Source organism: Heterocephalus glaber, unplaced genomic scaffold (genome assembly GCF_053883595.1).
Source record: "Heterocephalus glaber isolate CG9 unplaced genomic scaffold, H.glaber_assembly_v1.0 deba00001472, whole genome shotgun sequence".
Lineage (NCBI taxonomy): Eukaryota > Metazoa > Chordata > Mammalia > Rodentia > Bathyergidae > Heterocephalus > Heterocephalus glaber.
The window spans coordinates 14,904,461-15,048,639 of NW_028258315.1; the positions used below are offsets into that span (position 1 = coordinate 14,904,461).

Genomic DNA, 144,179 nt, shown 5'->3' on the forward strand with positions numbered 1-144,179 from the left:
CTTTCAGGTGGAGACATTTGGTTGTGTTTTGCTTCTTTCCAGCGACTCATAAGAGCAAAAGGAAGGACTTTTGGAGTTTTTTCATTTGTTTTTTGTACTGAGGGCTGAACCCAGGCTCTGGACCTTCTATTTTAAATTTTTGAGACAGTGTCTTGCTAAATTATCCAGACTGATCTTGAATTTGCAATCCTCCTGCCTTAGCCTTCCAAGGATCTGGGATTACAGGTGTGAATCATCTCACCTGGCTTGGAGCTTTGTACTAGATGATAGTGTACTCTGCTGCCAGGTGTTTAATTCTATATAACAGACCCACCATGATATGATTAGAAGGACTGGGCAGTTAGAATGACTTGAAGATGGAACTGGAGCATTGGCAGGTGGGAAGTTTCCCAGTAGTAGAAACTAGAAGTATTCGAATAGAACCAAGGGGAAAATTTGGAGACTGTTACTGAGCAAATTTGCACTAGATGACCTTAAAGGCCTCTTCTAACTCAGAATACAAGTTAATCTTCTTGCACAGGGCAATCAGAACAAAGCCCTGTTTATTAGACATGTGGCATTTTAAATTCTACCCATTACCCCCACTGGCAATTTTGTCCTAAGTTAGTATCCTGTCCCATTAACTTAGGTTATAACACCAATTAGGCACCTGGCATATGGGTATTTATGAGTTTTGACAATAGGGGCCAAGAAGTCACAAGGCCAAAAACATTTTATTAGCTTGTCTTCTTCCCTACAACAGATTCCTCTATCCACAGAGATAAAGATGAAATAAGAAATGTGGTTGGTATCCTTTATGTATGTGTATATTTCTTAAGATAACAAGTACCTTTAACAGATCTTAATGGCCAGATAACAATTCACTTGAGCTCTTTTTTTCTATAGGCTTTATTTGGCATCTTGTTCTGATTCCAGGCTTCTCTGGATGACCTTGTGATTTGATTGCCTGATCAGGGAACATTATTCATTAAAAATAAATGTACAAAGAGCTTTGGAGATTGAAGTTTCATGTTTTATTTGCTGAAAAGAAAGAGGTCATGTCAGCTAATCAACTTCAACATAACATGGATGCAATCCCAAGCCTCTGAATGCAGGATATAAAGAAGAGATTACAAAACTAACTTGTTAGCAAGGCCTGAGGGAGTTTTCTTGGACATTTTAGGTAAAGTTGGGTTCTACCAAATGCAGTGTGACCATCCCAGGGGGCCCACTTGCTTCTCAGCCCCTTTAGGATGAGTCCTATAGGATACCTGGCTTTAGAATATTTTACTCTAGGAGCCAAGAGAAAGCCATTTGCTTTTATGTAAGCTTTCTGTTTGCTCAGCAAAAATGGGAAATGACTCTAGGGCATAGTATAACTTCCCACTGCCCCCATTAGCATATTTTCTCCTAAAAAATGGAATTAAGTATGGGAGGGAAAGCATGAGCTTTTCAACCAAAAACAAAAGAGAAGCTGGACCTCAGACTAGCTCTATTACTAGTTGTGTGATATTGACAAAGAATTTTACAGATTTGGAGTTGTTTCATTTTTACAACTGAAAGAAAAACTAGATCTCATAGGGCTGTTGTGAGAATTAAGTGAAATCGACTATGTTTAGAATCTGTTTTGGTCCAGAAGTATTTAAAGCACCTGATAGGAACCAGGCATAGTGGCACATGGCTGGAATCCCAGCTCTCAAGAGGAGGCTGGGGCAGGAGGATCACCAGAAGTTGAAGGCCAGCCTGGGATGCATCGCAAGTTCAAGGCCAGCCTGGACTACACAGTAAGACTCTGTCTCAAAAAAGAAGCTGATAGGGCCAGGGATTTAGTTCAGTGGTTCCAGCGCCTGCCTCGCAAGCGCAAGGTCCTGAGTTCAATCCCTGGTACCAAAAAAAAAAAAAAAAGAAGAAGAAGCTGATAAACAAGGTCCAGAAGACACGCACACATATCTTTATCTAGACACATGTGTTCCTTGCACATGACATGCACACAGAACATATGAATGTAGCGTAAGTTTCAAATTCACATAGAAGATGAAAAGAAAACAAAGATAGGAACATCCAGTGAAGTAAAAAATAAAAATATGAGTGGGATACAAATTCAATTGTGATCGTTACAAGCAGATAGCAAAAATTAAAAAAGGAAAAGACAAAGAAAATCTAGTCTATAGAACATTTTACATTCCTCAAAATATAAAAGAAGCTAGTTGTTCAAGAGAACTACCAAATGTCATTGTTTTTAAAGACCAGGCAGGAAATTCTTCCTTGTTAAGAAGATAGTGTGTGAGCTATCGGGAAGTCTTTGACAATGACCTTAAAAATAAATATACAAAGAGTTTTGGACATTAATAATAATAATAATGAACTCCATAGGACTGCTTATTATTTTGATTTTTATATTTTAGGACATTATGCAAAAGTAAAATGCAACCAAAACAATAAAAAATGAAACTATATAACTGTTCAACCACACTTAAATGCATTTCAAGGTGCTGATGCTCCCTTCTGCCCGTCTAGTCAAGGACTCAGACTGTACCTGCTTCAAGCAACCCTGCGTACTAGACAGGAGAAGGTCGCCAATGAGCCCATCAACCACTAAGTACAGTAGAACTGTGCATGGCAACTCCTCTGGTGCCTCTAATACTCACCAGAAATCTAACTTAGGCCCATGTTTGTGGAATTGTCATGATTATGAAGCAACTTGATGGAGTTAGTCCTGAAAAAATGAATTCATAAACATTCAAAGGGTTATTCCTCTTAGGAAGAGCTGCATTTTAATAAGCAACTCTTGAAAATCCCAAACCATGCAAGGCCCAAAGGGATGAACTTTAATGGGAATGCTTTGCTTACAGTGCAAGCAGGAGGTATATTTGTCAGCATTTTGTCATCTACACAAGTGGCTTTCAATACTGCTATCTATAAAACTATATCTCTAGTGTGAGATGGAAAGTCAAAATCTAATACACTTGTTCTTTTTAATTTTCAAGTTTTGAGAAAATCTATCCATTTTACAAGGCAGACACTTTCATGGACTATTTGTCTCCCAAGACAACTGTTGCAAACAGAATGTTGTTACTGAAGTATCCTTAATGATTCCAGGGTGGTTTTGTCCAGACCAGATCTCACTCTGTTCCCAATAGCAACGTATCTATCATTCACAAGACCTGACGGGAACAAGCTATTTTCAAATTGATTTTCCTTTCTGTGAAAAGCTCTTACCATTCATTTTACTAAAAAGTTTCTTCTAATTAAAGCTCATTATTTAAAAATACAGCTTCAATCTTTATGCCATTGGGTACGAAAATGTTCTGAAAATCAAATTGCTTTCAACGTTACAAAAGAAAAGAATTCTTCCAACTGAGTGTTGCTTTGGTGAAAGATTGCCACCTGCAAAGCTGATCAATACCTTCTGTGTTTCAATCCATGAATGTATAATAGTCAGCAGTAGAGGCTGTAGAACTAGTTTTATGGAAGGGACACAATTAACAAGATGATAGAGTTACCTCTTCTCTTGAGCCTCCATACTCACAGATGAAGGAGGAGACAGTAGCTCACCTGCCACATTCAAACTACTTCTTATTGAAAGAAAACATCAATCGCTTAGTTACTTCAGACTGGAAGAACCTATGTGTTCAATGAGAGATCATAAATATTAAAAATGGCCAAAACCATACCAAAAGCCAGCTTTTTATATCCTTAAGTAAAGAAGAGTTTTTTAGGGGCTGAAATATTGTCTTGGTTAGGAAGAGATGCAGGGCTGGGAATGTAGCTCAATGATAGACCACTTGCCTAGCATGTGTTAGATCCTTGATTCAATTTCCAGAACCACAAAATAAGATAAAATAAAATAAATGTGCTATTTTTAGCCAATACTCTTGTCCATTAACCTGGAAAAATCATTAGTCACAGAGTGTGGATGGACATTGCTGAGTGAGAGTTTGCAAAACTATTAAGTAGAATATTCATTGATTGGCCACCCACTTTCTGACTACTTTCCTGAAGACATGGTGACTACATAACCAGAAAGAAAGAGCAAGGCTTCAGGTGGGGATCAAATTAATGGCCCTTTGGGAGGCTGATGAATGTTCAAGATACTCCAGAATGGGAAGAGGGTGTATCAACTGTGGTCCAGTCAGGAGAAGGAATGTACACAGCAATTTAAACAGGGAGAGTTTAATATGAAAAATTACTGAGTTATCATAGGATACTACAAAGACGTAAAGAAAACCCTAAGGGATATGATAGGTCTAAGGGTAATTATCCAAGGAAGGATAAAACTGGGGGTTCCCTACCCCAAGTCCTGCATTCAGAACTGGTTGGAGACAAAGTGGCTGCAGCCCACAGTAGCAGAGGATTTCCCTGGGTTTCCAGTTCTGGCTCCATTAGAGGTGCTGGGCAGGAGCCTGTGGGATGCAGGTGAGTGAAGGGGTGAGCAGATGCACAGAGGAAGTCGGGGCTCCAGGGTGGGCACAGGGCCTGGATCACTTGGTGTCCACACTGGGAGGTCATAGAAGGTGATCACCCTGCCCAGGTGGGAATGCAGAGTTACTGCAGATGTGCAGCTGGGGCAGAACATCACCAGGTATTCCTGCACACCTGTCCCATGGAGAGAACATGTGGTAGGAACAAGAAAAGTAAAAGGCAGCAACCAACACCAGGAAGAGAAGCTTCCTGCCGCCTGCAGCGCCTCTTGCAGGGGTCTCTGTTGACAAAGCTAATATCACAGTCACTGTGAAGAAGCAGTGCCTCTGGGGTCCAGCCCATTGAGGCACAGCAGGTACTGAAGGGTAACTTTAAATCTGAAAAGCAAAGCACTGATAACTGGTTCATTTATGGGGATACAGAGCATCTTCTAAAAGCAGCGAGAAGTAGGTAGGGGGAGGGCCTGGCAACCCTATCCACTTTGTGTATAAAATCGGAGTGGTCTTTATGCTGAAACACAAATGCTGAGGTTTGTAGAGCTCCGGTTTTGATGGATGGTGGGACAGACAGTAATGATTCTTTGCTTGGGCAAAATTGTACAGCCAATCTACACAACTGTGCTCACTGCAAAACAATCAGTTTTGTTCTTCAGAGCATAAATGTGGAGGATTTGTCATGTATTTTGTCAATGCCAAAAAAATCAATCAAGTCAGTCAAGTCAGGTTGGTTTCTAGGGGTCAAGGAGAAGGGAGAATGGGTTGATATTGTTTTCAGATAGCTGATGGAGAATCGATCAGATAGCTAACCTTTGGCAGCAGTTACAAAGGCCCTTGCACTTTAGGAAGGTTGTAAAGGAAGAGGGGCCAGTGAAACAGCTCTGATAATTGGTGCTGAAAATGTCTGAGAATAAGCAACAGTATCTAATAAGGGCTCCTCCCTGTCTTCCTATTACCATGGAAACATGAGACCGCTCCACACACAGCCTGTTTTATAGCCTTCCTTTGACATTTGCGTTGGCCACGTTTATCTGGATGGCAATGTAATAAAAGGGGGAGTGGACAGGGAAGGGGCCTCAGACCTGGGTCCTCACGGTCCCTAGGACTTTCTGGTCTCCTCACACATGTGTATGGAGTCCCTGTCTCTGGAGGCTGTCTGCTGTCCAGGTGCACTTAGAACTGCAAGTTCCTGTGCCATCAAGCTGTGTTCTAAATTTGGAATGCATTTTAAAATTAAAATAAATAGATAAAAGCCACCTTTGGGGTTAATAACAAGAAGAGCATGTGAGAAATTACAGTTGCTTAGGCAGCTGGGTGGTTGCCTGGGTTGTGAGCAGAAAAGCAGCCATCTTTCACTGAGCATGATAGGCCACAATTAATTTGTCAGAAAATGGCATGTCTCATGAGTGTGGATCTTTTCAATCTTATAGACAGTATAATTCATACCAAAAAATGTTAAAATGTGATAGATCTTGTGATGGTTTCTATCTAGATGTCCCCCTAAAGCCTCATGGAACCATGGTGGTACCTTTGGAAGGTGACTGGCTTATGGGGGTTTGTAGCTGATTTGCTGTTAGGAGGTGGGGCCTGGTTTGAAGAAATGGGTCACTGTAGGTGTGACCCACAAGAGTTTTTTTGTTGTTTACTTTTTGTCTTTGTTGAGACAGGATCTCACCATGGTAGCCCAGGCTGGCCTTGAACTTGTAGTCATCCTCCTGACTCTGACTCTTGAGTGCTGGGATTACAGGTATGAGCCATCATACCCAGCGACCTGAAAGGTTATATCTCTCTTCCTGGCTCCTCCTTGACTCTCTGCTTTCCCCAAGCCATAACAGGACACGATAGCTTTTCCTTGGCTGTATTCCTCTACCCATGCTGTTCTGCCTTGGAGTCAGCCGGCCATGGACTGTAAACCTGAGCCAAAATAAACCTTTTCTCCTTTAAACTGTAGGTGTCAAGTATTGTGTCTCAGTAGTGAGAAAGGTGACTGAGACAGGTCCCAATAAAAATAACGACTTAGGTTAGGTCTATAAGCTGGGTGGCTGCCTTGGTTGAGAGCAGGAAAACAGCCAAAGACATCTTTCATCGAGCATGATAGGATACAATTAATTTGTCAGAAAATGGCACGTCTCATGAGTGTGGATCTTTTCAATTCTGTAGCTAGAGTTGTGGTAATTATTTGTTTAATATAATCAACTTAGATAAATCACTTCAATCGCTCAAGTTGCATGCATTATATATGCACACATATACATACATGCATACAAATAAACACACATATGTACATAATTTGCACATATAAATCTATAATATATATTTCACAGAGGCAAGACTACTCAAGTAATTTCTTTTTTTATTTTTTTGCTTTCTTTATTGGTACATTTTAGGTATACAATACATTTACATTTATCACTGGGTGCTTGTACCTGTACGTGATGTATCTTGGTTCTTGCTTTTTCCCAATTACCTGTGCGCCCTTCACCCCCTCCACCCTTCCCTATTTATACGGAGTTTGTTTCCATTTTTTTCTTTTCTTTTAATTTCTCCTTTCCCTTCTTTCCTTTCCCCTTCACCTCCCACTTCCCCTACCCCTTTGGACCTTTTCTTCCTATTTCAAATTATCAGTTATTCATTTTAAACATTTTAATCCTTATTTACACTTTCAGTTCCTCACACTAGAGATACTATTTGGTATTTACACATGTGTGTTCTATTTATTTCACTTAAGAGTATGGTTTCAATATGCATCCATTTAGCTATAAATGTCTCTAGTTTCTTCTTCTTTATGGCTGAGTAGTACTCCATTTTATAAAAAAAAACCCCACATCTTCTTTATCCAGTTTCCAATTGATGGGCACTTGGGCTGTTTCCAAGCTTTCACTATTACACGTTGTGCTGCTATAAACATGGGTGCACATATATCACTGTGGTATAATTCTTTTAATTCTTTGAGGAAGATCCCCAGCAGGGGAATAGCTGGGTCAAATGGGACCTCTAGCCCTAGTTCTTTGAGGTATCTCCATACTGATTTCCACAGTGGTTGCACCAGTCTGCACTCCCACCATCCCATCAATGGAGAAGGGTTCCTTTCTCCCCACAGCCCCACCAGCATTTGTTATTGGTTGATTTCTTGATAGCAGCCATTCTTTCTGGGGTGAGGTGGAATCTCAGTGTTGTTTTCATCTGCATCTCTCAAATGACCAGTGATGTTGAACATTTTTTCATATATTTATTTGCTGCTTTTACTTCTTTGTCTGAGAAATGTCTGTTCATTTCAGATGCCCATTTTGAATTGGGTCTTTGAATTTGGGTGGTCTGATTTTTTTTTCAATTCTTTATATATTCTAGATAGTAGTCCTTTGTCTGAGGTACAGCTGCTAAAATTTTTTTCCCACATTGTAGGTTGCCTCTTAGCTCTGTTGGTGTTTTCTCTTGCAGTGCAGAAGCTTTTTAATAAGATGAGATCCCAATTGTTGATTCTTTGTGCTAGTTCCCATTGCTACTGAAGTTTTGTTCATAAAGTCTTTTTCTGTGCCAATGTCTTCAAGAGTTCTACCTAACTTATCTTCCAGCAAGTTTAGTGTTTCTGTCTTAATATTTAGATCTTTAATCCACTTTGATCTTAATTTAGTGCATGGTGATAGGTATGGGTCTAGTTTTAATCTTTGGCAGGTTGAAATCCAGTTTTTCCACCACCATTTATTAAATAGGCTATCTTTCCTCCAATGAGGGTGGTTGGCTCCTTTGTCAAAGATGAAGTGGCTGAGTATGTCTGAAGTTGTTTCTGCATCTTCTAATCTATTCCACTGATCCTTGGGTCTGTTTCTTTGCCAGTACCATGCTGTTTTTATCACAGTAGCTTTGTAGTATAGTTTCAAGTTGGGGATTGTGATACTCCCAGTCATGTCTCTGTTGCCTAGAATTGCTTTTGCTATTCTAGGTCTCCTCTGGTTCCAAATGAATTTTTGGATTGTTTTCTCTAGTTCTGTGAAGTATATTGTTGGAATTTCAATCAGCATTGCATTAAATCTATATAGTTGTTTTGGAAGTATGGACATTTTCACTATGTTGATTCTTCCTACTCAGGAATAAGGGATGTCTTTCCATTTTCCTATATCCTCCTCAATCTCCTTTTTCAGAGTGCTGTAGTTTTCAGTGTAGAGGTCTTTTGCTTCCTTTGTTAGACTGGTTCCTAGATATTTCATTTTTTTGGATGCTATTGTAAAAGGAATTGTTTCTCAAATTTCTCTCTCAGTGAGTCTGCTATTTGTGTATAAGAAGGTTATTGTTTTTTGAGTGTTGATCTTATATCCAGCTACTCTACTGAATCTGTCAATTAAGTCTAGAAGTCTTTTGGCTGAGCTTTTTGGGTAAAAGTATCATATCGTCAGCAAATAATGACAGTTTAACTTCTTCCTTTCCTATCTTTATTCCTTTTATTTCTTTCTCTTTTATAATTGCTGTGGTTAATGTTTCCAGACTTATATTGAACAGGAATGGTGAGAGTGAGCATCCTTGTCTTGTTCCTGATTTTAGCATGAAAGTGTTCAGTTTTTGACCATTTAGTATGATGGTGGCTGTTTGTTTTTCATAGCCTTAATCAGGTTGAGATAAAGACCTTCTATTCCAGTTTTCTGTAGGGTTTTTATGTTGAATGGGTATTGGATTATGTCAATTGCCTTTTCTGCATCTATTGAGATGATCATATGGTTTTGTCCTTGACTCTGTTAATATAGTGTATTACATTTATTGATTTATGTATGTTGAACCATCCTTGCACACCTGGGATAAATCCAGTTTGGTCAGAGTGTATGATCTTCTTCCTCAAGTAATTTCTGACTCATTATGTAGCTTAACAATGCAAAATAATATGGTCTGAATGCATAAAAATGTTACTAAAATTTAGTTTTAGCAGAGGTTATCTTGTACAAGGAATGTGAAGAATTTAAAAAGCCATTCATTATTACATTATTCATAGTTGCCAGCAGGATGAAGAAAGTCATAGTGTGTGCATGTGTGCATGTGTGTAGGCATGTGCACATGTGCATGGTAACATTTTACCAAATGACTTTTACAGTCATATTTTGTCAAAAAACAGAGGGACTCTATTGATAGTCAGATGTAGTCTGAACATAGGCTTCTTCATCAGTGATTTACATTTAGAAGATAGTTATGTTTGGAAACCTTTTGGATTATATCCAGTTCTGTGGGATCTCTTAGACTCACTCATCAGGAATCATGAATGAATAAGATTAATTTCATAAAAGGCCCAAGTACAGGTGTTCCTCAGTTTTTGTATGTCTTGATAAGTTGAAAATACCATAAACTGAGAATGTATTTAATATGTCCAACAGAACATCCTAGCAAGGCAACACAGCACACTGTAGAGTGTCAGTTGTCTCCCCTGGTAAACCCGGAGCTGCCTGGAGTTGTGGTCACTGCTTTGCCCAGCAGAAGAGAGAGGCTTGGATCACTGATACATACCCTAGAACAAGATCCAAATCAAAAATTTGAAGGGCAGTTTCTACTGAATTCTTATTGCTTTCACACCACCTTCTTGTAAAGCTGAAAAACTGTTAAGTCAACCATCCTAAGTCGAGAACTGTCTTTACTTTTCCCCAGGGACAAGAGGCTCACCCTTGGGTGAGCTGCGCTATTGGTGTGCTGAGCTGGGCTATTGGTGTGCTGAGCTGTGCTTTTGGTGTGCTGAGCACACGGGCTGGCTGTGCAGATCCAGCTGGGAAAGTCAGGAAAAGGAGAGAGAGAGAGCCAGAGGTGCAAGTTGGAACAAGCAGAGCTCAATATACTATACCACTTTTGTGCCTCGCCATAACCCTTTGAGGAAGTGAAAAGCAGGAATTGTAGTATCCATTTCATGGATAAAGAAAAGCTTAGAAAAGCCAGAAGATTTATAGCCTAAGATCACAATGCTACCTTGTAACAAAGCTGGGCTTGGAAACCAAGTCCTCTAACTACAAATGGCTCATTCTTTCCACTTCAGTGCACTAACTCATATCTGCCAAGTTCCCTCCCTCCCAAATTTTAACCTTTTAAAATAAAAATCTGTGGCATAAAAGTATGAGAATGAATAGTGTACTTCATTTTATTAGAGTAAAAGACTTACTTCTTTGGTTGCTAAATAATAGTCATTGTCTCTAGACATTTTTAATAAAAAGTATGTAATAAAAATGCAGAAAATTCCTTATAAATCAAAGTTAAATGAAATAGATCAAACAACAACAAAGAAAGCATTTTATCAGGCCTCATGGCTAAATAACATTTGGTAATGTTTCTAATAAAGTGCTAAGTAAATAAAAGATATTTTTTACTTGCTCCAGTAAATCAGGACACAATGTTAAAATTTAACCAAAATTGTTCCTGGAAAATAAAGTTTCTGTGTCCCCTACATGAATGCATTTTGTCTGGGCTCTTGTGGAGAGAGAATGGAAATATAGGAAAGCATTCCTTATAAAGAAACAAGAGCTATTGACTGTTGTGGTAGTAAAGAGCATGCTAGGTGTATGTGGACAATTGTGGCTTGGATTGTAATTGGGGATGCTTCACTACTTTATTAGGTAGTGATTTTTTTAGAGACCTGGATAAATGTGATTTGGTATCTACCATCACAATGGTGAGCAAAAAGCACAAAGCTATGGTCTTATTAATACCACCAACTACCACCTATACAGAGCAAAGCACATTTACATAAAGGCTTCCAATAGGCCAGGCTGTGCCAGTCACTTCACAGGGGAACCCACTGCTGACACCAAACCAGCCTTGCAAAGGAGCTGGTACTGTTTCCCCATTCTAGAGGAGGCGGCTGTCGTTTAAAACTGGTTTATGATTTTTTTTCAAGCAACTGGTCCCTGATTTTACTTTTGTAATTGTCTCAGTTTTTATTACATATAAGCTTAACAATGAGTCTCTGGGGATGTGTCAAAAGATTTGTTTTCTACTTTATTTTTAAAATTAATTTTATTGGTACACTTTAGGTATACAATATAATGACATTCAGCATTGGAAATTTGCACCTTTACATAATGCATCTTGTCTTATTTTTTCCCCCTTTGCCTGCCCTCCCTTCCACCCCTTCATCTTTCCCTATTTACAAAGACTTTGTTTCCATTTTTCCATTTTGTCATATTAATTCCATTCCCTTCTTTCCTTTCCCCTACCCCTTCTACTTCCCCTTCCCCTTTGCCCCTTTTCTTCCTATTTCACATTATCTATTATACCTTTTAGTCCTTATTTACACTTTCAGTTTCTCACACTAGAGAAACAATTCGGTATTTACACATGTGTGTTCTATTTATTTCACTTAAGGGTATGGCTTCAATATGCATCCATTTAGCTATAAATGACTCTAGTTTCTCATTCTTTATGGCTGAGTAGTACTCCACCTTATAAAAAAACCCACTTTTTTAATCCACTCTCCAGTTGATGGGAAATTGGGCTGCTTCCAAGTTTTAGCTCTTACAAATTGTGCTGCTATGAACATGGGTACACATATATCACTGTGGTATGATTCTTTTAATTCTGTGGGGACAATACCCAGCAGGGGAGTAGCTGGGTCAAATGGGACTTCCAGTCCTAGTTCTTTGAGGTATCTCCATACTGATTTCCACAGTGGTTGCATCAGTCTACACTCCCACCAGCAGTGGAGTAGTGTTCCTCTTTCCCTACAGCCCCACCAACATTTGTTATGGGTTGATTTCATGATAGCAGCAATTCTTTCTGGGATGAGGTGGAATCTCAGCATTGTTTTCATTTGCACCTCTCCAATGACAAGTGATATTGAACATTTTTTCATATGCTTATTTGCTATTTCTACTTCTTTGAGAGATGTCTGTTCATTTCAGATGCCCGCTTTTGGACTGGGTCTTTAATTTGGGAGGTCTGATTTTTTTAAGCTCTTTATAGATTCGAGATAGTAAACTTTTTTCTGAGGAAAAGCAGATGAAAATTTTTTGCAACATTGTGGGTTGTCTCTTCACACTGTTGGTGGTTTCTCTTGCTGTGCAGAAGCTTTTTAATAAGAAGAGATCCCACATGTTGATTGCTTGTGCTAATTCATGGGCAACTGAGGTTTTGTTCATAAAATCTTTTCCTACACCAATGTCTTCAAGAATTCTATCTAACCTCTGTTACAGCATTTCTGTTTTAATATTTAGATCTTTAATCCATTTTGATTTTAGTTTAGTGCATGGCAAGAGATATAGGTCTAGTTTTAATCTTTGGCAAGTTGAAACTCAATTTTTCCAGCACCATTTATTAAAGAGGCTATCTTTCCTCTAGTGAGGGTGTTTGGCTCTTTTGTCGAAGATGAGGTAGCTGAGTGTGTCTGGTGTTGTTTCTGCATCTTCTAATCTGTTCCACTGTTCCTCAGGTCTGTTTCTTTGCTAGTACCATGCTGTTTTTATCACAGTATCTTTGTAGTATAGTTTCAAGTTAAGGGTTGTGACACCCCCTGCCATGTCTCTGTTGCCTAGAATTGCTTTTGCTATTCTAGGTCTCTTCTGGTTCCAGATGAATTTTTGGATTGTTTTCTCAAGGTCCATGAAGTATGCTGCTGGGATTTCAATTGGGATTGCATTGAATCTATATAGCAGTTTTGGAAGTATGGCCATTTTCACTAAGTTGATTCTTCCTACCCAGGAGCAAGGGACATCTTTCCATTTTCTGATATCACCTTCAATCTCTCTTTTCTGAGTGCTATAGTTTTCATAGAAGAGGTATTTGATTTCTTTTGTTAGGTTGGTTCCTAGGTGTTTCAATTTTTTGGATGCTATTGTGAAAGGAATTGTTTGCCCTATTTCTCTCTCAGTGAGTCTGTTGTTTGTGTAGAAGAAAGCCACTGATTCTTGTGCATTGACCTTGTATCCAGCTACTTGACTGAATTTTGGTATTATGTCTAGAAGACTTTTGGTGGAGTTCTTGGGGTCTTCTACATACAGTATCATGTCATCTGCAAATAATGACAGTTTGATTTCTTCATTTCCTATCTTTATTCCTTTTATTTCTTTCTCTTGTCTAATTGCTGTGGCTAAAGTTTCCAAGACTATATTGAATAGGAGTGGTGATAGTGGACATCCTTGTCTTATTCCTGATTTTAGTGTGAAGGATTTCAGTTTTTGACCATTTAATATGATATTGGCTGTTGGTTTTTCATAGATGGCTTTTATCAGATAGAGGTAAGGACCATCTATTCCAATTTTTTGTAGGGTTTTTATCATAAATGTGTGTTGGATTTTGTCGAATGCTTTTTCTGCATCTATTGAGATGATCATATGCTTTTTGTCCTTGGCTCTATTGACATAGTGTATTACATTGATTTATTCACATATTTTGAACCATTCCTGTGTCCCTGGGAAGAATCTCACTTGGTCAGGGTGTGTGATCTTCTTAGTGATCTTCTGCATTCTATTTGCCAATATCTTATTCAGGATTTTTCCATCTATGTTAGTGAGATGCCCTATAGTTCTCTTTTTTGGTTGGGTATTTCTCTGCTTTGGGGATCAAGTTGATGTTTGCTTCCAGGAATGAATTCAGGAATATTGCTTCCCTTTCAATTTCATTGAAGAATTTAACAGTAATGGCAGTAGTTCCTCTCTAAATGTTTTATAGAATTCAGCAGTGAAGCCATCAGGACTGGGCTTTTCTTAGTTGCTAAGTTTTTAATAATGTTTTCAATTTCCTTGATTGATATTGGGTTGTTTAGAATTTTTAGGTCTTCTTCATTCAACTTTGGTAATTCATACATATCTAGGAATCTGTCCATTTCTTCTGTATTTTCCATCTTATTGGCATATAGGTTCTCGAAGTAGGTATTGATGATCCTCTAGATTTCTGCTGGGTCTGTTGTAAGTTCATTCTTTTCATTCCTAATTGCATGGATTTGGGTCTTTTCTTTCCTTTTTCTGATAAGGTTGGTTAAGGGTTTGTCAATTTTGTTTATTCTTTCAAAGAACCAACTCTTGGCTTCATTGATTTTTTGAATCATTCTCTTTGTCTCCATTGCATTGATTTCTGCTCTGATCTTTATAATTACCTCCCTTGTATGCACTTTGGTTTTGTCCTGCTCTTCTTTTTCTAGAAGCTTGAGGTTTAGCATCAGGTTTTTTTTGATTGGGCTCGCTTTGTTTTCCTAATGTGAGTATTCACTATTATGAATTTCCCTCATAAGACTGCTTTCATTGTGTCCCATAGATTCTGATATGTTGTATTGTCATTGTCATTTAATTGAATTAATGGTCTGATTTCTTCTTTAATTTCCTCTGTGACCTATTGGTTATTCAGAAGTGTGTTGTTCAATTTCCATGTGTTTATGAAATTCTTGGGAATTTTTTGCTATTGATCTCCAATTTCATTGCACTATGGTCTGATAATATACAGGGGATAACTTCAATTCCTTTGCACTTATTTAAACATGTTCTATGAGCGAGTATGTGGTCTATTTTAGAGAACGACCCTTGTGCAGCTGAAAAGAATGTGTATTTTGATTTTGTAGGGTGGGAGACTGTAAACATCTGTTAAGTTCATTTGTTCAAGAGTTTGATTGAGTTCTAGTATTTTGTTGCTTATTTTTCGTCTAGTTCATCTATTTGTGACAGTGGGGTATTGAGGTCCCTCCCTACAATTGTATTAGTGCTTATTTGATTTTTCATGTTCATTAGTATTTGTTTTATATAGTTGGGCACACTAGTGTTTGGTGCATATATATTTATGATTGTCATCTCTTCCTCTTGGATTGTTCCCTTTACAAGAATGTAGTGTCCTTCTTTGTGTCTCTCAATCAGTGTTGGTTTGAAATCCACTTGATCTGCAAAGAAGATAGCTACTCCTGCTTTTTTTTGGTTTCTGTCACATGGAATATTGTTTTCCACCCTTTAACTTTCAATCTATGAATTTCTTTTTGAATTAAGTGTGTTTCTTGTATGCACCATAGTATTGGATCTTGCTTCTTGACCTATTCTGACAGTCTATTTCTTTTGATTGGTGAATTGAGACCATTAACTTTGATGGTTATAACTGATACATATTGACTTGTCATTGCCATGACTTTTTCTTTTTGTTGGGTTCTCCCTCTTTACATTTAATTTCTTGTCATGCCCAGTGGATTCATTCTCCTGTGCTTCCTGGGGTTGTGATCCTCATTGTCTTTTCCCAGGATATTGTCTAAAAGTTTTTGGAGTGCTGGTTTGGTATACATGAATTTCCTAAGATGCTCTTTGTTATGAAAGTATCTTATTTCTCCATCAATTTTGAAAGATAGTTTTGCAGGAAACATCAATCTGGATTGGAGACTGTTTTCCTTTAGGGCTTGAAATGCATCACTCCAAGATCTTCTTGCCTTGATGGTTTGTGTTGAGAAGTCTGCTGTGATTCTGATGGGCTTTCCTTTGTATGTGATTTGTTTCTTTTCTCTGACTGCTTGGAGAAGTTTGTTCTTCTGTTGTGTTTCTGGAATCTTAACAATTATATGCCTATGTGTAGATTTTTTTTGATCAAGGCTATTTGGAGTCCTACATGCCTCACTTATCTGTATGTCAAGCTCTTTTCCCCTGCTTGGGAAGTTTTCTGCCATTATTTCTGTGAACAGTTTTTTTATGTCATCTGCACTCTCTCCTGTTTCTTCATTGACTCTGATCAGTCTTATGTTATTCTTCTTTGGATCGTCTAGCAGTTGCTGGATTGATTTCTTGTGATCCCTTACTATTTTAAAGAGATTTTTTTTCCTGGTCACTAATTGCAATCTCATCTTTTTATCTGAAATTCTGTCCTCACATTGGCTCATCCTGCTGTGTAAACTTTCAATGGAGTTTTTCATGTCCTGGAAATCTATTTGCATCTGTTTCATGGATTCCATTTGTTTTCTATGTTGGGATTCCATCATGTTCCTCAGCTCTTCTATTTTTTTTAATCTGTGTGCTCTCTAGATTTATTAATCATGTCTTGCACTATGGGCACAATCTCTGCTGTTATTTGTGAAACTATTTCTGATTTCTTTTTTTCCAGATCCTCTTTTGTTGCCATTTCAGGGAGTCCAGGTGGTTGAGTATGAGATTGTTCCATGTCGTTTCCCTTTGGGGTTGCTTTAGGTGATTTGGAAGTCTGGTTTTGAGATTTGTTTATGTGTCTTCTCATTTCAACAGGTGGTGGGGGTGCGGGGAGTGTGCTGATGCTGCCCACGTAGCTCACCTGCTCTGTGCTGGTGGCAGCTCTGCTCCTCAGTGCTGGTGGCAGTGGTACAGCAGCCTGGAAGGGTCCTCCTTGGCGCTGGGAGTGGCTCTGCTCCTTGGTGCTGGGGGCAATGGTATACTAGCCTGGAAGGCTCTTCCTCAGCAATGGGCCCAAAGGTACAGCAGCCTGTTTTCTACTTTAAAAGCTAATTTTGAAATACTAGCTAAAGTTATATATATATATATATATATTTTTTTTTTTTTTTTGTCCAGGAGTAGAAGAGTAAGTATTGAACTACAGGAAAGTCATGAATTCTTCTCTAGAAGTCACTTTTTAAAGGCAAAATTTGAAGAGAAGGTAGAAATATTCATGGACTGGATCACCAGCTCTTTCATGCCCTTTGTAGATCTGTTGTTCTATGATTCTATAATATTATATTCAGGATTAAAATTGTGAGACGCTGCTTCTGTTTTAGTAAGGTGACTTCAAGCTTTTTTCTTGATGACTTCACATAGGATATGTTTGTGAGAACTGAGTCTATTTGTGAGGAGAGGTTGCCAATGGGGATGTGGACATAGAGTCTCTGATGAGAGTAAGCAGGAATCCAAGGACAGTCACAGGCAGGTAGGGACATGAGCTCCTAGAAGCCACTGAGCTGCTCCAGAGACCAGGTCAGATGAGTCAGCAGGTTGAAGATGGCAAATGGGAGGTGAAGCCAAGAAATTCTTCGAAGCAAAAAAAAAGGAGGGAATAAGTCATTTTCAGATTTCATGTAGTTTACTTGAGGATCATACACAGTCTTTAAAGTGAGCTTTATATTACAATCACTCCCAGCTATCATGAAATTCTCTTGCTTTGTATTTTTTGGCATCCTCACAGTTCTCCGGAAATAGTACAGTAGCACCTCCTTAGCAATGAATGGTAGGTAGTTCCAAGACACTTAGTGGGTGCCTGACACCTCAGACAGTACTGAAGGCTGTATATAATATGGTGAGTCCTTAAATTAAAAAATATATTACAGTAAAAGACACATTGCCATTAAACACTCCCCCTCACTTTGAACACATTTCTTCCATTGTTCTTGACACTTTCTGAAGCAGTTTATGGTTTACATTTATGGCAATTTCTGTCAAATAAAAACAATATGGTGTGTCCTCATCTACCTTATTCACTGGATCTGGCACCACGCAACTTCTGGTTCTTCCTCAAAGTCCAAATGGTCATGAAAGGTAAACATTTTCAATTGATTCAAGACAAGGAAGCAGCCATGAGAGCACAACTAGGGACACTCACAAAAGAGGACTTCCAGAACTGCTTCTGAAAGTGGTAAAAACAAGATATGTGTGTGTGTTTGAAGTGAGTGGGAGTATTTTGAGGGGAATTAATGGCAATGTATCTTTCACTGTTAGAAAATTAAAAATGTTTTTAACATTCACCATAGTTTTAATCATGCCTGCTATTTTTTTTCTATATGCCCTGCAGCATTGCAACATAGCACCAGAGTCCATCTGTCCTTCCATGTTTGTACATTGGTTCCTCTGTTGCATTACTGTTCTTGCACTTGGAGACCATTATGAAGTAAAATAAAGCTTGCTTAAACACAAACCCTGTAATATAAGAACAGCTGATGGTGTACCTCATGGATACAACAGGCAAAGGAATGATGTCCTGGTTGAGTGGGAGCAGAACAGCACAAGATTTCATCGCACCACTAAGATCAGCATACAGTTTAAAACATAGGAATTGTTTATTTCTGGAATTTTCCATTTAATATTTTCAGATGACAGTTGATTGCAGATACCTGAAACCATAGAAAGTAAAAACCAGAAATGAGGGGAAACTTCTGTAGTCTATCATTTTTTATAAAAATGTTGAAGTGATTTGAACTTATTTTGACATAGCTTCTGAGAGCTTCAATATACCTTCATAGATATCTGAGATACTTTATAGAGGACTCTTAAAGCAATAGTTTTTGATCAGTGTTTTGCTGTTGGTAGCTGTTAGCCATGTTTCACAGAGTATCAATGTTGGAAACAGTTTCACTGCTCTGAACGATTAAACACAGTGTCCGCTCTTACCAGCTCCAACCCCTTCTGTGGCTCCCGTGGGCATCTCTTGGGACCCTTAGAACCAAATGGAGAATAGTTTGAAAACTATTTCCTTGAAGAAAGAAAATCTACACATTCATAGCCTCTAAATATATAATCGAACAATTCTTTTATTTCATCCTTAGAAGTTATAGAAAATTGTCTCACGTTTCATATGCCCAAAGGTAGAATATATGTGTAATTATGGGTGAATGGTCTTTACATAAATTTTAAATTATTAAAGCAGTTAATGATTAATGACTAGATTAAGGAAGATGCACAGTCTATTCTGGAGTCCCAAGGCCATTGTTCTCTCCTGAAATAGTAGATCAAAGGGACATTCACAGAGCATTTGTTTGAGGACAGAGCACAGTTAAAAGGGAGGTTTTCCAGCCCCAATAATTTTATTTTAAATTCAGGTATATGACGTATATAAATCCATTTAAAATTTTTGAAAGAAGGAATCTGAAAATATTTACCCTTAATACCAGGACAAAAGATTTTAGAAATGGTTATCTTTGAACTTTTACATATTAGTCACCTTTAGAGCTGAATTTTCCTGGACATAATCAATAACTTTTACATAATCTATATGTGTATACAGAGGATGTGCCACTGTGTGACATTAGTTTAGTAGCCAATGCACTTTTTAAAAAATCGAAATGTTCCAAAGTTTCTATGTATCTTTTCAAAAGATTTTTTCCATAAACACAAATGTTTCCATTCTTCCTTGTATCACAGTCAAATTTTAGGTGTTTAGGGAAACTTCATTATTTAATTTGAAAATGGTTGGTTTACTTTGGAATTTGCACTCCTTAATATCTTGCCATCCCAGCCACACCAACACGATTGGCAACATTTTCAAACCCATTGATATGGCTACACCAGATGTTATTTTTCTTATTTTGAATTTCTGCTTTCTTGTATCAACACAACAATATGGTTTTATGTGTTGTTGATGCCAGTCAATGATCTTGTCACTTATTATTATTATATCAAAGCAACATTAGAAAATCTCTATATCATCACCATGATTACAAAAAACTTTTTAAAAATTATACTCAGAAATATTGGCCAGAGATTGGTTTGCTCTCTGAATGACTTATATACTCTCGAAGATTCAGCTTCTTCCCAGCTATAAAATGGAGGTCAAATAATATCTACCTTCTGTAGTTACTATGAGAATTTAATGAAATAAGGTTTGTAAAAATGCCATAAAATCAAAGTACTATAAAAATGAATGGTGGAAATATAAAACCAGAAGCACAGCAGATAAGCTAGATTACAGCCATACAAAAAGCCCCTTGAACTCTTGAACTTGTGCTATCAGTCACTTTTGTGGCTCAGGTTTAGAGAACCCCAACAAAAACATGAGTATGCTGTGCCTCTGTATTTGGAATGCAGCTCTTATGTGTTCTGCACGCTCAGATGAGCAGTTTGGGGAAGCCCTGCAAACACTAAAAACTAAAATGCCTTCTAGACAAAGCATCTAAAGTTTTACTAGCTTTGTGTAATAACTGTGTTTGGTTTTGACACAAAGAGAACTAGCATGATCCAATTTCTTTTAACTCTCCCCAAGGAAAGCAGTAAGTTATCTCATGAGATTTTTAGAAGATATCTGTTGGTCTGTTGCTTTCTCTCCTTTTTTCTTTTCCTGGTCTGGTAAAAACAATATCTTAGTCCATGAAAGAAAACTCTACTATTGATTTACTGCCAAGAATTCTAGCTTTTAATGATTAAGGTGTTTTCAAGTAAAATATTCTGGGCCTTTCATAGAAGGGTACAAAATGGCATGAAGTAAAAATAGAATGATCCCAATATAATATTATAGATGAATTGAATTTCAAGGTTTTAAAAATCCTTTAAAATTATTTAGAATGACCAGGATGGTTGTCATGTAAAGTGAGCATGGCAATGTTCAAAAGAAATAAGTGACTAGGTTGTCCAGTTGCCCTCTCCCTGCTGTTGTCAACTCTGAGCCCATATCCCTTTCAAGAGAGCTTCCCCTTGCTCTCTCTACCCAAGCAAACCCTACTCATACTTTATAGCCCAATTCCAATTACACGTGCTAGGACCACCTGCACCCAGTGTGACCTGCTCCTTAGTATGCAAATCATAATTTCTATTACCCAGGTGACTAAATCACAGGCTACCTTTAATTGTTATTTTCCAGGTGCATATGGCTCACATGTTCAATTATATCACAAGCTTCTTGGGGGTTAGAATTAAAATATATTCTCCAAAGTTCCATATATGTAGAATGTGTACAGTGAATAGCTTTTAAATTAAAATGGACTGAGTTGAGAGAATTTCAAAGATGGTTGGTAATATTTTCCCAGCAGCTAAACATAAGTTCCAATAAAAATTATGCCATTTGAGGTAGCAGAACATGACTTTAGACCACAGGTCCCCCAAGGAGGATGGAAATTGCTGTGGAGGAACAGAAGGTCAGAGAAGCAGTCAGTTGATTCTCTTTGGTTTTTTTAAAAAAATTGAGAAACCAGCCTGTTTAGTTCACATGTGGAACTATGGTTCTAACTTTCATGTACAGTATTGCATTCCATCTTGAATTTGGGAAATAAATTGGTGTTAGAAACCTCTAAGGCAAACTTTTTAAAAATTACTTCCACTTGGTTTATAAAGTAAGAAAAATTAGGGGGATACACATCAAGACTGAATTAGTTTGCTATGGAAAATTTTCTTAAAGTATTGTTTTTAATTTGGGAGCATTGAAAGAGCTTCTAAATACTCATGGGATTTGTGGAAGACTTTTTGTTGGGGAAGACAGTTCTGTCATGAAGGGGTTTAATCAGCAGACCTCCATCTAAGCCACCTCTGGCTTTAGCCTGTATGAAGCTAGGATTACTCACTCTTCTTGTTATTTGCCAATCCCTTTCTTTTTCTGCTGTGTTTCCTAAGGATGTTCCATTCTCATTTTAATCCAGTTTACTTGAATATTAGGGTCACTATGACAACTTATTCAGTTCTCCAGTTTGGGAGCACCCATCGATTTTTAAAATGTGTATCTTCTGTGCATATTTTGCAAGTTTGTTGTTTAGGCCATTTTTCTCTTTTATCAGATATTACTCCAGAATCTGGGAGTGGGAAAGGGTTGATTTTATAGCCAGTCCTATCTAATCAAGTATCCCTCTGGGTGTGAGGGACCCTGTGAGCCTTGAAATATAAAGAGAACTATAGTCACAATATCTAAAATTATAAATGCCCCTAAATCCAGAAAAGTTTCTAATAAACACTGTCTTGTAGAATGAGAGTTTTGGAAGGGACTGAAGTTCTTCAATAATTATACTTTTGTTGAACATTATTTTCTTCCTAACTCATTCTGATTTTAATGCTTGATAGTCCTTGAAATTAGAAAGGTATGTGAGACTTAAATTCTTGTTGCAGTCCATGCCTGATCTCCCTTGGTTTATCCCAAATGGAGCCTGGGCTATCAATCATCCATTCATTACATACAACCCATTTGCAGGGAGCTCTAGGGTTTTAAAAATTCTGGCGTGAGTCATTTTGTTTGACCTCCTCTCTGGATGACTTTTCTCTCCTATCTCCCATCCTGCACTATTCTGTCTGTTCTGGCTCCTTTTGTTCCCTGAACACTCATGCCCTCTCTTTCTTCCCTCAGTGCTTTTTTCAGGCTGAATCCCCATCTGGCACATCCTCATTTGTCTCTCCATAAGGATGTAAACTTCAGGAGCTATGGGCAAGGATTCTCTTCTGCTCACAGCTGTACCATTAAGTGAGACCCAGCTGTGTCACTCACAGTGTATGTCTAGCAATTAAATTAAATTTGAGAAATATTCAAATCTACTGAAACATCGCAGAAAGAGTACAGCATCATTCATTCGACACAATTGAATGAGAATCTACAAATCCAATACAGTTGCCCTTCAATATCTGCAAGGAATTGGTTCCAGCACTGCCACTGATATCAAAATCTGCACATGAACAATCTCCTTACTGTGTTGGTCAGCTTTCCATCACTGAGACAAAATACCTGAGAATAACAAATTAGAGGAGGAAAGGTTATTTTGGCTCACCATTCCAGAAGTTTTAGTCCATGGTCTGCTGGCTCCATCGCTTTGAGGCAGAAATATCATAGTGGAAGGATGTGGTAGAGGAAAGTTGGTCACAGGAAGGGGAGAGAGGAGAGAGTAATGGAGAGAGAGAGAGAGAGAGAGAGAGAGAGAGAGAGAGAGAGAGAGAGAGAGAGAGAGAGAGAGAGAGAACCGGGGACAAGATATAGCCCCAGGGTCATACACCCATGACCCGTTCCCTTCAACTAGGCCCCACCTCCTAAGCCTTCACCACCTTCCAATAACATCAAATTATAAACCATCACTGGATTAACCCACTGATGATGTTAGAGCTCTCAGGATCCAACCACCTTCCGAAATCCCCACTTCTAATATTATTGTTTTGGAGACCAAGTCTCCAACACCTGAGCCTTTTGGGGCATTGTAGATCCTAACTATAACACTTATATAAAATGGTATAGCATTTGCCTTTGACCTATGAACATTCTCTTGTATACTTTAAATCATCTCTAGATTACTTATAATACAAAACACAGTGTAAATGTAGTGGGAACAGTTTAGAGGATAATAACAAGAAAAAAACAAAGCAATCTGTGGATGTTCCATATAGACGCAATTTTTCTCCCAAACATTTTTAATCCTTGGTTGGTTGAATCTATGAATGTGGAACCCATAGATACAGAAGACCAACTGTATTGTGTTCCTATGTTTATGCTTACGAGAATATTTAGTTGTTTCCTCTTCTACATTCCAGGTTGCTTTTAGGTAAAGAATAATCTTCCTGTAATTGTCAATTAATGAAAATACTGTATCTCAAGACATGCTCGGCCACCTTGTCTTTGACAAAGGATCCAAACACCTCCACTGGAAGAAAGATCGCCTCTTTAATAAATGGTTCTGGAAAAACTGGCTTTCCACATGCCAAAGATTGAAACTGGATCCATATCTTTCACCAGGCACTAACCTAAAATCAAAAGGGATCAAAGCTCTAAATATTAAAATGGAAACACTAAATCTGCTAGAAGAAAGAATAGGTAGAACACTTGAGGACATAGGAGTAGGCAGACTGTATGAACAAAACCCAAGGCCCACGGGAAATACTACAAAGAACCAACAACTGGGATCACATCTTATTAAAAAACTTTTGCACAGCAAGAGAAACCACTTACAGAGGGAAGAGACAACCCACAGTGTGGGAAAGATTTTTATCAGCTATTCATCAAAGGACTATTATCTAGAATATATAAAGAACTCAAAAACATCAGGCCTCCCAAATTTAAAGATTCAATCCAAAATTGGACATCTGAAATGAATAGACATTTCTCAGATGAAGAAGTAAAAACAGCAAATAAATATATGAAAAAATGTTCAACATCACTGGTTGTTCGCGAAATGCAAATTAAAACCACTCTGAGATTCCATCTCACTCCAGAAAGAATAGCTATTGTCAAGAAATCGACCAATAACAAATGCTGGTGGGGCTGTGGGGAAAAAAAGAACCCTTCTGCACTGTTGGTGGGAGTGTAGACTGGTGGAACCACTGTGGAAATCAGTGTGCATATTTCTCAAAACTACAGGTTCCATTTGACCTTGCTATTCCTCTTCTTGGTATCTTCCTGAAAGAATTAGAAGGATTATACCATAGCAATATATGCACACCCATGTTTATAGTGGCACAGTTTGTAATAGCTAAATCTTGGAAACAGCCTAAATGCCTATCAACCAATGAATGGGTAAAGAAGATGTGATTTTTTTTATACAATGGAGTACTACTCTGCCATAAAGAAGGGTGAGCTTTAGACATTTATAGCTAAATGGATGGACCTTGAGACCATACTCTTAAGTGAAATAAAACAAACACACATGTTTAAATACCACATTGTTTCTTTGGTGTGAATAAAGACTAAAATGTATAATAGATATTGGGAAATGGGAAGAAAATGTTCAAATTAGAAGGGGAACAAGGGCAGAGGGAGGGAGAAAGGAAGGAAGGGACAAGAAAAAAAGTGAAAATAGAAGGAAAAAATTGAAACAAAATTTGTGCGCATAGGGATGGGAGGGAGGTTGAGGGGGGAGGGGAAAAAGAGGCGGGATGTATCATGTACAGGTGCAAATTCCCTATGATGACTGTTATCATTATGTGTGCCTAAAATGTACCAATAAATGTTTTGCTATGAAAAAGAAAATATTGTATCTTAATACACACAAAGTTAATATCCTATAATTCCAGACACAGGACACAATAAGATAACAGATACCACTTACTGAGAATTTAACAGACTTAACGAATACTCACACAGTATATACGGGTTCCAGGGATTAGTTTGGGTTTTTTTGTTTTTTGGTACCAGGGATCAAACTCAGGTCCTTGAGCTTGCGCAGCAGGCAGCAAACCACTGGGCTAAATCCCCGGCCCAACCAGGGATTATTTTAAGGGCTGTATAAACCTTAATTCATTCATTGTCTTTACCGTCCCATGTATTAAGTATAATCCTCATTCCTATTCTGTAAGTATGGATACTGAGTGAGGAAGAGAGAGATCAAGTAAGTTCCCCAAAGTCACACAGTGAGCACAGCCAGGATTCAGACTTAGAGTCTGGCTCTAGAGCCTGGGCTTTGTCACTATGTCACAGTGCTTGCTCTCTTTGCCTCTCAACTTCAGGTCTTGCATTCCTGATCTCTGCTTTTCACTGATAGGGATGCCTTTGCATTTCTTCTGTAAGCAGACACTGGTGTTAAGAGTCCAAAACTTGGCTGTTTCTTTTCTCAGGCTTCATTGAGTGTTCTCCAGGCTTTCTTTATTCTATTCCTTTCTGTTACTTATAAACACACCCATCTCCCCTACTGCACCAGAAGCAACTTTGAGGACAGCAAAATAATTGACTCATTTCTCCTCCCTCCACATTCCACAATCTAGTACAGTGCTCTGAACACAGTATTTGCTAAATATTGCAAAGCGTTTGTTAGATAAACAAGTGTGCTTAGAGAACTGTTCCTGCTATTTTCTTTGAAACCCAAACTGCTCATAAGAGTCAAAGACTCTAAGGCTTACATGTCACTTCTGAGATGGACTGTAGGAAAAATAAATGGACAGCCCACTCCAGCAGTGGGAACATGAGCCCCAGTAAGTACCCAGAGTCCTCTTGAACCCAGAGACCAAGCAATCTTTAACATATGAGGCCATTGTTTAGTGATACAGGAGCCAGTGGATGAAAAAAAGGTTGCACTTTTGGGAGAAAGATGAGCCATAATTTTTAAAGATAGCTTCATTTATGGTGGTTTTAATAATCGGAGACAAGATTTTATCACTTTGTATGCACTTCTTATCTGAGAATGGCTGGTAGGTTAAAGATGGCCACGCATTCAAGACTATCTCTCTATTGAGAAGTCTAATCTCTCTCCTCTTATATCTGGGTTGGACTTATTGACTTGCTTGACCAACAGAATGCAGTACAAGGCATGTACATGACTTCCACACCTAACCCATGGCTCCCAGCTTAAGCTCTGGGTGCACCCATCTTGGAACCCAGCTGCTGAGAGGAAGCTTAGGAAGTCTGTGGTGATCCCAGCCTAGGGAGGAATCAGGGCCACTGTCTGAAGGCCACTGCTGAGCTCACAGCCCAGAGCTAGCACCAACCTATCACCATGGGGTAAATTGCGTTGGGTGGATCCCCCAGCCCAAGTCAGGTCATCCTCACTGATGCACATAGAGCAGAGATGGGTCATTCCACAAAGGCCTCCCCCAATTCCTGACTCAAAGAGGTGAGCAAAATGAAGTTATTTTATGCCATAAGCTTAAAACAGAGCAGTAGACAGCAAAGCAATATGAAAAGCAGCACAGTGAGGAAGAGCTACAAACACAACTCACCAGCAAGCTCTTCATTGTATGTGTATTTTTTCTTAAACACTGCCACATATTTGAGAATTACATATTTGACCTGCCCTCTCCACTTGAGTCATGTGTTTTGGAAAAAAAATATTCACTTCGTAGGTCAAAACTAAGTCAAAAGAAAATAAAAACTCCAAAAGCTAAGTACCCTGTGGTCTTGTTATTCTAGGCTCAAATTGGAAGGGAATTCAAATGTGAGAGTCTGCTCTTAAAAAATTCAGCATCTTACCCCACAGTTGATTTAAACCCAGATTGACTGATTGATTGATTGATTGATTTTTGGTACCAGAACGAACTCAGGTCCTTGCGCTTGTGCAGCAGGCGGCGAAACCACTGAGCTAAATCCCCGGCCCATAACCCAGATTTATGATATTAAGAAATCTAGGCCTGTAACTAAATCAAATCATTCCTAGGTCACTTATTTCAGAGAAATGTTATGTAGCTGGCATAGGACCACCCTGATGGTAAACTGGGAAAAATAAGAATGTCTTCCCATCTCTAACCTGCAAAGCCTACTGTTCTGAGTTGATTCATTTGTCTTTATAAAGTCCTTTTTAAAAAGGAAAACATACCAATAGAGTTAATAGCAGTCACAATGAACACAGCTCTCAGTCCTTTACAAATGAGCTTGAAATAGCAGTGTTCAGATTCACCGTGATGGGTAGGGGAAGTGGGATGACTCTTTCTGGGCTGCTGGTAGACAGCAAGAGGATGTGGCATCTGGGAGACAGAGGAGGAAAAAGTTTAGAGGTGGAGAGGTGTGCAAAAAGCAATGTGGGATGCATCTGAGAGCTTCTTCTTTACTGGCTTCCTTGAGGCTGAGCAAGCCACTGGGATTTATGAGAACCTTTGATAAATAAGAGCTTAGAAAGGGCTTAAGAAGACAGCCAGGAGTGCTTTGTTGGTCCCTCCTCTGTAGGGTCTCATCCTCCGCCTCATCCCAATTTCCCCTCCTTCCTGTCACCTTCAACTGGGAGGGTTCCTCTGGTGCATTTGGAAATTGGATTTACTTGAGTAACTGCTCCTCTTGGCCAAACCATCTTCCTACCTATGATGTTCTCCTGTGACCTCAAAGGTTCCTGGCCTTATACCTTGTAAGCTCATTATCAGGCCATTCCCAGAATAGTCAGAAACCTTAAACGAGATAAACAGATGTTCTCCTCAGGGCCTGCAGAACACAGATTAAGAAGAGTTCATCACAGACAAGTCCTTTGAGGACGCAAAAGGAAAAGTACCTAGTTACTGTTACATGTTAGTTCCAGTGAAAGAAACAGTTATATGGTTCAAATACTTTCCTCCTGGATTGTTTCACTTTTCCTCTTGGTTAATTAGTCACAGGACAAAGAGTTTTCTGAAGAAAAAGGGACATTTCCCTTCTGCCACACCCCACCTCACGTATTGCATGGGGGTCTTTCTACAAACTAAGTACAGTTATTTGGTGTCCAAATCTCTTTGAAGGAAGGGAGATAGGAGACCCGGAGAATGAAGCTGTGTTTTTTTTGGTACCGGGGATCGAACTCGGGTCCTTGTGCTTGTGCAGCAGGCGGTGGAACGACTGAGCTAAATCCCCAGCCCGAAGCTGTGTTTTTACCACTGTCCACTTCTTTTCATTTTTGTCCAACCCTATCTCCTATGGCAGAGACTGTGACACCTGAGTTTTCTTTTTTGGGGCTCAGACTGGACCATACTTGCTGTCCTGTGGTACCAGTGTGAAGGCATGGAACTGGTTCCCGCAAGTGTGATCACTCCAACTGAGCAAAGATATGCCACTTGCCGGCCTGTGTGTGTCTTTTACACTTGCTCTATCTTTCCTTACACATCTCATGAATGGAGACAACTCTGACACAACTTCATGGGGCCTAGGGCGCTGAGGGACTGACTGCGTGGATCAGAGCTCTCCATCAGCCACATTAGAATATGGTTTACTGAGGAATTTTGTGGTGTTGTCTTATGTTGTTGTTTTAGCAATTAACCCTACCTCAACTAATAATTGCCAATCCTTTTCTCTTTTGCAAATGCTTCCTTGATCTTCTGTCACTAAACTTATTTATTAAAGCTTCAACTAACTAACTCACCAGCAATTATTTAGTAATGACTCTATCAGGTTGTTAGTTCCTCAATAGCAGGGCACACATACTGTTCAGTGGTGCATTGGTGTTAGTCACCTTTGTGTGACAAAGTGAAATGCCTGAGGCAGCTAGCTTATAGAGAGAAAAAGCTTACTTAACTCACTGTTTTGGAGAACTAAAGTCCAAGATTGGCCACTGGTGATGGCATGGATGACAGCACATCAAGGCAAGAGTGCATGTAGGAGCAGTCACGTTTCAAACAGGAGCAGAGAGAGACAGAGGATGGGTGGGTCCAGGCTTTCTTCTTCTATAATAGTCCTCTGGAGAGAACTCCAAGAAGTTGCACCAGAACTTCCAAGGGATCATATAGGAACTACTTCCTGTCTCCAGTGACCTAAGGAGCTTCTCCTAGACCCAGCCTCCACAGAGGTTCCACCACCTCCCAAGAGTACCACCCCATGAACCAAGCTTTCAATCACAATGGACCCCTGGGGACATGAACTATATTCAAACCATAGTGGCATCTTTATATCAATGAATACAAAGTGCTAGGAATAAGTATGTTATGAAGGTAGGCCCTTCTTAAGAACTTGAGGTTCTTACCATAACACCGGGGAGACAAGATGTGTACATATGTCAGGTAGTGTTCAGAAAGGACCAATGGTGTGCTCAGGAAATAATTTAGCAGTAGGTCAGAGGAGGGGGCTGATATACAACTTAGTGGGATTAATGAAGTTTTCATATCAGGGAGGGCTTGAAAGGTAGACAGTATTCTTAGAGGTAGAGAGGGTAAGAGAAATAACAGAAAAGACAAAGAGAAGATGTGCCTAGACGTGTATAGCAACATAAAAACCAAGTAAGCATAAGAACAACTAAAACCTAGGTTTGTATCATTTTTTCAAAAGTGAGGCCCTTGACCAGTTGACCAATCAGCAAGATTATGGTTCACTTTAGCTCTTGGTATTTCACATTTTTGTGTAAATTTGTGAAACAGTTTTCCTGATTTATCTCTAAATAAAATAAAATATAAAATATACAAATAAGCGCTTCTTATTGATAGTACTCTCTATACACTACAGGACATAGTCTTTCCAATATAACAGGGAAGTTTTATCTTTCTCTTCTATTCTGCTCCTGTATTAGCTACTTAAACATGTTGTCCCATTAAAGATAATTTTCCTCCATAATTTCTTCTCATTGATTATCATCTAGTTTTTAATAACCCTTTGTGTTTATAGATACATACATCTCAAAAGGTTTTCATTCATCTCTCATCATAGATATGGAGACTGAGAATATCTATAAGAACAGAGTTCACGTGTAAAAGATTCTGGCTGTCTACAAACAAGAGAGGGCTGTTGGCTTATTAGGCAGGATGGGACTGGTGGTTCAGTTATACTTTTCCAATGCAGAATTCATCAGGCACAACAGCAAAGCCAGACCGAGTTGGCCATCATCCAGGAAGGCAGACAGACAAGGAGAGAGCTAGAAAGAGGGGCAAGCATCAGAAAGGAGTGGATAGAAAATCGTTCTGGGAGTTCTAATATGGACTTAGGAGGAATCATCTTTGAGAGGCCTTTTTCTTTTCTCTTTTCTTTTCTCTTTCTTTCTCTTTTTCTTTTTTCTCCCTCTTTTTAAACTGGGAATTGAACCCAGGGCCTTCACATCGAGCTACATCCCCAGTCCTTCAAAAAAAAAATTTTTTTTTAAATCTTGACATAGAGTCTAGCTAAGTTGCTAAATTTCCCAGGCTGGATTCAAACCTGCTTCAGCCTCCAGAGTGCTGGGATTACAGGTGTGCACTGCCTGTAATGTTTATTTACAGCAAGATTTATCCTTTTCCATTCTCAGCTTCCATGTTCCCACCATTTATCCCATTCCAACTCACTGAAGGGTTCTGGGTTTTGTTATGGGATCTATATTTGATACAGTGACATTTGAGGAGGGAGGGAAGGACAGAGAGGGAGGGAGAGGGAGAGAAGGAGAACGGGAAAGAGAAAGAATATTTATACGTAAACCACAGTTCTTTTATGTTTTCTATTTTCTCCCACATACTTAAAAGCTCAATACATTTGGATTCAAGATACACTAAATCCTCACCTCTTCTGTCTCTGAACACTTGTGGTTCCTAGTATTGACCTGGCCCTCAGCAATCTGCTTTACACAGTTTATTTTCCTAGAAAGGTTTTTCTCTTCTTTGCGGCTTTCACATAGCCCTAGTTTGTGAATGTCCATGATGCAGCATAATTGCTATTTCTCTTCCCTACTGACTCTGAGCCTCCTTGACTAGAGAGTCTTTTTACCTTTTCACCTCCATCTTTCTGGCAAACGAAATTACATAGTGTGATCAAAAATACAGTGAACATTGAAAAACAATTTTTAAAAGTTTATTACAGTAAGATACATTGCCATGAATCCCCCTCAAAGTCCTCCCTCTCACTTTGAACACGCTTATCCTATCATCCTTGCCACTTTCTGAAGCAGCCCTGGAAGTCCTCTTTGGTGAGTGTCTTTAACTTGCACTGTCAGGGCTACTTCAGTGTTCCAAATTGATTTTAAAAAGCATCTCTCATGGTCATTTTAACTTTGAGAAAGAGCCAAAAGTCACATGGTTCTAGAAACAATGAAAAAGTGGATGAGGGAGGACATGTGGTAATGTTTTCATGAGGCTACCTTCCCATTAGAAGGCACTCAGCAACAGCATTCACCATATTTTTTATCACATCTTATAAAACCATGAAAGAGGACTTCCAGAACTGCTTCAGAAAGTGCAAGAATGGTAGAATAGGTATGCACAAAACAAGGGGAGTATTTTGAGGGGGATTCATGGCAATGTATTTTTTACTGTAATACATTTTTTTAAAAAGTTTAAACATTAATGGTATATTTTGATCATAGCTAGTACGTCTGGTACTTGGTAAATCTTCAACAAAAGTTTGCTGCTTGGATGGATGGAGAAGGACAAGTGGATAAATAAAGTGCAGATGCCTTGCAAGGAGGGTCTGGCTTGTGTTTCCCGTGTCCCTGATTCCTAGCATTGTTGTCTGAACAGAGTTTAAACTCACTGGATGCTCTTTCAGTACGGTCATTGCTGGAATCTGTACTTCGAGGAATAGTTATGTGTTCTTTGTTTCTTTGCTTTGTTTCGATGGTGGTGTTGGGATGGAACCCAGGGCCTTGTGTGTACTAGGCAAGTACTCTACCACTGAACTACACCCTCGACCCTTTATTTCTTTATTACTTGTATCCAACCTACTCCCAAAAAGGTTTTAAAGAAAATGAACCATGATTCTTTTTTACTCAGATCTTACAGAGAGCAGGTGACTCTTCCATGCTCTGAGAAGGAGGCTGGTTTTGCTTCCACCTTTACTCATGTGCCTGTTGGCAGTGGAAACCTGTATGATTTAGCCCAAGTTTAGTCCTCAACGGGAATAGACAAGCCATCTGTAGGGGCAGGGACACATGGTTAAATGATGGTTTATGACATCCTTTCGCAAGTACCTATTTAGCTAGACTCTCAATAAAAAAAAACCAATGTGCCTTTGAACTCATCGGTTTTTGGCCCATTTATGGCAGCATTTTGAATTTCCTTTAAAACCTCACTTGTCCCTTGAAAGCAGTCTACGCTTATAAGTGAGTCACCCAGGAAACATCTGTAAGTCAGGAATCACTTGAATTTTGTGAATGATAAGATGAGGACTTCCCATGCCCTAGGTTGGATTGATTCTACCTTAAACCAATATGGAAGTTTTGACTTAAGTCACCAGTGCTCTGACTGACAAGCTCAAAACTTCTTCTTTTTGGGCCAGGGATGTAGCTTGCAGGCACAGGGTCCTGAGCTTGATCCCTGGTGCCAGGAAAAACAAAAAAACAAAACAAAAAAACCCTTCCTCTTTCTGCACCAAAGAAAATGTTCTTCTCAATTTTGCCCTTCCTCCATCTTCATCTTTCTCCTCACTTCAACAAAATCATCTTTTTGCCAATTAACTACTGTGAAAACCTCATTAGAGCAGCTATGTTTTACTTTAAATATCACCTACCCAGGGCATCCTGCTGTGAGCAACCAGATGTGCTTTTCCTGGCCGATTGCCATCGTTCCTCTCAGGATGTTTTCACCTCTGTGAGTTTATCACATCCAGAGGAGCACTTTCCAGAGAATTCTTAATGACAGGAAAAAAATGTCTTGCTTTGTGCTTTAAATTATCTGTCCTACATGCTGGAGCCCTGTTTTCACAATAGTCTGAAGGCAGATGACTGGACTCTGAGGTGTTTTGTTCTCTATAAAGTAATGCTTTCATTTTCCATCTTAATGGGATGATTCCAGGCAACTCTGAGCACTACTGTAAAGCTGACCTAAGTTCAATTTGACAACCTTCCCATTCCCTCTTCTGGTCTTGGGCCATTGGACCACCTCACCTACCCAGTGTTTTCCCAACATCCTCTTGTTACAGGTTGAATTGTGTCTTGCAAAAAGATATTGTGGCGTTCTAACCTTCTACCTCAGAAGGTGACTGTATTTGGATATAGGGTCCCCAGGTTATCAAGTCACTATGAGATCATATGAGTGGGCCCTAATGCAATATGGCTGGTGTCCTTACAAGATGACAAGATGCACAGATGCTCTACACAGAGGGAAGAACATGTGAAAATGCAGGGGAGAACACAAGGAAGATGGTCACATGATGGAAGTCATGTGTTCACAGCTGAGGAACACAAAGACTGATGCCAACACCAGCAGCTGGAAAGGCAAGAAAGGATTCTCCATGGACCTATGGCCAACATCTTGATTTGGGACTTCAGCCTGCAGAACTGTAAGAGGATAAATGTAGTGGTTAAGCTTACTTGTGTCTACTTGATTGGCTTGGAAGCCATCTAGGGAATTGGTGGAACAGACTCGTGGATGTGTCAGAGTGGGTCATGGATTCATGACCTTGGGTACTACATATGGTCTCTGGCCCTTTTTTTCTGGGCTGTTTCCCGGGTCTGTTTCCCAGCTGCCATGAGCTAAGTAGCTTTGCTCTGCCACACCCTTCTACCATATTTCTGCCTTGGAGTCAATGAACCATAAACTGAAACCCCCGAAACCCTGAGCTAAATTAAACCTCGTTTACTTTAAGATGTGGGTGTTGTGTATTATGTCTCAGCAATAGGAAGCTAACTACAGTGGACCCCCAAAATTCATAGGCGTTATGTCCCTACAGCACCTGCGAATTGTGAGAAACCACAAATTTCAGATATGGTCAGAAAAATGCCTATAAATACCTATTTTTATAGTTTAAACCCTAAATATGCTATGTCTCCCACAGTTATGTAATTTAATTTAATAAAATAATGTATTAATAAAGCCTTAGGAGGTGCAGGGTATTTTGGCGGCATATTAGGGATCTTAAGGATTTAAGAACAAAACCAAGAACAGTCAAGATAACTACATATGGTACAGCAATCTGTTATGATGCAGGAATGCTGGTGCATCTGCTGGAGTTGAGTTACAGGGCAGCAATCAATCAGCAGCAAGGAAAACTGAATAACGTTCTTGGATTGGCTACTTACAAACCTCCCACCAAAAAAACAATTGCAGAGGATATTTTTGGTTTCTGGTAAATTCTGGGGGTTTCCAAGAACAATTATTAGTTAGGTTTTAAGGAAAAATCTGCCTGTGACTGAGGCTACCAACTCTGAACTGTGACTTTGTGGAAGTATACTATAATACAAAAATTTGATACCAGAGAAGTAGAGTCAAATTTTGGATAAAGTTGGGACCAAAGGATGTGTGGTCACTGAAGAGATTATTGCTTTGTACAGGGACAGGAAGAAAGATGCATTGACAATATCTCAGAAATCAGCAAGATCCAACCCATGCAAAAGTATAAACCTTTCAGAAAAGAGCCCCTGGGGCTCTGCTAGAGAAGGGCCTCTTAAGGGATTGATTCCTCAAGATTCATTTCATTAGAATAAGTCACCTAGGTACTCATAGTCTTGCCTACTGCTCCTCCAGACAGCAGACTTTGGCATTGTCCACAGATGATGGTTTTACTGCCATGCAGAAGCAAGAATTATAGGACTAGGGAGGCTTCCACCTAGATTTCAAAGGAAGGCCTGAGAAGCCAGGCAAGGAACCCCTGAAAGGTTCTGTGGAGACCCCAGGAAGTTGGAGATGCCAGGAATGTGGTATGTCTGCCAAGGAAAGCTTCAGGTCATGAATAAAGGTAGCCTAAGAGACAGGCTCTGTGGGCTGCAACAAGCATAACCATAGGGGTAGGCGGGCCATGCAAGCCCTCTAGAACTCATATCTGATCACTACATGAGCTGGATGCCAGACATGGAGCTACAGGATTTAATATTTGCCCTGCTGGTTTTCAGTCTTGCTTTGGTCCTACTCTTTTTTATTCCTCTATTCCTCCTTTTGGGAATGGAAATGTTTTCCCTGTACTATTATCGTACCTTGGGATTAAGTAACTTGTTTTTATTTTTACAGAAGTTCTTAGCTAAGAGTTTGCCTTGAGTCTCAGAAGAGGCTGACTTTTGAAAAATGCTGGAACTGTTGAATTTGGGGAGGGAATTACTACATTTCTGATTGTGCACAAGATCATTCTATCATGTTAGGTGGAATTATTAACTTATTATTATATTTACTTTAAGATTAAGTATGGTTCAAGGAAATGTGTTTGGGTGACATGGAGTGGAATGTGGTGGTTAAACTTAATTGTGCCAATTTAAATGGCTTGGGAGCTGCCTAGGGGATTAATAAAGCACACTTCTGGGTGTGCATGGGGTGCGTCATGGAGGCCTGACCTCGGGCATTGTATATATTCCACAGCCTCTTTCTCTGATGCTAGTCTCCTGCTCTGCTTCTCAGCCAGTATGACCTAAGCAACTTTGTTCTGCCATACCTTTCCACCATATTTCTGCTTTGGAGCCAGCTGACCTTGGACTGAATCACCTGAAAACATAAGCCAAATTAAACCTCTCTTACTTTAAGTTGTGGGCATTTTATTGTGTCCTGGCAATGGGGAAACTGACTAATATAATAAATTTCTATTGTTTTAAGCGAGTTAGTTTTTTGTTCTACTTTCTTGCCTTCTTTAGGAATCGTCAAATGATAGTGAAGTTCCTCCCAGAGAACAAAGCCCTATGTAATAAAGAGTAAATTGTGGCCTGGCAGATGCACGGCCCATGATAACACTTATGAGAGATTCTTAGGAAGAATAGCTTACATTGATGCTTCTCAAACTGAAGTTTGAGGTTTCTCCAAGAATTTTTGTCTTATGTTTTCATTATCAAGACCATCCTAAAAGTGTATTGATTAATTTTCCAGTTATAAAATCAAAATTTCTATTTTGTCATGGCTATTACAATTAAATGCAATTTTTTTTTTCTTGGTACTGGGGATCAAACTCAGGACCTTGTGAGGCAGGCAGCAGAACCACTGAGCTAAATCCCCGGCCCCTAAATGTAATTTGTATAGAAGACAATATGTTTTAACTCGATTTTGCAAGATCTCTCCCTTTATAAAAACCCTCATTGTAAATGACAGGAGTAATTAGAGAGGAACCTGGGCTAAGATGCCTTGTGGTTGGATCCTCTTTGATCCTGCTCACCTATTCTGATGTTGAGCTGGATCTCATGTGATGCTCAGCCAGATTTGCCTCTCATCATTAGCTATTGCATTCCATGTGCATATTCTTGAGGTTTTTGGAGCATATTAAAGAGTTTGCTTGCCTGTCTGTCTGCCCACTTAAACAGCCTGTCTAAATAACACTCTTTTTCCCTACCACCCCTCATAAAACAAATGTGCCATGAGCTACTTTTAAAATCAATTATTCAAAGTCTCAGAGGCTGGAAGATGGAGCAGAAGTCCCCTGGAGTATTTTGAAGTAAACATCAAATTATAAGTGAAGAGTTCTTTATGAACAGGCTGGAGGAGTAGGAACGGTGGGGGGAACTGAGTGGATGGACTGGATTCGAACACCACCCCCACTCCCACCCTATGATCTTCAGGAAAATTACTTCCCCAGAAAGTGTTTCAGTTCACCTGCTGAGAAAGCTTTTGAGAATTCTCAGTGGTCTCAGCCCCTCTGTCTCTGAGAGTCTGATGAAAAGTTCTCTGGTGAATATTTGTGTGTATGTATCAGCAGGAAAGAATCCTGTTGTCCAGGCCTGCTTTTCACGTCTGGAAATTTCCCACCACTAAAGAAACAGCTCAGGCTGCACAGAGGGAGGGTGGGTCCTTAGTGGAAGGGGACAGGTGGGATGGGATGGCCCTGGGCAGCCAGGAGTCCCTCTCCAGATCACTTGTGCTGGTCCTGATTTCCAATCCTTGCAGGGCCCATTTAAAACTGAGGGCTTCAGGAGCTGCCTGGAGTGAGGCTTAGGGGACCAGTGACAATCTGAGAGGGTATGGATGATTGGCCCAAGATGCCTTTGGAGCAGAATGGTGAAGAGTACAGTGCTTATAATTAAATCCCTATGTCTCTAACTTTCGGAAGCAGGCCATTTCTGCTGGCCCCTCTTCTCATCAAAGAAAACCACAAAGCACGTAGGCTACTCTGGAGCTACTCTCTTACTGACTTCTGAGGGTGGAAAAGCTTCTGAGCATGTACTGAGGAAGGGCAGGTTATGTCATCTTTTGCCAGGCACTAGGACATTCATTTGAAGCACATATACGCAAAATCTCCATCGTATTTAATTTAAAATAATACATATACATAATAAGATGATCACATCATATTAAAATATATTCAGTGAAAGAAAAAGATAAAACATTCAGTGAAAAGTAAGCTTTCTTTTCTTCTAGATCAGGCTGTCTCTTCAGAAGCAACCAACCCATCCTTGCAAATATTTTTCTATGCCTTGACAAAAAAAATACATCCTATCAGTAGTCATATACTATTTGATGCTTTTATACACATGTGAGAATAGCATGACTGATATTTGGGATTTTGCTTTTTCACTTATCCACGTATCTACACATTCGTATTATGCCTACACAAAATGGCATACATAACTTTTTTTCAGTATGAACTGGGGATTGAACTCAGGACTTTGTACATGCTAGGCAAGCATTCTACCACTCAGGTATATTCTCAGCCATTTTTTAAAATATTTTTTGAGGTAAGGTCTCAGTTACCGAGGTTCACTTCAACCCTCCTACCTCAGTCTCTGCCTAACTGATTTAAAAAGTCTTCTTGCTAGCTGGATATGGTGATGTGTGCCTATAATCCCAGCATTTTGGAAGGGTGAAGTGGGAAGATTCCAAGTTCAAGCCCAGCCTGGACAGCTTAGTGATTTAGTAAGACCCTGTCTCAAAAAAATAAAAGGGTGGGGATGTAGTGCAGTGCGAAGTCTCTGGGTTCAGTCCTCAGTACTGAAAAACAAAGTCTTCAGGCCATGGGTAGTACAGCAAACATTTTGTACATATATCTCCTCTCAGATGCACAAGTTTTCTTGCAAGATATAGTCCTAGAAGTAGCAGAACTATTAGATCAAAGGCAGATGAATTTTTTATTTGGGTAGATATTGACAAATTGCCCTCTATAGAGAATATGTCAATTTATATTCCCTGCCTCTCTGTACTCTCACCAGTGCTGTCCACTTTTGAACTTTCTGAGCTTTACAAAACATGTAAGTAAACAAACAGGTCTCCAATGAGTTTCTTGGCTCCAGCCTTACTCCTTTTGATTGCCTCTTTACCCTGCAGGTGGTACTGGAACACAATCCTGTAACTCCACTGTATAAAACTCTTCCGTGGCTCCTTCTTGTCCTTGGGATGAAACTTCATCTCCTGGACAGGTCCCAGAGGCCCCGTACGTTTGGGGCCCCAGTTAGGACTCTGCTGTCATCCCTCACCAGATCCTCCTGCCTCTGCCCGCATTTCTGCTTGCCTCTGACAGGTTCTGCTCTCCTCTGCCCGTCTGCCCTCACTCTGACTCACTCTCACTCATCATTCTACTTTCCGCTTGGATGTATTACCCCCTGGGTTATAATGGGGACCCCAGTGGTTGCCTCCACAGCTTTTTTTTTTTTTTGGTACCGTGGATCAAACTCGGGTCCTTGCGCTTGTACAGCAGGCAGCGAAACCACTGAGCTAAATCCCCAGCCCTATAGCTTTTTAATGTTGTAACATTTGATGCATTTATGTAAGCTATGAAACATAATTATAAAAACAAGCCCTTATGCACCTACCGATCCCCTTAAGGATCAGGTGGCTGCCTGCTCAGTTGCATGTACTGATTTCCTGTCCACCATCACTCTCAGCTCATTGCATGATGATGGTCTCTTTACTTGTCTTTATTTCCCACTGGAGCCCCAGTCCTATGGTGAGGGAAGTCTGGGTCTGGCTTGTGCATGGGGATATTCGAGGGCCAAGCATGATGAGTTGGGGCTGACGAGCTGTGGCTGATGAATTGCAGTCACTTAATAATATTTTTAAATTAAATTTAATTATAGTCTTAATAACTATTTTTAAAAATGGCCAGGCTCCCATTGTGGGTCATTGTCCAGGGCCAGGGATTAGTTTATGTAGCTTAAACTTTCTTCTCTAGCTCCTTTACTAAGACTAGGTTGCTGGGACATATTTAATTTGTCCCTTCCTTCCCTCCCTTCCTTCCCTCCCTCCCTTCCCTCCCTTCTTTTCCCTTCCTTCCTTCCTTCCTTCCTGCCCACTGTTGTTTTTTCAAATTTTCAAATGGCGTATAAATAAAGTTGAGGAGTTGAGGGGTGGGGATGTAGCTCAGTGGTGCCACACCTGCCTGGCAAGTTCAAGGTCCTGAGTTTGATCCCCGGTACCAGAAAAAAAAAAAAAGTTGAAAAGTTTCTGAGTTACCTGTAATCTACCTTGATATTGTGATTGGACTGTGCATGAGTTTACACTTTTATGGTTTTATTTAGATTCAGTTACTGAACTCTCATTCCTAACACTGATTTCACAATTAAATGCTTCCACCTACCTGAATTAAATAAGGAAACATCATTCATGGAATTTAGATCAAGATAATAATAGGAACTCTAATTTAATGAGGGCTGACCATGTGCCAGGCATATGCAGATTTCACTGCTGATCTTCACCATAATCCTGCAAAGCTAGGAACAATTATTTCCATTTGCAGATGATGATATGAAGGTCCAAAGGGAAAGGAATTAAGTCAAAACTACTGAGCTTGGATGTGACAGAGATAGAATTAGGATCCAAGTTTTTGTGTCTACAAACCAAGCTCTTTGCTTCATACGACACAATATCTCAGGCTCTAGCATAAATTTTAAAAAAATAGCACCAAGCCTTTTAAAAATATTTTGCTTATTTTACTCTTTAAACTTGCCCTCTACCGGGCAAGGTGACATATGCCTGTAATTCCAGCTACTTGGGAGGCTGAGGCAGAAGGATTGCAAGTTCAAGGCCAGAATGAGAATCTAGTAAGAGTGCATGTCAAAAAGTAAAAAAGGGCTAGAGATACAGCTCAGTAGTATAGCATTTGCCTAGCCTGTGAGAGGTTCTGGGTTCAATCCCCAGTACCACAAAAATAAAAATAAAAACATTGTCCTGCTCCATCATTTAAAACATTTTTTTATTGTTTTTGAATTACAATACTGCTTTCCACCTGGTATTGTTACTTACCAAAAAGTGTAGAATGTAGTAATGTAGTAATAGGTGCTAAAAGGAAGACTAAAGCAAGATATGAAGCAAGAATAAAGCACCCTAGAGAGATGGGCAAGGACACATCTGGGTGTTTCTCCCTGATGAGAAGTTTGAACACAGGAAAGGAGAGAATGGGGGGGGGTGCCCGGATTAGGCGTATTGGCTCTGTACATTTACACCTAGCTCATAGCATGTCCCACACTGTAATGCTGCTGTTTACATTTTATAATAGAATCCCCTACATTTCATTGAATGGATGGGCCCAGGAAATTCCCTTAAACCCTCAAAACAACTTGTTTCTCCTTACTTCAAGGCTCCCCATGGTGAGCTGGGCCCTTGGTTGCCTTCCAGTGACTTTGCACAAGGAGAACATTCAGCCACCTACTTTGGCTTAGTGAGGCTCGCAGAGATGGGATAGTTGCAGGCCTAATAAGTCGACACCTGCAGAACCCAAGTGCAGGGCTGCATGAAAGTTCATTGCTGTTTTGGTATTGTTACAGGCATGGAAATCAGTGGTACTGACCAAGAAGGATGTAATTCCCTTTTGTATTAGAAGTAGAGTTCCATTCAAAGCATGTGAGTACTTTTCTATCCCTAGAGGCAGGCTGAGGCCTACCAGACCAAACATCACATGGGATGGTCTGAGAAGAGAGAAACACTATGAGTCATTTCTGTGGAGAAGCTCACCAAAGACACAATTAGCCAGGTGGGGTGGCACATACCTGTAATCTCAATACTTTGAGAGGCTGAGCAGGAGGATAGCAAGTTTGAGCCCAGCCTGGGCAACTTGGTGACTTAACAAGACCCTGTCTCTAAACAAGGGCTGGGAATGTAGCTCAGTCAGAGGCTCTGTGTTCAATCCTCGTTACTGGAAAAAAAAAAAAAGACATTTGTCCAAGGGCAGGCCTAAAGTGGCACCACAAAAAGAAAGGGTGGATTCCACACAGGATGGGTGGAGGGGGAGGAAGGGAGCCACTTGGTTGGAAGCCAAATAAACAAGTCCAATGTGAAATTGCACAATACAAGGAAAAACAGAATTTATGGTGCCAACCTGACAGTAAATAAAGTGCATATTCTGGAAAATTAGCAAGGGGAATAGGATGAAAAACAGGGATGGAGAAGGCGCATGAACAAAAAGAACTGTGACTTTGAAGGCTGGCAAACTCTTATTCAGAGCAGACTAACAGGACCAACCAGAGATATTTGGCTAGAGTGGGTGGAACTGCCTCCAGGCCACGGTCACAGCCACATAATAGAAATAGAGGTGGGGCAAGGTGACAAATCTGAAGGGAAACAAGGTGCAATTGTATGCTGCCGACTTACTGTGTGCCACTTCAATCCAGCCTCACTAACCAAGAGGAGTGGACTTTCCTACCCAATTAATCATTGAGACTTTCTCCCAAAGGAGCCACCTGCCAGTAAGATGGATTCTGGCTGCAACCATTATTAAGCAGTGAAGCCATGTGAACTTTCAGCTCACTTTCAAGGTTTCAGAGGAGAACATATAAAACTGAACACTTCTCTAATGTCTTGAGGAGCACCATATTGGTTGCTAAATCTCTCTTCTCTCTCTCTCTCTCTCTCTCTCTCTCTCATTTGCTTTATGGCTTTGCAAAATTTATGGAAGCTAAGTGAAACCACTTTGCCTGGTTATGAGTTCTCAAATCAAGTTTCCCCTCGGTTACTGTAAATGTATAAATATATAAATATAGCGAGAGTATCCTATTGATGGTAATAACTAAGATAGTTATTTCAGAGGTGCACATAGCCTTTCTTTTTGCATGCTCATATTTAATTTTCATGCAAAAATTTCATCCAGGTGATTGTAATATACAGAGTTGAAAACCAAAAGTATGAATGGTCATCCTAAGGCACAGAGTATATGGACCTAAACAGAGTTTCTGAGGGCTGCTTTGAGCCACTTGGAAACAGCCCACAAATTTATGAAATCTCTTTCTTGCTTTCAAAGACTAATGCTAGAGGCTTTGCTTATACTTTTATGCTTCTAATCAGCAAACACGCATTTCTAATATGCCTGTGATTGTTTTAATTATACACAAATAATTCTGGTTTGTATCTATTGCAGATTTATTGCAGATCTATTGCAGGCTCAAGATCTGACATTTATTTATTGTACAACATAATTACACAACACAATTGACTTGTGAACCATCTACCCTCATGAATACTCTGGAAAATATTCCCCTTCAAAAACTACTTATAAGGCTGGGGATATAGATCAGAGGCAAAGCACTTGCATAACACATACATGGTTTTGGATTCATTTCCCAGTGGTGCAGCACAAATGAACAACAAAAACCTGTATAAGTAAGTAGATTATAAATAAATACTAATAACGACTGAGATCAAAAGCTCAGGGGTTGTCTTTTTTTATCAGCAAGGGGAGCCATGAAGAAAGAGGAGACAGTTAAAATCCCTTCCCCCATTTTTTCATTTTTCAATGTTGGTGAGCCTTGTGTGTGCTAGGCAAGTGTTCTAGCACTGCGCTATATTCTGAGACTGGGAAGACGGTTAAAGTGAGAAAGAGGTGAGGAGATTTATGGAGTTTAAGACTCTTAAAGAAGAGTAGACTTTAGAGAGGCCATAGCAAGTTGAGTGGTCAAGAATAAATATGAATAAAAATAATAATAGCTAGATTTTAATAATTAAAACTTTAGGACATGTCAGGCTCCCTTCTCTGTGTTTGGTCAGTTACTATGAGGAAACTAAGGATTCACTGAGCTCCCGGCACATTACAAACATCTATCAGTGGTGGCTCCTAATTTTTGATTCATAGAATTATAGAATGTTAGATGAGAATTTAAAGATTGTTGTGAGAGTCATCATTTTATTTCTTAAAAAGAAGATAAATAAAACTGCAACAATAGAGGATTTCCATGTTTAGGGCCTGGCTGAGATTCGGCTGTGATCCATTATCGAGGGTGCTGGCAAAATCTCATCTTCTTCCACTTTCGAACAGGAGACCAAGCCGGTGAGGACCCCCGGGCTTGCCCGTCAGCCTCCGGCTTGGCCGCGTGGGTGCCTGCAACAACAGCTCCTCCCCACACACCTTTTGGCTGTACAGCTACTTGGATCCATATTACAGAGGTCATAAAGGCCATTGTCCTGAGCAGCAAAAGTGAACAACAAAGAGAGGGGGTCTCTCAGGCTCCCTGATGAAAATGGAAGCCCACTGGAAAAGTGAAGAGAATCACTGCAATAAAGGCACACCAGACCACCTTGCTTGGTAAGTTGGAGGGATCATCACCTCCCATCAGAACCTGAACTATCTTCAAGGGAAAGGCAGCTGGAACCTGCGGTAGAAACTTGCAGAGTTCAACCCTGCAGGAGGACAGAGAGCTCAACTTGGGACTTGCAGCCAGAAATCTGCCTGAATCTCACAAGTCTGTGACTGGCTTATTGAGACTCATTGACTTATAACTGTACACTGTTGCCCACATTGTCTATTGTGACAGCAGAGACATACTCTGAAGGAGGCCCTTCATTTTTATCTTTTATTTGTTATTTTCAAAATTACCACTAATTTTTTTGCTCTTATTTTTGTTTTTCGTCTTTGCTACTCTTTTAAAATTTTTATTTTTCTCTTTTTTCTTTCTTTTCTCTTTTCTTTCTCTCTCTCTCTGCCTTGCTCCCTTGCTCTCCCACATTGTTCTTCATCTCCCTTTGTGTTCCTGTTCTGCCCCTAATTCATATTTCTTCTTTATCTTTCTTTTCTTCTCTTTCCTTCTCTTGCCTGTCCCCTCTGGCCTCTCTGCTAACTTTCCCCTATCCTTCTACCTACCTATCCCTCCCTCCCCAACTCCGTCTAATTCCCCATCCTGAAGGGTAAAGTTGCTATATTTAAGAGTTTATTCACTATAAACATATGTTGGGTTGGTCCTCGATTTTGATTTAATTCACACAGTTAAAGGTGATAGATTAATAACTACCACAAATCGTCATTTTCTAAGAGGTACTTGATGCTGTTGTGTTGCTGATTGTATCACTTGGGCTAAGGTGTTGTGATTGATCTAATCAGTTGTCCTTCCTGGTAAAATGAAAATGAGACAGACTCAGAGCCATTAGAGACACAAAACCTAAAGACCAGCTATATCTGGAAGACACCTCTGAGAAGCAACCATTCCATAAGTGTTCTAAATACATCAACAAAGATACTTACAATAAACAACTTCAAAGTATCAACCCAGGAACTAAACCAAGAACAGTACCAAAAACAAAAATGAGAAGACATTTAAGTAAGGCACAAACTCAGACTTCCACCCCACAAAAGGCAAATTTTGGGGGAAACAAGGTAGAAAAGTCTTATAATCAACCACCTGGACACCCTGAACTGATACCACAGGAAGTAACAAAACACATGAATGAGGCTCTAGAAAAATTCAAAACAGAAATAATCTCCCAGATAACTACAGAGATGATGAGCAGAGTGAAAGACATGATTAGAGGCTTTAGAACAGAAAGAGACAAAAAAATAGATGAGCTCAGAACCATGCTGGAAGCAATAAATGCCCAGTGTAAGAAAGAAATGGAAACCATGAATGCCCAACATAAGAAAGGAATGGAATCCATGAAACAGATTCAAACAGATATTCAGGAGATTAAAAACTCCATTGAAAGCATGCAGAGCAGATTAAGGGAATCTGAAGATAGAATATCAGATATAGAAGACAGGATTGCGGTTAAGAACCATGAAAACAGAGATCTCTTCAAAATAGTAAAGGACTATGAGAAATCAATCCAGCAGCTGCTAGATGATGCAAAGAAGAATAACATAAGACTGATAGGAGTCCACGAAAAAACAGGAGAAAGTACAATTGACGTAAAAAACCGTTCACAGAAGTAATAGTAGAAAACTTTCCAGACAGAGGTGGAGAATTGGACATACAGATAAGTGAGGCATATAGAACTCCAGCTAGTCATGATAAAAAAAACCCTACACATAGACATATGATAGTCAAGATCCCAGAAATCCAATAGAAGAACAAAATCCTACAGACAGTTAGAGAAAAGAAACAAATCACCTACAAAGGAAATCCCATCAGAATCATAGCAGACTTCCCAAAACAAACCCGCAAATCAAGGAAAGCCTGGAGTGAAGTATTTCAAGCCCTAAAAGAAAATAACTTTGAACTTAGACTGTTGTATCCTGCAACATTATCTTTCAAAATTGATGGGGAAATTAGATACTTCCATGACAAAGAACACCTGAGAAATTTCATGAACACCAAACCAGCACTCCAAACAATTTTAAGCAATATCCTAGAAAAAGCCAACGAAGGTCACAACTCCATGAGGCTCAACAGAGGGAAGCCACCAGACAAGGTAAGAAACTAAAGGGAAAGGGGGAAAAATAAGAAATAAAAGAGCCAACAACAGCGAAATATCATGACAAGGATGAGTCAGTATCTCTAATTATAACTATCAATGTTAATGGCCTCAATTCACCAATCAAAAGAAATAGACTGACAGAAATGGATTAAGAAGCAAAATCCAGCAATATGCTATATACAAGAAACACACCTAACTCAAAAAGAAATTCATAGACTGAAAGTAAAAGGATGGAAAACAGTTCTCCATGCAACAGGAACCCAGAAAAAAGCAAGGGTAGCAATCTTATTTGCAGACAAAGTAGATTTCAAACCAAAGCTAATTAAGACAGATAAAGATGGTCACTACATCCTTGTGAAGGGAACAATCCAAGAGGAAGAGATGACAATCATAAATATATATGGACCAAATATGAATGCCTCCAACTATACAAAACAAATATTAATGGACATGAAAAATCAAATAAGCCCTAATAGTACTGGGGGACCTCAATACCTCACTGTCACAAATAGACAGATCATCTAGACAAAAAATTAACAATGAAATTTTAGAACTGAACCAAGCTATTGAACAAATGGACTTAATAAATGTTTACAGAGTGTTCCACCCCACAAAATCAGAACACACATTCTTTTCAGATGCACATGGGTCATTATCAAAAATAGACCACGTGCTAGCTCGTAGGACATGTCTAAGTAAATGTAAAATAATTTAAGTTACTCCCTGTATATTATCAGACCACAGTGCAATAAAATTGGAGGTCAATAACATAAGAAACACAAAACTTCCACAAACACATGGAAATTGAATAACATCCTCCTGAACAACCAATGGGTCACAGAAGAAATTAAAGAAGAAATTAGACAGTTTATACAAGTAAATGATAATACCAGTACAACATACAGGAATCTATGGGACACAATGAAAGCAGTTCTACGTGGGAAATTCATAGCAGTGAATGCCCATTTTAGGAAAACAGAGAGAACTCAGATAAATAACCTAATGCAGAACTCAAGCTCCTAGAAAAAGAAGAGCATAACAAACTCAAAGCTCGCACAAGAAAGGAAATTATAAAGATCAGAGCAGAAATCAATCCAATGGAGACTAAGAGAATAATACAAAAAATTAATGAATCAAAGAGTTGGTTTTTTGAAAGAATAAATAAAATGATAAACCTTTAGCAAGCCTTATAAAAAAAGGAAAGAAAAGGCTCAAATCCATGCAATTAAGAATGAAAAAGGTGAAGTCACAACACACCCAGCAGAAATCCATAGGATCATCAATACATACTTTGAGAAACTGTACTCTAATAAAATGGAAAACACAGAAGAAATGGATAGATTCCTAGATACATACGAATTGCCAAAGTTAAATGAAGAAAATATAGAAATTCTGAACACCCCAATTACAATGAATGAAATTCAAAATGTAATTAAAAATTTACCAAGAAAGAAAAGCCCAGGTCTTGATGGCTTCATTGCTGAATTCTACAAGACATTTAAAGAAGAACTATTGCCATTACTCTTTAAACTCATCAAGGAAATTAAAAGGGAAGCCAGGCTTCCAAATTCATTCCTGGAAGCAAGTGCTCCTTTGATTCCAAAACCAGGGAAAGACCCAACCCAAAAAAGAGAACTACAGGCCAATTTCCCTAATGAATATAGATGCACAAATCCTCAACAAGATACTGGCAAACAGAATATAGAGTGTCATCAAGAAGATCATACACCCTGATCAAGTCAGATTTATCCCAGGGATGCAAGGATGGTTCAACATTCATAAATCAATAAATGTAATACACTATATTAACAGAGTCAAGGACAAAAACCATATGATCATTTCAATAGATCCAGAAAAGGCATTTGACAAAATCCAATTCCCATTAATGATAAAAACCCTACAGAAAACTGGAATAGAAGGTCTTTATCTCAACCTGACTAAGGCTATGAAAAACCAACAGCTACCATCATACTAAATGGTCAAAAACTGAACACTTTCACGCTAAAATCAGGAACAAGACAAGGACGCCCACTATCACCACTCCTGTTCAATATAGTTCTGGAAACATTAGCTGCAGCAATTAGAAAAAAGAAAGAAATAAAAGGAATAAAGATGGGAAAGGAAGAAGTTAAACTGTCATTATTTGCTGATGATATGATACTTTACATAGAAGACCCAAAAAACTCAACCAAAAGACTTCTAGACCTAATTGACAGATTCAGTACAGTAGCTGGATATAAGGTCAACACTCAAAAAACAACAGCCTTCTTATACAGAAATAGCAGACTCACTGAGAGAGAAATTAGGGAAACAATTCCTTTTACAATAGCATCCAAAAAAATGAAATATCTAGGAATCAACCTAACAAAGGAAGCAAAAGACCTCTATACTGAAAACTACAGCACTCTGAAAAAGGAGATTGAGGAGGATATAGGAAAATGGAAAGACATCCCTTGTTCCTGGCTAGGAAGAACCAATATAGTGAAAATGGCCATACTTCCAAAACAACTATATAGATGTAATGCAATCTCAATTGAAATTCCAACAATATACTTCACAGAACTAGGGAAAACAATCCAAAAATTCATTTGGAAGCAGAAGAGAACTAGAATAGCAAAAGCAATTCTAGGCAACAGAGACATGGCTGGGGGTATCACAAGTACTACAAAGCTACTGTGATAAAAACAGCATGGTACTAGCAAAGAAACAGACCCAAGCATCAGTGGAATAGATTAGAAGATGCAGAAACAACTCCAGACATACTCAGCCACCTCATCTTTGACAAAGGAGCCAACCACCCTCATTGGGGGAAAGATAGCCTATTTAATAAATGATGTTGGAAAAACTGGATTTCAACCTGCCAAAGATTAAAACTAGACCCATACCTATCACCATGCACTAAACTAAGATCAAAGTGGATTAAAGATCTAAATATTAAGACAGAAACACTAAACTTTCTGGAAGATAAGTTAGGTAGAACTCTTGAAGACATTGGCATAGGAAAAGACTTTATGAACAAAACCTCAGTAGCAATGGGAACTAGCACAAAGAATCAACAATTGGGATCTCATCTTATTAAAAAGCTTCTGCACTGCAAGAAAAACTATCAACAGAGCTAAGAGGCAACCTACAATGTGGGAAAAAATTTTAGCAGCTGTACCTCAGACAAAGGACTACTATCTAGAATATATAAAGAATTGAAAAAAATCAGACCCCCCAAATTCAAAGACCCAATTCAAAAATGGGCATCTGAAATGAACAGACATTTCTCAGACAAAGAAGTAAAAGCAGCAAATAAATATATGAAAAAATGTTCAACATCACTGGTCATTTGAGAAATGCAGATGAAAACAACACTGAGATTCCACCTCACCCCAGAAAGAATGGCTGCTATCAAGAAATCAACCAATAACATATGCTGGCGGGGGTGTGAGTTGAAAGGAATCCTTCTCCATTGTTGGTGGGAGTGCAGACTGGTGCAACCACTATGGAAATCAGTATGGAGATACCTCAAGGAACTAGGACTAGAGGTCCCATTTAATCCAGCTATTCCTCTGCTGGTTATCTTCCCTAAAGAATTAAAAGAATCATACTACAGCAATATATGTGCACCCATTTTTTTTTGTAATGTGCACCCATGTTTATAGCAGCACAGTTTGTAATAGCTAAAGCAGGAAACAGCCCAATTGCCCATCAACTGGAAACTGGATAAAGAAGATGTGGGGTTTTTTTTTATAAAATGGAGTTCTACTCAGCCATAAAGAATGAGAAACTAGAGATATTTATAGCTAAATGGATGCATATTGAGATGATACTCTTAAGTGAAATAAATAGCACACACATGTGTAAATACTGAATAGTTTCTCTAGTGTGAGAAACTGAAAGAGTAAATAAGGATTAAAATGATTAAAATGAACAATTGATAATTTGAAATAGGAAAAGGTCCAAATGTGTAGGGGTGGTGGGAGGGGAAGAGGAAAGGAAAGAAAGGAAAGAAAAAATTATGAGAAAAGAAAAAAAAATGGAAACAAAATGTATGTTAATAGGGAAGGGTGGAGGGGGTGAAGGGCACACAGGTAATGGGGAAAAAAATAAGAACCAAGATACATCATGTATAGGTACAAGCACCCAATTATAAATGTAAACATATTGTATACCTAAAATGTACCAATAAAAGAATTTTTTAAAAAATCTCATCCTCCAGGTAATCTCTTTAAAGATAATACTCGTCTTCACCCCTGGGGGCTGTAATCCCATAAGTACAATTCCTACAAGTCCTTTAGATTGTGACTCCAGAACAACATGATCTTGACCACCTTTGCTGGGTTCCCCTGGAATAGAGCCCTGGCTTTGCATGAAATATGGAGGGGGGTGACATTCTTTCCTTCCCTGAATGTCCATAGAGAGATATCAACTCAGGATAACTGAGCATAAATGACCAGGCATGTAAGTTACTAAGCTATACAGGAATCAATGCATTTATTTATTCATTCAATGGGCCATTATTCATATGTTAGGAGCTGGCACCCCCTGAGCAATTATCACATGGTAATGTGTCTCCTAGATCCCTATTTGGGCTGAAAGACTTATTACTGCAGCTGCCTATTCCCATCCCTGTTCTCAGCACATTCATTTAATCAAACAAATATTTATCGGGCACTTTGATATGTCTCAGTCTTTTTTTTTTTTTGGTACTGGGGATCGAACTCAGGTTGTTGCACTTGTGGGACAGGCAGCAGAACCACTGAGCTAAATCCCTAGCCCAATATGTCTCAGTCTTGATGAAAGAGTATATGGAGGAGGAGAAAATGGTGCCTTGGTGATCGGCAGCAAAATTCAACCTTTTTAAGATCAGAAATCTAGACACCTGGAAAATAGTAACTTGATGAAGAGAAAAGGAAAAGTAGACCACTGGGAACCAGTAAGGAACTGACAGAAAAATCAGAAATTCAGAGAAGTCGAGAGATGTACTGCAACACAGAGAGAACAATGAAACACTCTGGAGTCTCAGCTGCATAGTGGCTCATGGGAAAGGGAAGCTGGCTCTATGGCAGGCTAGAAAGAGAATCCCTGAGAAGTTTAAGCCCAGGCCAGGAAGAGCAGAGGCCCCAAGATTCCCATAGTGAGAAGCAAAGCCCAGTCTGACTTGATTTACACTCAAAAACAGCTGATTGTGAAAGTGCCAGCATTGAGTACCTGAATCTTTGTCCTGCTGCTGACATCCAACACAGATCTGAGGTCTGATTGCCCTCTCTCTCTGCCAACATGAGCAAGCTTGGACATTGCCACAACCTGGGGTAAACAGAGAGGCCTCTGGAGCTGATGAGGGGGCCCCCTCAAACCTATAGGCCATAAAGCTAGGTGGTGAAAACTGACTTGCTAGATTCCAAAACTGTGGATCCTGAAAGGAAGCCACTCATTAGAAACAATAGAGATTTTTGTTTTGTTTTGTTTTTGTACTCATTTTCTTTTTTTCTTTCTTTCTTTCTTTCTTTCTTTCTTTCTTTCTTTCTTTCTTTCTTTCTTTTCTCTTCTTTATTGGCTTACTGTGTTTTGGGGAATTTTCCTTTGCTTTTGCTCCTTTTTAAAAAAATCTTTTTTCCTTTCTTTTTTATTATCTACATCTGTCTTTTTTTTCTATCTTCAATTTTGTTTGTTATTTTTGGTTACCTTTATCTAATTCTATAAATATCCTTCTATTTTTAATAGAATCCTTTGTCTCACCTTTCTCTCCTTTTCATCATTTAATTTTTCAAATTTTTCTCTTTTTATCTTCTCATTCCCAATGCTTATACCTTTAATAGTATAACCATTAAGGTTTATTAATCTTTAGATAGTTAACTCTGTTATTACTGTTCAATTCTTTTTGATCACAAGTAAAGGTGTAGTTGTCCCTTTTAGTACATATTTGCCATATGTAGATATTTGGTTTGCTCTAATATTTGTACTATAATTAAAGATCTCTTTTCTATGGTTAAGGGCAGTATATTATTGTTTCTTACAGTATGTCATTAACAAATCATCAAAAGATCATACATCATGACCAAGTAGTATTCATCCCAGGAATGCAGGGATGGTTCAACATACACAAATCAATAAAAGTAATATATCACATAAACAGAAGCAAGGACAAAAACCTCATGATCATCTCAATTGATATAGAAAAAGCCTTTGACAAAATTCAACATCCAGTCATGATTAAAAAAAAAACCCAGAGGAAAATAGGTAGAAGGACCATATATCAATCTGAAAAAAGCCATTTATGACAAACTAACAGCCAGCATCATATTAAATAGGGAGAAGCTGAAAGTGTTTCCTCTGAAATTAGGAATAGCACAAGGATGGCCACTATGACCACTACTCTTTAATATGGAACAAGAAGGGACCTAAATAGCAAAAGCAATCCTGGGGAACAAGAGCAAGGCAGGAAGCATCACAATCCTGGACTTCAATTTATACTACAAAGCTACAGTGATTAAAAAAAAAAAAAAGAACAGCATAGTTTAGCCAAAAAACAAGACAAAACACCAAACATGTGGATCAACAGAACAGAATAGAGGATGCAGAAACAACTACAGGCACGTTCAGCTACCTGATCTTTGACAAAAACTTATGCTGAATAAAGGATAGACTCAATCACTTAACAGTTTACTCCCAGCGTCACTTGGGAAGTGCATTTGTTTATGTACTTACTATCATATCCTGAGCATCACTTGGGCAGGTGTCATTTCAGCCAGTCAATTGTTGTATTAAGTAAATTTGATAAAATTGTTGATTTTATATTTTCTGTTTACTATCTTATAAAAATTAATAAAAAATATGCAATTTAGGTCAGGGATTTAGCTCAGTGGCACCATGTCTGCCTCACAAGTGCAAGGTTCTGAGTTCCATCCCCGATACAAAAAAATGCAATTTTTGGTCATACTGTATTTAAATAATTGGACTGGTAAGTGATTAACAAATGGTATTGGGTAAACTGACTATCCTCATGGAGAAGAGTGCATCTAGACCTATATCTCTCACCATGCACTAAATTAAAATCAAAATAGATCAGAGAACTGAATATTAATCTGCTTAATCTGCTGGAAGATAGTATAGGTAAAACTCTTGAAGATATAGGTGAAGATGAGGACTTTTTAAACAGAACCCCAGTTGCACAAGAAATAATACTAAGAATCAACAAATGTGATCATATCAAATTAAAAACTTTAGCACAGCAAAACAAACAAACAAAACAGCCAACAGAGTGAAGAGATAACCTACAGAATTGGAAAAACTTTTGCCATTTATTCCTCAGACAGAGGAATAATATCTAGAATATATAAAGAACTCAAAAATATTAGACCCTCCAAACTTAAAAAAACACAATCAAAAGATGGGCAACTAAAATTAAGAGACACTTCTCAGAAGAAGAAATACAAATGGCCAATACATATGTGAAGAAATGTTCAGAATCTCTAGTAATTAGAGAATTGCAAATTAAAACAACACTGAAATTCCATCTTACTCCAGACAGAATGGCTATCATTAAGAAGTTACATCATAGGAACCCTACTCATTGTTGGTGGGAATGTAAACTAGTGCAACCACTATGTACAATCTGTGTACAGAGATTTATCAAAAAATTAAAACTAGAAATCCCATTCAGCTCAGCTCTTCCTTTTCTAGGTATCTTCCTAAAAGAGTTAAAGACATCACATTATAGTGGTACATACATACTCTTGTTTATACTGGCACAATTCACACCAGCTAAATGTTGGAAGAAGCCTATATGTCCATCAACATATGAACGGATAAAGAAAATGTGCTATTTATACACAATGGAGTACCACTTTGTCATAAAGAAGGATAAACTTGAGTCATTTGCAGGAAATCTTGAATGAACCTTGACACCATAATGTTAAGTGAAATTAATCAGATGCACAGCTTAAATATCACATGGTTTCTCTTACATGAGAAATCTAAGATACAAACAAAGAGCAAAATAAAAGGTCGATAATAGGAGATAGTGAGATAGATCTCTTGCAATGAGAAGCAGACCATGAGATAGAGGAAGGGGAAAGGGGAAGAGGATTTTAAAAATGAGGAATTAAGATGTATTATGTGTATGTCCCAACTCCTCACAAGGAATGTGATCGTTATGTACTGCAAATATAAACTACTTAAAAAATATAGAGTATATTGGATATATATTCAATATACTCTACATCATGCAGATTGTACATCATGTTTGTGATGCAAAATATGTCCTCAGGGATGAAAAGAATCTAGCAGAATATTAATATTCCTTGTTTAAATCTCTGCTAATAAAATAGACTCATATTAAATTCTTATGTAATGAAGACAAATAATAGACAGTCAACAACATCATATCAGATGCATTAATATCCCCAGGACTAATTGAAAAAGGTGTCAATACATACCATCATTAGGGCCAGGTGGGTAGGGCCAGGTGCATTGGTGGCTGTCTGTAATCCCAGCATTCTGGGATGCTGAGGCAGGAGGATAGTAAGTTCCAGTCCAGCCTGGCCAATTTAGCAATTTACTAAGGCCCTGTTCCAAAATAAAAAATAAAGCAAAACAAGGGCTAAGGATGTAGCTTAGTGCAAAGGTCCTAGGTTCAACTCCTGGTACTAAAGTAGGAGATTAGGGCTGGGACAAACTAACTGGGCAGAGTCAAAGGTCATAAAAACCTATGGCTAATAGGTTAAGTGAGATGTTTCAGAAGCAGAGAGGACATGCAGAACGGGGAACCCAAAATGATGGGCTTATGGCTGTGCACTGTGGACCAATCAGAAAAGGGCTATTTTTAATCCTTCATTTGAATCTGGCACAGTTCACAGGACCAGTCAATGATGCTCTTTTCAATCCTTCATTTGCATATGAGCACAACCAATCAAAAGACACTCTTCCTGATCCTTCATTTACATCTGGTGGGAAGCCAAGCAAATCTTTCAATAGGGCAATTTAAATCTGGCATGAGGCCAAATGAGTTTTTGATAGGACAAATGTTTCAATGCCTTATTTGCATAAGAAGGCCAACCTGGGAATTTTGGATACAAAAGACTCTTTCCCCCTATCCTCGGGCCACTGTGAGCCTTTTTACTGGCCAGCTCTCACATTGTGGAGCATACCTCTTTTTTGCCTTCAATAAACACACACCTTACTGCCTTTTCTATGTGTCTTGTCTAATTCTTTGTTTGGGACACCAAGGACCTGGAAAGAATTCCCACAGGACCCTTCATCTGGTAACAGTTCCACCACCAAAAAAAAAATCACTGGGGTCTAATAAATTTAGTAGATATCCCAGATAGAATTTGGGGTCTATCTGTGTGGGATGTCTTCTTGTCTTATCCTATAAGAATGATTGCTTAGGTATTCCAAGTACATAGACAAGGATCATCTGAGTGCTTATATGAACTTATTGGGAAGGCTGCTGTGCACTGTAGGAATTTATAGCAGAATTACTAATATAGGTCTATATATACATGATAGATAAAACATACTGTGTATCCAACAAGGCATTTTAGTAAAATAATAAGATAAATTAAAAGAAAACTTTATGAAGAAAGAAATGTTCTTCCATTACTATTGACTTTTTACATATTTTTCCTACTGTTTATGATTTACAAACTGATTTTTATGCATTTGCTCAGTTTTAGTTTAGTGAAAAGCAAGAAAAGAGATTTAAATTATTCAAGGTAGAGCAAGAGGAAATGGCCATTTCATTTGGTGCTATAGCCAAAGAATTCTATACCCAACAACAAAATCCAATGTCTGTTCTTAAAAATGGTATTATGAAGCTGGGGGTTGGTACATGCCTAGAGTCCCAGATACTTGGGAGGCTGAGGCAGGAGCATTGCTTGAGTCTAGTAATTCAAGGTCAGCCTAGGCAAAACACCTACTTCTTTAAAAAAAAGAAAGAGAAAGAAAAAGTTGGTGTCTCTGTTTATTTTTTGCCTTGTACAGTACTGTAGTTTAACTGTACCTGCAATTTAGATATGCTGCCACCAGGGGGAGATATGGAGTTACTGTTTCACTGTGAGGCTCCTACATTTAGAGTCCCTAAAACTTGTCCTGTTATTGAAAACAACGGCTCTTCAAATCATCTGTAACGCAAGATAATTCACTCTTCCTCTAAAAGAATAATCCTCCATTTTCAAATTTTGAACAGACTGTATATATTCTAAAATAGATAAAATAAGCAAATTCTCTGCTGAAAGAATATACCTTACAAACAAGGGTCAGCAAATGTTTTCTGGAGCCAGATAGCAAATAACCGAGGCTTTGTGGGCCATATCTGCCTTGTAGTGAAGATGGCCGTGGACCCCTCTTCCAACCAAATTTTGTTAATGAAGTGGGCCAGTCTTGGATTCAGGCCACTGGCCATGGTTTTGCTGATCCCAGACTTAAATACTGCAAATTCAGCTGCCCACAGCAAAGCAGGCCGAGTGGAGTCTGTGACTAACATAGGGTACCCAGTCCACTCAGTCCCAACCCCACTCAACTCCAGCTGACAGTGGGCGTGAAGAATGGGAACCTGGTGGAGCCAGAGTTTCCTGTTTTTCTTTCTTTCTTTTTTGGTGTTTTTGGTGTTTTTTGTTTGTTTGTCTTTGGTACTGAGGAGTGAACCCAGGGCCTTGCACATGCAAAGCAAGCACTGTACCACTGAACCACACCCCTAGCTCTTCTGTTTTTCAAAAATACCTGGAAATCTGGATTTTTCACTTCCAAATTTTTAAATTTTAGTAATTAATTCAGACAAGAACACACATTGGGCTCCCAGCAGAACAACTTGGCAGGTTGCATCTGGCCCTGCTGTGCAACTTGTACTGCAGAGTAACTTTTAACAATTAGCTAGTGTGTGCTGGGTTTGGTGGCCTATGCCTGCAGTTCCAGCACTCTGGGAGGGTGAGGCAGGAGGAGGATCCTAAATTCGCAGTCTGAGGAACTTAGTGACTTAGTGAGACCTTGTCTCAAAATTTAAAAGGGGGGGGGGGAGGTGAGGTGGAGAATGTAGTTCAGTGCAAGAGCCCTGGTTTCAATCCTTAGTACTGAAAAAAACAGGAACTAATGTGTCAAAATATGGACATGGAGATTTCTACTCCTAATATTAATATGAGCAACTGCTAGCCTGGTATCAGTTAATCAGGAAGCACAACTAAGCAGGAATCAGGGTTCTAAGTGATATAATATATTATATATATATATATATAATATCACTTATATAATATATATGTGTATATATAATATATATAAGTATATATAATATATAATATCATATCTATACATATCAACTTTGTAAAGTAGGTGTGATTAGTGTTTTACCTTGGGCAAAGAGAGATTGTGTAACTTCCCCCCAGGTCACACAGCTAATGTATGGCAGACTTGGAATTTGAACCCAGGCAGCTGTAGTGTGTGTGCACATAAACCCCTGTCCTATAAGGGCATTCTTCCCCTTTTAACCCACCCCTAAGCTTTGGCAATAAAAAAGGAGCCAGGAAGACACTCTTCCAATGGAACTTGGGCTCCAGGGTCAAGGTTCCTTCCCATCAACTTTCCTTTCCTTATCTACCAGTTTGTGGCTTGAGGGAGATCCTGTAAGAAGCTTTCTGTATCGCTTTCTATGAGGCAAACTCCCTAGCCCAAGTCAGATCGAAGGTTTGGGTCATTTCATCACTTCTGTGCTTATATTTTATTACAACTTTTTGTAAAGTCCATTTCTTTGGAATTTAAATTAACTCTACATACAGTAGAGTTTAATTATTCATCTTGCTTTTCTAATTTGTCCTAGTAAGCCCAAGCAAATGACTTCAGGTAAGTAGGGAAAGATTTTTTTCTTAAAGTCATAGTGCTGAATTTAGGAAAAGGAAATCAAGGGAATTAGATTTCTTTTGAAAGGACAGTAAAAATTCATGTCTAAATTTGGTAGAAAGCACAGTCCTTGGGATGAGTAGAAGTTTTTGTTTTCGCCACTAAATTTAAAATAAATGACAAATTATATATATATATATATATATATATATATATATAAAACTTTTTTGAATCACAACTGAGTTTTACTGTTGATTTTTGAAGATACTCTGAAAAGCAATGTCAGCTGCCAAGGAAATTCAGGAAGCAAAACAAATTATAGTTCCTCTTTTTAAAAAAATGCAAATACCTATGGGAGGCCAGTGGAACTATCAGTCATACACAATGTAATATGCAATACTTTATTTATTCGGCAGTGCTTGCCTTCTGATGTCTAGGGGAACTGGAATTCCATTGGGAAAGAAAAACAGGCAATTTCAGAATTCTGGGGTCATGTAAAGCTTACAGGGAGAATGGATGTGTTTTCATGATAGAAATGGGGTTTGCCTGGAAGTGCCCTGCTTTCAAATTGAATGTCTCTCGTCCCAGGAATGACCTCAGTTCCAGACAGACCAGGACACTTGACGACTGACGTGTCTGGGCCATGTTCCTGACCTCCTGCCTGGTTCCACTTTGGCTTCTCTTTTCACAGCCAAGCCTCTTAACCTTGAAGAAGGTGGCCCTGGAGTCTGAATCATCTCCTTCAGTGTTTCCCAGTCTTCCTTGGTTGTAAGACTCACGTGAATCATCGTGGACCCCAGATTCCCAGATCCCACTCCTCTGGTTCTCATCCAGAGGCTTGGAGGAAAACCTGGAGGACAGAAAATTTGCCACAGCCGGGATGACTTTCAGGGGAGTCTCAGGATTAATGAAGTCTGGGAACCTCTGATGAGCCTGCATGCACAAGGTGTGCAAGGAACTCTTGTTTGTCAAAGGACAAAATTACCATTTAGCTTAACAATCTTCATCGGCTCTATTTTTTTATTCTAGAAAAGGGCAGCACTTGGTTTGATAAAAATTGAATAGCTGTTCCAATGGGCTGAGCTGAGAGGGGTGGTTTTAAAGACAAAGGCTGAAGAAAGCAGAAATAAACCGGGAGGTACGGCAAGCTCCTGTAAGCTTAGCTATTTTGGAGGGTGAGGCAGGAGGACCGCAGAGCTGAGCCCAGCCTGGGCAATTTATTTATGTATGTGTGTATGTATGTATGTATGTATGTATGTATGTATGTATGTTTTTGGAGAATGAACTAGGTGCATTTTATTTTAGGAAGAGAAAGAATAAAGAAAGCGCCTGCTAGCCTGGAGGAACTCCATGGACAGATGCTGCCAGAGTGCCTTTAAGTGGTTCAGTGAGCTGGACACTTTTACAAGGAAATACTTTTTCTTATACTTGAGTCTAGGTGTCTTGACTAATATTTTAATTATACTTGGATGATATGAATCCATAAAAAAGGTCTAAAAGGCTGGCTATGGTGGTACAGGCCTGTCATCCCAGCAATCTGGGGCACTGAAGCAGGAGGATGGCAAGTTTAGATCCACCCTGGGCAACTAGGTGACTTAGCCAGATTTTGTCTCAAAATAAAAAGGCTGGGGCCAGGGATTTAGCTCAGTGGTTCTGGCACCTGCCGTGCAAGCACAAGGTCCTGAGTTCGATCCCCAGTACCAAAAAACAAAACAAAGCAAAACAAAACAAAACAAAAAACAAAAATAAAAAGGCTGAGGATGTAGCTCAGCATGAAGGCCCAGGGCTTAACCTGGGGTAAAAAGCCCTAAAAGCGCTGAATGGTGCACTCCACCTGCTGCCTCGCTCAGGTCTTTTGATTGCGATGAGGTGGATGCTGAAGACTCCACAATAAGCAGTCTGTCCAGACGAAGGAGAAAGGGTTTGGCAATTTAGAGGGAACCTGTCTCAAAAAGATGAGAGAGAGAGAGAGAGAGAGAGAGAGAGAGAGAGAGGAGCAGAGGAGGAGGGGAGAGGAGAGAAGGGGAAAGAAACAGAAAGGAAAAAAGCGGAAATAAAAGAACAAAAAGTGGGATAGTCACATTAAACTTTCCTTGTAAGACAAGGATAGCAAGATGCAACAATAAAAAATAACTAGCTAACTCCAGATTTCTTTGGGTTACCTTTTATCCAGTAGAATTAAGGCAGAGAAAACTTCATTATCACACCAATTGAAACTAGTGTGTTTGGAAAATTTGGCTGCTACCTCTCCAATTCTGATTTCTCAAAAGCTCAGTTAAAAATCTTGGTTTCAGCTTCATGAGCTGAAACTTTAGCATGGTCTTTTGGGGCCCGGGTAGGAGCCTAGTCTAAAAGGCTTCTCCTAGTTTTTATGTAATAAGTTCAACCATCAGGAGACTCAGCAGCAATCTCCACTGGCTGGGGTCTGACTTGGACCCGGAGTGCACGGCCCGCATCTGGATTCCAGGCTTTCTGGGCACAGGTATTGGGCTGGTTGGGAGGCTACACTCCACCTGCTGACACACTCAGGTCTCTGGTGCTTCTTGCTGCCCTAATCTTTGGAGTTTGTTCTGGGAGCAGCTGTACTCGCCTCACCCACAGCCAGGGTTGCCTCTCTGAGTCTCCACAGGTCTGGCCTTCCCCAGTTCCTGCACAGTCTGTGTTGAACTTTTGTTGCCAAATGTTTTAAGAGATTCAACAGCATGAGAAAAATGCAAAAGGTAGAGGATTCTTAGGGTTAGAGCCCTGGAGCTGATTGGTGGGTTGAATTCCATTGCGTCATCTTGGCCTGTTTCTCAGTTTGTAAAATGGGGATAATCATAGCATTGACCGGGTTACATTGTTGGCAGGTTTTATTTGTTTGTTTGTTTTGCAGTCCTGGGGATTGAACCCAGGGCCTTCAAAATCAGCTACATCCCCAGCCATTTTAAAATCTGAGATACAGTCTTGCTAAGTCACTAAATTGCCCAGGCTGGGCTCAAAATTGCAATCCTCCTGCCTCAGCTTCCCAGAGTGCTGGGATGACAGGTATGCACCACCATGCCTGGTGTGTCTTTTGCTTTTGTTTCTGCTTTCTCCAGCCCCTTTCTACCTATAAACCAAACTCCCTATAAACTGCCTATAAACAGCCCCTTTCTGCCTATAAACTGGAATACTTATTCTATTTATGGAAAGAGGTGTTGCCCAACTCTAGGATTGAAAATAAAACCAATTAACATCTTTAAACTAAATTGTCATAATTTTGTCCTTTGATAAGTCCCCAATGGCCAACCCACATCTGAATTTTAGTGCTGTAAGCCATTGCTATGACAACCACTGACTGTATCACGCTTTGCCCTCAACTCAGCACACTGGAGGACTCTTCAAAGGGAAACAAATTTGCATGAAGCAATTTATCTTTCATCTCATATCAAAGAGGCCAATCAGATTATTTCTGCCCAGTGAATCTATAATTGGAGAAACATTTTTGCCTTTTAGCCTCTACTGATTGATGAGCAGAATTCATTTTATTTGTAATATTAACATGAAAGGCAAGGTCCTCAGCAGATGAAAGGAAGCCTGTCAGCCCGGCAGAATCCTTCAGACTTCTGTGTCCTCAGGCTGACAGGCTGGCTGCTTTTCTAAGGGTCGGTGCCCACAAGGGCAATAGAAGAAAAGGTACCAATTGCACTGTTGACTCAAGAACAGCTGAGTGCTGGGAAGCATGATGTTGACAATACACACTGTTGACTCTTGGTCTTTTGCAGTCTTAATATCCTCCTCCTCCTCCTCCTCCTCCTCCTCCTCCTCCTCTTCTTCTTCTTTTTCTCCTCCTCCTCCTCCTCCTTCTTCCCCTTCCCCTTCCCCTTCCCCTTCCCCATCTCCTTCAGTTTTCCTCTAGTGGTAGTAGCTTCCTAACAACATTCTATAGTTCTGTTTTGTTGTTTTTGCAATACTGAGGATTGAACCCATAACCCTCACACTGAGCTACATCTCTAGTCCTTTCAAATTTTTTAAAACATTTTCATTAAGTTGCTAGGTTGGGCTTGAACTTGTGACCTTTCTGCCTCAGTCTCCCAGAGTGCTAGGATTATAAGCATCTGCCATCACACCCCAACAAACCTACATTCTTAGTGGATACAACGCTCCCCCTCCCCAATGGCTCAACCTCAGGCTGCTTCCTGGAAGCCTTTATGTAACCCCAGAGGAAGTGTGAGCCTGTGTGTAGAGGAAGAATTACATGAAGTCCCTAGAAATGATTCCGCCACTCCTTACTCCAACCCCATCCCTCCTAGGCCCATCCTTCTACGTCTAGGATGCATCAACCCAGGTCATTGAAATCAGGAGCAAGTCGTGCCCACTGTGGGCCACATGATGAGGAACAGAGAAGAGGAATGAAATCCTTTTCAGCAAGTTCCAGAGAGGCTATGCCTGCCTCAGCCTCCAAACTCTGCTTCCCTCTTAACCGTTCAGTAGGAAAAATTATGACAATATACCCTCCCTATGATATGCTGCAATGTGTGGCTTTTGCAATGGGTAAAGCTGCCATGCTGGAACTTGAGCTTCTGTTCTCAAAGGAGACAGATGTTCTGGGAAGGGGTAAGCCCAGACTGTGGGGGTGTTGCCAGTGCCGGGGACCACAGCTGACACTGGCTCTCCTGGCCTCTCCCACACTGGCCCCCTGATGAACTTGAACCCCTACCCTTATTTTGACTCACAGGATGATATGTTTTTCTGCTCTTGCCCTCTCCTTTAGCTATAATTTTTCTCCCAATATGCCCACTTTGACTCAAAAGAACAATTTAATAGGGAAGAAATGAAATCTTAAGCTCACTGTGAAGCATGCAGAAATTGGAGAGGTTTGAAAGCATTCTCAGTTAGAGGATAGAAAAAAAAGGGTGACAGGCAGGCTATAGGGAAATGCTTTTCATTTATTGACAGTCACATTACAGAAAGAGCCAATCTGTTAGAAATACTAAAAGGTGTTGGTATGGATTTAGGACAATGGCTGCAGTGATAAACATGAACATACACATTTCTGTGGTTAGAGCTGGAAGGCAGATCTCTTTATCCAGGGTGCATTTTGTCCTGCTGGGGGCACAGATGCCCAGGCCAGTGAGACTGGGTTGAGAGTCTTTTCTTGTGTCCATTGTACTTGGGACCTTGGTCTGCCTGAGATAAGAGAGGAGCCTGGGGAGGCAGAAAATCACCCTTTTGCCTACTTTGACCAGCCAGTGGGGTTGGCTTTTCTGAAGGGAGCTGTGTGGATTTACTGGCCCCATGTAACACCTGATAATAATGGAGTTTATTCAGTGCTGATGTAAGTGGCACTGCACACATGCAAAATCTCGCTGAGTCTTCCCAGCCAGCCAGCAGTGAGCTGCGCTGATACCTCCTTTTCTTCACTAAGGTTAGAGAAGTTAAGCATTAGTTGATCCTAACCACTAGGTGGACTCAGCCTGGAGTCAGGAGACTGTTCTGGTTCACTAAGGGCAGGGGGCGCTTTATCACAGAAATGACGGAACTCACTCATTCCAGGATGTTTACTGAGCTTCTACTGAGTGCTGGATGCTGTGCCTGTGCAGGTGGTGGTGATGGGAGGTGGAAATTAAGTGTGAATCAATATAACAGTATGCTATGGAAGATGGACACAGAAGATGATAAAATAATGGGGAGTGTATAGTGACACATGCCTGTAGTCCCAGCTCCTTGGGAAGCTGAGGCAGAAGGATCACAAGTTCAAGGCCAGACTGAGCAACTTAGGAAACTGTGTCTCAAAATAAAATTAAAAAGGGCTGAGAATGTAGCTCAGCGCTCCCTGGGCTCCCAGTAGTGCAATACACAAAAAACCACAAACATTTTAAAAATGGGAAGAGATGGAGAGGCGTATGGGACCCCTAGAGTCCCATGATTCATTGCGGATAGTGGTATTAGGAAAGGATTTTTGAGAGAGATGGGCCTTAAAGGATGGAGGCGGATAGAGAGGCTCCATCTGATGGCCTGAGGGCTGGGGGCCAGCCGGCGCAGGCGCACTTTCTTTCTACTTCCCGCCTGGACGTGAAGTCTGAAGTCGTTTCCTCTCCTGCTCCGGCCATGTTTATTCTGCCTAACCACGAGCGCAGAAGCACCGCAGCCCGGTAAAGTGGACTGAAACCTCTGAAACTGTGAGTCCTTTGAAATTGTTACTTTCTTACTCAGGTAAGGTGGTGCATGCCTATAAATCCCAGCACTGGGAAGGGAGGCTGAGACCGAAAGAATGGGAGTTTGAGGTCAGCCTGGGCTACACAGCTAGACTTCATTTCAAAAAGAAAAAAAAAATATTTTTTCATTGTCACAACAAAGAAAAGCTAACTAATAACACTGCGAGATCTGGGGCAAGTCATTTAATGTTTCTGAGCCTCACTTTCCTCTCCAGTGAGGAGGAAGTAACGACAAGCTGCTATGGTTTAAATCTGTCCCCCAAATTTACGGTGTTGGAAATTTATTCCCCAGTGCAAGTGTCCAGAGGATGTGGCCAGGTCACAGTCCTCCCTTATGAATGGGTTAATTCTATGCTGTGGGACTGGCCTCCTTATAAGGGATGAGCTCAGTCCCCTTTCCACTCTTATGAATCCTCTCTCATCATGCAATGCCTTCCACCAGGTTGAGGCAGCAAAAGGGTCTTCAGGAAAGCCAGGCAAGGTGGTAGGAGAATGGTAAGCCAGATCTGGTCGTGCCTGCCTGCCATCCCAGCACTTTGGGAGGCTAAGACATGAGGATCACAGGTTGGAACCCAGACTGGACAACTTAGCAAGTTGGCTTGACTGTGTCATAAAAAATAGAAAGTGCTGGGGATGTAGCTCAGTGTGATGTCCGTGGGTTTAATCCCCACTACTGCAAAAATAAATGATCCTCACTCAATTGCTTCTTGGATTTCCTCTTGCTCTTGGACTTCCTGCTCTACAGCCACATAAACTTATATTGCTTGTACATTATTTGATCTGTAGTATTGTTATGACTGCAGAAAACTGAGACCCAGTCTTGCAGGAATGTTGGGATGACAGAACCATCAAGGTGTGTATCTCATGCCCTATGGATGCTATTAGGCATTCAAATTTGGGACACAGTAGGGAAATCTTTCCTTATGTAATAAAATATAGAATGACACTGAGGAAATTGGTCCAGACAGAGGAACACAGTATATGAATTGTTAAATACCCAACAATCTTAGTTTAAATTCTTTGTGTTTAGAATATAATTTCAAAGAGCAAATTTCAACTCTAAGAGTGATCTTCAGTGATCTCAATGAGTGTCACAATATTCTCAAAAGAAACACATTTTACTTAACTTGAACATAAATGTATGTAGACGTTTCAAAGGATGGATAGGAGTCAGAAGCACATTCTAAATTTTAATACATTTTAATAAGTAGTCAAGATCCATGTACTCCTTCTTCCAAGTTTCAGAAATGTTAGTTTGGGACTCATTATTCGGTGGTTTCCAAGTAATGAGATTTGAGATGTTTAATGCAGAACATGAATGAAAATACCACTTGTTCAGCTAAGAGATGCTTAATACAGATCTCCCTAAGAAAAATGGTATTTCTTTTAATAATTTCCTTGATTAGTTACTTTGAAAGAAGACAGGGAACTATGCTTTTTGGAATAAGAGGATGAAATTGGAAAATAGTATGAGAATTTTGGTGTTTTTGAAAAGGCCAATTTGAAAATGAAGCAATTTATTCCCAGAGGAAGAATAGTGTGGGGAATCTTATCTGAAATGTAGCTTGTACTCTATAATTGCAAAGGTCATGCCCATTTTAGAAGAGCTGAATTGCTTTAAGATGGGATGTGCATGACAATTAATTTAATAGAGAATCAAACCTGAGGTATGGGAAACAGTTTGGCATTTCAGTCTAGTCTGTTAAGTCCCTACTCTGGACCAGGTTATAAATTAGGCCCAAAATGTCAAGAGACTATATTTGTTATCTATTGCAACCTTTATTATTTCATGTAATTTCTGAAGGCCAAGAGTCAGAGATGAGTTTAGGTTGATGGTTCTGGCACGGCCTCTTTCATGAGATTAAGTCAAGATGTTGATCTGGCTAGAACTGTAGTCATCTGAAGGCTTGGGTGGCCCTGAAAGTTGTGCAGGTAGCTGTTGGCTAGAGGCCTTCTGCTTTACTTTGGATGTGGTTTGTCCCTAAACATTCATGGGCTGGAAGCTTGGTCACCGATGGAATCACATTATGAAATAGTGGACCTTTCAGACTGGGGCCTGGTGGTAGGTGATGAGGGTACCACTGTCATGAATGGATTATGCTGTCCTCTGGAGTGGATCAGGTCTTTTCCAGGGAGAATGGGTTATTTCTTGGCTTACTCTGTTGTGCCGCTCTCTCACACATGTGTTCCTTTTGCATGTTCCATGCTATGACATAGTCAAGGTACCAGACACTGGTACCATGCTATTTGGACTTTCCAGCTACCAGAATTATGAGCCAAAGCTCTCTTTTCTTTATTTTTTGTCTAGCCTCAGGTACTTTGTTACAGCAATACAAAGTGGACTAAGATATTTCTCCCTTTCACCACACAGCCCTATCCCTAGAGCTGCTCACAGTGTGCTAACTGGCTTTCCCCAAAGCAAGTGAACTGAGAGACAGAGACCAACACAGAAGCCACCATGTCTCTTATAGCCTAACCTTGGAGGTGCTGTACCATCTCTTCTGTGTTGTACTGGTCACATAGAGCAACCCCAGTATGATGTGGCCAGGACCTGCGTAAAGGTGTGAATATCCCAGGATAGGGGTGATGCACTTCTTGGGAGAAAAATGATTACACTTACTGATGGTAGACCACTTATTAGCTAAATCATTTTTCAGCTGTGTAATCTAGCCAGATATGGTGACACATGCCTGTAGCCCAGCTAGTTAGAGGGTGAGGTAGAAGGAGCCCATGAGCTTAGGAATTCAAGATCAGGCTAGGCAATATAGTGAGACCTCATTTCTTAAAAAATAAAAAAGGCATCTAATACCTGAGTGGTTTTAAATAGGTTATTTTAAACCCCTATGTCTCTGTTTTCTTATTGTAAATAGAAATGTTTGTTCCCATCTCTGAGTTCATACATACAAAGCACTCAGAGCAATGCTTTGCACTGTAAGTACCACGTAAGGTTCAGCTCTCACTGTTAGTTTCTATCCCAAGGTTAGTTCTTCTCCAACTCCTTGGTTTAGGCCCTTCCTCCTTCCTTTTCCCATGTAAAAAACTTACTTTCCTGGCAGCTCTTTTAATAAATTGATAATCAGTTGTTTAAAAAACCCCTTACTTTCCTTTATAGCACTTCACTTACACTGATTGATAACAGTGTTTAAGAATTACCCCTGCTGGGTATATTGTCATACTAAGTGGGAATAATTTCCTGAATTTAAGGAGGGGGTGGGGAAGCTGCCAGCTGTATATAAGAAAGGACTTTGGAGAAAGGCATGTTGGCACATGCTTGTAATCCCAGCACTGGGGAGGCTGAGGCAGGAGGATTGTTGAGTTTGAGAGCACCCTGGGCTACATAGTGAGTACAGGGCCAGCCTGAACTACATAGCAAGACCCTGTCTCAAAAATCATTAAAAAAAAAGGACTTTGGAGAAGTTTCCTGGAATTTGCTTTTTGAGAGAAATATACATATGACTATAGGTTTTATGATGACTCTACTCCTAGACTTTGATAATTTGTGGTTAAAAAAATTTTAGAAATGCCGGAGAAAAACTAAGACTCATGTCTTAAATCAATGTATACTAAAGTAGAATTATGTACGTATGTATTTATATGTATATGTGTGTACTCAGGGTATCATATATATTATATATTGCCCTTTAAAAGGAGTACATGCACATCAGAATTAATAACTTCCGTGCATCAAAGGACACAATCAACAGGGTGGGAAAGAAGCCTATGGGATGAAAGAAAACATTTGCAAATCATGATTCTGATAAGAGGCCAACATACAGAATTTATAAAAAGTGTTTATAACTCAGCACGAGAACAAACAACCTGATGAAAAAGCAGAATGTGGGCACAATATTAAATAAGACATTTCTCCAGCAAAAAAAATAAAAATGGCCAGAAAGCACAGGAAGAGATCACTGTCACTGACAGAAATGCAAGTCGAAGCCATGGTGAAATACCACCTTATATTCATTAGGTTGGCAACTATCAAAAACAACAGCAAAAGGGCCAGGGATTTAGCTCAGTGGCACCATGCCTGCCTTGCAAGTGCAGGGTCCTGAGTTCTATCCCCGGTACCACAAATGAACCAAAACGAAAAACAGCAGAAAACCTCAGCACGCAGCGAGGAAGGGTTTGGAAAAATTGGAATCCTTGTACACTGTTGGTGGGAATGTAACATATGCATCTTCTGTGGGAAACAGTATGGCAGATCCATAAAGAATTGGAAATAGAATTAGCATATGATCCAGCAATTCCAGTTCCAGGTATATGCCCTAAAGAATTGAAAGCAGAGTGTTAAGGAGATATTTGTACACTCCTGTTTGTAGCACCATTATTCACAATAGCCAAGAGGTAGAAGTAACCTAAAAGTCAACTGATGTTGTGATTTGGATATGGAATGTCCCCCAAAACACACATGCACTCAGAGGCAGGGCTTTTGAGGGTGGTTGGGTCATGGGTGTGCTGTACTCATCACAGAAGCTGAGTGTACTGAGGGGTTGAGGCCTGGTTAGAGGTAGGTCCCTGGGGCTGTGATCCAGAAGGGTTTATTTCCCTCCTCAACTCCTCCCTTCGCTCTCTGCTTCCATGATATGAGCAGCTTTCCTCTGCACCAGGTCCTACTTCCATGCCATTTCTGCCTTGAAGCCTGCAGCCCATGGACTGAAACTTCTAAATCTGGGAGTCAGCGTAAACCTATCTTCCTTTAAGTAGCGATAATATCAGGTATTGTGTCTTGGCGAGGGGAAGTTGACTAAAATAATGGATGAATGGATAAACAAAATGTGGTGTAATGCATTGGAATATTATTCAGTTTTAAAAAGGAAGGAAATTCTGACATACGCTACAAAATGGGTAAACCTTGAAGATGCAATGCTAAGTGAAATAAGCCAATCCTCAAGGCAGATACTGCATGATCCCACTTACTGGAAGTGCTTGGAATATCAAATGAAACAAAATGGTGGGTGCCAGGAGCTAAGGGGAAAGGGAGTTGTTTTATGGTAGAGATTTTCAGATAAAAGAGATGAAAGAGTTCTTGAGATTGGTTAACAGTGTGAATGTACTTGACACTTTTAACCTGTACACTTAGAAGTACTTAAGATGGTAAATTTTATAAGATAAATAAAAAAAGAAATATATAATTCAAGTTAGATTGATCAGGGGTTAATATTAATGTCAATTTTTAAGCATATGTCCTTTTTTTATGGTGCTGGGGATTGAACCCAGGGCCATACACATTTTAGGTAATCACCCTACCACTGAGCTACAGTCCTAGTCCCCAGATTTTTTTTTCTTTCTTTTTAATTGGGAGCTATGAATGTTATTTCATATTTTAAATGAAAAATAAGAGACAAACTTTCATATGACATGTGGTAGTAGACAAGCATATACTTTCCCCAGATCACCGCTATGACTAAACTTGAATAAAGAGAAAATAAAGCAGAAAATTAGGGAAGCCATGTGGAAGGCAGATGAGCCTGAAGCCAGGGGCTGGCCAGATGTTCCTAAAACCTCTTACTTGCATTGGAAATTCATCTGGCATTCCAGCCAGAACCTTAGCCTCAGATGATAAAGGCCACAAAGACCTCTGAGTTCAAGCATCAGCTGGCAGCACCTTACATGTCCTTCTTCAACTCTTCTGTGTAACACAGCAATAACCTTATAAAACTTAGAAGCAGGAACAATCTCTCCTCTAGCCTCTTCCTCCTTTTCTAAGTGTAATGGGGTAAGACAATTTTTCTCTCTTTTTTTCTCCATAATCTGTTGTTTCCAGAGGGATCTGGGAACCAGGGACTTGGTCAGTGGTTTGAAACGTGATCTGGTTTCACTGCAGTGACTGTAATTACTTCAACACACCCTGCTGAGGTGCAATTTGGTGGCTTTATAGGCAGGCTTTTCCGGGGAGGATGGCAGCTGTTAGTCCCTCGACCCTCCCAGAGTGCAGTCCTAGAGCCAGCTGGGTTGCTGCCTCCGTGTCTTTGTGCTCTCCTTGATAATACCCAAGACCTGTTGGCTCCCCTGGAAGACTTGAATTTCATATGGGAGGGGCCTTTCTGTTCGGATAGGCAGCTCATCCCCATTCCCAAACTGTCTTTCTGGTTGCACACAGGACCGTGCTGCCTGTGGAGATCACGGCAGATGGTAATAATACCACCCATTTGCATGTGATACTTGAGTATGCTGTCTTAACAGTAACATCATTTTATAACCTTATAGATGGTCTCACTTGGGAACAGCAACACAGAGCCTGTGCTATTCTCATTTTATGGATGAAAAATGAAAGGGAGCTCAAAGAGGGCCAGAAAATTTCAGAATCTTACCCAAGATCATTCATTGAATTAGAGTAAAAGCTGATCCCAGGACTTTGGAAGGTTGAGGCAAGAGAACTGCCAAATGTGAGTCCAGTTTGGGCAACTTAGCAAGACCCTATCTCAAAAATAAAAGTGTGCTGGGGATGGAGCTCAGTGTGAAAGGCCTGGATTCAATCCCCAGTATTGAAAAAAAAAGTTAGGACTTCTTGATACTACTTCAGAGCTAAACAGGAGAAGGAACCTAAGAGAATTTTTGTGGGATTTCTAGTACTTGGATTAGAAGAGTGACAGTATGATGCATCAGGAAACTGCTCAGTGAGGTGAGAAGAAAGTCACTAGGTCTTAGCAACAATATTCCCCACTCTATCCTGCATGACACTGGATCTAGAGTCTTAATTACTAGGCCAAGTTTTAGGGATCCTATATTGTGCTAAGGAACCAGCATCCAAGATCTGAACTGACACTGTTTACCCTTCACCCCCTGGTTCTGGGTGGCATTTCTCCTTCTTCTAATAGACTCCTTTACTTTTCCTGGTAACTAGGAAAAAGTTGAGTCTCAAAAATAGAGTTGCCAGACTTAGCAAATAAAAACACAGAAAGCCCAGTTAAATTTGAATTTCTGATAAAGCACAAATAATTTTTAAGTAGGAATATGTCTTAAATATTGTATTTTATTTGGCAGCCTTAATCAAGAATAAATAAGAACAATAAACATTCTGGGCTGTTTGGCTGCCTTAAGAACTATTTTAGAACTGCATTAAGAACTATTATTCTTCAGATTCTGTTCCTGGGGAATACTTTTAATTTAAAAAATTTTTTGTCATCTTAATTTTAATAAGGCAGTCCTAAGTTTCAGATAATTAAATTGAAATTGAAACTCTGATCTCCTTGTGAATTCAGGTTCTAGCTTGTTAAAGTTGGTCTCTTCCACACCTGAATTAATTGAATATTGAATTAGGAGGCTAGTTAATTCATCAAGAGAAATATAATTTCATTGTTGACTTGAAACGTCTGAGTCTTTAAGCATGGTGCTCTAAATTCACCTAAGATAAGATCAAAACTTACAGTGTAAAAGAGAAAAATGAAACTGCCTACTGGTGAGATTAAGATGGACAGAACTGTGTGCTGTTTACACAATTAATGGAGGTATATGTGATCATCTCCATGGTAACAAGTCCTATGGAGAGATTCAGAATGTGGGAAGATCAAAGGTTTGGTGTAATAGAAGGTTTGCATATGAAAGGTTTAAAAAATGGTTGAACAAATCTGTAATGTAGAAGGTATGAGGGCAAATACACATCCAGAGAAACACAGCCCTTAATATTGGTCATCAGTTGAAACCTGCATTTTCCTTAAAATGTAAGGTCAAGAAAAGTTCAGATCCTGTCATGCTGCAAATAGCATCCATAAGATCACAGAATAGTGTTAAAGCCTGGAGTTTTACTTCAAGTGTAGTTGTCAACTCTGGCTTGATGGTATTCATTCTCACTGTCCTTATGCAGGCAACCATGTCTCATTGCTTTGTACCCAGCTGTAACTTTACACAGTATTAAGCTTTTACATTTAGGTTCTTCTTCACTCCATGTTAGGAAAGCACAGTGGATATTTATTGGCCATAGCAGAACTCCACCTCTGGAAAGTGCATAAATGGATTGCTGTAGCCATGGAAGTAGAGTGCTGTGATGGATCACTAACAAGGACCCATGGTTTCATTGATTCTTCAGGTCAACAAACACTCAGGGAGGGTCTTCTGGGTGTGAGGCACTGTTCTAGGCCCTGGAATTTATCTGTTGTCTGGGGAGCGGGGGACCCCAAAACCAAACTAATAGAATGAATTCCAAAATCCTTGCTCTAATGAGACATTACAGTCTAGTGAGGGGAGACTAACAGTCCAGATCTTTCATTGTTCATTCCATAGCAAATATTTCTTGAGCCCTGTGTGCCAGGCACTGTTGTAGACACTGGCGTATATTAAGCAGAACAGACAAGCCTTGGCTTATGGTGCTTACAGTATAGGAGGAGGAGCTAGAGAATCTTAACTAATTAGTAAATTCTATATTAGAGGTAGGTGATGTGGGAAAAACCAGAGCAGGAGAAAGGGAAATAGTGATTGATTTAGGGAGTGAGGGTTGCAGTTTTAGATGGGGTGGCCAGGGAAAGCCTTACTGAGAAAGGGACGTTTGTATAAAGATCTGAGCAAATGAAGGAGGGGCCATGGGAATTATCTGGGCCACCACTAACTAGCCTTTGGTTAGGGAGTATGTATGTCATCCAAGCCACACCAGTCTCTGGGAGTTTTCAACCAAAGCTAACTAAAGCCATCACTTTTTTTTCTGTTATAAAAATTATAGTTGACCATTATTTTATACTGAGCTCCTCCACTGGGCCCCAGCAGACCAAGCTAAAAATCAAGATGGAGTTGCTCATGCTAAAGTTCCACAGCATCAAGCTGGGGAATGCACCTAACTTTCTGACCTTCTGAGAAGTCAAGATTAGAAAGGCATTAGCTGAAGCTCAGCCGGTCCCAGAACCCAGAAAGAAGCTCCCTGCCTCCATCCCAGGCTCCTAGGGCAGAGAAGGTGAGCCGCGTGGGTGCCAGAAGCACCCCCCCCACCCCCGTGGAAATGAGAAGACATGTAAACAAGTCTCAAAAACAGACTTCTGGATCACCTACAGGAACCCCAAAGGGAAACAAGATGGAATAATCTCATAATCAACCACCTGGACTCTCTGAACTGGCAACAAAAGAGGATCTGGGAGAAATGAAATCAGAAATAATTACTCAGATAACAGCAAAGATTTTGCTCATGGTGCAAGACATGATTAATAAATCTAGAGAGGACACAGATAAAAAAATAGAGGATCTGAGGAACATGATGGAATTCCAACATAGGAAACAAATGGGATCCATAAAACCGATACAAACAGATTTCCAAGAGATTAAAAACTCCATTGAAAGTCTGCACAGCAGAATGAACCAAAGTGAGGATAGAATTTCACATATAGAAAATAAGATTGCAATTAGTGAACAAGAAAAGAAAAATTGCTTTAAAATTGTAAGGTAACATGAGAAATCAATCCAGCAGCTGCTAGACAATGCAAAGAAGAATAACATAAGACTGATTGGGGTCAATGAAGAAACAGGAGAGAGTGCAGATGACATCAAAAAGCTGTTCACAGAAGTCATGGCAGAAAACTTCCCAAGGAGGGGAAAAGAACTTGACATACAGACAAGTGAGGCATATAGGACTCCAAATAGCCTTGATCAAAAACAATCTACACATAGGCATATAATAGTTAAGATTCCAGAAATCCAACAGAAGAACAAAATTCTACAAGCTGTGAGAGAAAAGAAACAAATCACATACAAAGGAAAGCCCATCAGAATCACAGCAGACTTCTCAATGCAAACCCTCAAGGCAAGAAGAGCTTGGAGTGATGTATTTCAAGCCCTAAAGGAAAACAGCCTCCAACCCAGATTGATGTACCCTGCAAAACTATCTTTCAAAATTGATGGAGAAATAAGATACTTTCATGACAAAGAGCACCTCAGGAACTTCACGAATACCAAACCGGCACTCCAAAAAATGTTAGACAATACCCTAGGAAAAGACAATGAGGATCACAACCCCAGGAAACCCAGCAGAATGAATCCATTGGGCGTGACAAATTAAATGCAAAGGGGGAGAATCCAACAAAAAGAAAAAGTCGTGACAAGACTTTTAAAACTTTTAACTTCATCTCCCTAATGAGTGTATAATTCAATCTTATTATTGTACTCATTAGTATTTTTCTGATTCTAGAGTTGTACACCTTTCCTTGTGCTATACTGGCTATTTATCATCTTCTTATGTCTACATTTTAATTGGGTTGTTTATTAATGAGCTGTAAGAATTCTTTATATATTCTGGTCATAGGTTATATGTATTGTAAATATGGTCTGTTTAAGGACTACTTTTCATTTTAATGATGTCATTTAAAGTTTTGAATTTTGATGGAATCCCATTTATCAATTTTTTTCTTTCATACATCATGTTTTTTGTATCCTGGGTAGTTCTTGCCTACCCTGAATTCATAAATATTTTCTCTTATAATTTCTTCTTAAAGTTTTATACTTTTAGGCTTTCTTATTTAGGTTCATAGATCCCTTCAAGTTATTTTCATGTATGGAAAAAAAGGGTTGAGGTTAATTTTCTATATACAGATACCAGGTGTTCTAGTGCCATTTGCTGAAAACACTATCTCTTCCTCGGCTCTTGAATTGAGTTTATATTTTATAAAATGCTGTTAAATAATCTTTCAAAACTCAGTGGACCGTGTATGTGTGGTTCTATTTCTAGATTCTCTGTTTTATTCCAATGATCTATATGTCTTTCCTTACACCAACACTGCCTTGATTACTGTAGCTTTAGAAGAAGTCTTAAAATTAGGTACTAAATGTCTTCCAACACTGTTTTTGTTTTTGTTTTTAACTTTTCTAGGTCCTTTGTACTCCTACATAACTTTTAAATTTCAGCATCCAATTCTTCATTTATAGCAAGTGTACACAGACCTGAATTTTTATATATACCTTGTGTTTTCTAATCCTGCTAAATTCAAGTGCAAGTTCTAGGGGCTCCTAGAGATTTCTTAGTATTTTCTCTGTAGATGATCATTTCATCTACATACAAAGATTTTGCTTCTGCTGTGCCAATCCTATCCTAATTGTGTCATTTTATTGCCAGACTATTTTGCTGGGGACTAGGTTTCAAAGTTTAATGGACAGATAAAGAGTAAGCATATCTGCCCTTGTTCCCCACCTGAAGGAGAAAGCATTGTATCTTCTCCAATTATATAAGGCATTCTCGCTGGAAGTATGGAGTACATGTCTTTAATCTGTTGAGAAATTTCTGTTCTACTTCTAGTCTCCTGATAGCTTTTACCATGAACAGCTGTAGAATTTAGTCCAGTACTTTTTCTCCAACTAGTGACAGGATCATATGGCTTTTTCCTTTCCTTTGTTAAAATGATGACTTTTGGGGGTGGATCTTCCAAAGCTGAACCAACACTGCCATCCCTATAACAAAACCACTTTCTCCATCCTGCCAGATCTGACTTCCTAAACAAATTTCTATGTTCATACTTTTTTCTTCTATTATCTTTATCCAGTTTTAGGATTGGCACGATGTTGAGTTCCTAAGATGAGGGGAGAAGTGTTCCTTCGTTTTTCTGCTTTAATTGTTTGATATAATTTATCAGTTAAAATGTTTATGAGCCTGTTGTTGTCATATAGGTAGGTTTTCAAGCTAGGAATATACTTTCTTTAATAGGTGCTATTCAAATTTTATATTTCTCTCAGAGTTTCATTAATTTGTCTTCCAAGGTACTTCTTAGAAGTTGTCAAATTTATTTCAAAAAAGATTTTTGTAATATGCTTTCTATATCCTTTTAAATTCTGTAAAATCTGTGGTAATGTCTCCTAGATCTTAATATTATCATTTAAAAAATGTGTAACCGATATTGTGTAACAGGAAGAAAAGGTCTAAAAGACCAGGGGAATTGGGAGGGTTAGGGGAAGGGATAAAAGGGAAAGGGAAAAATATGAGAAGAGGAAAAAAAATAGAAACAAGGTCTTTGCAAATAGAGAAGGGTGGAGGGGGTGGAGGGCAAGGGAAGGGGAAAAAAATAACCAAGATACTCATGTAAAGGTACAATATCCCAATGATGAATGTAACTGCATTTTATACCGAAAATGTACCAATAAACTTAATGGGGGAAAAAAAAAAGAAAGGCATTAGCTGAGTTTCCCAAACTGGCTAGTTTCTTTTGGCAAATTGGCATCACAGTGGCGCTCCCTTTGCATTAATCCTTCATAGCAAAAAAAAGCTAACTTAAGAAACTGGATGTTAACCAGTCATTTTTTGTTACGTTCTTTTCCCCACTTTACATGGAAAGTAACTTTAAAATGACAGCTTCACTTTATGGGGTTTTTTTTTGTTTTCTTCTAAACCTTTTCTATCTATAAATCAACCTCAAAAAAACCAACAAAAACCTAACTGTAAATCAACTTTCTCTGGTCACCCTATCAGAATACTTGTTCTGTTTTATGGAATGAAGTGTTGCCCAATTCTAGAATCAAAAATAAAGCTGATTGAAGAGTTTAAATGGTGTGTGTGTGTGTGTGTGTGTTATTTTTTCCTTATGGTGTTAGAGCTCAAAGCCTTGTACATACCAGGCAAGTACTCTACCACTCTGCTACATCCTTGTCCCTACATTGTAATTTTGTCCTTTGAGGGCTCCAAAGATGCAGAGAAGTAAACCCAGGGTGGTTAACAGCTGTGTCCCCTGCTGTGGGAGGGAATGAGGTTGGAGGATGCAGTGAAGAGGGGACAAAGAACTGGGGAAGGGAGTAGTCGGGGGCTTGTGGTCCCTGGGGCTAAGTCCACTCCTGTCCTTTCCAGTTTGGTGATGGGGGTGCCTATTTTCTTTCTTTCACTTCAGCTAACCCTAGTCAGTTTCTGAGACTTACAGGCAAAGGAGGTGACCACACAGAAGTGGACTGCAGCTACTAACAATGTTTGCTAGAGACAAGTCAACTGAGAGCTCCCATTCTCCATGGCTGGTGCCTTATGTAGTACAGTGGTTGTCCCCAAGGGACCTGCCCAGAGTAACACCTCTTATATGTTTAAGTAATTAGACCTTGTAAATTTTCCACAGTGAGTTGGGCTGTAAACTTATTTGGTTAAATGGGGACATGAGGAATAAATAAGCTGGGTACCAGCTTCCTCCTCCTCATTGCATTCATGATGGCACATTTTCAGACCCTAAACGTGGAGACCATTGTCTAGAAGAAAGGGTAGTATCATGAGTGGAATAAAACAATGCTGTGAAGGCCTGACTTTATTTTCCTCATTTCACAACCCTGGGGAAAAGCACGCTCTGAGCACCACCGAGTGTTCAGGACGGTGGCCGGAGTATTGGGACTTAGACCTTCAAGGGAGTCATAGAGCCAAGGACCAGGTTTCCCTTGGCAAGCCCAAGCTAGGTGAGCTGTTTTATTAGACATGAATCTGTGGGCAAAAGGTTTTTGAATCTAAGAACTGCCTTGCTTGTGACCAACAGAATATGTACCTTCTATTGCTGGAGAAAAAGAGGAATCTGGTGTCTTTCTGACCCGAACACTTCTTCCCCCAGAAATAGACTTTGAAGACTTTGCCCTTCAGCCTGTTGGAGGGAGGCAGCTCAATTCTGATGAGTTTTATACAATCCCACATACTAATTTATCCTCAGGCCCCCGATGAGCTCTACCAGCTATGTTATGTTACTCCGTTAGAATTTCCCTTTTCTCTACCACTGCTGTTTTTCTAAGCACTGCATTATTTTGCCTCAGACATTGGCAAACATTTTTCTGTAAAGGACAAGGTAATTAATGTTTTAGGCCTTGTGGGTCACAAAGACTGTATTGGAATGCCTTAGCTCTGCTGATCTCGGCAAAAAATAAATATGTGAGGCTGAGTTCCAATAAAACTTTATTTACAAAAACAGACAGCTAGATATGACCTACAGGCCATAGTTTGCAGACTTGACACTTATGTTTAGACATTGTGTCAAAACACAGTTTAACCTTTTTCTTTTTGTTAAACATGCTGATAACATTTATTACCTAGTGTAGGCAGGGTTATTGAATTGTAATTTTACTAATATACTGGGGCCTGGGGCCTCCTTTGTATCTTATTTCTGAGAACTTATGATACATTTTTTTTCTGTAAAACAGAAACACTGATCTTTTTATTCTGGTGAGTTTATCTTGTGAACTTTAAACGATTCTTGAAGTAAGAAATAAATGCAATGTTCTTATATTGGGCTAATTGTTACCCCTTTCCTGAAAATTCCTATGTTGTTGAAGTTCTAATCTGTAGAGTATGACCTTATTTAGAAATAGGGCTGTTGCAAATGTAATTAGTTAAAATGAGGTCATCCTGGAGTAGATGGGCCCTAATGTAATATGACTGATGTCCTTATAGAAAGGGGCAGTCTGGACACAGATACATAAAAACAGGAATGCCAGGTGAAGACTGGAGTGGTGCTGCCACAAGCCAAGGAACTACCAGCCTCTAGAAGAGAGGCCTGGAACAGAGTCAGCTCTGTTCTGGCACCTTCAGAGTTAGCACAGCCCACTGATACCTAGGCCTCTGATATCCAGCCTCTGGAACAGTGAGACCATTGTTTTCTGTGGCTTAAACCACTCAGTTTTGTTATGTAGTCCTAGCCAAAGCATACAGTTTTGTTATGAAAAAGGCTGAGCTAATGTGGACCAATCATGGATTTCACCTCTCAGTTGGGATGTGTCAAAAACAAAGCGGAAGGTTGGGCATTTTCTAGAGCATGACCTGGAACTGTACATTTAAAAAGGTGGTTAATGTGTTCCTCGGTTGATCCAGCTATGTAAGGAGGTGCTATTTAGGCCTCACTGAGAAGGAAGGCTTCATTCTTGCATGAAGCAGCCAGGGTACCTGGAAGTGTCCTCCAGCCTTAGGGATGGGCAGCACTAGGTCTCCCTGGGAAGGCACTGGGCCATAGGTCAGCTGCAGCCTCTTTCTAATATATTCTGATCATCTACCATTTCCTCCGCCTCATTGGTTCAAGGTTTCTTATTTAATCCTTAAGATATTTTTTGCATCATTTATACATTTCTAATTTCTGTTGATGCTGAAACACACAGAAGTAGTTTAAAATGTGGTGGAGTGAACTTATATAAATATGAGTCATAAATGAAATCTATTTTAAACATTGAACAGATTTTTATCTCTCTCTACTGTAGGCATGTGTTCTTCACAGAGCTTTCTGCCCAGACCATGGGAAGGAGAGACATGCTCAGATATTTCCACCCCTAAACAACGTGTAGGAGGGAACAAATCCTTTAAGGATAAAATTCTGATATTTCTTTAAGTCTCACTGGTCAGTTTCCTGGCAGCTGTCAGAATTTCAAACACCAACATCTACACTAAAATGAGAATACAGAATACAGATGGCCTCCCATCCACAATCCTGAAGAACTATTTGTCATTCTTCCACTTCATAGTTGTTGACGAAAGTTCCAGTGCTAAACCCACTGTGAACCACCCCTGCTCTGAAATCGTTCCAGAGTGTAATAATAGGGTTGCCAGCATTGACTTCCTCACTTAATAAGGGGCCTGTAGTCCACCGTCTCAACTTAGCACAATCCACAGTCCATAAATGTTCTGCTACAAGTTCTGCATCATGCCTTCTTGTCTCACTTTGCTTTGTCAGTTTCCCTGTCTTCCTTTCCTGGTTTCACTAAGTTCTCTGGCTCTAACATCGGACCAAGGCTAGAGTGGGAAGTATTAGAGATGCCGTGACTACTCTTCCACCAGTACACTTTCTGTGCCAGTGGGTCCTGCCCTAGCTGCCTTTCCTTCAGTAGGAATCCACCCCACTCAAGCATCATTAATGGTGCTTTTAATATATATGTATTAATTTTAAAGATGATAGGGTGGACTTTATTCAAGGCCTGGCAGTAGACATGGGGACCACTGCAGTGGGGTCTTGCTGTGCAATAGGAAGACTGGGCTCAACTCCCTACAATATGTTTTTCTCCTTCCTTCCTTCTGGCTTCCAAATTCTCCAATCTCATGACCCATTTCTGCAAGCGTCTCCTTGTTAGCTATGAAGAAGGAGGAGGCAGTGAGATAGGTGGAATGGAAATGATCATCACTAGCTTGGCAGTTTGGCAAAGATGACCCTCTCTGTTTGTGTGACTTCCTTTGTTCTGTAAACTGAAAGGTCTATAAGGGTTTGTGTTGCCCACCAACAGGGTATGAATCATCCCTTCCTTCTGTGTTTTATACATGCTTTTATGGCTGTACATGTCACAATAGGACTAAACGAATTACTCATTCCCATGCTTATCTTCCCTGTTAGGGAATGCCAGTGACTTCAGTTTTTCCATCCACCTAAAGACTTGAAGGGTTTTTGCTTGCTGGGTGAAAACGAGAATGGTATTAATGTTAAAGCTTAGAAAGCATCTAATATACTATAATATATTCTACTATACTATAATGTAATCTATAATATCTCATTCTTGTACAGTGAAACTGAGGCGCAGGAAATTGAGTCAAGGGCAAATCCCACTCTAGAATTAGATCTTATTACAGCAGACATTAGAGATGCCTGCTGGCTTTGGAATCATGTTAATCTGTGCTTAAAGCCAGGCTCTTCCTCTGGTAGCTGTACCTTGTTAGTGATCCTTTCCAACCTCTGTTTTTTCATTGGTAGAAAGAGCATCCTATTACACTAACAGTTACTTTAGAAGGTTGTTAAAGTGACAAATGAAATAATACCTGCAAAAGTGCCTACTGTGACCCTTAACACCTTGATAAATGGTGGCTCACTCACTTTCTGGCAGTCTTCTCTCTCCTATGTCTGTTCACTCCCCTATAAATATTGAAGAGTTCAGTACTCTTCTCACTACCTCTGTGAGTTTCCTAACATTTAATTGCCCGAGGTAGTGGTTTAGTATTTTGCTGTGGGGTCAGCATTTTCCAGGTGGCACATGGATTAGCTGAATGGTTACCTCTAAGAGGGCAATGAAAGTTTCCCATCTTGTTCCACTGAAACCAAAATGAAGTAACAGGTGCTGGGCCACATTAGGAAACCTGGAATTGAATGCTTCTTGTTTGTTGAGTGGCCTTTGAAATTTCTTGTCAATTTGGAGTTATGTATGGGAGGCAGAACAGTGCCGTGGTGCAGAGCACACACTTCAGGTTAAGCAAACATGGCTTATTAGTTTTACAGAGTTGGACAAGTTGCTCTGGTCTCTGTGCCTCAATTTACTCATTTGTAAAACAGGAATAGAAATAATATCTTCCTTAGGGGTGTTCTAAAGATTTAATGAGATTGTTTACATGGAAGACCTGACATTGATGGCCAGTCAGTAATGGGGGTTATCATTGCTGTTACTGTCATCTCCTGCATTATAATCTGACTCAGAAATCAGTCACATACACTCAAAAGTTCAGTGGGAAAAAGTCCCTTCATAGTACTCTTAACTGTTTAGATTTGTCACTGGTTTAGTGACCCTGAAATTAGGGTATTTTCATCATTTGCAATTACTTTGAACTGTGCTGGTGTGTAATGAACAGAGAGAAATTTGATACTGTGACCTGTCACTGCAAATTATAATCCATTTGGACAAAAGACAAATGACGTTTTGCTGGATGGAAAGCTGGACCTGGAATCAGCAAAACTGGGTTCCAATCTCCACTCTGCCATTAACAAATTATGTGATATTTAGCAAATTGTCATTGGTTTTGCTTCAGTATTTCTCTGAAATATGAAGTGATTGGACTAGATGTGTTTTAAAGAATTTTACAGCAGCAACAACCATTCATATACTCATAGAACAGATTAAACTGTTTGGGGTGGTGGAAATGCAGAAGTGAACATGACGAACAAGTCTTGTGCTCCTGGGGATACATTCCAGTGGGGAGACAGATGTAAACAGAACACGTAAGAAGAAATCATATCTAGGCAGTCAGATGGTGATTGAGGTCATGGAAAAACACAGCTAGGACAGGGAGAGAAAGTACTAGTAGGTATTGGGGAATTGGCTGTACTTTTATCTAATTAATTTAAAAAATTTGAGGTTTGAACCAGGGACTTTGCACTGAGCTACATCCCCAGCACCCCTCCCCCTTTTTCTTCGTTTTTTTAATATTTTAAGTCAGAGTCTTGATAAGTCACTTCATATTCTGGGCTAGGCTCAATCTTGGAATCCTCCTGCCTCTGCCTCCCGGAGTTCTGGGATTACAGGTGTGAATTAGGTGTAATTTTATGTATGTACGTATGTGTGTGTGTGTATGTATGCATGTATGTATGTATTTTTGAAGCGCTGGGTATTGAACCCAGGGCCTTTGTGCTGAGCAATGGTTTTCTAATCCTCACGAATCCTTTTCTAAAAATTTAAATTTTGGGGCAAGGTCTCACTAAGTTGCTTAGTTACCCAGGCTGGGCTAAAATTTGCAGTCTTCTTGCCTCAGCCTCTAAAAGTTGTGGGATTACAGACATGTGCCACTATGACTGGCTGCATTGGCGGTAATTTTAAATGGCATGGTCAGGAAGGGCCTCATATAGAAGGTGACATTTCAGCAAGGCGTTAGGAGGTAGTAAGGAAGACAGCCATCCATTTGGTTGCTAGGAGGAATGCCTCCTACCTGGATAAAATAGTAAAGCTATTCAGAGGGGAGGATGGTTGGCATAGTTGAAGTAATAGTGAAGAAGGGAGCATAACAGAGAAGACTCAAAGAAGGAGAGAGGAGAGATGGGAACAGAGAGTGGCTTAGGGAAGGCCAGACCCTGAAGGGCTCTGGAGCCATTTTCCAGATTCTAGCTTTCGCTGTCAGTGAAATGGCAGTCATTGAGGGGTTGAGTAGAGGAGTGATTTGTTCTGACTTATGTTTTAAAGAGATTCCTCTGGCTGCTATGTAGAATTTAGTCTAAGAGTGAGCAAGCAGAACAATCAGAAATGATGGTGGCTTGGGCCAGTGTGGGCAGTGAGGTAGTGAGAAGAGGTAAGCCTTGGAAATATTTTGAAGGTAGAGCTGGCAAGATTTGCTATAGGACTATGAGTTGGCGGTGGTGGTGGCAGGGAGTGTGGGTATCAAGAGTTCTTGGCCTGAGCAACTGGATGGATGCAGTTGACATTGATTAAGACAGGCAGTGGGGAGAAGATGGGGAGTTTGATTTGGGGAAAATTACATTTCAGATACCCATTAGGCATCCCAGTAGTCAGCTGATGAATGAGTGCAGAGTCAAGCAGAGAGAGCTCAGTCTAGGAGTTGTCAGTATATAGATGATATTTACATCTAAGAGACTGGATGCAAGCACCACAAGAGTGGTCATAGAGAAGGATAGAAGTCCAAATCCAGTCTTGAGATCTACAGTGGGAAAAAGGGTAAAGGAGATATGAAACCAACAAAGTTTCCCCAAAAGTGGTTGGCCTCTGAGATAGGAAATCCAAAAGAGTGTGGTGTCCAGGAAGCCAGATGAGGAAGGTATTACGGGCTGTGACTCTATGATATATAAAACAGTCTGAAGAAAGGAATAGGTGGCTGTGAGATATTCATGCATCAGCAAGTATTAGAAACCATTGTTGCCTGAGGTTCCTGAAAGCATAGGGCAGGGCTGGGTTAGCTCAGGTTAGGAGGAGGATCTAAGTGGAAGTGGTTTATGGATTTACGGTTAGGCCTTTTCTAAGGGACTGACAGACTGTGGTCCTATAATGAAGTATGAATAAAAGACCAAAAGAGAATTTGATGAAAGAGAAAAGAGTTATCATTTTGGATCAAAATTCATCTCAACCACAAGCTATGAAATACTATTCTTGTGTTTTTTTACATAAACTCTTAAGTACTTTTGGTGAAGAGTGTTGAGGGGTAATACCCAGTCTGAAGAATTCCCCAGGTTATTCAGAAATTCTGAGTTTTAAATTGTTTCTTTTAGAAGGGCGTCTGAAGATGAAAGTTAGCCCCTGTCCCTTTCAGCAGTGAATTATGTTGGCCTTTCTTAATATTACCTCATTTTTAAGAAATGGAAACTCTTTCACAATGTTTAATGGGCTCCTCACATGTTATTTCATGGGCCATTAACATGACTGTATAATAAAATTGATGTTTAAAATTCCCCACTTATTCCTTGTACGGTGTGAATATGCAGTGACCCTGATTAATCTGTGACAGAAAAGAGCAGGAGCAAAGCCATCTGACAGGAAGTAAGAATGCTGAGAAAACACAGGAAGTGGCGCCCTCCCTGCCTATTTGGGAGAAAGTAAGTCATCATCACAATCGCTATCGTTTATGTTTTATAGTCATCTTCTTCTTAGTCTTCACACAAATCTGATGAAACAATATTGTCCCTGCTCTGAGAGAGACTTCTGGTTAATTTAGATTTCTTAGGTCCCTCTGTCAGAAGGGGTATGTTAGGGACTGAGTTCTCCCCCCAAAAGTCACATGCTGAAGTCCTAACCCTCAGTACTTTAGCATGTGATGAATTTAAATATGGGAACTTTAAAGAGAGAAAGTTTAAGTGGGTCATATCTTGAGGCCCTCATTGAGTATTCTGTGTCCTTATTAGGAGAGGATGAGACACTGGGGAGGTGTGCATACAGAAGAGATGCAAGATGCAGGCCATCTGTAAGCCAAGAAGGGAGGCCTCAGGAGAAGCCAAGCCTTCCAACACCATGATCTTGGAATTCCAACCTCCAGAACTGTGAGAAATCACAGTTTCTGTTATTTAAGACACCCAGTTTGTGATGTTTGCTATGGCAGCCCAAACAGAATAGGACAGAATGTAATCAGGTCTTCAGCAGATGTATTTTGGAGCACTTCTTATGAAATTGGTCCCCTTCATCATCTACAAAAGGGGAGGGCCAGCGTGGTCACATCTGGGTCACATGACTCTTCTCTCCCTGCCCATAGTTATAGACCAGGAGTGGATGACGGGCTCACAGCAATTGAATCTCTGTGCTGAGAGTTTGTAATTGGAGAACTGCAAAGTGGAGGTCAAGGACCTGAATGCCACAGAATCTTGAGGCCATGTATTGGCTGTGAAGTACAGCTTGGCCTTCCACTGAGAATGCAGGAGATTCATAGAAAGATAAAGTCACTGTGTAACTCCATTATCACCAGGGAGATGAAAGAAGCTGCCTAGAGATGTCGGGTTCCTAGAAGATCCTGTTCTACCTCCTGCCATGGAATTTCTGGGAGCACCTTCATATCCTTCCAACAAATCTCCATTCACTTGCTTAGTTTTAGTGGTTTTCCCCTGCTTGCAGCCAAACAGATCAATCTCCATGCTCATGTTTCTGGTGTGCCAGGGGCCATCTGAAGAAATCCATCATCCCTGACAGCCCAGTGGCATTCCTGAATATACAGGATCTCCCTCATTCAATAATATATCTTTGTCAATTTTTGAAAATATGTAAGCGGTACCATATTATTAGGGTTCTCCCGAAAAACAGAAACAAGAGATCATACATATAAAAGGAAATTTATTTCAAGGACTTGGCTTGTGCAGTTATGGGAGCAGGCAAGTCTGGAATTAATGTGGAGGCTGACAGTCTGGGAACTTTCCAGCAGGTGCTAATGTTGCTGTATTAGATAGAATTTCTTCTTCCTCAGGGAATCTTCAGTTTTGCTCTTAAGGCCTTTCATTTGGGGAGATGAAGCCTATCCACGTTATCAAGGGTAAAGTCTTTTTACTTAAATTCAGCTAATTGTAGATATTGGCCACTTCTATAAAACACCCTCAGAGCAACTAAATTAATATTTGCATAAATAACTGGGTCCCATAGCCCAGCCCACTTGCTACATAAAACTGACTATCATAGGTGCACATGATCTTCTGGTTCTGAGGACCAAAGAAAGTAGGCTAGAAACAAAATGATTGGCAGCCCCTGCCATTCACATGTCACCATCCAGGATGCAAACTTGGATCATCACAGGAAAGAGACCAGAGGGCTGAGCATACTTCATAGATTAGGGGAAGATTCATTAAGAGGCTCAAATGGAAACTAGACCTTAAAGGATCTGTAGAATTTTGATGTAAGAAGAGGGATGGGGAATACCCCAAGTGCTTGAAAATGTAGGTTGCGGGCCAGAGCATGCACTTTCTTAAAAGCAGGACCAGTTTGAATCTGAGTCAGGAGGCAGCAGTTTATGCTCGGAGTTTTCAAGAAGGCAAGAGGTATGCTGCGAGCTGTGCTTTGGAGCACCTCGGAGGGGTGAGGCTGGGATGGAGTCAGCAAACCATCGTTAGGCTGTGGTAAGGTTTGGGATTAGATATGACTACAGCCTGAGCTGTGGTGATTGAAGTGGGACTGGAAAAGAGAAGATGTGGACCAAAGAAGCATGACTCAGATAGCATCCTCTCCACTGGGTGATGAGGGTACCCAGGGTTCTGAAGCCAAATGGCTGAATGAATGGTAGAGCCAGCCACCAACACCCACAGCCAGGGTGAGGAATTTTAGACTCCTGCCTCTCACAGTGTTCTGACCCACTGAGGTTCATTCTCCCCTGCTTTGCCCAGGTTCTGTTTCCCCAGTACATCTCCACTAACCATCTCTCAGTTAGCCCTTCAGTAACACATCAGGATCAGGAGAAGATCCTGGTTTTGTGGAGCCTGAAGCTTAGACTGCTTGAGTGGTCCTCTTTAAGAAAAATAAGACAAAATTAGAAACAGGATCTTGACAGAAGTCTGAGCAACTGTGGAGCCCTAAAGCTTCATACTTCTATTATTCGGGTTCTAGAAAGTCTACCTCTGAACACCACATCAGTTAGCAAATATGTCCACTCACCTAAGCTCACGTTCATTTGGAAATTCTCTATTTTTCTCTTGAAGGAAAGCTCCTGAAAAACAAATGGCTACAATTTTGGTCTAAAAACTACAGACTTTCCTGCTTATAATCAGACCTTGAGGCAGACTTCCAGAACTTGAAATTTCCCGAGCCTTACAAGAGGGATGTGGAATGGCTACAAAGGACCACTGGGCATAGGGGGCCAGGAGGAAGATGCAGAATGAGGGACTAACAGCTGAAGACCCATAGCAGCAGTCAACAGTGGCAAGAAACATCAGTGAGAAAAACGATAAGAAGAGGCAGAGGGTAAGGGAAATCTTAAGAGGCAGAGAAAACAGAAAGCAATTTGGTTCACCTAAATTTGGTCAGGATAATATTTTCTGCAGTTAGGCAGAAGATGAAGCTTGTGAAATTATGCTTAAGTTTAGTTACAGCATTTTTTTTAAAAAAGGTACCATTTATTGCTCACCCAAGTATAAAATTTGTACCTGCTCTTTGTGGTGGTAAAGATGACGCCTTAACTGGTGTTTCTCCCTGACTCTGCCCGCCCTTCTGCCTGCTCTTCCTTCCTTCCTTCCTTCCTTCCTTCCTTCCTTCTTTCACCACTAATCAAACTCAGGTCCTCATGCTTGCTAGGCAGGTGGTGCCCTGCTGAGCTGCATCGTCAGCTTGAGGCTCTGGCTCTGTCTACAGATTGTTCTGGTTGTCTCATCTGGTTTGATCACTGGTTTCCAGAACTCTGGTTTAATGTACATTGTGCACTACCACTGAGTTGAATATTGAGGGGTCAGAGACATAGCTAGTAAGACTCTTTCACTTCAGGAAACAAGTTGGGAAATGTATTAGTTTTCCATTGTAGTGAAATATTAAGATAATTGACTTATAAGAGGAAAGGTTTATTTTTTCCCCTTAGATTCTTTTATTGGTACATTTTAGGTATACAATACATTTACATGTATCATTGGGTACTTGTACCTTTACATGATATATCTTTGTTCTTATTTTTTCCCCATTTCCTGTCCTCCCTTCACCCCCTCCACCCTTAAGGAAAAATGGAAACAAAGTCTTAGGAAAGGTTTATTTTGTCTCACAGTTTTGGAGGTTCTAGTCTAAGATTATGCAAACCCCCTGCTTTGAGCCAGTGTTGTGGATGCTGGAGTGCAATGGTATAGAGCGCATGTGAAGTAAACAGCTCATGTCATGGCCAGGAAGCAAAAGAGAACAAGGAAGAGGCCAGGCCAGGGTTCCACAGTTTCCTTCAAGACTCACCTTTAGTGATCTAAGAATCTCCAAGTAGGCCTCACTTTGTAAAGATTCACCACCTCCCAATAAAGCCACCCTGAGGACCAAGCCTTTGACGTACATTCAACATCCAAAGTATAACAGGAAGTCAAGGTAACTTTCATAAAATAGGAAACAATACAAGCCTGAAATACTAAGGCGAGAGAGTGTAAGTGCCATTGGAATTCAGAAGACAGTGGTGAATGGGGATTGAAATGGCCTAAGCCCTTGCTACTCAAACTGTCCCTGGGCCAGCAGCATTAGCCTGACTGGGAAGTTGTAAGAGTTGCAAAATCTCAGGTCTATTTGGATTTCCATGGATTAGAATCTACATTTTAACAGCATCTTCATTTGTTGTATACACCTTAAAGTTTGGGAATCACTGCTTTAAGACACTCAGTTCATAAATTTAAGCAATGGGCAAGATACGGAGAAGCTTAGTGTTTATTAATGTTAAATGTCTTTAGATCAGTAGTTCTAGCTCAGATTTAACAAATGGAATCATCCGTGTTGCCTTGGCATTGAAAGACTTCTAATTTGTAAGAGAAAGCCTGGATAAAATGTGAGGGGGAAGAAGGTGGAATTCCAAATAGTAATATCATTTAGAAGAACTATTTATGTAGATAAGAAAGATGAAAATACTCACAAGAATAAACTCTTCCTCCTTTTCTGAAGGCAAGACTCCTGTGGGAAAGCATACATATAAATGTACGTATGTGTGTACATATAAAATCATCTTGCTTGGAATTTGTAACCCCAAAAATATTCTTGTTAGGATATATACATGTATACCCACACATATGGAGCCTTCTTGGAAAATCTGCACATCTTGAATCTAATTTCATTTTTCACTGTTTTGCAGTGCTGGGCATTGAACCAAGGACCTCTAGCATGCTAGGCAAAAAATACATCCTCAGGTATTTAAACAAATCATTGTTCAATAAATTAGTAATGATATTACAAAGATGAGCAGTAGAGATTCTTGACAAGGTGAAAAGATGAACTTGGACACAAATGTTGAGGGAAATGGGAAGTGATGGTTTGACGTGTATTTAGACCAGGGTTGGCAAGTATTTGCTGTAAGGACTAGATAAATATTTTAGGTTTTGTGGGCCATACTGTCTGAGCCTCACCCTCAGCCTACTAATCTTGTTTATATGGAATGTGGCAGTTCATCTCAAAGACTTGCATGAGAAGAAATACTTCTCACAGTTAACTAATAGGCATCTAACTCCTGAAGTCTTGTACAGCATGGATTCTTTTGTTTGGCAGAAGAACATAAAATTTTTATCTTTTTCTTATCTGCCTTTGGCCAAAGGAAAGTAAAAATATGGACAATTTCGGTAGCTACTTAAACATTTAAAGAGGCTCTTATTTATTGGGCCCATATCAAGTCACCTCCCTCCATAGCTGTCTGAGCTTGCTCCTCAGCTTCCTTCTTGCCCACCCCCCCCCGCCCCATCTCCAGCTCCATCTCCATCTTTGTTCTCATCTCCCCCCTCCATTTGGTCTCCCACTGTGGCTTCTTGACCGTCTCTAATGCAGTCACACTGTCCCACACACATACTGAAGTCTCTCACCTCCTGTCTTTGTTCATGCTCTACTTGTTTTTTCCACTGGGACTGATCTTTCCTTTGGTTCTTTGAATCTCAAATGTTATATTCTCAGGTGCTAGAAGTTAATCCGCATCTGGACCTGAAGGCATTTCTTCTGTGCCTCTCTAATGCTTCATGGAACATTTTTTTTTCCCAGTGCTGGGCATTGAGCCCAGGGTCCTGTACATGCTAGGCAAGTTCTCTACCATTGCACTACATCCCTAGCCAAGGACTCCCAAACTCTGCTTTGAATGTCCTGGCAGACTGTAAACTCCTTGAAAGCAAGGATTTTTGCTTTATTTAGCCTTAATATCTCACACACCCTCTACAAAGAATAGATCCTCAGGTATTTAAACAAATCATTGTTCAATAAATTAATAATGATATTACAAAGATGAGCAGTAGAGATTCTCGACAAGGTGAAAAGATGAACTTGGACACAAATGTTGAGGGAAGTGGGAGGTGGTTTGATATGTATTTAGACCAGGGTTGGCAAGTATTTGCTGTAAGGACTAGATAGTAAATATTTTAGGTTTTGTGGGCCATACTATCTCTGTCTCAGCCAATCAACTCTGCCCTTGTAGTGTGAATAGTCATAGATAAAATGTAAGTGATGAGTGTGGCTGTGTTCCAATACTACTTTATTTATGGACATTGAATTTCATGTAATTTCATGGAATATTATTCTTTTAAAATTTTTCTTTGGGCATCTAAAACTTTAAAACTATCATTAGCTCACAGGCAGCAGAAAAATGGGGTGGATGGATTTGGCCAGAGTTTGCCAACCCCTTATTTAGGACAATAATTAAAATGTTGCAATTAAAGAAGATTCACATCAAAGTTTTTATGTTGGTCAAAGGACAGTGATTGAGTAAATTATAGTACAATTAATTGAGAAATTCTTTACAGCCAATTAAAATAGTACAAAGATTATGTAGCAACATAGAAAATGCTATGATAAATTGCAAGTTGAAAAGGCAGATTCCAAAATTATGTCTACTCGATTCTAACTATGTTGAATGAATCTTGAATAAACTCTGTGCAAATTATGTATGCACAAGGATTGAAAGGGAAAATGAAAGCAGTTTGATTTGTATGAAGTTGCGACTGTGGGTAATTTGTTTTTACTTAAATGTGAATATCAAGCTTCCTTCTAATTCTCAGATTCTATGCTGCCATTACCACAGACATTAAGGTCAGACTATTCATCAAGCAAGCCCCCTTCACAGACAAGGAGGAAGAGGACATAATTTGGGTTGGTCAGACAGAGGTCAGGAGAATTTTAAGTAGTGTTTCAATTAATCACTGCTATGTGATTAAAAACCCTACACTTAGTGTCCTAAAACAACACCATTTCATCTGTTTTGCTCATGGATTCTGTGGGTCATAAATTCAGTGAGGGCCAAGTAGTAATGGCATGTCCATACTCTGCGATGTTCAGGAATCCCTGAGTGGACTACAGGTGTCTTGCAGGGCTGGGTGCTGGAGGATCTACCAGGATGGCTTCTTCATTTCTATTAGCATCTGGGCAAGGATATCTTTTGTAAGGCTGTCAACATAAAGTAAATAAACCGGGTGGCTTAAAACAACAGAAGCTTAACTGTCTCACTTCTATAGACTGGAGGTCTGAGAAGAGGTACTAGCAGGGATGTGAGGGAGAGTGTGTTCCACACCTCCCTCCTATCTTCTTTGCAATCTTTGACATTCCTTGGCTTGTAGAAGCAGCACCCAAGTCTCCCTTCATCTCCACATATTGTTCTCTCTGTGTATCTATCTCTGCATTCAAATTTCCCCCTTTTATGGGGATGCCAGTCATACCGGATTACGGTCTGCTCTAAAGACTTCATCTTCCCTTCATTATCTGCAAAGACCCTGTGTCCAGAGAAGCCCACATTCACAGGTCCTGAGGATTAGGATTTCAGCATTTTGGGGAGCTGGGCCTAGCTGGGACTATCGGCCACTGTGCCTACCCGGGCCTCTCCACTTGTCATGCAGCTGGGTTCTGAAGGGAGCAGCCCCAAAGCAGGCACTGTAAGTGAACTCGGTAGAAGCTGCATGGCTCTTGATGTACTATCTTTGGAAGTCATACTCAGTGGGTAGAGCAGTCATGAAGGGCCCAGTTTCAAGATGAAGAACATAGACCTCCCCTCCGCATGGGAGGAACATCAGAGAATTTGCAGCCATTTAAAAAAATAGACTTCCGTTTGTAGAGTAGTTTTAGGTGGACACCAAAATTGAGAGGAAGTACAAAGATGTCCATATTCTTCCTGTCCCCACACATGCACAGCCTCATCTGTTATCAAGACCCCCACCAGAATGGCACATTTGTTACATCTGATGAACCTACATGACACTGTTATTCCCCAAAGTGTATAGGTGATATTAGGCCTCACTCTTTTTTTTCTTTCTGCAATGCTGTTCTGCTGAGCCATGCTTGCAGCTCCAGGGCTCACTCTTAATGTTGTACATTAATGTACATCTTGTCCATGTATAATGACATGCATTCACCATTATAGTTACACACAGAGTAGTTTCACTGCCCTTAAAACCTTCTGTTTGTAGTCATTCTTAAAAACCACCACAAATAGGTTTTGAACCCAAGGTTTATGGACCCACTAGGTATCTGTAGTTGGTTTCTGAAGCATCTGCAAAACCACAGAAGCCTCCAGTGTGCTGTCTTGAGCCCACATCCTTTTTCTGCAGCATTGGTCCTGTGCGTCTATTCTATGCTCTAAAGGGTTTATGACCTGCAAATGGTTTGGAAGTATTAGAATATTGGGTCCATCTGCGGCTTCCAAACACAATATGGCTTGTCTTCCTTTTTCTAACTCAGATTAAATGTTTCCTGTCTCTAGCTTGGCATGAGAGGTGGCCTCCTTCCCCAAGGCAGCTCCTGCCATCTGCCAAATGGTGTTGTTTTGTGATGCCAGTGTCCTTGAAACCATGTAACAGCCTTAGAGTGGTCCCAGAATGCTCTAGCTCCTCAGATGACAGGATGGAATTGAAAAGTCGCCTATTCTGGCTCCCCAGACCTGGGAGGTCTGTGGTACTCCTCACTTACCCCACAGCAGGACTAGAGAACCAATGTGCCGCAGCAGTCAGCCCCTTCTCTTCTCCTTCGAGCTTCTGTATTCTTTATGTGCCCATCTGTTTCTTCCACTAGCTAGCAAACTCCTCTGAGAGCAAGCATCTGGCTTATTCCTCTTTATATTAATATTTAGTACCATGGCTTGCATGATAGTACTAAAAGTGATTGGTGCATTAAAAACATCAAAGCTGAGCTGCAGAAAGTTAGCATAGATCCCTGAGGACTGTGGTACCAGCTTTGGTCACAAAGGTGCTGGTGATTCATGCAATTAGAACCGAGCCTCAAGGGCTCACGGTGCCAGGAAACTGTCCTTTGGGGAAAGGTGCCACATACGAGCAGGAATCGCAGAAGGCCAAGATATAAATGAGATTTGAGAGGTGGGGGATTTGGGTAGTGGAACTTGGGTTCTAAGCCTAGCTCCGTTGCAGATAATCTGTGGGACACTGCCTAAGGCATTTCTGAAGGGGTTAGTGAGAGCCGAGTGTGAATTGTGGCTTCCTATGTATTAACAGTGAATGAGGCACCTGGCGTATAGGGTAAATGTCAGGCCCTAAAGCCAGACTACCTGGGTTGGTATCAGGCTCATCCTCTTACTGCCTGTCTGACCTTGAGCAATAATAAGCTTCCCAGAGCCTTAGCTGCCTTTTCTGTAAAGTGCCTACTTCATGAAATCAGTCTCCACTGAATGCTCACCATGCATCGTGCCAGGCACTGATGTGAGTGCTTAGCACGCACTTCCTCTTTTAGTCCTCATAGCCTTGCACATTAGGTCAAGCATACAGACAGGATAACTTGCCCACAGTCACTCCACTCTGAAAGGAACAGCTGAGATTTGAATCAGGCAGTCTGGCTTCTGGAGTCTGTACCCTTGACCACTGCATTACCATACAGTGACAAGATCACTTAAATTGCTTAGTGGATGGCAAGAGTTCAACAAATATTCGTTCACTGGCCCCGGTGAAATAGACTTAGGGGACCAACACTTCTCCTTGGTTGCTGAGTCCATATTCCTTGGTGTTTTCTAGCTTGCCTAGTGCTTTGATGAAAAATATAACTTATTTATTTATTTGGTACTAAGAATTGAATCCAGGGCTTTCACACTAAGCTATAGCCAGCCCTTTTAAATTTTTTTAAAAATATTGAGAGTCTCACTAACTTGCTCAGGCTAGGCTTGAACTTGCAGTCCTCTTGCTTTAGTTTCCCAGAGTAGTGGAATTACAGGCGTGCGCTCCCATACCCCACCGAAAATATATGGTTCATTAATCTCTGCAAGAACTTTAGAATCCCCACCACTCTTGTATAGGCTACTTCGGGAAATTCTGCAAGGGAAATAGTGAAGTACTGGGGCAGAAATGATAATTGATTCCACTCCAGTTTCAGTTCCTATACCAGGAAGAAAGTCATTCTTCATGCAGCATATAAACCTTGCAGAAACATAATACCAATTTGTATTTAATCTGTGCTTGGGATATGCCGCCTCTTGTGAATGTGTGACAGCTGGTGTCCTGTTCTTACATGCTTATGAAGATCAATACTCTCTGCCTCAGACTTTCGACTGCTATATGCAATTAGCATGTCTGACTTATTATTTATGGCACAGATGCCAAACATCAGGTCACAAAACATTTCTTTGTCGCTTCTGCAGTTGTTGATCCTGTTGGAGTTCAAGTCTATCTGACAATTTTCCAGCTTGATTTTTGATTCTGTGGGAAGATTCAGAGATCATGATATTCTGAGTCTTCTCCCCTCCCATTTCTATCAGGTGGTGACCAGGGCCTATGTGTTGAAGATGGGGAGTGGTTGTTAGTGTGGTGGAGAAAGTGGATCTAGTTCATAGTAGATTTTGTAGTAATGGGCTTAATCTGGGACAGGCCGGGCACTATTGTTGAATATATACCTACTCTGTTCAGGCATCAAGTTAGGAGTTTTCCAGGTCGAATATGAATAGACACAAAGCTCTTGATAGATCAGCAGTTTGTGGGAGGCATTGGGGGAGCATTCATTGTTGGTCCATTGTGTTCCCAGGGGCTATTGCTAGCTTAACAAGTAATAACAACCCTAAACTCCTGCCTCTTATCTTTACCCCTTCTTCCCACGGGGATGGTGGTCCTTGAATTAACTGTTGTGTCCATGGTTTTTAGTGTAGGTTGAATAATAGCAGTACAAAGATATTGTTATAATCCCTGGCATTTGTAAATATTTATTTGGGAAAGAGATTATATTAGTCAATTTACCATTACTGTAACAAAATAAATGAGATAATTTATAAAGAGAAAAGTTTATTTTGGCTCACAGTTTTGGAAGTTTCAGTCTATGGCTGGCTGGACTCATTGCTTCTGGGCCTATGGCAAAGCTGCATATTGTGGTAGGGAGCACATAGAAAAGCTTCTCAAGTAATGGTTGCTGGGAAGCAAGAAGAGATAGGAAGAGATTGAATTCTCACTATTCCCTTTGACCTAAGATCTCCCTCTAGGTCCCTGCTTCTTAAATGTTCCATGACCACCTACTATTGCCATGGGTTGGGGATCAATCCTTTAACACATGGGCCTTTGGGGACACTTATTGGTCATTGACCCTGGTCACATCCTCCAACCTGGCTGGATTTCATTTGGACAAAGCTCATTGTGTGTGTGTGTGTGTGTGTGTGTGTGTGTGTGTGTGTGTGAGATACTGGGATTCAATCCAGGGTCTCATGCATATTAAACAAATACTCTCCCACTTAGTTACACCTCCAGTGCATTTGTTTTACTTTTTTTGATACAGGGTCTCATTAAGTTGCCTAAGTTGATCTTGAACTTTCAGTCCTTCTGCCTCAACCTTCTAAGTTGCTGGGATTACAAGTGTGCTCTGCCATGTCTGGGTAAAGCTCAACTATTGATCTTCATCCATCTGCTCCTAACTCTCACTTTGTTTCTGCTATATAGTCTGAATATTTGTGTTTCCACAAAATGCACCTTTAAATCCTAACCCCCAGGGTAATAGTATTTGTAGGTGGGCCTTTGAGAGATGATTAGGCCATGGGAGTAGGGCCTAATGAAGGGGTCAGTGCCCTTATAAAAAAGGCCCCAGAGAGCTGCATCACACCTTCCATCATGTGAAGAGACAGTGAGAAGACAGCCATCCATAAGCCAGGAGATGGCTTTTAACTAGACACCAAATCTTCCTTGACCTTGGAATTCTAGCCCTTGGAACTGAGAGAAAGAAATTTCTGTTGTTACAACTATGAGCGTAGGGATCTTGTTATACTAGCAAATGGACTAAGACAGTTGTGATGGTTAAGCTTGATTGTGTCAACTTGTTTGGGTTGGGGGCTGCCCAGGGGATTGATGGAGCACACTCCTGGGTGCGCCTGGGTGAATCATGGAGGTGTGATCTTGGATACACTATCTATCTATGTATCTGTCTGTCTGTCTGTCGCCTTGTTCTTCCTCTCTGGCACTGTTCCCCTGCTGTTTCCTGGACACTGTGAACTAAGCAGCTTTCTTTGCACTGCTACTCCTTTTTGGCAAGATGATTCTACCTTGGAGCCAGCTGAAAATGGACTGAATCTTCTTAAAATGGGAGCCAAAATCAAACCTCTCCTTTAAGCTGTGGGTGTTGGGTATTATGTCCAGCAGTGGGAAAGTGGACTAATATAACAGTTCTGAATTTGGGTACTGGAGAGAGAAATGTTATTTATCAATCCCTTTAAAGCCCCAAGCCAGTGTCTGGGGCTTGGATCTGTAGACTGGATGGAGAGAGATGGGATGTGTTGACATGGGTGAAAAGGTCCTTTTGGGAGGAAAAGCCAGGAGTGAAATTAGCAGTGAGAATTCTAAGCACAGCTGCCTGGGTTCAGATCTGAGTTCTGACCCTTCCCAGCTATGTGGCTATGGGCAGATTAGTGTTTCTCTCCTGCCCAATTTTCCCATTTGAAATGTAGAAATGAATATGAGCCTCTGCCCTCAGAGGTGTGAGGATTAAATAAATATATTCATCTACAGCACGTAGGACAGCTTAATCAATGAGACACATAGGAAGCTCCCAGTAGATGGAAGCAGTATACTATTCTCTAGAAAAATAGGAGAATGGAGAAGAGGTTGCCCATAGATGCAGATATAAGCTCTGTCCCTTCAGATGAGTGAGGGTAAAATTCAACAGCATTTAAATGTTGTGCCTGATCCATTGCTGAGATGACCAGTAACAACTTGAGGCCTCAGGAGGCTGAGGGAGCCACAGGGATTGGCAGGAGGTCACTGTTCTTTGAGTCATGAGTGGACAAGGCACAGCTTGGGCATTTGGCAGCACAGATAGGGGTCTTTGCCAACCTTGTGGACAGCAAACCATGGCATTACTTTTATGCTATACTTACTACTACAACAGCCCGCAAGAGTCAGGCTCTTTCATCTTCAGTATCTTAAAAGTACTGGGAAGGAGAATGAGCATTCATTCTTACAGTGCATAGTTACTGAGTGCCTGCTGTGTGCCTGGCTGTGGCAATGCAAGAGTGAATAAATCAGTTTCTGCTTCATGGTGTGTATTTTAATGATGAGAGAGAGACCATAAGCAAATAAAGGTAGGAGATATAAAAATAGTAATTCAGAGATGGTAAGGGAGATGGAGAAAAATAAAACAGGTAAAGGAGGAACGAGAAGGTGAGAGAAGGAAGGAATAGTTTTAAATAGGATGGTGCATTAGATTCCTAGCTCTGCTGTAGCTGATTACTGTAAACTTACTGCTTCATTTTACTTCTGAAGTCAAAAGTCCTAAAATAAGGGTGTTAGCAGGGCAATGTTCTTTCTGGAAGGTTTGTGGGAGATTCATTTTACTTGAGTTTTCCAGCTTCTAGGAGTCTCCTAGGTTTCTGGACTCCTGGCCCCATCTTCCATCTTCAAAGCTGGCAGTGTGGCATCATCACAGCTCCTTCTCTGACTCTTGGGTCTCCTGCCTCCCTGGGCCCTCTTGGATAATCCATGGTACTCCCGTCTCAAGAGCCTCAATTTAATTACAAGTACAAAGTGCCTTTACCATGTAAGATAACATACTTGTAACTTGTAGGAGTGAGGGCATGGGCATGTTTAGAGGGCCATTTTCTACCTCCTATGGCAGTCAGAGAGACCCCAGTGAGAAGTGACATTTGAGAGAGACAGGAGGTGCTAGGCAGCTAACCTGGAAAGAACAGACAGGGCCATTGAAGGGAAAGGTCTGCCTGGTATGACTGAGGAACAGCAAGGGCTGACCAGTTACAGAGTAATGAGGAAGGGAGGGTAGCAGGTGTCTTGATGAGGTTTAAGAGTGGCCCAATTGTGTATCAGTCTACCCATAATGAAGAAGGTGGAAGGCCTTGACTAATTTACTCCAGATCATCCAGGCATTAAGGAATATAGACCTCGTGTTTTAGTCAGCTATATATTGCTGCAACAAAACACCTGAGATAATCAACTTAAAAGGTTCATGGTTTCAGAGGTTTCATTCCATGATCACTTGGCTCTCTTACTTTTGCCTATGCTGAGGCACAGCGTCTTGGTGATGAGAGCCTAGCAAGGAAAACCATTTACCTCATGGCAGCCAGGAAGCAAGAAGGGGAGCAGGGTCAGGATTTCAATATCCTCCAGGTCAAGGGCACATTCTCAGGAACCTAACTAGGCCCCACCTCTTAAAGGTTTCACCATCTCCCAGTAGTGCCACAGACTGGTGACCAAGCCTTTATCACATGGACCTTTGGAAGGACATTCAAGATCCAAGCTGTAGCATCTGGGTTTGAAATCCATAGCCTTTGGACTCCAAAACTGACCTGCACTTCTGAGTGGGTGCGTCTCTGATCAAGGACTTTAGCCCCCACTGTCAATGTCATGTCCTCTCTGAAGCCTTCCTTACCTACCCAACTCTGAATTAGGTGTCTTTCCTGTGTGCACTTATACTAAATCCCACACTTATTCCTAGGAGACCTCTTTTCATACTGTAAATAATTGCTTGACTTGAGGATCTGTATCTTGCCCTTAATATCAGGACCATGTGCTATTTATCAGTGTACTCTTAGAGCAGAATGCATAGCAGGTACTCAGTGTTAGTTAAATGAATGAATGAAATTAGCAGTAGAAGTATAAACTCCCTCAGCAAGTTAATAGATGTGTCCCAGAAAAACCAAAGATCAGGAAATAGCACATATCATTAAAAAGGACACACACACACACAATGCATGCACAGCACTGCTCACAGGACAAGCTTTCCTGCTATAGGAAGTGGAGGGAGGGGGTCTTTGTGGACCAGGTTATTCCCTCCTAGCAGCAAGAAGCATCTTTCTTGGCCATGAGGAGTACCCACTGTCCAGGACTGAATATGCTTAAAATTAGGGGAGTAAGAGAAGCTTCAGGATCCCTTACTTCTGTGTTTGCTCCCCTCGCCTCTTCCTGGAGCAACATCCAAACCAAAGCCCAAGACATCGTGAAGATGCAACAGGCAGCAGTTCTATACAGGGGACTGAGGACACCACAGAGACATCTCAGGACCCTCCCTCCAGGCACCCTGTGATCTTCAAGTCTGTGTGCTGCTTGTTATGTTCTTAGTGTGATGCTGTTTTGATGGCAAGAGGAGTAAGAATGCTGTGAATAAAGTTACTCTTTTCTTCTGAAGCCTGTGAGAATCCTGTTTATTCCTCCAGGGACATTCAGAATCTGATTCCAAGAATGTGCCTTGAGATTATTAAAAGTCTTTCCAGAAAACACTGGTTCAGAGGAACTGCCACAATAGCGCACAGCTTTATGGGGCTGCAAGAATCCTGGCTTGAAGCAAAATCTTGGAGTATGGGGGTGAAGTTCCCGAGGAAAACAGAAAGCATGTTATAGAGGAGGCACCAAGGTAGTCTTTGCTAGTTCAGTGCAAGTTTGAACATGGAAACCAGTGGTTGATGGGAATCAGGGCCTTTAGGAAGGCCCTGCAGGTTTCCATTAGGCCCTTAAGGATGTGGATATAAAATGAGAAGAGGAGGGGTGGGGAAAGAAGAGACGCCAAGTAAAGTGACAAAGAAAAGCGAGTGAGGGATAAAGGAGAATGAGTTTTAAGAGCAAGAGAAGACTGAATAGCAGGAAGACAAGTTTGATCCTCTAGGGCACACTTACTAACTATTCTTCTCCCCAACTTTTTTTTTTAGCTCAATATGTGCACTTGTAAGAAGCAACTTACAAGTTGGGGGATTAACTTGGAACAAGGATATAGTCTTATATGTAAAGTGCTGTGCTTCTTTTGTAACAACCAGGCAGACTGAAATCTTACTGATTACCAGATGAGGATATGATTGCTTGGCTGGAGAAGGAAAAACCTTTTGGTACAATAGCAATATTTGCCCTGTGCCAGGCACTGTGTTAATGCTCTGGGGATGCATAAGCCTATCAGTAAGACCTGGTACCTGGCTTCCTGATGAGCACCAGCTAGAGCGGGGGATACATGTTAAATGAGCCCATGAGATTTATGTTCATATTTATGTTTTGCTAAGTTTGCTTGGAATCAGAATCAGAAGACATTTAGGGTCTGAACTGGTAGATGCGGGTATGGACTGGAAGAGAGCAGCAGGGGTATTCCTCCCATCTCAGACTTGATGAAGTAGATATGGGGATGCAGTTTACAGGAATAAAGGGCATTAGGAGAGAAACTGTGTTGGGGAAATGGTGAGCTCTTTTAGCTGTTGTGAGACATATCATACAACAGCTTAGTGGGCTTTTCTTCCGTGCTTCTCATCCTCTATCCTAAGTAAAGAGTCTAGAACACCAAAGCTGCATTTCCCACACTCTGGTACAACTCTGAATCCAAACGTGGTTTAGGTCCCTCAGCTGGACTTACGCAAGTCTTGAATTCAGAACTGAGTCCAATGGAGGAAGAGGTGACAGAGCTCTAAGCATCATTCTGCTGATGCAGATCTAGCAGGTGTAACTGACTCTGGATCCAGCGATTTCAAGAAAAAATTTGAAGGGTTAGAAGAAAGGAGGACCTGGGACAGAAGCTTTAGAAATATATTTTAAGAGATAGATGGTTGGGAATGCAAGCTAACTACAAGAGGAAGATGGCCAAAAAGTAGGACAACCAGGAGATGGTGACATAGAAGCCAGAGGTGGAAAGTTCTATAAATGTGTCCAGGAGGCCAGACAAGCCGAGCACTGAACATGTCCATGGAATCTGGTCTTTGGTAACCTTGGAAAGAGCAATTTGTGGTTATGACAACGGGGTTCTGAAAAGGACCCAGCAGTGAGGGAGAGATAAGGAAACCATGAGAGAAGGCAGTGTTTGAACAAACTCTGACCATCCCTGGGGGTGATACGGGATCAAAGGAGGGGAGCTGTATTTTTAAATCTTTAGTCAAGCTAAGTCACCCTCCATAATGAAGCATTAATGAGGTGTTACATGAAGTGCTGTTGCATATTTCATCTAAACAGTAAACTTTTATGTGGAAAAAAGCAGCATGTGTTTGGGGATGAGATGAAGTCAGGAGGCAAAGGAGAGGAGAATGAAGGAGAGGGAGGGAATGCTTACATACTTTAATTGTTGTGAAAATGTAGGAGGGGTGAGATTCAGATAGGGAGATGATTTTAGACAGGGGAAAGGAAAGGATATCTCTTCCACTGTCCCAGGAGGACAGGGAGGCAGGGACAGCCTGTGGGTCAGGAACTAGTTGTGGTAGAGGTTTAGGACATGTGGGCTGATATTTACTTTCTTGGTTCAGTAACAGAGTTTTCTTTCTGGGTTTGTGGAGGCTGAGGATCCCAGGTTTCAGGAGAGTAGAGAAGACCTTAATGGTCATCCTGGGGAATGGGCATCCTCACTACACTGCCATCGGTATTGGGACCTGCTTTGAGTTAATGACCAGAGTTGACAGCAGGACCGCCCTGTCCAGCTGTGGGACTGTGCCTAGCTAGACTCTGGTACCTGCCCACAGGCAGGGAGCAGCTGGTTGCTCCAGGAACCCAGGCTTGGGGGTGGTTCTGATTGCCATAGTGGAAGGAAAATGAGCAAGGAAAACTGACAAGCTACTAAGGCAGAGGTTCTCAATAGCAGACAGGATGGTACCGGTCTGGTGTCTGGGAGCAGGTAGAACTGCTCTGGGTTATCACAAAGGTGAGGAACACGATTGGAATTTAGTGGGCAATTCGAATGCTAAATGTCCTGCAGTATGTGGGAGTGTGCTTCACAGTAATTGTTCCCCTCAAAATTGCCAGTTGCACCCACTAAGGATGCAACTGAGCAACGATGGGATCTAAGCCAAATAGAGAGGAAGGTAATGCTAGGAGGGGGAAAAACAGGCAGGTCAAAGAGCAGAGGGACCTGAGCAGGTGAAGATCAGACCAAGTGGGAAGAGACTGAGTTCTAGCCAGCAGGACTGGAGGTGATGGTCAGACACAGTGGGTATCTGAATCCTTGACTTGAGATGCAGGCCATTTCCAGTGACGCAGCACAGAGGGAGATTCCCCAGTTTGAGTCTGAAGGTGCAAGAGCCGTGATGGTGCTTGATGTGCAAGAGATTTATTGGGAGTGACATCATGAAGGATAAAGGGACAGGTGGGGATTCAGATTGGAATGTGGGGCCAACACCTGCGATAAGAGAGGGCGCAAGGGAGAGAAGGGTGGGAGAAACTCTGGGAGCAGTACCAGGCTCAGGGTGAGCCCAGAGCAGTGACTTCTCACCAGAGGAGCCCAACGAGGCCAAGGGTGGCCAGGCTCAGACTTTGCAGCCTAGTCATGGCCTTGCCACCAAACAGCAGCCGATCTGAAGCTGCCCTCCACCCAGGCTCCCCCCGTTAACACGCAAGGTGGCTGGCATAATGTGTGGGTAAAGTCAGCTCCAGGAGAGCGGGGATATACTTTAAATTTTTTTTCTAATATTTTATCCCTAATGCCTTGGCAAATTCAAATTGTCATTCAGAAGTTTGTCAAAGGAACTAATAAATACCAAGCAACTGTACAAAAGAGCATGGAGCTAAGCCTGGCTGAAGGGTCAGAGTCCAGCTCTACCATTTACCAAGTAATCTTAGAAAAGTCATTGTTAAATGGGGATGATAAATAGCTCCTATTTTGTGAGTCTGTGAGGATTAAGAGGGACACTTCAGAAGAAAGCTCAGCACAGTGTCTGGACTGTACTGGTAAGTGTTAACCACTTTTTGTGTTTTTACTTCTACCCCTTCCCCTCTTTTCAAGATGTTTTATTGTATCAGTGAATAAAAATGAGTTCAGGTAATTGAACTACAGGGATTTCGTCTATTTTCCATATTCAAGTTGGTGCCCCGGAATAGGATGAGTCCATGTTGCTCTTGCTTTGTAAACCTTCTTACTATCTTGTGCCGTGTTCTAGCCACTGTCATTATTTGGATCACATAGGCAAAATCAAGAACCATTACCATGCAGACTTGGTCAGAGACTTAAGTAAATGGGTTCCTCGGTGGGGGAGCAAGAATGTGAGGGTTTCAGAGCTGGAGCAGGCTGCATTTCACCAATCCCACATAAACATCCCCCTGGATGAATGTCTTCTCAGCCAGGAAGAGGAAGCAGTCTGCTTTTCCTTCTGAACAAAGCCTGTGCTTGCGTGAGTGTCTCTGGAGAGAAATGTGTTTGTACATTAGACTGGTAATTAAAGGCTCCCAATAAACCAAGTCTCATTACTCTGCTTAAGGAGCTGCCGAGTGTCTGGCACAGTGTCAAGTGTCTGCTTGGTACAAAGCTGAGCCTGGAGTAGGCTGGTCCTAGGGTGGGGTTGGGAGAGGGGAGCATGGCTGGGAAGCCCTGCCTTGCTATGTCTTGTTTATACTGCACTGAAGGCACACAGGAGGTCCTCACATTTCTTCGGTTTCATTGTTCTCTTTTCCAAATATTTCAGTAGGCTGTTAAGAACCACATCAGCTGCCTGACGCAGGGAACATTACAATAGCTAATTGTCAGTATCTCAGTAGATGTCACAAATCCCTTTGCAGGTTGAACTCTCAGACAACAAGAAAGCTGCTTCCAGTCATTCTTGCTAGTATTCAAGGGAGTCTGTTAGAATCCAGGTTCATATAAGATAACACTGATCACTTCAGTTCCTTCTGCACAAAATAGAGCTTGTGGTTTGGACTTTACAAATATTTGTCTTATTAATCACTTTCACTGGGGCAGAGGGATAATACTTAGCCTTGTGAAGTGCTGTCTAGTTTGCAAAATACTTTCACCCTCATCTAAATAGCTCTTTACCATCATGTGTTCTTTTTGTTTTGTTTTGCTTTTTTGGTATCAGGGATCGAACACAGGCCCTTGTGCTTTCGGGGCAGGTGGCGACACCACTGAGCTAAATCCCCAGCTCCATCATGTGCTCTTACTCAGATTATGGGTAATATTCATGTTAAAGTTGGCCAGGACCAGAACCATAGCTGCTGACTTTTATTGACAACTTTCTTGGTACCAGGTGGAGGGTGATCAGTGGAAGTAGGAAAGCCAAAAGAACAAAAAAGATCTTGAATTTACTTTGTACATATTGCCTATTATGTGGTTCTTGGGGGACCTCAGGGTGGCATTGTGTCACACAGTCCCAGCTAGAAAATACCTGGTACCTCACAACTGATTTCACTTTTCTCCATTGTTCTTTTCATGGCTTTCAAAATTTTCTATGGTTTACTACTTCTCTGAATTATTTTGAAGAAGCCAAATCACTGTAATTAATAATACTTCACACTATTGTTACTTGACTCTGCACTTGCTTTTGTTGTAAGCATTTTCTAGAGATTCTCACATTTAATCCTTTTTTTTTTTTTATATCAGGGATTGAATTTGGGTCCTTGCGCATGCGCAGCAGGCAGTGAAACCACTGAGCTAATCCCTAGCCCCTCATTTAATTCTCTTGATACTCCCATGATGTGGATAGAATTATACTTGTTCTTATATTTAGAAGCCAGGCACAAATAAATTAAGTAAAATGCCCAAGGTCACAGAGCTAGTGAGTGCTGGTCTGGCTCTAGGGCTCATATTCCCTGCCTCCTCCCAGTACTGGGGATTGAACCCATGGCCTTTGCACTGAGGTACATTCCCAACCCTTTTGGAAATTTTTATTTTTTTATTTTGAGACAGGGTCTCACTACGTTGCTAAGTTGCCCTGGCTGGGTTCCTGTTCACCTGATGGACAAAGATATTCCTCATGCTAAGCTTGGACCAACTTGGGAAACATGGGATTGATGAACCAAACCTCTTTGCTGGGATGAAACAGCAGACTCTGAGAGATCAGGTGACCTCCTGAGGAAGTCAAGTTTCAGTCTTCTGTGTCCAGGTGCATCGTGGTTTCCACTGCACCATGTTGCCACTCCAAGTCCAGCATGCAGGACCAGAACAACAAAGCCTGCCATAAAGAGGCAGGTATCAACTAATTTTTAATTAAGCTTTGGGGAGTTGAGTGACCACTAATTATAATTCCCTTTTCAGTTTCCTCCATGGAAATGCTTATTTCTTTAATCCTGGAAAGAAGAAACTACCAGAAGCCCTCATTGGCTTGACCCTCTTGCTCACTAGTTGGCCAGCTGTTCTTTAGTACATTGTGTATTAAATAAACTCTGGGGCAAAGTCCATTTTCCATGCTCTGCTCTGTGGGTGCTGACTTCCTGCACCTTGGCTGTTCCATATTTCCACTGTTTTGAGACTCCTGAGGGGAGCTGGTTTGGGGGTATGTCTAGCCTATTCTGGACAATAGGATATAACATACTATTACGCAGGACAATTATGTGAATGCCTCGTTTCTGCCAACAACGAGACATAATTATTATATTGAGAGATAGTTGCTCATCTAAGGCCTTCTAGTATGCCCCAGCGGGAATCAAATTATTGGCTTTTAAAAGAAAAACATTTCTGGAAGAAAAATTATCCTGGAAAGACCATCCCCACCATTTTGTGGGCTACCTATTTCATCTTGTTCACTTGAATTTATCTGTAATTTTGTTTTAAATTTAGACTTTTCAAAAATAGCTTAGAAATAACCAGCCACACACACTGCTGACCCCATTAAAAGTGGTTAGTAAGTGAGGCTGTGGGAGCTTGTTGGTGTCCAGCTCTATAAAGGCTCAACATTTTCAGATGCTCCCACATAATATGGCTGCTGAAGACACACCATCTATGAGACTTGAAATGTCACAATTATCTAAAAGGTCCTGGGAAAATAACCTAAAAATCACATGTACCTGGAGCCCAGTTCCTTTACACTTGAAAGAATGTCAGTGTACATGGATGGATGGATACACACACACCACTCCTGATACATACAGAGGTCAGAAGAGCTCCAGAAAGTACCATATACTGCACAGCACACACTCATTTAATCTGAAGGCCACTGGTTCTCAGCCCTGGCTGCACGTTATATAAGCCTCCTGGTGGCCTCTGAACACTCTGATACCCAGGTCTAGAGGTTCTGATCTACTTGTTCTGGAGTGTGACAGGGGAACCCACTGTCCCTGTTTGTGGAAGTTGGAGTTTCCAGGGTGTAGGAATTTCAGTGCTAAAATGAAGAAAAACCTGGGTGAACTAAGTGGTCACCCTGGTTGGAGACAGGTGCTTCTCTTTGTAATTGTCCTGATGATTCTAACCAGCCAGATTGAATTAGAGCCCTCAAAATGCTCTAAACTTTAACCCACAAGCTGAGGACAAGTAACTAAGCACTTGAGAAAATAATAGAGAATATTTTATTACTATAGAAAATGATGATGATGAAGAAGCTCTTTGTAAAGGAGAAGTCCTGGCCAGATGATACTTTCTCCCCTTTTCCAGGGCCCCGACAAAGTTACTACACCCCTCTCCCCAACCCCGGTCTGGGCTGCAGTCCACACACAGAGCCCCTCTGTTGAAGTAGGGAGGGACTACTGAATTAGTTTATATTAAAGAACATTCTGGGGGGGAAGTTTTGCTCAGGAGCCCAGCATTCCAAGCTGGGTCACTGCCGCTGGAGCCCTCATCAGTCCTAACCAGCAGGACATACCAAGCAGACTAGCCACTCTTCTTTCTTTACTTTCCAACCGGCTTTGGAACAACTTGTTAACATCCAACAGTGTTTGCAAACATATCTTGTTTCCACCCATCCATCTTGCCCCAAGTTCCCAGGCTGAGAATGAGAGCAGAGCATGCATACCTGCAAGCTTCTGGAGGTGCTGTGACTCTCTACCGTAGAAATCACCTGGGAAGCTTTTCAATATCCATGTGCCCCAGCCCATCGCTAGTCCAGGAAGTCAGAATCTCTGCAGTGGGGACCAGGCATTGCTTTCTGAAAGCTCCCCCAGGTGATGGCAATGTGTAGCCAGGGCCGAGAGCCTCTGCTCAATAATCATTCTCAGCATGGGCCACGAGCCACTTCATCAGCCTCACCTGAGAACTCGATAGAAATGAAACTTCTGAGGCCCTCCCCTGGACCTGCTGAATCAAAACACTTAGCAATCAGGTTCTTTTTCTGTTGATTTTTGTTTTTTAAAGCAGTCAGCTTTAATAAACCTTCTTGGTGATTCTCATGCACCATAAAAGTTTGAAATCAATCCAGATGACAAAGTAGTATGTTCAAAAAATACAGAGAATATTGAAAAAAAAATTAAATTTATTACAGTAAAAAACACCTTGCCACGAATACCCCTGAAAACACTCCCCCTCACTTCAAACAGAGTCATCCCATCAGTCTTGAACTTGCTGAAGCAGTTCTGGAAGTCCTCTCCTATGTCTTTAGTTGTGTCCGTGTTGCTGCCTTGATGTCCTCAATTGATTCAGAATGTTTATTTCCATAGTCATTTTGACTTTGGCGGAATAGCCACAGACATCTCATCGTGCCAGTTGTGGTGAATAAGGTGGATGAGGACACACTGTAATGTAATGTTTCTGCGAGCCTGTCTTTCCAGTGGATGACTCTCAATAGCAACATTCACCATATTTTTGATCACACCTTGTAAAGCCCCTAATGAAAGAGGACTTCCAGAACAGCTTCAGAAAGTGGCAAGAACGATGTGCTGTGTTCCACCTGGGGGTATTTGAGTGGGATTGAGGACAATGTGTCTTTTACTCTAGTTTTTTGTTTTTTAAAATTTAAGCATTCACCAGATATTTAGATCTATCTATATATATATATATATATGTGGAGAGAGGCACTTAAACTGTTAGTTTTTGCCTCTGATTTCCTTACATGTGGCACAGCTCAATTCCCTCTTTCTAATGGCTTTCTTTTTTAAAAATTAATTTTATTGGTACATTTTAGGTATACAATATAATGACATTCATTGTTGGAAATTTGCACCTTTACATAATCTCTCTTGGTTCTTATTTTTTCTTAATTTCTGCCCTCCCTTCAACCCCTCCATCCCTCCCTATTTACAAAGACTTTCTTTCCATTTTTCATTTTCTCGTATTAATTCCATTTTCTTCTTTCCTTTCCTCTACCCCTCCCTCCTCCCCTTCCCCTTTGCCCCTTTTCTTCCTATTTCACATTATCTATGATACCTTTTAGTCCTTATTTACATTTTCAGTTTCTCACACTAGAGAAACTTTTTGGTATTTACACACGTGAGTCCTATTTATTTCACTTAAGAGTATCACCTCAATGTGCATCCATTTAGCTATAAATGTCTCTAATTTCTCATTTTTTGGCTGAGTTGTACTCCATTTCATAAAAAAAAAAAAAAAACACATTTTCTTTGTCCAGTCTCCAGTTGATGGACAATTGGGCTGCTTCCAAGTTTTAGCTATTACAAATTGTGCTGCTGTGAACATGGGTGCACATATATCACTGTGGTATGATTCTTTTAATTCTTTGGGGATGATACCTAGCAGGGGAATAGCTGGGTTAAATGGGACTTCCAGTTCTAGTTCTTTCAGGTATCTCCATACTGATTTCCACAGTGGTTGCACCAGTCTGCACTGCCACCAACAATGGAGCAGGGTTCCTCTTTCCCAACAGCCCCACCAGCATTTGTTATTGGTTAATATCATGATAGCAGTTATTCTTTCTGGGATAAGGTAGAATCTCAGCATTGTTTTTATCTCCATCTCTTGAATGACCAGTGATGTTGAACATATTTTCATATGTTTATTTCCTGCTTTTATTTCTTTGTCTGAAAAATTTCTGTTCATTTCAGATGCCCATTTTTGGGAGGTCTGATTTTTTAAAGTTCTTTATAGAGTCTAGATAGTAGACCTTTGTCTGAGGAACAGCAAATGAAAATTTTTTCCCACATTGTGGGTTATCTCTTCACACTGTTGGTGGTTTCTCTTGCTGAGCAGAAGCTTTTTAATAAGAAGAGATCCCACTTGTTGATTGTTTGTGCTAGTTCACGGGCAACTGAGGTTTTGTTCATAAAATCTTTTCCTACACCAGTATCTTCAAGAGATCTACCTGACCTCTGTTCCAGCCAGTTCAGTGTTTCTATTTTAATATTTAGATCTTTAATCCATTTTGATTTTAGTTTAGTGCATGGCAAGAGATATAGGTCTAGTTTTAATCTTTGGCAAGTTGAAACCCAATTTTTTGAGCACCATTTATTAAAGAGGCTATCGTTCCTCCAGTGAGTGTGTTTGGCTCCTTTTTCAAAGATGAGGTGGCTGAGTGTGTCTGGGATTGTTTCTGCATCCTCTAATTTGTTGCACTGGTCCTCAGGTCTGTTTCTTTGCTAGTACCATGCTGTTTTTATCACTGTAGATTTGTAGTATAGTTTCAAGTTGGGGATTGTGATACCCCCTGCCATGTCTCTGTTGCCTAGAATTGCTTTAGCTATTCTAGGTCTCTTCTGGTTCCAAATGAATTTTTGGATTGTTTTATCAAAGTCCATGAAGTATGCTGCTGAGATTTCAATTGGGATTGCATTGAATCTATATAGCAGTTTTGGAAGTATGGCCATTTTCACTAAGTTGATTCTTCCTACCCAGGAGCAAGGGATGTCTTTCCATTTTCTGATACCGTCTTCAATCTCTCTTTTCTGAGTGCTATAGTTTTCATAGAAGAGGTCTTTGATTTCTTTTGTTAGGTTGATTCCTAAGTATTTCAGTTTTTTGGATGCTATTGTGAAAGGAATTGTTTGCCCTATTTCTCTCTCAGTGAGTTTGTTGTTCGTGTACAGGAAAGCTATTAACTTTTGTGTGTTTACCTTGTATCCAGCCACTTTACTAAATTTGGTTATTAAGTCTAGGAAACTTTTGGTGGAGTTCTTGGGGTCTTCTATAAAGAATATCATGTCATCTGCAAATAATGACAATTTGACTTCTTCATTACCTATCTTTATTCCTTTTCTTTCTTTCTCTTGTCTAATTGCCGTGGCTAATGTTTCCAGAACTATATTGAACAAGAGTGGTGATAGTGGACATCCTTGTCTTGTTCCTGATTTGAGTGTGAAGGATTTCAGTTTTTGACCATTTAGTATGATATTGGCTGTTGGTTTTTCATAGATGGCTTTTATCAGTTTGAGGTAGAGACCATCTATTCCAATTTTTTGTAGGGTTTTTATCATAAATGCATGTTGGATTTTGTCAAATGCTTTTTCTGCATCTATGGAGATAATCATATGGTTTTTGTCCTTGCCTCTATTGATATAGTGTATTCCATTGATTGATTTGCATATATTGAACCATCCATCCCTGCATCCCTGGGATGAATCCCACTTGATCAGGGTGTATGATCTTCTTGATGATCTTCTGCATTCTGTTTGCCAGTATCTTATTAAGGATTTTTGCATCTATGTTCATTAGTGAGATTGGCCTATAGTTCTCTTCTTCAGTTGGGTCTTTCTCTGCTTTGGGGATCAAGGTGATGCTTGCTTCCAGGAATGAATTTGGGAGTATTGCTTCCCTTTCAATTTCATTGAAGAGTTTAAACAGTTGTGGCAGCAGTTCCTCTCTAAATGTCTTGTAGAATTCAGCAGTGAAGCCATCAGGGCCTGGGCTTTTCTTAGTTGATAAGTTTTTAATTACATTTTCAATTTCATTGGTTGATATTGGGTTGTTTAGAATTTTTAGGTCTTCTTCGTTCAACTTTGGTAATTCATATGTATCTAGGAATCTGTCCATTTCTTCTGTGTTGTCCATCTTATTGGCATATAGGTTCTGGAAGTAGGTATTGATGATCCTCTTGATTTCTGCTGAGTCTGTTGTAATTTAATTCTTTTCATTCCTAATTGCATGGATTTGGGCCTTTTCTTTCCTTTTTCTGATAAGGTTGGTTAAGGGTTTGTCAATTTTGTTGATTCTTTCAAAGAACCAACTCTTGGCTTCATTGATCTTTTGTATCATTCTCTTAGTCACCATTGCACTGATTTCTCCTCTGATCTTTATAATTTCCTCCCTTGTATGAGCTTTGGGTTTGTCCTGCTCTCTTTTTCTATAAGCTTGAGGTTCAGCATCAGGTTGTTTAATTGAACTCATTCTGTTTTCCTAATATGCATATTCACTGCTATGAATTTCCCTAGTCAGACTGCTTTCATTGTGTCCCATAGATTATGATATGTTGTATTGTCATTGTCATTTAATTGTAGGAACTGTCAGATTTCTTCTTTAATTTCTTTCTTTCTTTCTTTTTTTGTACCAGGGATCAAGCTCGGGTCCTTGTGCTTGCACAGCAGGCAGCGAAACCACTAAGCTAAATCCCCAGCTCTCTTCTTTAATTTCTTCTGCGACCCATTGGTTATTCAGAAGTGTGTTGTTCAGTTTCCATGTGCTTATGAAATTCTTGTGGTTTCTTTTGCTATTGATCTCCCATTTCATTGCACTATAGTCTGATAATATATAGGGGATAACTTCAATTCCTTTGCACTTACTTAAACATGTTCTGTGTGTGAGTATGTGGTCTATTTTGGAGAATGACCCATGTTCAGCTGAGAAGAATGTGTATTCTGATTTTGTGGGGTGGAACACTCTGTAAACATCTGTTAAGTTCATTTGTTCAAGAATTTGTTTGAGTTCTAGTATTTCATTGCTTATTTTTTTTCTAGTTTATCTATCTAGTTGAGATAGTGGGATATTGAGGTCCTCCACTACTATTGTATTAGTACTTATTTGATTTTTCATGTCCTTTAGTATTTGTTTTATATAGTTGGGCACACTAGTGTTTGGTGCGTATATGTGTATGATTGTCATCTCTTCCTCTTGGATTGTTCCCTTTACAAGGATGTAGTTTCCTTCTTTGTCTCTCTTAATCTGTGTTGGTTTGAAATCTACTTTATCTGCAAAGAGGATAGCTACTCCTGCTTTTTTTCAGATTCTTGTTGCATGGAGTATTGTTTTCCACCCTTTAACTTTCAGTCTGTGAGCTTTTGAATTAAGTGTGTTTCTTGTATGCGGCATATTATTGGATCTTGCTTCTTGACCCATTTTGGCAGTCTGTTTATTTTGTTTGGTGAATTGAGACTATTAACATTGATTGTTATAACTGATACATATTGACTTATCATTGTCGTAACTTTTTCTTTTTGTTGGATTCTCCCCCTTTGTGTTTAATTTCTTGTCATGCCTAATGGATTCATTCTCCTGTGCTTCCTGGGGTTGTGATCCTCATTGTCTTTTCCTAGGATATTGTCTAAAATTTTTTGGAGTGCTGGTTTGGTATCCGTGAAGTTCCTAAGGTGATTTTTGTCATGAATGTATCTTATTTCTCCATCAATTTTGAAAGATAGTTTTGCAGGGTACATCAATCTGGATTGGAGGCTATTTTCCTTTAGGGCTTGAAATATGTCACTCAAGCTCTTCTTGCCTTGAGGGTTTGCACTGAGAAGTCTGCCGTAATTCTGATAGGTTTTCCCTTGTATGTGATTTGTTTCTTTCTTTAAGTGCTTGTAGAATTTTGTTCTTCTGTTGGGTATCTGGAATCTTAACTTATATGCCTATGTGTAGATTTTTTTTTGATCAAGGCCAGTCAGAGTCCTATATGCCTCACTTATCTGTATATTAAGTTCTTTTCCCCTGATTGGGAAGTTTTCTGCCATTACTTCTGTGAACAGTTTTTTTTATGTCGTCTTCACTCTCTCCTCTTTCTTCATTGACTCCAATCAGTCTTATGTTATTCTTCTTTGCATCGTCTAGCAGCAGCTGGATTGATTTCTTGTGGTCCCTTACTATTTTAAATAAATTTTTCTTTTCTTGTAACTGTTTGCAATTTTATCTTCTGTATCTGAAATTCTGTCCTCACATTGTTTCATTCTGCTGAGTAAACTTTCAGTGGAGTTTTTAATCTCCTGGATATCTGTTTGGATCTGTTCTATGGATTCCATTTGTTTCCTATGTTGGGATTCCATCATGTTCCTCACCTCCTCTATTTTTTTTATCTGTATGCTCTCTAGATTTATTAATCATGTCTTGTACTATGGGCACAATCTCTGCTGTTATTTGAGAAATTATTTCCGATTTCATTTTTTCCAGATCCTCTTTCTTTGCCAGTTCAAGGAGTCCAGGTGGTTGAGTATGAGATTTTTCCATGTTGTTTGCCTTTGGGGTTGCTTTAGATGATCTGGAAGACTGGTTTTGAGACTTGTTTATGTGTCGTCTCATTTCAGCAGGGTAGGGGGGAGGATGTGTGGTGCTGATGCTGGCGCTGCTCACCTCCTCAGCCCCAGGGGTGGTGGTACAGCAGCCTGGAAGGTTCACCTCCTCTGCAGTGGTGGCAGCTCTGCTCAGCCCTGAGGGTGGTGGTATGGCACCCTGGGGCCCAGAAGATTTACCTCCTCTGCGCTGGGTGCAGTTCTCCTCCTTGGCACTGGGTTTGGTCTCTAATGGCTTTCAATAATAAAGTGATGAGCCCCAGCTTACCTGGGATGGAAAAATATGGAAAATAGTTTCGAGTCTTTTATTTCTGGTCTGGGAATCAACAAAGCAAAATAAGGAAGCAGTGGAGACAAAGTATTTGTTTTCATTTAATTAAGTCATCTGCTTTACATTGTTTAAGTCTCTTACAACTTGGGTATGTAGAATATTGATTTTTTCAAAGTAGAAATGAGAGAATGTCAAATGGTAAACTAACATTCAGTTATACATATTATGTATTTTAATCCTTATAATACTGTGAGGTATCTTTGTCCCCAGTTTCCAAATCAGAAAAGCAAGGATCAGAGACCCTAAACAAATAGTTTGCTTGTCTGTTAAATGACAGAGCTAAGATTCTAATCTAGATCCGTGCAGCCTTAAAGACTGGGTTTTCTTGGTCCAGTAAAATAAACTGGTGTTTAGCCTTGGGAGTCAGCCAACAGTTCTGTGTCCAACTGCAACACAAACAGATTAGTGTAGAACTTCTCACCTTCAGGGAGACATTGTTAGGGACCAATTCTCTGTGATGTTTTCTACCTATCTCAGGATATGTAGAACCCTATCTTTTAAAAATATTTGCATAGTAAATAGCCATGGAAGAGAAAGATCTCTCTAGGGCAGAGGGCAAATTTATTTCCTGGACAGGAGAAAAACAAAGATAATCTCTCTGGGGCAAGATTGGGCAAGTTTGTGAGTTTGGTGGCTTTGTCTTGCGGTTTCTCTGCTGTGACACAGAACCTGTCTGTATACGGCATCCCTCAGCCTGGACCTGCCTCCCCATTGCCCACAAGGGACTGGGTAGGCACTGACTGGCAGCCAGTGTGGCTACAAGCAGTAAAGTCCTTTATTTCCAATCCAGGAATCTCATGTCTTCTGCCAGTAACTGTGAAACTGTGGTAGGAGGACTTGTTTGCCACCAAGCAGGGTCAAACCTGAGACCCTAATACTCCTTGACAAACACGGCCTCTCGCACCTGGGTACACAAACCAACACTTCACATTCCTTCACGTGGCCTTAGGTTTGAGCACCTGTAGTCAGCTGAGAAGTATCGTTCTACTTTTCTCTTATCTTCCCTCTCTCCCTGCTGCTATGATTACTGAAACTGAGCAGAGAATAGAATAAGACAGGAAGAAGATCATGTGGGATGTTAGCTTCAAAGAGAACTGAAGGCCACCATGTACCAAATTGAAACCCCACTGCCATGGAATCATAGGTTGAAAGTGACTTTAGGAGCTTAGTCCACTTTCCACTTAATATGGTAAACATTTTAGAACCTCTTGTTATTAACATCTTTATGATAGTAGTGCAGACCTAAAAAGTAATGTGAAGGTGACTTGATACCTCCTTATGATTTCTTCTCTTCAGTACTAATCCTGCCATCTAAAGACACATAGACAGCTGGGCATGGTGGTGCACACCAGTAATCCCACAACTCTGGGAGGCTGAGGCAGAATGATGGCAAGTTCAAGCCCAGCTTAGGGAATTCAGTGACTTAGTGAGACCCAGTCTCAAAATACAAAATGAAAAGGACTGGGAGTGTAGCTTAGAACCAAGGCCCTGGGTTCAATCTCTAGCACTGCCAAATAAGACACATAGACCAAAGTGAATCTTCAAACCCTTCAGCTGTCACCTGCTAACCCCATTGCCCCCCAGCCTAGGTTAAACCTTTTCAATCTGTCAACTACTCCTCCTTAAACATGATCATCAGATCCTTACTTATACAGCCATTTTCTGAATATGCTCTATTTTGTCCATCTCTGTCTAAGTCCCTTAAAGAAATCATTTGGTTTTTGAGCAGGTAATGCCTGAATACAGTAGAAACTTCACAAGGTACAGGTATGTGTCCTTCCCTTGCAGACTCTGGTCACCCCTCCCTCCTTCAGTAACATGTGGGATACAACCAGGGTAGCTCTGGGGTTTTTGCTTTATATTTTCATTACTACCTTTAAACATATCCAATAATTTTTTGTTTGTTTTTGCCAGCCTTTCAGCAAAAACCCTTTAAGCATTTCAGTCTTACATTCTGAGCAACATCCTGCACTCCCTCCCCCAGCTCAGACTGGATCTGCAGACCAGAAAGCAACCCTGGGAAAGTAGGGCATAGTTTGTGTCTTCTCTGCATATCCAACCCCACTTGCTTCCAGAATGGGGCATGGCAGAGGCTGATGATTAGAGGGGAAGACACAGTCTTCCTCCTCATTGTTGACCTTTGATGCCCTCTGTGTTCATGTGCTGTGGATCAGTACAGCATTCCATAGAGCATGTTAAATAAGGGTTAAGTGAATTAATTAGTTTATGAGTGGCTAGGTGAATTGTCTCAGCAAGTTAATAAATGTATCCAAATTAACAAAATATCACAAAACATTAGCATGCAGCATGAAAAAGAACAAACAAAACTATGCAGGCACAGTTCTGGTCATTACAGCAGGGCCAGGAGGGAGAAGAGGAAATGTGAGTTCCAGAGATTGCTCTGAACCAACAGTGTCCTTTTAGAACCTGTTATATCCGGGACCGAATTCGTTTAACCCTAGTGTAGAAGACAGTTGTGGAACTCTGCATCAGTACTCCTTGGTTTGAACTTTAGAGCACTTGGTCAGTTTCTCTCATCTTGTGTGGAAGCAGTAGATATTTTTTAGCCCAAAGTCACTTTAAAAAAACCCACAAACTTTAATTTTTATTAGTACATGTTTACAGTATACAATTAGGTCCATCATGAGCAGTTGGTTCGTGTCCATAATAAATGCTAATTCTTTTTTAATCCCCTTGCCCTCCCCCCTTTCCCCGCTTTGCATCTCTTGGTCCCCTTCTCATTTGCAAAAAGAGATCTCTATCTCCTTATTTCCTATTATCTTTTATGTTGCTCTTTATTTATATTTTGGGGTTCTTATATAAAAGAAACCAGTGATATTTAAGCTTGTGTTGTCTATTTCACTCAACAATATGGTCTCATGGTGCATCCATTTCCCTACAGATGATTCACATTTATCTTTTTAATAGCAGAGTAGTACTCCATTGTGTGAAGTACCACATTTTCTTTATCTGCTGATGGACATATAGGATGCTACCGAGATTTAGCAATGAGATGTGCTGTTATAACTATGGTTGTGCATGTATCATTGCAATATGATGTCATTAACTCTTTCACGAAGACACCTAGGACCAAAGTCACCCTTTATGTTTATCCTTACTAAATTTTATCTTTTCAATTTTGATCTTTGAGGCTTCTTTTGATGTTTATCCATTACCCAAAATATAATCATCCTTTCAGGAGTTTTGAAATCTACAAATATAATATCCTTCATTTGTGTATTAGGTGAACCTATATCGACCAAATGCAAAGCCATTAGAAATCCTCAAGGTTGACACATCCCCACTTTTGTTTTGATACCAGGGATCGAATTCAGACCTTGCACTTGACACATCCTCACTTCTAGAAACAGGAGCGCTCTTCTTTCAGTATCAGCTAGGATTAAGTTCAGCAGCATATAGCAAGGAAAAAACCTGCATAGGTAGACGTTTAGTTCTTTCTCACTTAAAGTGAATCTTTGAACAGGCAGTGCAGAACTAGTATGGCAACTGAAAGATATCAAGGACTTTAAGGTTTTGTGTTTGGGACTTTTTGTTTTGTTTTGTTTTTAGTTCCACCACATGAGGCTTTCATCCCTAAGACTCCATAGTGATTCAAGATAATTGCTGGAGCTCCAGTCATTACATCCCTAATCCAGCCAACAAGAGGGAAAAAGCAGTTCTTCCTTTTAGGAAGCCTTGAATATATTAAGCTTCTGTTTCTAAGAAAGCAGAAAATGATAGATATTGGGCTGGGCAACTGGCAGTTTCTTCTCAAGTAAGGCTACAGATTCCACTTAATGGAATCTAGCCACATGCCTCCAGAAGGACATGAGAGAAACTTGCTGGTGTTAGGGTTGCAGTGACTACCTCATTCTTCTGGTTATACTGTACCTACTATTTTAGCAGTATTACCCCAAATCAAATGTAAGTAGACAAAGTTTATTTTAATAAACCCACTCTTTCATCTAATGATTGTCATGTTCATTTTTCCCCTTGTTAGTGGTCTGTAATTATAAAACACGTTCTAGAATTTTGGGAAACTGACATCAAAACAGTTTCTGAATCTGCTTCCTCTTTTGGGAACTAATACCCATGACCATCTCTTTTCTACTGAGCTTATTTCTGAAAACAAAATCAATAAAAGCTTCCTACATTTGCAGCTTCTCCACTTCCTTGGGCACTAATTCACGTCAGTTGGAGTTCAGATAGAGAAACAGAGACACTGGAGTGATACAGGTTAAGAGATCCATTCCAGGGATTTGACTTTTGGCACTCATGGGTCTCTGACATTGGAAGCTGAAGTCTGCAGGGCAGTAAGTCAGGGTGACAGGTGGATGCAGAGTCAGGAAAGCAAGGGCAGCCTGGTACTTGCTTCTGCCTCACTCTCTTCAAGTCTGGCACCTCTCATCATGGACTTAACCATGTCCTGGCCTGGATGAGCCAGTATCTGGCTGCTTCTCCATGCCAACAGTGTGACCCAGCAGACTAGTGACATGCATCAGCCACCATGATGATCCTGCTCCCATCTTCATAACCTGAAAAGAACCTGGTTGCTGGCTCCTTTTTATTTTCCACATCTAGTACAGAATGTCCCTTTGGCCTTCCCATACCTGGAACCATGCAGGGAAGGGGATTCTGGGAAATGCAGTTCCAGTTGAGCTCAGTGGCTATGCAGATTTAGAAATCTGAACTGCTTTAAGGCTGAAAATTCTCCTACCTTGTAACCTAATTTTTCTTAACATTTCTCTTCTTGTCATTGCTACTTTGAAGTTTATTTTCCTTGGTCGAGAAAACAGAAAGTGACTAGATGGAGTCCTCCTGCTTTTTTCTCTGTTGTTCCTTACCCATGGGCCATATGTACCAAGCAGTAGATTCCACTCTTCCTTGTTGCTCTTTGTCAAATTATCTCTTTGTCCATGCATGTGCCATGCACTTCGGCCCTTCGAAAATAGCTCCTTTTCAAGATACTGTACTGGATCAGATCTATTGTTTCTCTCAGCGAAATTCAATGTTACCTGCTATTGTCTTCCACAAAATCTAAGATGATGTGGCTTTATTGTCTCCAGGCTTAAACACTCACGCTTCTGTTTAAGCACCAAAAATAAGTCTAGTATGAGATTTCCCACCTTCCTCAACAATGAGGCACCATTCCACTAACACCAGATCATGAATCGATCCTTTTCTCTCTCCAATATACCTTTTGGCCGTGTCTTGCCTTTCTGTGCCCATTTTTCCCCTTGAGGTTGCTCTTTATGCAATTTTTGGACAAACTGTGTGTGTGTGTGTGTGTGTGTGTGTGTGTGTGTGTGTGTGTGTGTGTGTGTGTGTGTGTTTTGCTAGAGTATTTGCCTGGTAAGATAGGACCAATCTAGTAATTCAATTCCACAGCCACTGTCTCCCCTGGGTTTAACTAATTTGCAGCAGTGTTCAGGTGTAGCAGTATGTCTCACGTGGGCTGTAACTGTACCAGCCCCACCCTTGTCCCCACTTAGCCCGTTTCACATCCTCTTGAGACTAGCTCAGCCAGCAGGGCAGACCAGAAATACCAGAATTTACTGTGAGTGTTTCCTGCAGGGAGCTCTAAGTGGATTTTGATTATTTTTCTTAGAAAAGAATCCTTGGGAGTAAACAAAAAGGAGAGGAGAGTTTTGTGGATGGAGATAGATTCATTTGGATTTTTCATCTTAAAGTAAATGGCCAGGATATTCACTTTCCATTATCCAAAGGGTAAGAGAGCTGAGGCCCTTCTTTGAGATTCAGGCCACAGATTTGGCTGTTTTGCAAATTGATCAGCCAAGATCTGAGAATCAGAAGAGTTGCTAGGATTGAGGAAAGTCTCGTGCGTTAACATACTCCCATCCCGTGAGAGTCTTGATAAAATGCAGATGCTGGCACAGAGGGTTGGACTGGGTTGGGGTCCAGTGTTCTACTTTTCTAACAAGCTCCCAGGGACCACAGGTGCTTCTCGCCTTGAACCACACTATGGGTGCCAAGGATATATGGCACCTACGTGAGCTTTCATTGTTGGCGATGCTGGTAGAGCCATGGCCACTGTTACAGATGTTTGTATCTCCCCCAAATTCATTTGTTGAAGCCTTAATTCCTAGGGTGGCAATATTTGGAGATGCACTTTCTAAGGAAGGAATTAAGGTTAAATGAAGTCATAAAAGTGGGACCTTGATGTAAGATATCTCATCAGAAAACGCATAGGGTGAGACGTCAGAGACTCTCATACACTTTCTCTTACTCTCTTTTCCTCTCTCTGTGGAAGTACAGATGAGAAGCCTTGTAAGGACACAGTGAGAAGTCATGGAAGGCGGCCTGCACTAGACTCCAAACATGCTGTCGCTCTGATCTCAGATTGATGGACTCCAGACGTGAGAAATGTATTTCTGTTTAACCTACCCAGGCTGTGGCATTTTGTCATAGCAGATGTAGCTGACCAGTACAGGCACCATGGTGCCTACCCAAGATGTCCTGGCTATGTAACCCTTAGGAGTTCTGGAGAACCAGAAAGACTTCTGTGCTCTAGCACTTAGCAAGTGACAATCTCTAAGCCTAAACAGCCTGCCTGTTCCTGTTCTAGACTTTACCATATCATTATCCTCTAACTCACTCTCTGATGAAGGCAATGGATCTCAATGTTGGCTGCCCATTAGAGTAATCTTAGAGATTTAAAAAAAATCTGTCTTGTCATTTTATTGGTTTCAAGTGTGGCTTGGGCATCAGAATTATCTTAAAACTGATTTTATTTCACCAACTGATGCTAAGGTTTAGCCAAGAAAGAATCACTGCTCCAAGCAAACATTTTAAGAGCAAAGAAGGGATTAAGGTCAGCCTGTACTCTCTATGGAGAGAAAGAGTACATCTATCTCTATGTGGGTGTGAATGGGTTGCCAACACCAGGAAAAGGTCTGCCCTTCTCCCCAGTGTTGAGAAAGGAAGAGGAAGTGGTTAGTTTAATGGTGCATATGTTGTGATCTGCTATGGAGGCCCTGACTCCTATGCAGTTACACATCCAAGGATCTCAAAACCAGGCCAGGGAATGCGTTCTTTTCTTGAAGTGAGCTGGATAAGTCTAAACCTGAGAAATAAAGAAAGCTCCTCAAATAGTGCCAGCCTCCTGATCGATGCAAACTTCCTCTTCTACTCTCTTCTGGCCTAGATCCAAATATCCCCCAGAAGTGCTGAGTTGTACTTGGTATTTTGGAAGGCAGTGCCTTAGAAGGGGACAGGACATCTCTTCTGTCTCTTTGATGGGGAGTAATGCTATACGTTTCGGAAAAATGAAAAAGGTCTTACATTTATATTTTATTGCGAGAAGAGAAAGAAAAGGTGGAAGGTTTTTATTTTTTTAAGTCTTCTGAATTCATGTGCAATTTCAGAACTACGAGTTCCCTCTTCTTCCCTGAGTCACTGGTCAGAAGATCCTCGGGTAGTTCTGCATTGAGACACTAAAGCTTAAATAAGAAGACCAGAAGACATTTTCTCTTCTTCCTTCCTTTATTTTTTAAAATTGTATTTGCATTTACATTTATGGTTTATTGCTTTGACCTTGTTACATAAATTCATTAATTTCTGGAATTGTGCTACCTTTTTGTCCATATTCTGAGTTCAAGTCCAACACCCATTGATGAGGAGCCTTCATCTAAGTCTAGATTTAACCAGTAACACTAAACAGTTTCAGATGCACAAGGTCTGAGCTGGCTGCGCTGGAGGAGGCTGTGCATCCAGGTGGCAGATATATCTGTGAGCTGCATTAAATTTGCAGCAGATGCAAACTTTTCTGATTTAGAGTGCTTTATCTTGTACATGAATGGAAAAGGAAGTTGCAAATCTGCACCTGGGATAAGCAAACATTTATCATATTGTACCCCCTTTAGTTCTTACAGCAACCCTATGAGAATGGATATGATTATCATTTCATTTTATAGATGAATAAATTAATTTCTGAGATGTTAAGTAATTTCTTTGCCCAAGGTCTGGGCAGTATTAGAACTAGGATTTATGGCCTAGTCATTACACTCCACTGTTCCTAGGAAAAGTGCTCATTTCTGTTTTATAGGAAATGGAATTAGGCTCTAAGTCTTGTTAAGCTGCAGGAGATTTCCGAATAAGGCCAGTGCACAGCTTGCTTGGCTGCTGCATATCTCTCCATGGACTTTGGTTTTTGTTTTGTTTTTCAAAACACTATTTCATCACTATTGGAAGACATCTCATTATTTGTGGCACCTGATAGGGTTGATTAATTTTGTCCTAGAATTTCCACAGTTTTGTAAGGATTTAGTATATAGACCCCTTTTTTCTTTTATCTTTTTCAAAGTCTCTTTCAGAAAGCAGTTAAGCAGGTGTGAAATTACACTTGAAGTCAGAAGACTTTTGAAAAAAACCTTCCACCTTCTCTTTGTCTTCCAGCATCAAAATATAAATGTAAGTCCTTTTTCATTTTTCTGAAATATACACCCCCTCCCTATCAACTGCTAGTGCCAGCTTCACTGTGATCCGTATTAACACACAGTGGCTGCAGTTTTACAATGGCTTTCATCATCCCTATTTAAGAACATAGTAAAAATGATGCACCAGGCTTAAAGTTACACTGTCTAGATCAGGATGGCATCTTTTATCAGTATGGAGTCTTCTTTAACCCAGTATCATTGGAAGCTACTTGGCTGGTTTTATCCAGTGGAGGGGAGGGATTTACACTGGCCTTTCTGAGTAGTTTCTTATGGACCACTGTCCTCACTATCTCAGTGATAAGGCCAGTGAGGATCACACTGGCAATGAGTAGTTCTGGATCAGGGGCAAATACTGACTTTATAAACAGTATAATCTGTTTAACTAGTGGAATTAGTCATTGATGTGTGCCCAAGAGTTAGTGAAGTTGGTTCTTTCTATTTAAGAGGTAGAGGGAATCACGAAGACCCAGGAGGTCTCAAAATACATTTCCTTTTGGCTCCCCTTGGGCCATATTGCTCCTCTTACCTATGATAAAATTATCCCCAGTGTCTGTGTATATAATGCACTGCTAAAGTTCAGCCACATAACGTCCATTTTTCTTCTAAGTATAAAGATGGAGATGTTATGTTGAGAGGCTCTAAGGAAATAGGCAAGGTTTATTCTGTTAGTGCATGCTAGTTAATTAATGTGGGCATCATAACCTTAGACAGTGTTACCAGTTGAAACCCCCTCCCCCGAAAAAAACATATATTGAAGTCTTGATATCTCATACTTGTAAAGTGACTTTGTTTTTTTCCTTGCAGATATAACTAGATTAAGATGAAGTCATATTGCAATAGATTGGGTCCTAGTTTATATGACTGTTGTTCTTGTAAGAGGAGACTGTACATAGTGAAGGAATACCTTGTGGTGTTGGTTGTATCCATAAAGCCAAGAAATGCCAAGGATTGCTGGCAACACCTGAAGCTAAGAGACAGGCATGGAACAAGTTCGCCCCTAGATTCTCTTCAAAGAGAGGACAACCCTGCCAACACTCTGATTTTAGAATTCTAGCCTCCAGGATTGTGAGAGAATCAATTGCTGTTATTTAAAACCACCCAGTTTGGGATAATTTGTTACGGTCAGGAAAGAGAGGCTGACTGATGTAGACATTATGGATTTCTGTGGAACTGGAAAGCAGGCATCATCTCCTTTGATGGCTACAGGTCAGAGACAGGAGCCACCACCAGCTCTTTGGGGATAACTTATCAGGCCTGGAGTTCATTCCACCTGGGAAGAGCTCCTACAAGCCAAGCCTAGTTATGCTAAGACTATGGGTTGTTACCTTCAGGAGGAGACTGGGATTGCTGAGCAGAATAGCACAGTTTACAAAGGATCAGGTACGTTATTTGGATGGGGGCTAAAAGAAAAAGGAGCTAGCTAAACTTTGTCCATTTTACCTTGTGTCCAGGGACGGTTTGTCTAACAAGAGACAGGTCATACCAACTCTTTCTTCTGTGCAATCTGAGTTAATTGGCCCAGTTCTTCTTCTTTGCCTTTCTTAGGGTTAACTGACATGACACTTTCATTCTTGATGGCCTGCCTAGAAGAGTGTTCAAAGTTACCTTTTATGTGCTAATTAGACTGGGTGCTCAATAAATGATGATCAATAGATTTCTTTGCATGCAGAAATGCGTATCCTTTAAGTGGATAGTATAGTGCAGTGATGGTGAACCTTTTAGAGACCAAGTGCCAAACTGCAACCCAAAACCCACTTACCTGTCACGAAGTGCCAATACTGCAATTAAACCTGAACACTGAGGTTTTAGTTTAGAAAAAACAACTGATACATTAACATCTTTTGTCTTAAAAGAAAAACACAACACATGTGCATTATCCTCTACAGTTTGAGGCTTCCAGCTGCTGGGAGTGTTGGATGCTGAGAGTTCGTGGGGGGATAACTCCCTAGGGATTGCCTGTGCCTGAGACAAGCTGCCTTGGCCACAGCTTTTCCTCTCCCCCAGCACAGCCTCCATTTAATCACTGGCTGGTGCAGGAATCCAAAGTCCTGGCCCCTCCGCTCAAGTGAAAGGGTCTTCGAGGGGTTCACAGCCTCAGAGCTCCCCATAGGACTGGCTGAGGCCTCTGTTGTAGCTGCAGTGGCTACAGTTTGGCTTCTCCTTCCCAGTCGACTTCCCTCCCTCTTGTGATTATCTTGGTCCTAGAGCACACACTCCCCAGTTAAACCTTCTCCTCACAGTCTCAATCCCAGAGTCTGTTTCCCAGAGATTCTGATCTGTCACCCTTCAGGTTGATCATACAAGGGGAGAAATACATGAACTACAATTACAGATATAAAATATGAAAGGCATAGAGCTGTAGGCAGTCAATAAAATTACCACCCCGAGTCTGCACTGTCTCTCTCCCCAGGTTAGTGGCTGTGCCTTGAAAGATCTGTTACTCATTAGGGGCTCTTGACTTCTGAGAACACAGCAGCTCTCCGTAGACTTCTATTGAATAAAGTAATGGGTGAATGTTCATGGAATTTGACTTGGTCCTGGAGTGAATTAAACAGGCCTTCCAGACGGTTTTCTTTCCCCCTCCGTAATAGAGAGTTTCCCAGGGCTGCCATAATAATGTACTGCAAACTAGGTGGCTTAGAAAAACAGAAGTTCATCGTCTCATATGGTCTCCCAATTCTAGAGGGCAGAGTCTGAGATCAGAGTGGCAGCAGGGCCATGCTCCCTCTAAAGGCTATGCAAGGATCCATTCCAGGTCTCTATTCTAGTATCTGGGTGCATGTTAGCAATCATTAGTGTTCCTTGGCTTGTAGGCATGTCACATTGATCTCAGCTGTCGTGGTCACATGACATTCACCATATGTGTGTGTATTTGTGTGTGTGTGTGTCCAAGTTTTTCCTTTTTATAAGGACACTAGGCATATCGGATGAAAGCCCCATCCTATTAATTTTAACTACTTACATTTTTTTATTTTTGGTACCAGGGCTCGGACTTGGGGCCTTGCGCTTGCAAGGCAGGTGGCTGAACCACTGAGATAAATACCCAGCCAAACTACTTACATTTTTAGTGATCATATTTCCAAATAAATTTGTACTTTGAGGTACTATAAGTTAGGACTTCAACACATGAATTTTGGTGGGGACATAATTTGAACCGCAACAAGGGACCTCTCACCCTTTTCTGTGGAAGTTTTCAATTTTTGGTTTTGGAACCCCAGATTTTCCACATGTCCTGTGGTATAAATACTCAGTGGCCAAGGGACCATGGCGGAAGAAATGTGACCACAGTAGCAGGTCTGAGCTAGAGGTAGTCAGGTGCTGATGATGAGAAAAGTCAATATTGAAAAGTCCCAGTTCAACTATGAGGCCTAGGTAGATTGGAAAGAACTTCTGTGCATTTGGTTGGTGGGCACAGACACACAAAACAGAACACCATTCTTTAATTGGGATAGGTCAAGGATGGGAAACTTAACTCTTCACTATTAACGGTTGAGCTTTGCCTAGTGATTTTCTTCCAAGGAGTACTGTGTAGGAAGGGAAGAAAAAGTAATTTTATGGCACTTCAGTGAGGTGACCAGGTCAACATCAGCAATGCTAAGTTGTGTTGATAATAATACCTTTGTTACAATGTGGTGAGAATGGCATTTCACTGGTGTGAGCTTCTCTCAAAAACTCATGACCCCACTATGACCGTGAAAAAAATATCAAGCACATCCCAAGCAAGGGTCATTTTGCAAGGTACCTGGCCAGTGCTCTTCAAAACTGTGAAGATCATAAAAAATAAGAAGAATCTTAGAAAGTGTCACAACCAAGAGGAGCCCAAAGAGAGATGATAACTAAATATAATGTGCTAACCTGGTAGAAAGTAAGAACATCTGAATAAAAGTATCAACTTCAGCTAATGTTAGTATCAATATTGGTTCAATAATTATAAGTGTATTATATTAATATAAGATACTAGTAATAGTTGAAACTGGGTAAGGGATACATTTCTTAACTTATTCTTCTGTAAATCCAATAAAACTCTTCTAAGAAATTTTCAAAATCAAACTTAGTTTAGCCCTTTGATTATTTTTTCTAAGCACTGATAGTTCCATCCTTTACTCAAAGAATGTACCTTTACCATCACTCGACCCCCCTCCCTTTTAAAATCACAGACTGAAGTATAATTGTTGCAAAGGTGCCCATGCCTTTACCATTTGTGTGTGTCTCATTGCTGCTTACATGTTTTGAGATTTCTCCCACTAGACATATCTTTATAACATGCAGTGATACTCAAGCTTCCCTTAGCAAGATACCTCCATAGAGTAGTTTACCAGCTTAGCAGCATATGGAATCATGTGGCCCCACCCAGCTCCCCAGCTGACCCCCTGTGCAGCCCAGGTGGAGAACTGCTGTGTGCTTTTTCCCATGGCTACCACCTGGGTTTCAGTGGTCAGTCCTCCTTCCATAGCCTCCGTTTCTGTCTTATACTCCTACTTAAGAAAGCTAGGTGATGTTGCATTTCAGCAACTTTAATGAAGAATTCCCTTTCTCTCCTTAGAAAACAGTTCCATCTCTCAGCTATTCAAAAACAGAAGGCAGAGGAGAATGGCCTGTGTAAAAGGTTGTTCATTCCCAGGGATGATTGTAAGGATATGCAAAGCAGGGACTGACCCATCAGACCATTGATAAGAGGTAAACATTTGGTCAGAGCCTTACTGGCTGAATATTAGCCCTGTTTATTCCTCCTCCATTTCTATCTAGAAAATCAAAAGGAGGAGATATGGAAAGATAAGAAAGAAAACTCGTCAATCTTATTGTAATTGATTCACTGAGGATAATGGGGTTCCCAAGAGATAAAACCAGGAGATGTAGCACCTATTCTGCCACCTCAACAGATAGGAATCCTCAAGGGGTGGCCTCAGAATTTGGGAAGGAAATAGGGAGGAAGCTACTCTACTCTGGATAATTGCTCAGGGTGCTCTCCCCTAAGATTAGGACTTGAACTCCTTTGACATTTGTGTAATTGTTGTCCCTAGAAAATACAGTATAGCAGAGGCTCACCTTTGCCTGGTAGCAGAATCAAGGCTAAATCCAGAGAAGCTTCACTGTTCCCTTCTCCAGCATGACAGGAATAACGAGGCTCAGGGTAGAGTTCTTTTATTTTTTTTAACCAGGACCCTGGGAGCCAAAGGACAGACTTTCACAGGCTTTTTCTCCATTACTGGTCAATTGCTTTGACCTATTGACTTTGCATCTGGCCGAGAACTCCATTACTCCACAGCCAGCCAGTGTTGCTCTGCTGAGCAAATGTTGATTTAACCTATTGGTCTCTTGATGCTATTATGAAGTCCACTCCATCAGAGCCTGAAGTTGTTAAAAAATGGAGAGCTTTTTGCCTACTCATTGTTGTTCAATGAGTGTTTATAAAAATCATAACATTACCACTTCACAAGAATCAATCAGTATAAATTGCCACTCTCACCAGAAAGGAGGGGGCAGAAATGCTCTTTGTTTTAGAAAGTGATAATACATATTCCTTTTTTCAGTTTCCTATTACATGCTTAAGAACATCTTGTATTATTCACTAATTTTGTTTTAATGTATTATTTACATTAAATACTAAAGACAAAAGTTAATTGAGTACCTAGTGCCTTTCTTTTCATGATTTCAAATGCTTTTTAAATGAAGTACATACATGCCCAGATTTGTGCTGCTCATTTTCTTTTTCCTTGTGGTCTTTAAAAAAATGTTTTTTTGATAAAATGCGAACACATCTCTAACATTAAATATGCTTAAAACTTGAAAGTCCAAAACAGTTACGATAACACAACACTAATGACATTGTTTGATCAAACGCTTCTTACACTTAAAAAAAGAAAGTGCTTTCCATTGAGATCTTTACCACTGATGCTTTTCCAATATCCCTGCCACTGGACTATGTCTGCTGACTAAAGTTAATTTGGCTAAATGTTATTATCCCAAAGTTTTCCTTTGTACTTTCTAATTTGGATTAATTTGGAGAAAGAACATTTGCTATGGATAGAATGACAATGAAAGAACATATTTTAGTAAAACTAGTATATACTCTATTTTATAATCAGTGTCTCAACAAATTCCCAGCTAGCTGTAATCTCTTTACTATCACTTGTTAATGAGTTTATGTGGAGCATTAATACTTGAGTAAATAATTCTTCATTCACTTGAAAATTTTTTGTGCCTGCTGAGTGTTTATCATTATTAACCTTTTAAATAACTGTTTTATTCAAGTCAAATTCAGTTGAAAAGTAGTTTTGCTTATTTTGAGTTGCATGTTGTAAGCTTGTCATGATATTGATTTGATGAGGTTTTGCGTTTCTGATTACTTCTTAAATTAGGAAAAGTAATATTTGCTCATATTTTTAAAAGGTTAAGCTTTCTTATCACTGTCTTATTAAAGTTTAAAAAATGTTTTTATTGAAGTGTGATCAATAAAGAAAACGCACAAATCAAAAGTATAAAACTCAGTGAATTTTAACAAAGTGAAGGCTCCATGACCAATCATGAAAGTCAAGGTAAAAAATGTTTCTAATTCTCTTAAAGTTCCTTTGTGCTCTTCCTTCCTCTCTCTTCTCCAAACACAATTACTGTCCTGACTTCTCATACTACAGATTAGGATTTTTTTTTCTGTTTTGTACTTTATGTAAATGGAATCACAGTGTATGATTTTTTTTGTGTGTCTGGCTTCTGTCTTAACATAATGTTTATGAGATGCTTTTATATCATTGTGTGCAAATAATTATTGTGTAGCCATACCACAAGTAAGCTGACTGTTCTATTGATAGGTGTTTTGATTGTTTCTAGTTCAGGGCTTATGATGGTTAATTTTATGTGTCAACTTGGCCGGGCCATTGAATGCTGTATTAGCTTTCCATCATTGTGACCAAAATACCTGATATATACAACTTAAAAAAGGAAATGTTTATTTTAGCTCGTAGTTTCAGAGTTTTCAGTCCATGGTCAGCTGGCTCCAAGGCAGAAACATCATGGCAGAAGAGCATTGCAGAGGAATGGTGCTCGATTCATGGCAGCTAGGAAGTAGAGAGGGGCAGAGCTAGAACGGAAGGAGCCAGATATAGTCCCCAAGGTCATTCCCTCAGAACCCATGCAGACACAGCCAAAAGTGTGCTTCACTGATCTAGGTTTCTCTCGAGCCAGTCAAGTTAGCAGTCAAGAGTCATCACCAGGCATGGTGGTGCATCCCTCAATCCCAGCACTTGGGAGGCTGAGGCAGGAGGATCGACGTGAGTCCAAGGCCAGCCTGTATTACACAGTGAGTTCAAGACCTGTGTGAACTACACAGTGAGACCCTGTCTCAAAAAAATAAAACAAAAATAGTAACCATAACAGATGCCAGATATTTGGTCAAATATTACTCAGGGCATTTCTGAGGGTGTTTCTGGATGAGATTCACATTTGAATCCATAGACTTAAGTGAAACAGATTGGATGTGGCCCACCACATAAAGAAGGACAGTCAGTTGAAAACATGAATAGAGCAAAATGGTTGATTCTCCCCCAGTTAAGAGAAAAATCCAACTTGAATGCCTACACACTGAGATAGTGGTTTTTCCTGCCTTCAGACTTGACTTGAAACATCAGCTCTTTCTGAGTCTTGAGGGTATCACCTGTTGACTAGAATGATACCATTGACTCTCTCAAAGATGGCGCTGACACCATTGGCTCTCATGGGTTTCCAGCTTGCTGTCTGCAGATTTGGGACTTCTCAGCTCCCCTAATCACATAAGCCCTTTCCTTTTAATAAATTTCCTCCTGAGTATTATACATCTTGTTGGTTTTATTTCCCTGAACATTAATTTGAGGCTTTTATCAATATTGCTTGGGAACAAATTTGAACATGTTTTTGGCACACGTGTGCATGCATTTTGGTTGGTTATGGATTACAATTACTAGGAGAATTACTAGGCTAAGAGGTAAGCATACTCTTTTCCACAGTGTTTCCACCACTCTACCCCCATTTCTTCACCAGCAGAGTATGTTTTCATGCTGCACAGTCAGACAGACTTGGTGCTGGTCTTGACCTTGTCAGTCTTTTAAATTTAGGCATTCTATTACGTGCGCAGAGGTGTTTCATTTTGCATTCAATTTGCATCTGTCTAGTGATTAATGAGTTTGAATGCCTCTTCATATATTTTTACTGGACATTTGGCCCTCTTCTCCTGTGAAATGTTTGATCTAACCTCTTATCTTTTTTATTATTTGCTTCTCTTCCTTGAAACATACACTTTTGTAAACCACCTGTCAACTTCTTTTTTAAATGCTTTAAATTTTTCACTTGTTAAAGTCAGTATTTTTGATTTTCCATCATGAAGCATGAACATTTTAGTTTATTTATTGTGGTAGCTAATTTTGGGTGTCAACTTGAGTGGATTTAGAGATGCCAGATGTTTCAGACGAGACTAGCACTGGGTCAGGAAACTGGCTCAGGAAGACCCGCCTTCAATGTGGGTAGCACCATCCATTTGGGGGGTGGGCAGATAACAGGAAAACAGGAGGAGGGAATTCTGTCTCTGGCTTTTCCTGCATTTCTCCTGCTGCGGTCCTTGGACCTCAGACCCCAGATTCTTTGGCCTTAATACTCTGGGACTTGCACCAGAATCCTTCTAGGGGATCTTGGCCCTTCAGCCTGACAACACTGACTGACCCCTTTTGTTCTGCAGAGCTTCTGGCTTGTTAGACTTAATCATGCTACTTAGTACTATGGCCCTACAGCTTTAGACAGCCACTGTGAAACTTTACAGTCTCTGTAACTGTGTGAGGCAGCCTCCTAATAAATGTGTGTGTGTGTGTGTGTGTGTGTGTGAGTGCATGCGTAGTCTATTGATTTCTTTCTACATAAAATTAGTTACCTAGAAAAATCCTTGGCATGCAATATATGTTAGCAAATATTTACTGAAGAAAGGGACAGAGAAAGGGTAAGAAGGAAGAAAGGATTATTACTTCATACTTCTCTATTGCTTTTCATGTACTTATGTCAGTAATAGAATTTAATGTTCACAAGGCTTATAAAATTCATATTTTTGTTCTACATTATGGCTACTTTCCACATTTTCTCTATATGTTGATTTTTAAATTTCAAGATCTAATAAAGAATATATGTTCATGACTGCAGTATTTCCAGTCCCATATATTGTTCCAGAACCTTGACTTTTCTATCAAGAGGTAGAATCTATCTCTACTTCTTTTGAACTTCAGTTTTCATTCATTACCTTGTCTACCTAAGTCCAGTGGAACCGATGCTCTGTGACATCTTATTCTAGGTCCTAACAGACAACATAAATTTGGCCTGAATCTTGCTTGGTATGTGTGTTTCTGGAGTTCTAAGCCATTATGAAAGGAGTCTAGCTACCTGGAACCTGCCATTCAGGAGTGGCCACGTTAACAAACTGTATAGATGTAGAGATTGCTGAAGCATTCCCAACTGTTTCAGACCTCAGAGGTCCAGTTTGCTGGTCTTCCCAGCCCAGGCATCAGAGCTCTGAGTGAGGAAGCCTTTAAATTGACTCCAAGCCCAGCAACCATCTAACTGCAGTTTGGCAGATACTTTGAACTGGAATCATTTGGTTGAGTGCTCTCAAATTCCTTGGTCATAGAAACCATGAGAGAGATAATAAATGAGGGCAATTATTTTAAACCATGAAGTTCTGAGGCGATTTGTTATGTAGCCATAGATGCCTGGAATAATTACTTACTGTTGGAAACCAAGAAGCATGATTGAACCCATAGGAAAAAAATGAACCTTGTCTTATTTCATTAAACATGTGCCACTCAAAGAAAAATATTTTAAATATCAAAATCAAATCACTGTTCACTTTTTACTCTATTCAAAATTATGTCTCATCTCAGTGTGCTTCATATATGAGAAAAATATTTTGTACAGCTTTAAATTTTTTTTCAGTTTTTATTTGGCTTGCTTTCTTCTTGTTAACAGCATAGACATAGAAAAATTCCATTGTATTTGTATTGAAAGCTACTTTCTTGGAGACATTCTTCATAGTGTACTGTCTACTGCCTAGGTTTGCTGCACAGTCGTCAAACTGGGATTTCAGTATTCCCTGGGTTAACACTCATGCCTTTGGATTTCTTTGCTCTATAAAAACATATGCTTAAGTAATTTTTTCCCCATTAAGTTTATTGGTACATTTTAGGTATACAATATAGTTGCATTCATCATTGGGATCTTGTACCTTTACATGAGTATCTTGGTTCTTATTTTTTCCCCTTCCCCTGCCCTCCTTTCACCCCCTCCACCCTTCCCTATTTGCAAAGACTTTGTTTCCATTTTTTTCCTTTTCTCATATTTTTTCTTTTCCCTTCTTTACTTTCCCCCTCCCACTTCCCCTACCCCTTTAGATCAATACTTCCTATTACACAATGTCAATTATACATTTTTAAAATTACAATGTCAAGATCTAGGAGACATTACCACAGATTTTACAGAATTTAAAAAGATATAGAAAGCATATTACAAAAATCTGTTTTGAAATAAATTTGACAGCTTCTAAGAAGTACCTTGGAAGACAAATTAATGAAACTAACTCTGGAGGAAATATAAAATTTGAATAGCACCTATTAAAAAAAGTATATTCCTAGCTCCAAAACCTACCTATATGAGAATAACAGGCTGTTATACATTTTAACTGATAAATTATATGAAAATTTAAAGCAGAAAAAAAAGGAACACTTCTCCCCTCATTTTAGAAAATCAACATTGTGCTAATCTTAAAACTGGATAAAGTTAATAGAAGAAAAAAGTGTGAACGTAGATAGAAATTTGTTTAACAAAACCAACTGTTAGAAGTCAGATCTGGCAGAATGTAGAAAGTGGTTTTATTATGGGGATGGCAGTGTTGTTTCAGCACTGGAAGATCCACCCCCAAAAGTCATCATTTTAACAAAGGAAAGGAAAAAGCCATATGACCCTGTCACTAGTTGGAGAAAAAGTATTGGACTAAATTCCACAGCTGTTCATGGTAAAAGCTATCAGGAGACTAGAAGTAGAACAGAACCTTCTCAACAGATTAAAGACATGTATTCCGTACTTTCAGCAAAAATGCCTTATATGAATGGAGAAGATACAATGCTTTCTCCCTAAGGTGGGGAACAAGGGCAGATATGCCTACTCTTCATCTGTCCATTAAACTTTTAAACATAGGCCTAAGCCAAAATAATCTGGGAATAAAATGACACAATTAGGATAGATAGGATTGGCAGGGTAGAAGTAAAATCTTTATATGTAGATGAAATGATCATCTACAGAGAAAATACTAAGAAATCTCTAGGAGCCCCTAGAACTTATATTTGAATTTAGCAGGATTAGAAAACACAAGGTATATATGAAAATATATATGTATATGTTATATATGTGTATATATGTATATATATAATATATGTATATATGTAATATATATGTATACTTGGTATAAATGAAGAATTGGATATTGAAATTTAAAAGTTATATAGGAGTATAAAGGACCTAGAAAAGTAAAAAGAAAAAAAAAGTGTTAGAAGATGTTTAGTACCTAATTTTAAGACTTCCTCTAAAGCTACAGTAATCAAGGCAGTGTTGGTGTAAGGAAAGACATATAGATAATTGCAGTAAAACAGAGAATCTAGAAATAGAACCACACATATATGGTCCACTGAGTTTTGAAAGATCATTTAACATTAATATTTCATAGAACATAAACTCAATTCAAGAGCCGAGGAAAAGATAATGTTTTCAGTAAATGGCACTAGAACACCTGGTATCCATATATAAAAAATTAACCTCAACCCTTTATTTCCATACATAAAAATAACTTGAAAGAATCTATGAACCTAAATATGAAACACTAACACTATAAAACTTTAAGAAAAAACTATAAGGGAAAATGTTTATGAATTTAGGGTAGGCAAGAACTACCTAGGATACAAAAAACATGATGTATAAAAGAAAACAATTGATAAATGAGATTCCATCAAAATTTAGAACTTTAAATGACCTTGTTAAAATGAAAAGTAGTCCTTAAACAGACCATATTTACAATGCGTATAACCTATGACCAGAATATATAAAGAATTCTTAGAGCTCATTAATAGACAACCCAATTAAAAAGTAGACATAAGAAGATGATAAATAGCCAGTACAGCACAAGGAAAGGTGTGCAACACTAGAATCAGAAAAATACTCATCAGTACAATAACAAGACTGAGTTGTACACTCATTAGGGAGATGAAGTTACAAGTTTTAAAAGCCTTGTCATGACTTTTTCTTTTTGTTGGATTCTCCCCCTTTGCATTTAATTTGTCACGCCCAATGGATTCATTCTGCTGGGCTTCCTGGGGTTGTGATCCTCGTTGTCTTTTCCTAGGATATTGTCTAAAATTTTTTGGAGTGCCAGTTTGGTATTCATGAAATTCCTAAGGTGCTCTTTCTCATGAAAATATCTTATTTCTCCATCAATTTTGAAAGATAGTTTTGGAGGGCACATCAGTCTGGGTTGGAGGCTGTTTTCCCTTAGGGCTGGAAATACATCCCTCCAAGCTCCTCTTGCCTTGAGGGTTTGCATTGAGAAGTCTGCTATGATTCTGATGGGCTTTCCTTTGTATGTGAATTGTTTCTTTTTTCTCACTGCTTGTAAAATTTTGTTCTTCTGTTGGGTTTCTGGAATTCTAACAATTATATGCCTATGCGTAGTGGTTTTTTTTTGATCAAGGCTATTTGGAGTCTTATATGCCTCACTTATCTGTATGTAAGGTTCTTTCCCCCTGCTTGGGAAGTTTTCTATCACTTCTGTGAACAGTTTTTTGATGTCATCTGCACTCTCTTCTGTTTCTTCATTGACTCTAATCAGTCTTACGTTTTTCTTCTTTGCATTGTCTAGCAGCTGCTGGATTGCTTTCTTGTGGTCCCTTACAATTTTAAAGCAATTTTTCTTTTCCTGGTCACTACTTGCAATCTTATCTTCTATATCTGAAATTCTGTCCTCACATTGGTTCATTCTGCTGCATAGACTTTCAGGGGAGTTTTTAATCTCCTGAAAATCTGTTTGTATCTATTTTATGGATTCCATTTGTTTCCTATGTTGGGATTCCATCATGTTCCTCAGCTCCTCTATTTTTTTATCTGTGTCCTCTCTAGATTTATTAATCATGTCTTGCACTATGGGGACAATCTCTGCTGTTATCTGAGAAATTATTTCTGATTTCATTTTTCTCAAATCCTCTTTTGTTACCGGTTCATGGAGTCCAGGTGGTTGAGTATCAGATTGTTTCGTCTTTTTTCCCTTTGGGGTTGCTGTAGGTGATCTGGAAGTCTGTTTTTGAGGCTTGTTTACATGTCTTCTCATTTCCATGGGGGACTGGGTGTGCTGCTGGCACCCGTGTGGGTCACCTCCTCTGCCCTCGGAGCAGTCCACCATTTGCTTTTTGGCTCCAATAAATTTACCCAAGTCATTAACATTTATATAATGATATTCCTTTTAATTTCAGCATTCTAGACTAGTTTATCCCTTGTATATCTTTACCATCATTTCAATAGGATCTTCTGAGAAATTGTGGGGAAATACACATGCTCTGTCTGGCTTCTTAAACTGGAATTGCCTAAAACTCCATAAATTTTAAAGTAACTATTTTATTGAGTCAATAAGTATTTCTGTATTCCCGTAAAACAGAGAGAGAAGATATACTGTTAAGTTTTATTTATTTTTGTGTGTGTATACATGTGTGGTGTTGGGGATCTAACTCAAGGCCTTGTGAATGCCACGTAAGCACTGAGCTACACTACACCATCAGCCTATATGAATTTTTATAATGAAAAAATTGTGGGTTCAGAAAGTCAGAATGATTTTGTCAATTATCATTTTGCTAACAATTAGAGTAGCATAGTTACAGGCTTGGTCTGTGGGTAAAATAACCTGGAGTAAGCTTTCCTGGCTACTTTACTTACTAGGTAGGTAACAATAGACAATTATTCAAACTCTCTGGGCCTCCATTTTCTTGTCTGTAAAGTGGGGATCAGACACCTTACTCACAGGATGTTGTGGAGATCAGAGTACTCAACATAGTGCCTGCCATCAAGTAATCTATTAATGGCCATTGGTAGCAGCAGCAGTTGCAATAGTGAGGTATCATCCCAGTTAGGAGACAATCTCCTTATTATTCTATCTTCTTAATCAGAGTTAAAAGACTTTTTTGGGTTTAAGTTTTGTGTGGATGGCCTTTAACCCAGCCTCTATTTTAATCTCCAGATTGCAAGGCACATGGCAAAGATGAGGAAGTATAAATTAAATACAGATGGTAGAATAGCATGGACATGACAATAAATACCTTGTGTTTTATAGCAAACATTTCTAGTCTTTATCTCATTTATCCTTTCAAAACGTGATATATATAGTTTAGGTATTTATTGGAGATTTAGCCAATAAACTTTTTTGAACAAGTTAACTTTCAGGATATCTATTCTGTGGGGAAGTAATACTTTTCCTAATTGACACAGTATTTTTAAAAAACCTATTGAAATCAAATGTATTTCTACTGATGCTGATCTCTTTGTTATCAATGATAGAAATACTTAGTTTTAGTAACCAGCAAGTATGCCTTGGTAAATATAGACTTGAAAAGCACTGAACTCCACTAAGAGCTTAATATTTTTAAAATATCTTTTAAAAATGTGTTAGCCACTGTGGAAATCAGTATGGAGATACCTCAAAGAACTAGGACTAGAGGTCTCATTTGACCCAGCTATTCCCCTGCTGGGTATCTTCCCAAAAGAATTAAAAGAATCATACCACAGCAATATATGTGCACTCATGTTTATAGCAGCACAGTTCGTAATAGGTAAAGCTTGGAAACAGCCAAAGTGCCCATCAACTGGAAAATGGATAAAGAAGATGTGTTTTTTTTTTTATAAATGGAGTACTACTCAGCCATAAAGAACAAGAAGCTAGAGACATTTATAGTTAAATAGATGCATATTGAGGCCATACTCTAAAGTAAAATAAATGGGACACATGTGTAAATACCAAATAGTTTCTCTGGTGGGAGAAACTGAAAGTGTAAATAAGGATTAAAACGATTAAAGTGAATAATTGATAATTTGAAATAGGAAGAAAAGATCTAAAGGGATAGGGGAAGTGGGAGGGGAAGGGGAAAGGATAGAAGGGAAAGGAAAAATTATGAGAAAGAAAAAATGGAAACAAAATCTATGTAAATAGGGAAGGGTGGAGAGGGTGAAGGGCACACAGATAATGGGCGAAAAATAAGAACCAAGATACATCATGTATAGGTACAAGCACCCAATGATAAATGTAAATGTATTGTATACCTAAAATGTACCAATAAAAGAATTTAAGCAAAAAAAAAATGTGTCAGCCCAGCACAGAGTTCCAGCATATAAAATACACAGCAGCATGGTTGCTTTGGTTGAGGAAGGTTTGTGGACCTTGAATTCTGGTTAGCACCTTTGCCTTCACCTGCTACCTGCACGATGGCTACAGAGCCACTTCATCCGTCCAGAGCTTGAAGGAACAGGATTTGAAGACCATTGATATAATTTACTCCAAGGACAAGATTTCCTGTTTTTATAGAAAAGCTACAATTTTTTCCCTCATTAAGTTTATTGGTACATTTTAGGTATAAAATACAGTTACATTCATCATTGAGATCTTGCACCATTACATGAGTATCTTGGTTCTTATTTTTTTCCCCTTCCCCTGCCCTCCCTTCACCCCCTCCACCCTTCCCTATTTGCAGACTGTGTTTCTTTTTTTTCCTCTTCTCATATTTTTTTTTCCCTTCTTTACTTTCCCCTACCCCTCCCACTTCCCCTGCTCCTTTAGGCCTTTTCTTCCTATTACACAATATCAATTATACATTATAAAAATTACAATATCAAGATCTAGGAGACATTACTGCAGATTTTACGGAATTTAAAAGGATATAGAAAGCTTATTACAAAAATCTTTTTTGAAATAAATTTGACAACTTCTCACAAGTACCTTGGAGGACAAATTAATGAAACTAACTCTGGAGGAAATATAAAAGTTGAATAGCACCTATTAAAGAAAGTATATTCGTAGCTTGAAAACCTACCTATATGACAACAGCAGGCTCATACACATTTTTTTTATTACTTAAATTCTTTTATTGGTACATTTTAAGTATACAACACATTTACATTTCTCGTTGGGAACTTGTACCTTTACATAATGCATCTTGGTTCTTATTTTTTTCCCATTCCTAGCCCTCCCTTCAACCCCTCCGTCCCTCCCTATTTGCAAAGATTTTGTTTCCATTTTTCCATTTTCTCATATTAATTCCATTCCCTTCTTTCCTTTCCCCTACCCCTCCCACTTCCCCTTCCCCTTTGCCCCTTTTCTTCCTATTTCACATTATCTATTATACATTTTAGTCCTTATTTACACTTTCAGTTTCTCACACCAGAGAAACTATTTGGTATTTATTCATGTGTATCCTATTTATTTCATTTAAGAGTATCGCCTCAGTGTGCATCCATTTAGCTATAAATGTCTCTAATTTCTCATTTTTTATGGCCCAATAGTACTCCATTTTATTAAAAAAAAAACCACATTTTCTTTCTCCAGTCTCCAGTTGATGGGCATTTGGACTGTTTCCAAGTTTTAGCTATTACAAATTGTGCTGCTATGAACATGGGTGCACAATATATCACTGTGGTATGATTCTTTTAATTCTGTGGGGACAATACCCAGCAGGGGAATAACTGGGTTAAATGGGACTTGCAGTCCTAGTTCTTTGAGGTATCTCCATACTGATTTTCACAGTGGTTGCACTAGTCTGTACTCCCACCAGCAGTGGAGCAGGGTTCCTCTTTCCCCACAGCCCCACTAGCATTTGTTATTGGTTGACTTCATGATAGCAGCCATTCTTTCTGTAGTGAAGTGGAATCTCAGCGTTGTTTCCATTTGCATCTCTCGAATGACCAGTGATGTTGAACATTTTTTCATGTATTTATTTGCTATTTCTACTTCTTTGTCTGAGAAATGTCTGTTCATTTCAGATGCCCATTTTTCGATTGGGTCTTTAAATTTGGAAGGTCTGATCCTTTTAAGTTCTTTATAGATTCAAGATAGTAAGCCTTTGTCTGACGAACAGCAGGTGAAGATTTTTTCCCACATTGTGCATTATCTCTTCACACTGTTGGTGGTTTCTCTTGCTGTGCAGAAGCTTTTTAATAAGAAGAGATCCCACTTGTTGATTGTTTGTGCTAGTTCATGAGCAACTGAGGTTTTGTTCATAAAATCTTTTCCTACACCAATGTCTTCAAGAGTTCTACCTAACCTCTGTTCCAACTGGTTCAGAGTTTCTATTTTAATATTTAGATCTTTAATCCATTTCTGTTTTAGGTATACAACATAGGGCATGGCGAAAGATATAGGTCTAGTTTTAATCTTTGGCAAGTTGAAAGCCAGTTTTTCCAGCACCATTTATTAAAGAGGCTATCTTTCCTCCAGTGAGGGTGTTTGGCTCCTTTATCGAAGATGAGATGGCCAGGTGTGTCTGGCGTTGTTTCTGCATCTTCTAATCTGTTCCACTGATCCTCAGGTCTGTTTCTTTGCCAGTACCATGCTGTTTTTATCACAGTAGCTTTGTAGTAGAGTTGCAAGTTAGGGATTGTGATACCCCCTGCCATGTCTCTGTTACCTAGAATTGCTTTTGCTATTTTGGATCTCTTTTTGTTCCAAATGAATTTTTGGATTGTTTTCTCAAGGTCCATGAAGTATGCTGCTGGGATCTCAATTGGAATTGCACTGAATCTATATAGCAGTGTTGGAAGTATGACCATTTTCACTATATTAATCCTTCCTACCCAGGAGCAGGGGATGTCTTTCCCCTTTCTGAAATCATCTTTAGTCTCTCTTTTCAGAGTGCTATAGTTTTCAGAGAAGAGGTCTTTGATTTCTTTTATTAGGTTGATTCCTAGGTATTTCAGTTTTTTGGATGCTATTGTAAAAGAAATTATTTGCCCTATTTCTCTCTCAGTCTGTCATTCGTATAGAGGAAAGCTATTGATTTTTGTGTGTTGAACGTGTAACCAGCTACTTGACTGAATTTGGTTATTAAATCTAGAAGACTTTTGGTGGAGTTCTTGGGGTCTTCTATATAGAGTATCATGTCATCTGCAAATAATGACAGTTTGATTTCTTCAGTTCCTATCTTTATTCCTTTTATTTCTTTCTCTTTTCTAATTGCCATGGCTAATGTTTCCAGAACTATATTGAACAAGAGTGGTGATAGTGGGCATCCTTGTCCTGATTTTAGTGTGAAGGGTTTCAGTTTTTGACCACTAAGTATGATACTGGCTATTGGTTTTTCATAGATGGCTTTTATCAGTTTGAGGTAGAGACCATCTATTCCAGTTTTTGGGTTTTTATCATAAATGCATGTTGGATTTTGTCAAATGCTTTTTCTGCATCTATGGAGATAATCATATGTTTTTTGCCCTTGAGTCTATTGATATAGTGTATTCCATTGATTGATTTGCATATGTTGAACCATCCCTGCATCCCTGGGATGAATCCCACTTGATCAGGGTGTATGATCTTCTTGATGATCTTCTGCATTCTGTTTGCCAGTATCTTATTAAGGATTTTTGCATCTATGTTCATTAGTGAGATTGGCCTATAGTTCTCTTTTTCAGTTGGGTCTTTCTCTGCTTTGGGGATCAAGGTGATGCTTGCTTCCAGGAATGAATTTGGGAGTATTGCTTCTCTTTCAGTTTCATTGAAGAGTTTAAACAGTAGTGGCAGCAGTTCCTCTCTAAATTGTCTTGTAGAATTCAGCAGTGAAGCCATCAGGGCCTGGGCTTTTCTTAGTTGATAAGTTTTCAATTACACTTTCAGTTTCATTGGTTATATTAGGTTGTTTAGAATTTTTAGGTCTTCTTCATTCAACTTTGGTAATTCATGTGTATCTAAGAATCTGTCCATTTCTTCTGTATGGTCCATCTTATTGGCATTTAGGTTCTGGAAGTAGGTATTGACGATCCTCTGGATTTCTGCTGGGTCTGTTGTAATTTCACCCTTTTCCTTCCTAATTGCATGGATTTGGGCCTTTTCTTTCCTTTTTCTGATAAGGTTGGCTAAAGGTTTGTCAATTTTGTTGATTCTTTCAAAGAACCAACTCTTGGCTTCATTGATTTTTTTGTATCATTCTCTTAGTCTCCATTGCATTGATTTCTCCTCTGATCTTTATAATTTCCTCCCTTGTATGAGCTTTGGGGTTGTCCTGCTCTTGTTTTTCTAGAAGCTTGCGGTTCAGCATCAGATTGTTTAATTGGGCTCGTTCTGTTTTCCTAATATGCGTATTCACTGCTATGAATTTACCTAGTCAGACTGCTTTCATTGTGTCCCATAGATTATGATATGTTGTATGGTCATTGTCATTTAATTGAAGGAACTGTCTGATTTCTTCTTTAATTTCCTCTGTGACCCATTGGTTATTCAGAAGTGCTTTCTTCAATTTCCATGTGTTTATGAAATTTTTCCAGTTTCTTTTGCTACAGATCTCCTTTGCACTTATTTAAACATGTTCTATGCGCGGGCATGTGGTCTTTTTTCAAGAATGACCCATGTTCAGCTGAGAAGAACGTGTATTCTGATTTTGTGGGGTGGAAGACTCTGTAAACATCTGTTAAGTTCATTTTTTCAAGAGTTCGGTTGAGCTCTAGTATTTCATTACTTATTTTTAGTCTAGTTGATCTATCTATTTGTGATAGTAGGGTATTGAGGTCCCCCACTAAAATTGTATTAGTTCATATATGACTTTTCATGTCCATTAGTATTTGTTTTATATAGTTGGGTGCGCTAGTGTTTGGGGAATAGATATTTATGATTGTCATCTCTTCCTCTTGGATTCTTCCCTTTACAAGGATGCAGTGTCCTTCTTTGTCTCTTTTAATCAGTGTTGGTTTGAAATCTACTTGATCTGCCAAGAGGATAGCTACTCCTGCTTTTTTTCAGTTCCTGTCGCATGGAGTATTGTTTTCCACCCTTTAACTTTCAGTCTATGAGTTTCCTTTTGAATTAAGTGTGTTTCTTGTATGCAGCATATTGTTGGATTTTGCTTCTTGACCCATTCTGCCAGTCTATTTCTTTTGATTGCTGAATTGAGACCATTAACATTGATGGTTATAACTGAAACGTATTGACTTATCGTTGTCATGACTTTTTCTTTTTGTTGGGTTCTCCCCTTTTACATTTAATTTCTTGTCACACCAGATGGGTTCATTCTGCTTTGCTTCCTGGGGTTGTGATCCTCATTTTCTGTTCCTAGGATATTGTCTAAAATTTTTTGGAGTGCCAATTTGGTATTCATGAAGTTCCTAAGGTGCTCTTTGTCATGAAAGTATCTTATTTCTCCATCAATTTTGAAAGATAGTTTTGCAGGGTACATCAATCTGGGTTGGAGGCTGTTTTCTTTTAGGGCTTGGAATATGTCACTCCAAGCTCTTCTTGCCTTGATGGTTTGTGTGGGGAAGTCTGCTGTGATTCTGATGGGCTTTCCTTTCTATGTGATTTATTTCTTTTCTCTAACTGCTTGTAGAACTTTGTTCTTCCGTTGAGTTTTTGGAATCTTAACTATTGTATGCCTATGTGTAGATTTTTTTTTGATCAAGGCTATTTGAAGTCCTATATGCCTCACTTACCTGTATGTCAAGTTCTTTTCCCCTCATTGGGAAGTTTTCTGCCATTACTTCTGTGAAGAATTTTTTGATGTCATCTGCACTCTTTCCTGTCTCTTCTTTGACTCCAATCAGTCTTATGTTATTCTTCTTTGCATCATCTAGTAGCTGCTGGATTGATTTCTCATGTTCCCTACAATTTTGAAGCAATTTTTCTTTTCCTGGTCACTAATTGCAATCTTATCTTCTGTATCTGAAATTCTGTCCTCACATTGACTCATTCTGCTGTGTAGACTTTCAATGGAGTTTTTCATGTCCTGGAAATCTATTTGCATCTGCTTTATGGATTCCATTTGTTTCCTGTGTTGGAATTCCATCATGTTCCTCAGCTCCTCCGTAGATTTATTAATCATGTCTTGCACTATGAGCACAATCATTGCTGTTATCTGAGAAATTCTTTCTGATTTCCTTTTTTCCAGATCCCCTTTTGTTGCCAGTTCAGTGGGTCCAGGTGGTTGAGTATCAGAGTGTTCCATCTCATTTCCTTTTGGTTTTGCTGTAGGTGATCTGGAAGTCTGGTTTTCAGACTTATTTACATGTCTTTTCATTTCGACCCTTGGGGGGTGGGTGCTGTTGGCGCCTGCATGGATTACCTCCTCTGAGCTGGGAGAGGTGGGAAAGCAGCTCAGAATCCCTTTCCTCTAGGCTGGGAACGAAGGGAGGGATGGCAGCCCAGAAGCCCTTTTCTGTGGTCTGGGAGTGGCAGGGTGGACAGTGCCCCGGAAACCCCTACCTCTGGGCAGGGAGCGATGGGTGGGATGGACAGTGGCCCAGAAACCCCTTCCTCTGGGCCAGAAGTGGTGGGACCGATGGTGGCTCAGAAGCCCCTTCCTCTGAGCCAGGAGCAGTGAGATGGGTGGTGGCCCAGAAGCCCCTACCTCTGGGCCAGGAGCGGTGGGACAGATGGTGGCCCAGAAGCCCCTTCCTCTGGGCTGGGAGCAGCGGGACTGCATATACGTTTTAACTGATAAATTATATCAAACATTTTAAAAAGCTACAATTTTTAAGTGCCTTCTTTATTTTCCAGGCCAAAGTCTATAAAAGTTTTAATCTTCCCATTAACCACTCCTGGACAACATTATTATCATCTTTTTATAATGAGAAAACCAAAATTTAAAGAGTAACTTATCCAGAGTCCCAGAGCTAATAAGTATATCACTTAACACTTTACTTAGAATTGTCTAACTCCAAATTCTGTCTTTCTACCGCTTCAAAATAAATAAGAAAATCTCTGAGCTCCTTACTGGCAATAAAATTCTGTAATGTCAAGATGATTTTTAAAGAGAAGAGTACAAAACATTGATCGAAACATAAATACTGAGCCAAAACCCAGATACAGAGGGAATTCTAAGTACAAGACAGACAAATACAAGACAAGAACTGTTGTGGGGAGTGTAGGGGAGACAGACAAATTTTTAACTAGTGAGTTCAGGCATTGGTTCTTTGTTAATTTATTATGGAGATAAATAGTTTTCTAGGTATTTCGCTCCCAAATAGTTTTGCTTGGTTTCATCATTTTCAACAGGAACCATGATTTCTTACTTTCCTTTGTGTGGCCATCAGGATCTTGTGTAGTTTACATTGATGGATCTGCTCGGTCAATGATTGTTTCTGAGTTTCCTGGGCTCTAGCAATGTGCAACATGCTGCACTAAGTGCCTGAGGCATAACTGCTATCCTTAAGCCTCTTCTGCTCAGGTCTGCACAAGGGAGACCTGCCTGTAGGGAGAGTGAGGAATTCATATTATCTACACCAGTGAGAAGCACAGAGAGGGTTGTAACAGGAATGCAGAGGTGGGAGAGGACCCTGTGCTCTGGTTCCGTCAGGAAGGACTTTGTGGAAGAAGAAGAGTTCATACTGAACCTCTAGGATAGACTGGACTTCAAGTAAGAGAAGAGGAAATATGAGAATAATTCTAGG

General features: G+C 40.0%; 1 protein-coding gene across 1 annotated transcript; it reads right to left on the minus strand.

Annotated features, from left to right (window-relative positions):
- Positions 1 to 67,421: 67,421 nt before the first annotated feature.
- LOC147826206 (uncharacterized) lies at positions 67,422 to 106,479 on the minus strand. The gene is made up of 4 exons (XM_087181685.1): positions 106,364 to 106,479; positions 104,441 to 104,590; positions 88,232 to 88,269; positions 67,422 to 67,916 (listed from the first exon to the last, which is right to left on the minus strand). The coding sequence occupies exons 1-4, from the start codon at positions 106,443 to 106,445 to the stop codon at positions 67,755 to 67,757; spliced, it is 432 nt and encodes a 143-aa protein (XP_087037811.1). The 5' UTR covers positions 106,446 to 106,479; the 3' UTR covers positions 67,422 to 67,754.
- Positions 106,480 to 144,179: the final 37,700 nt, after the last annotated feature.

What these genes read in the sequence shown, in the direction of transcription:
- LOC147826206 (XM_087181685.1), bottom strand. Translation starts at nt 106,445, where the DNA reads ATGGGCTGGGGCACATGGATATTGAAAAGCTTCCCAGGTGATTTCTAC. An exon ending in GCACCTCCAGAAGCTTGCAG is followed by an intron (nt 104,591 to 106,363) that starts GTATGCATGCTC and finishes TCTTTATGGCAG; the next exon opens with GCTTTGTTGTTCTGGTCCTG. An exon ending in AGGAGGAAGAGTTTATTCTT is followed by an intron (nt 67,917 to 88,231) that starts GTGAGTATTTTC and finishes TCAATTCTTTAG; the next exon opens with GGCATATACCTGGAACTGGA.